At 32.7% G+C, this 122,927-nt stretch overlaps 3 protein-coding genes across 12 annotated transcripts; 2 read left to right on the forward strand and 1 right to left on the reverse strand.

Moving 5' to 3' along the window:
- Positions 1 to 13,264: 13,264 nt before the first annotated feature.
- On the reverse strand, positions 13,265 to 20,883 carry LOC127706841 (DNA-directed RNA polymerase II subunit RPB4-like). Its single transcript, XM_052211558.1, has 5 exons — positions 20,759 to 20,883; positions 19,267 to 19,324; positions 17,065 to 17,187; positions 16,475 to 16,570; positions 13,265 to 15,467 (listed from the first exon to the last, which is right to left on the reverse strand). The coding sequence occupies exons 1-5, from the start codon at positions 20,838 to 20,840 to the stop codon at positions 15,389 to 15,391; spliced, it is 438 nt and encodes a 145-aa protein (XP_052067518.1). The 5' UTR covers positions 20,841 to 20,883; the 3' UTR covers positions 13,265 to 15,388.
- Positions 20,884 to 29,237: 8,354 nt separating this feature from the next.
- LOC127706833 (mucin-2-like) lies at positions 29,238 to 58,554 on the forward strand. Of its 10 annotated transcripts, none has more exons than XM_052211545.1 (7): positions 29,238 to 29,338; positions 31,444 to 31,539; positions 49,638 to 49,754; positions 52,720 to 52,823; positions 54,326 to 55,019; positions 55,843 to 55,874; positions 58,217 to 58,554. In XM_052211545.1, exons 2-7 carry the CDS (start codon positions 31,445 to 31,447, stop codon positions 58,471 to 58,473), a joined length of 1,299 nt encoding a protein of 432 aa, XP_052067505.1. In that variant the 5' UTR covers positions 29,238 to 29,338; position 31,444; the 3' UTR covers positions 58,474 to 58,554. The 10 variants fall into 10 exon arrangements, with proteins under 10 accessions (XP_052067505.1, XP_052067508.1, XP_052067504.1 ...); XM_052211548.1 differs by lacking the exons at positions 49,638 to 49,754; positions 52,720 to 52,823; positions 54,326 to 55,019; positions 55,843 to 55,874; positions 58,217 to 58,554 and adding exons at positions 34,924 to 35,040; positions 36,394 to 36,497; positions 37,715 to 38,294; positions 38,704 to 38,735; positions 39,801 to 41,218 and having other exon boundaries at positions 29,257 to 29,338; XM_052211544.1 differs by lacking the exon at positions 29,238 to 29,338 and adding an exon at positions 29,398 to 29,566.
- Positions 58,555 to 65,507: 6,953 nt separating this feature from the next.
- LOC127706837 (uncharacterized) lies at positions 65,508 to 75,839 on the forward strand. The gene is made up of 2 exons (XM_052211554.1): positions 65,508 to 65,998; positions 74,807 to 75,839. Exons 1-2 carry the CDS (start codon positions 65,772 to 65,774, stop codon positions 75,714 to 75,716), a joined length of 1,137 nt encoding a protein of 378 aa, XP_052067514.1. The 5' UTR covers positions 65,508 to 65,771; the 3' UTR covers positions 75,717 to 75,839.
- Positions 75,840 to 122,927: the final 47,088 nt, after the last annotated feature.

Here is a 122,927-nt window from a genome sequence, read left to right on the forward strand (position 1 = left end):
TGAATTGTTTAATATGATTCCATACGTTGCACAAATGATTAAAACGTTAAAATTTATAAGATTAGATATATGGTCCGAGAACTCAGTTATTGTCCTATTTGTCCTAAAAGTCCCTAGTGCGGTAGGTATATAACTTACAGATTATTTTTATACACCTTCCATTTTTTTTATAATTCTTTATATTTTATGCATAAAATATTAAGTGAGGGTTTGAAATTTCACGTTAAAAGAATTTGTGTTATGAATTTTTAGGTAGAGTTGTGATTTGGTCCAGTTCAAATAGTTGAACAATTAGTATGTCTTAAGCTGTCAAACTGAAATATAGACCCTCCTCAACACACAATTTGTCAATATTTGAGTTAGTGCTGGTGACTATTCTATAATTTTGATACAATTTGGCGCAAAGCAGTATACTACACTGTAAAAAAATCTTTTTGAGTCAAAGCTAGTATGATTTTTTCTAATTTTGAAGTTATTATCTTAAAGAAACGCCCTAAGAAATAACTGTGTTCTCGGTTGATATATTAATTCTATTCTTTATAATTCTTCGGCCAGATATGAATGAAAGCTAATTGAAATAAAAACAAAAGTTATTATCGTGTTCACCAGATAAAAATGATAAAATCTTAATTAAAATATGACATACATGAAACAAAATGAATGAATGATGATAATATAGTTTTAGTGACCAAGACCCATATTTTTGTTTACATCTCTGATGGATTATATTGGTGGGTTACCATGAAATATATCACCTATCAGTCTGCCTGTTTAGTATCTGAAGTGATCATTCGGATATGTTTAAATTATGAAAATGCAATACAGAAACGCTTTGAAATGTCATCGCTTTTTTCGACATTGCTTAATGATAAAAGGAAACCTAAAAGAAAACCCGAATCTACCTTGCGTCAATTTTGTCTGCGTAAGTAAAATCTGAGTTTCTTAAATTTTGTAAAGTGCTATTTCTAATAAAAGAGAAAGATGATTCTACGAAGGCGATCGACATTCTAAAATACCATAGAAGTAGCCAATGAAATTGACAAAATAAAAAGAATGAAAATACAAAAAACAATAAGGAGACATAACACAGATTACAAAATATTGAGCATTCAATACTGTATAGTTTGTCAATTGTGGTGCTGATTATTCCTTTGTTGACTAGAATAAAATTGAGAATGGTAATGGGGAATGTGTCAAAGAGACAATAACCCGACCAAAAAGCAGAAAACAGCCAAAGGCCACCAATTTATCTTTAACACAGCAAGGTGTTTCCGCCTCCGGGGGCTTCAAAAATGTGTACTGGTTCAGGGAAAATGGACGTCTCACTAAACTCGAATACATATAAATGAACTAAAATTAAAATACATACATGACTAACAAACGCCAGAGGCTCCTGACCTGAAACATGCAAAAAAATGCGGCGGGTTTAAACATGTTTTGTGAGATATCAACCCTCCCCCTATACCTCTAGTCAATGTAGAATAAAAAAAAAAGCAATACGAAAAGTAAACCCCAATTTAAAAGAAGTCCGAGTTCGATGTCAGAATAGGTAACAATTTAAAGAAACTAAGCACAAAAGACAATAATACATAAAATTAATAAAGAAAGGACTACTAGCAGTTACTGACATGCCAGCTCAAAACCGCAATTAAACTGATTGAAAGATTATGTCTTCATCATAGGAAAATCAAGCACAATTCCTCCAAGAAAGGTTTTAGTATCATGCTATCAAAAAATATTAGTGTAGAACATAACCCGTATCATGCCAACAACTGATTTTTAGAATAAATTTGTTTATTTTCGATGCAGAGACCCTATGAGTTAATCAATATTAATACCAAAGTATGCCATCTTAAATGACCTGCAAACAGTATCGTAACTTAGCCCTTCTGAATAAGTCGTCTAGATCTGTTTAAAAATTTAGTTAGTTTTTGAGGTGAATGCCGACAAATTTGTACTTTGTATAGAAATCCACCAGCAGCTGTATTGGCCAAGTGCGAAAATGAATTTAGCCCTTTATGAGGTAAATTCGTGCAATGAGTTGGTCAATAAAAGTAGCGTATAATCACCACTTGGATATTTATCTAAGCAACACGATACGAAACTTGTAAATGACAAAACACTATTGTAAAACTATGTCTTTTAAACCAGACACCTACATGGCAGTTTATCTTATTTGACCTTATTTAAATTTATTCAAGTAGAGTCATTTTGCTTATCAAAAATCTTAATACTTAACCTATTTTCAAGTCATATCTTATGCGAAATGGTATATATTTATTATTGTCTATCTCTTACGTTCATTTTATGTCCGGTCACGCTTCGGACGTATTAAATTATTAAACGTGTTGTTTTTATTTTTTTGTATAAAAGAGTGTTTTTCTTTCAGGCGTTGATTGTTAAAGTACGTTCTTCTATGTTTTTGTTTATGTTTTTTTATTATTACACTGACCAAGATTCAAAGGGGATGTAGTGACAAGATAATCCCTAACCTGCAAGTTCCCAGTCATAATAAGCGTCAGTCAGGAATTTCGTCAGCACTTGGCATTAGTCAAATTAATGTGTTTCTTCTTGTTCATTTAACAGTTTCTATTAGATTAATTTACTATTTCTAAACAATCTGAAGGATTTGGAGATACACATATTGTATAAAACTTGACTGATTGCAGACCTTGATATCAAAATGACTTTGATATTTAGTGTCCTACGAATCATTTTCATTGACATGCATATATACTGCAAATCTCTTGTATCAATATTCTTATTAAAAAAAAATGTAGCATCCTGTTGCAGGGTTTCGAATAATAACTTGCTCTATAAAGATCATTTACAGATAACTCAAACTTAAGAAAAACGCGAAAGTATAACAAAAGAATCGTTTCGTAAAACCAAAATGACTCTTTCACAGTGAATACCCTCCTACTGGGTTGTTTCTACTAAACATATGACTTACTTACAGATTCTTGTGCTACTAACAAAAGATGTTGTATTCATGATGTGTTAGCTCATCAATTATACCGTGAGCGATAGGAGATGACATTTTGATTCGATCTGAATAATCGAAATTACCATTGATAAGCGATAATTATTCGTTGAAGGTCATTTTTATGGAAATTATATTGATACTGTCATATACAATTAGTTCATGACAATGTGTTTATTTTTAATTTCAGTTTACTAGTAAATGATTTCAATTGAATCCTCGCAAAACCCAAGAGAAACGGGAGACAGTAAAACCGGTTAGTACTTTTTATGAAAATGAGACATGTGGTATGATTGACAACGAGACAACTCTCCATCAAAGTTCAAATGAAGTGGATATGACAATCAAAGGCAACCCTACCGTATAGTCGGCTATAAAAGGCTCCGATGTTAAAAGTCTGAAACACTTTAATTGAGAAAGTTAACGGTCAAATTTATAACAAAACAATTTACGAAAAATAAATATGACAGAAATGAACCAACAACAACCACATTAATTCATTTAATTAAATTAGAAGTGTACAAACATAAAACAAATAGATTACATATCCTTCAATATTTTAGCCTTGAACGTAAATATCAGATTATATTCTGCATTTTCTTTGATTTTTTAATTGCTTCCTTCTATCACATTTCTAATCAAACTTTAAAAAGACATATTTGATTTACTTTTCACAGTAAAATGGCTACAAATACATCTGTTTGTGTTATGTGTGATCAACAACATAAAACGCCATCGTCCGAATACTGGTGCATGGAATGTAATGAATCACTATGTTCTAGTTGTAAGGAACGTCACAGTCGATCAAAGGAAACAGGGGTTCACACCATCACACCTTTATCACTATTCGTACCTACTATCGTATCCGATTTACAGCCATTTTGTATCGATCACAATGAAAACTACCAACATTATTGTATCAAACACGAATGTCTTATCTGTTACAAATGCATTAAGAAACATGGAAAATGCGATCAGGTTATCCCCCTAGAAGAAGTTGTAAGCAATGTGAAAACTTCAGAGCTGTTTCGAGATTTAGAACAAAGTTTAAAAGATGCACTTGAAAACATAAAACGCATTCTAGAAGATAGAGAGAGCAACTTCAAATCTTTTCAAATCCAGAAGAAAAAAATTTCTATGGAAATCGAAAAAACCAGAGCGCAGATCAATCAACATCTCGACGAATTGAAAGAGGATTTCATAAAAGAACTGAAAAAAACACATCATTATATTAATGATGAGATTCAATTAATTATCGTTTCTTTGAAAGACCAAGAAAAAGAGATGGAACATTGCGACAGGACTTTACTGTACATGAAGAGGTTTGTCTCCGATCTCCAAACCTTCCTCGGTATGAAGGAAATTCAGTCAAAGGTCACCGATACCGAAACGCGGCTCAAGTCAATGATTGCAAATGAAAGTTTAGACAATGTCGGCATGAAAGTTGAAATGGATGATAAGATACATGACATTCTTTCATCAGTAAAGACATTCGGTTCAATTTCGATTACGAAAAGTCCATCTGCTGAAACCAATATGTGTAATAAAAAGACAAGACAAGCTCAGATATCAGTACCTTACAGAATGCAATCAATAAAGAACCTTTCAGTTGATTTCAAACAGACGTTAGACATTTCATGTGAATGGCTTCGAGGATGCTCTATAACTCAAAAGGGTGTGTTTCTTTTCACGAATTACTTTGATTCCTACAAAAAGCTAATAGCAGTCAACACTCAAGGTAAAACTGAATATACCATCCAGCTTTTCGATCCATACAATGCCTTTGATGTAGAATGTATTGATGAGAATACAGTGGCAGTGACAACTGGCAAGTCATACAAATTAACCCAACTCACTGGCATCAGTATTGTTGATCTAACCAAAAGAAAAGTAACAAAGTTCATTGACTTGCCTGGTTTTCCTTATGGTATAACATACGACGGTAAATCATTCATATGTTGTGTAGAAGACAAAGATTTACATGTGATATCATGTTCAGACTACAGCATTACTACCATACCAAATTCTACACTACCTCGAAATTCTTACGTCTCATCACGTTCAGGCAAGATATTTTTTACCAATCCGGATTCAAATAAAATATCTTGCTGCTTGTATGATGGAACTGCGGTTTGGGAGTTTGATAATGGAAACTTTCTGCACACACCACGTGGAATCACTGTTGACGACAAGGGAAATATTTTCGCTGTTGGACAGGACTCATGTAATTGCATTGTCATCTCGTCTGATGGCAAACAGTACAAAGAAATTCTAACCAGGAAAAATGGTCTCAGTTCACCTAGTTCAATTTTCTTTGACAGGATAAAGAAACAACTTTTAGTCACAAATAATTCATCCATTGCAAATCTTTATACCATTTCATATTTTTGAAATTAAAAAGGATATTAACTTATCAAAGCTATCTGTCTCATTGTCAAGCATACCACAACTCCTTATTTATATAATAAGGTTGGGGTTTACATGATAAAAAAAAACAATGGGCAAAATTATGCAAAAAATGTCTTAAAAAAAATAAAATGCAGAAAAATAGTCACAAAATAAAGAAATGAGAACAATATCATGAATACAAAAAATATGGAATTATGGACAAACAATCTTAAATTTTTTGACGTACGACCGCCAATAGAAGATCAAATACTAGACAGTCTGGTATCTGTCAAAAAAGGAGGAGGTGATATGTTGGGCATGAAAGTTAAATTACACAAGTCTTTCAAAACTATGTTAGCACTCTAGTTCCTTTTCTCATAGTGCTCTGTACCACTAAAAAGCTAGAAACAGTAACTGCAGAAGGAAAATATGAACATCAAAAAAATCTTATCATGTAAACAGTATTGAGACTAAAGTAGCAGCTATTGAGAATTCAGCAGTACGTGTTGAGACTAAAGTAGCTACTATTGAAAATTTAGTAATATGTGAATTTCGTAGGAGACCACCGATTCAAGTATAGATCAGCTGATTTTGATTTTTAAACAAACATAGAAAACATTTGGCAAACATAATGTCCACTTATAATAGTAATGTATTTCATTATATTAAAACAAAATATGAAGCATGCACTTTATTGAAATCTGTTACTAGTATATAACAAAGAAATGAGTTTAAGTTAGATTCAGACACACAATTATTGAAAAAAGATAGAAGTCAGGCAATAAACTGGAAAATTGTTTGATTAACGCCTATAGCTATTTGCGACTATTTCGTGCACTCCAGGATGAAAATAATTAAGCAATGCATTCTATAAATACAACACAAAGGTTCGGCCGAGGTGAAGTGAGCAAATTCTGGGCTTTGAACAATAAAACTGTGGCGATATATTAGACAGAGATATGTCCTTGCAACGGGCAATCTAGAACAGCTCAAAGATTTTTGGCCATTTTGCACACATTGAAATTGAAGAATTGAATTGTTCAAACCTTTTCATGCAGTTGTCATTGTTATTCGACATGATTCCTTCGTAATCTCATTTCATACAGGATCTCTTTTGTTTACTCATTGTGCCTTGAACTTATCAATCCGGTGAAGGTCTTTTAGTTGAGTTGCATTGATTGAAACTGTCCCCAATGCTCTTCAAATTCATATTTTATTTGGCCTTTTTAACTTTTTTTATTACAAAATTTTAATCCTGATATATATGATGAGTTTATTTCAAACAGAGTATTAAAGAACAACTAAGAATGACGCTGCAAACGTTTAATGGTCACTATCACGAAGTGATTGATCGATACGATATATCGGTGTCATAACTTACTAGCGACATGTATTCGCGGTCTTAAATCTTTAGATATCAGCACTGTCGTCTGGTATGTTATCTTAAAGGTTATGTCGTATTCCCAATTGTGATAGATAAAATGGCTCTGGATTTTCGTGGTGAGTGACAGTTTAACTGGCTCTGGATTCTCGTGACAGGTGATATTTAACTAGCTTTTGATTCCCTTGGCGGGTGATAGTTTAACTGGCTTTTGATTCTCGTGGCGGGTGATGCTTGCATAGAAAGAGATGCTTTAACTGTCAAAGCACCTGCTCTCGCTCCATTTAAAGTTCGTGCGCTTCCCTACGATTTTTTTTTTTTTTTTTTTTGTTACCTTACAATCATTCAATACACTAAATATAGTTGACCTATTGCTTATAGTTTCTAAGAAACAGACTTAACCAAGACAACTAACATTGACCAATGAACCTTCAATACAACAAATATATTGACCTATTGCTTAAACTGAGCAATGAACCGTGAAAATGAGGTCAAGGTCAAATAAAACCTGCGAGACTGACATGAACATCATAAAATATTTCCATACACCAAATATAGGTGACCTTTTTTAAATAGTATTAGAAAGAAAAAGAAACTCAAAAATTTTACTTTGACGGCTGAACCATGAAAATGATGTCAAGGTCAGATGACACCTGCTAGATAAACATGTACACCTTGCAATCATTCCATACACCAAATATAGTAGACCTATTGCTTACAGTATAAGAAATACATACCAAAACACAAAAACTTAACTATAACCACTGAACCATGACAATGAGGTCAAGATCAGATGACACCTGCCAGTTGGACATTTCACCTTACAGTCCTTCCATACACCGAATATACTAGACCTATTGCTAATAGTATCTGAACCATGAAAATGAGGTCAAGGACAATTGACATGTGACAGACGGAAACTTCGTAACATAAGGCATTTATATACAAAGTCGAAGCATCCAGGTCTTCCACCTTCTTAACTATAAAGCTTTTAAGAAGTTAAGTAACGCAACCGCCGTAGCCGCCACCGCCGAATCACTATCCCTTTGTCGAGCTTTCTGCGACAAAAGTCGCAGGCTCGACAAAAACTATTATCTTCTTTATTTTAGTATAAGTACACAAGGAGATATATCTCTTAACCTATAGAAATAGAAAATTCTTCCAAAAGTATTTATTAATAAATTAACATATGATTTGGCAGTTTTAAAACAGCACAATAGATAAGCAGAAAATAATCAATACTTGTTACATTCTTACACTTAAACAAACAAACTTGTATTTGCATTTTGATAATATTTTTAAGTTTTAAGTTGTGTCGGAATACCTTTTTCTATATAAACATGTTCAGGAGAGAAAAATCCGATAAACTTTTATATGATGGTCTAAAGGGAAGGTCTTTAAAACTGTAATCACTGCTATATTTTTCCGTTTCCTTCGTTCGTTATTTGTTTTAAACTAATTATGTATTACATTTCAGGGCATTATTTTTTTCTAGTGATAACTTTACATTACTGAATTTTTGATATCATTCACTTTACCTTCATTGAAACCCTCAAAACTCTTTAAAGGTACAAACACGCGGGATCTTTTTGATATACAGTACGTGTTATTACAAAACACCATTCATTTGCATAATTTGAAAGAAACTTTCTGGTAAGTTCTTTCTATAATAAATAGCTTACTATTCCAAAATTTTAATTTGATACAGAAATGGTTAGGCAGAACAAATGACGGTTATATAAATTAATTGTACGTTAATGCGTAATACGATATACTAGGTTCATGATTACTTGCAGTTTTCTTCAATCTCTTTTTGACCACAAACATGTGAAAAAAATAGAGTACAGCAGTCATCATTCTATTTTAACCTCGATCATTATAAAAACAAACAAATTTGTCAACAAAGAAAAACAAAATGGCATATAGACAAAGCATATAAGCAAAAATGAAAAACAAGAATACAAAAAATTACCACAGCACAACAACGCATTAGCGTGATGTATAAGTACCGAGTCACTTCAAAAATATTTTACGAAAATGGACTAAACAGTGAAGGCTAATAATATACACATAAATAAAAGAACACAATAGCACGTAATTAAGATGATAAACAACGTCAGTACCTAGAATCTATAGACCATCATGTATTATTTGTGAAGTTGATACGGAATATTTATCAACAAGATCTTTGTATCATCCAGTGAACTTTTTCTGAAAAAGAACTAGACGTGCTCTGCCATAACCCTGGTTCATCCACTTTCTGCGCAGACACTGGTGTCGTTTTATAAAGTCTGTGTAACTCTTGAAAACCAAATGAGTTGGAAAATGTAAATCACATATGCAGGGGAAGTTGGCATATTGATATTGATAATTTCAAAATTAAAATCGTCTCGTTGGTCATAGATTCTGGTACTTCTATTACTCTTTTTAAATATAAAGGTCTTTAGCGTAAAGAGTTGGACATACCAAAAACATATTCAGTGTCAAGAATAATGATTAATACAAACTATGCAACAAATTAAATATCAACGTATGTATCGGATATATACAAGGCATGCACATGAATTGAGGCTTCGGTATAAAAATCTACAACTCAAAGTAACAAAATATATGGATAGAGTTTACAAAATAGAGAATAAAGAGTCAAAAATTAAGAACTCTAGTATATAATAATGAGGTGTTAAAATATAATTAGAATTGTCTATATTTAAATGAATAATTCAGACCTTCATAAAGTGATACCAGGGGATGAGAATATGTATGCATATCAAATAGTACATATTTTATAAAGAGAAAACCGTCATATCAATGATATAATAAAACTGTTAACGACACAAATGAGTTTTGATTGTTTAATTATGTTTTAATAATTATATTTTTTCATTATGACAGCAATTTTATCAACTATGGCTGTAAATACATCAGTGTGTGCGGTATGCGATTTGCGACATTTTACAGCACTCTCTACGCATTGGTGTCCTGATTGTGAGAAAGCACTGTGTTCTGACTGTAATGAACATCACAATTTATCCAAGGCATCACGAGGACATAGAATCATCCCGATAACACAATTTCAATCTTTACCTACCATCGTTACCAATATACAACAGTTTTGTATTTATCATAATGAAAAATATCAGCAGTATTGTATGAAACATGAATGTCCAATATGTTACAAGTGCATAAAGAAGCATGGAAAGTGCGACGAAGTTGTCATTCTTGATGACGTTGTCAGCGGGGTAATAACGTCAGAGTGTTTCCAAGATGTAGAACAAAGTTTGGGAGACATACTTTGAAACATTCAACGAATTCGCGAAGAGAGAGAGAACAATTTCAAATTCATCAAAATCCAAAAAAAATGACATTTATATGAAAATTGAAAGAATAAAAATGCAGATAAACACACATCTCGACAAACTGAAAGAAGAAATCTTAAAAGAACTAGAACAGGCATTCTATAGTAATAACGATGCCATACAAACAGTAATTTCTTCTCTGAACGTCAATGAAAAGGAGATAAAATATTACAGAACAGAACTTCAGAACATCAAGAAATATGCGTCAGATCTACAATCATTCCTTGGTATGAGAGAAATTCAGGAAAAGGTCAATGATAGTGAAAAACGTCTCAAGTCAATGATTAAAAATAAAAAATTTGAAAATGTGGACATACAACTGTCAATAGATGATAAGATATGTGATATTCTTACAACGGCCAAGACATTTGGATCTATCATAAGTAAGAAAAATCCATCTGCTAACACCAAGATGGCTAGTAAAAAGACTAGACAAGCTCAAATAACAGTACATAGCAGAAAGCAAATAATTAGCACCATTTCAGCGGAATTCAAACAAAAAATTAGCACAAGATGTTCATTCCAATGGGATGCTCGATGACACGAAAAGGTTGGTTTATTTTCACAGATGCCTGTAGTGACAATGATAAACTAGTAGTATTGAACGCTAAAGGTAAAACTGAATGTGTAATCAAACTTTCATTTAGATTCGGTGCATTTGATGTAGTGTGCTTGAATGACCGCATAGTAGCTTTTACAAATGCTTCCCAAAAGAAAAAATCTGGTATCAGCATTATTGATTTGAATACAAGAGAAATAACGGATTCCGTTGATTTACCCCATCATTCCTATGGAATAACACATGACGGTTCATCCTTGCTTTGTTGCGTTGATGACGATGTGCGTGTAATATCATGTACAGATTATAGCATTACAACAATTCCAAATACAACCACAGATCAACATTTCTACACATGCTGGCAAGATTTTCTTTACAAATCCAAAAGAAACACAAAGTATCTTGTTGCTTATACGATGGAACACGAGCATGGGACTTTAATGATGCAAAAGTTTTAAAGGAGCCTCGTGGAATTACTGTAGATGATAAGGGAAATGTTTTCATCGTTGGAGGTTACTCGTGTAATGTTATCGTCCTAACTCCGGATGGAAAACAATATAAAGAAATTCTGAACAAATTAAATGGGCTCAGAAACCCATTCGCAATTTCCTTTGACAAGTTAAGGAACCAGCTTCTCGTCGTAAATGGGACAAAAGACGCCTTTCTTTATAAAATTTCATATTTCTGATGAACGGCTTATCATAAAAACAGAACTATATTCATCTTTTCTTATATCAGACAACTATATGAATTGCATGAGTAGTGTAAATATATTCTTGTGGACAGGGATTGATATCACTGCAAGAGTATCTTAATTATCAATGTGCAAATCTGCTGAGGAACCAACTACTCAACAAGTGTGTTGTAGTTATGAATTTTTTGTCTTTTTTGTAACTCTATATCTTTTTGGGTTCCGTGACTGGTATGTTTTGATACATGTTTAAGTTTAGTTTCTATTTGGGTATTTTTTTGTCGTGATTCTTACGATTCATTTGTCTTCGAAAACGATGTTAATTACTATAGTTTGTCTGACATAATTCTATGCAAGCCTGGTGCATGGTATAGTTTTGCTCATTGTTAAAGGGCATAAGGTGACTTCTCTGTCATGTTTTTATCTGGATGAGAGTTGTTACATTGGCCATTAGACCACTATTTATTTTTTCATTTTGATGTTAACTTCATACAAATAATTATTTTGATATAAACCTCATAAAAATTTGACAAAAAATGTAGATGTGGGGATGCTTAGAATGCATTGTCCAATCAAAGAGCTGATTGCTCTGAGGTAGAAGAAGATGCATAAAAGGCAACATGAATTACCATAAAAGCATCCCCCACCAACCAAGCCTGCTCTGTCACATTATTACTTTCGATGTATTTTTTTTTCTTCCAAAAAAATAACACTCCTAACTCAACCAAAATTCACTATACTAAACATAAAAATATGCAAATACTGTTGGTTCAAATTAATTTTTCTATAACTTAATTCCATACATTCGTCTCAGCATGGTCAACTTGATGCACTGCAACTTTGCCAAGCAATAATAGTAATTGATTTGGTTTCACTTGAAAGATTTCTGTCAAAGGTAGATAGTTAACTTTTAAAAAAAAATGGCCACCAAGATGTTAGTCAAGTTTGCTTAAACTAGGGTTTTCATTTTAATCATATATTGAATAAATTGCTTCGCCGAGCGCAGCTGGATACGACCGCAGAGGTCCAACCCTGTTCAGTTGAGGCAAAAATGGACACAATATTCGCACTTGATACAGGTCTGAATTTTGGATTGAAATTAAATATTTGACACATAATAGGTTTCTGACACAGAATACCTGTAGTCAAAGAACTTAGAATTGGTTATATGATTTGAATTTATATTCAATTTTTTGCTTTTGTGCAATACACTATGCTGTTGCAAATTGCCCCCCCCCCCCTTTTTTGCAAAGAAAAGATAAAATTTGAAGAATTTTTTTCTTTTTAATTTCTGAAATCTTGAGAAACATAGACAAAGCTGATATAAACCTATGATATAAATTTCATAACCAGCCTACAAGAAATGTAAGTACAACACACTGTCTTTCTAACTGGTCTGACATATTGCTGATATAAATCTCATAAATATCTGGCAAAACTTGGACAGAACTTACACTGCAATTTTAAATAGTCTCCATTTCTAAGAACAATAACTCCTGCAAAAATAATTGATCTGTGCTGATTTTCATATTCATCGGAAACATTGCTGATATAAATGTTGGTTGAGGTGACAAGTAAAATCACAAAAATACTGAACTCTGAGGAAAATTAAAAACAGAAAGTCCCAAATCAGATGGCAAAATCAAAAGCTCAAACACATCAAACAAATGAATAACAACTGTCATATACTGACTTGGTACAGGCATTTTCTTATGTAGAAAATGGTGGATTAAACCTAGTTTTAAAGCTAGCTAAACCTCTCACTTGTACGACAGTCGCATCAAATTTCATCACATTGACAATGATGTGTGAACAAAACAAACAGGAAAGATACCAAAGGGGCATTAATACTCCATTGTCGAAAAAATAAACTGACAATGCCATGGCTAAAAAGGAAAAACACCAACATGCTAGCATTTTTAATTCAATTTCCTATAGAATTAACATTTCTAAGGGACATACTCCTTGCTGTGGAGTGAATTTATCAGTGCTGATATTTGAAACTCGTCCAGCCATTGCTGATACTTCAAATGTTTTTATACCTTTGATATAAATTTCAGAAATATTTGTCGAGAAATGTAGACTTGAAATTAAATTATTCATACTAAAAAAGAAAACAAAATTTTCATGAAAAAAGATATTGTAATACATGTACTTCTAACAGATATCAGTTGCACAATGACACACAAAAAAAACATCTCGAGTTCAATGCATAATTTCAAGTTTGTTTTATGATCAATCAATTATGCTTATCAATAAACAGCCTCTTTGAGTTCCTGCAAACAATTTTCAGGACAACCAGCTTCATATGATCTGAATCAAGAAAACAATTTGTGTACAATTTTTAAACATTTATTTACAAAATGACTGTACAATAATAGTCATGTTCTTCATAGTAATAAAGATGAGACAAATTATGAAATGAAATAACCTTACATAATTAAACATTCTTACAAAACATTTGTAAACTAGCTTTTATCATTAACTGAATTAAAATCCAAAGATCATCTGTCTTAATCTTATGATTTAAGGATGTTCGCTTCTCTTGTTTTTGATTTTTTGTCAGATATTCGGAATCCTTTGGTTTTATCCATGTTTTTCCATTAAGAAATTTTGTCCACTAACCCCTACTTTCTTTTCATAATTTTATTACATATAGTTTAAAAAGCCATATTTGAAAATCTTATAAAATCCTTGTTATTTTTTCAATTTTTTTAAAGAAAAAGGGTGTCAATGTTAAATGTATGAAAATTCTAGAGAGAATCATTTCCCGCCAAATTTTCAATGGCTTATATCTCGAAAACAAGCACACGGACCCTTCATTTTTTTCTGCTTTTTTAGTTCCTTCATTAATATACTATCAATTTATGACATTCTTTCAAAAAGCTTGTTATTTTGAAACAGAGTAGCGAACATCCTTAAACATTGTCTTATTTTGTCAGAAAAAAATTGTTATAACAGAGGGCAATCCATTAAAATGAATGTTGGCAGGTAGAAAAAAAGTCTTCTAAAACCCAGACAACCAATGTACTTTCTTTGTGCAGTTTTGTATACATCAAATAGCAACAATGAAATAAAATGAAATAATTCTTATATGATTTGCATATTAGAGAATATGTTGATATGATTGGTTGAGAGGACTTCCGGTAGTTGTTCTTGACGTTGTTTATTTTTCGATAGACGACATTGACCAAACTTCTTTTCGTAACCAATGTAAACAAGATGGCGGCTTTAATGACACAATCCGGATCGACGTTAACCAAATTTATTTTCAATTCGCGTTAATAGGTCTTAATAGTTAAATTAAATAAAAAACACAAAACATTCGTTTGAATGATAATAAGAGTTTTTGTTGTTTATTTTTTATCAGATTGCAAATTTCATGGAGTACATATTTTTGCTTTAACCAACAAATATATTCATGCGCCAGGCCTATTCAATGACACAAATATATAATTTACGTGTGATAGAGGTTCCGAGTGTTGAAAAATAAATTCCTTATTTCCAATTTTAAAGAATTATAAGGATTAAACGCATTTTTAAAGGAATTTATTGGTGTATAGACTGTACCAAGTCACTCACAAACATATCATAAAAGTCCTTCGGACTTTTATTTGTTTGTGAGTGAATTGGTCGAATTTATACACCAATAAATTCCTTTAAAAAGGCGTTTAATCCTATAATAAAATGAAACGAAATGAACGAAAACTTTTGTATGAATGAAATCTACAATGTTTAAATGCATTTTAAATATTTACCTGTACATGCATTTTTTTGTCTTATAGTATTACAAATGCTCTTATGGGCTTAACTGTAATTTAGACTTTTATGGACACAATAAATATTGTTAAAATTTTACAGATTGGTGGCAGAGTGTGCAATACGTCTTTACTCTGATCTTACTTTAAATTGTGTATTAAAATTGTGTATTTAAATGACAAGTAAAGTACTTCAAATTATACCAAAAAAAGTTACATATAATGAAACCATCTCTGATCTCTGTTTAAATCAACAAAATGACAAATGTACATTAATACTGAAAGCTCCTTTTAGTCTGAATATCTTCTAGTATGTGTTGTAGTTCTTCATCTTCAAATCTACCCTCCAAACTAAAACATATATAAAGAATTCATTAAAACATGTACATATAGTTATTTCAAAATGGTTGAAAAAAAAAGGCACAAATTGTTTTGTTATAAATTAGGCTGTTAGTTTTATCATTTGAATTGTTTCATATTTTTCATGATGGGGCCTTTTATAGAGGAATATATGGTATGGGTTTTTTTTTCATTGTTGAAGGAGGTAGCTTATCATTGCTTCCATCCACTTCATTTGAACTTGGTGGGAAAGTTGTCATTGGCAATCATACCACATCTCCTTATTTTTATATTTATAAGCTAGAAATGGTAATTTTTCACTGTAATTTTCAGGAAATGTACCTGAAAACTTCATATCACAAAATTAAAAAAAAGTTTACCAAAAAAACTAATTCTTTATAATAAAACCCTTATTTACTTCACAGCACGCAAATGCATGGAAAAAGTAACATACAAAAATACTGAACTCTGAGGTAAATTCTAAACGGAAGGTCCCTAAGCAAATGGCAAAATCAAAAGCTCAAACAAAAGTGAAAGCATTAATTAATGAAGTAAGACAGATATGATCTACACTTCAAGCTTTTTAAAATATGTGGAAAGTGTTATTTTTTTATAAAATAATACAATATCTTGACATAAAAATATAAAGATTAACATGGAAGAGCAAGGCGGTTTCAAATATTCAAAAAGAAGAATGATTATGTAGATAAGATTTCGAATGACATAATTTGAGTTCGAGTATTTCCCTTGGCCGCCATTTTGGAGTAATAAACAGTTTTTTGTGTTATTTGACTAACCAAATCGAAACATGCAATACAGGCATGTCTGATTAGAGGTCCTATCTCAATGTATTGGTGAATTAAGCAAGGTGAAAAGAAATAAAATTTGTTAAGAAAAAAATATTTCTGAACTTTAAAGGTTAGTATAGAGGTTGAATTTGGCTGATCTATAAAAGCAAGATGATGAAAGGGAAGTAACTCTTACTCAAATTCTGCCAATCAATACTTCTCTATACATACCTTGGTATGAGAGACTTAGCTTCTTCTGCATTATCAGGACACAAGTTTGCAAGAGCTGCCAACTCAAACTTGTGTAACTTCTTCTGCATTAACAGACTGAAATAAAACATTCAGAAGTGTAAAAACAACATATGCTTCAAAGAAATAAATGAAAGATATCTTCAAGAAATTTTCAAAACAACAAGCTCTACACTTATAGGCTGTATTTGTTCCCAGTTTTAGTTTCTCAAATGAAATGTTTTGTTCCATGTTTTAATCTTTTAAATGTGATGTTTTGCTCCCGAGTATTATTCTTTCATAGTAATGTTTTGTTTCAGGTTTTTATCTTCAAAGTAATGTTTTGTTTTTAAGTTTTGATCTCTCAAATGTAATTGTTAGTTTTTAAAACTCCCAAATGTTATATTTTGTTCCAAGATTTAATCTCTCGAATGTAATGTTTTGTTCCCTGTTTTTAAATTCTCAAATAAGTCAGTCTGTTTCCGGTTTTAATCTCTCAAATGCAATGTTTTGTTCAAAGTTTTAACCATTAAAATGTAATGTTTTATTATTCCCTTTTTTGGGATGCCAAATCCCCCTTACAGTCCTCTTACCTTCTTACTGCAGTGATAGTCTCTCTATTTTTAAACTTTGAGAATCGGCTGGTATAATTCAGTGTCTTCATAAAAACTTCTGATAATTCCTGCTCTTCTTCTGCGCTTTCGTTCTGTTGTTTCCTGTGTAAAAGAGCATATTTAGATAATCAAAGATCTTTTAAAGTTTGAAATACTGTTCAGGTCGAAGCTTGATACAGCTTTGGATTTGGATTGTGATTAAATATTTGACACAGCATAGGTTTCTAACACAGATTGAATGTGGTCTAAGAACTTAAAAATTTTAAATTGGACATTCACCTATTATGGTCCAATATCCAAAATCTAAATACATGGTTAGATTCAGCATATCAAAGAACCCCAAGAATTCAATTTTTGATGAAATCATACAAAAGTTTAATTTTGGACCCTTTTGACCTCAATGTGGACAAAGTTGATAACGGGGCCCAAAAATAAAAAATCTAAATACATGGTTAGATTCAGCATATCAAAGAACCCCATATATTCAATTTTTGTTGAAATCAAACAAAGTTTAATTTTGGACCCCTATTTGGACCAACTTGAAAACTGGGCCCATAATCAAAAATCTAAATACATGTTTAGATTCAGCATATCAAAGAACCCTAAGAATTCAATTTTTGTTAAAATCAAACTAAGTTTAATTTTGGACCCTTTGGACCTTAATGTAGACCAATTTGAAAACGGAACCAAAATTTAAGAATCTAAATACACAGTTAGATTCGGCATATCAAAGAACCCCAATAATTCAATTTTTGATGAAATTAAACAAAGTTTAATTTTGGACCCTTTGGACCTCAATGTGGACCAATTTAAAAACGGGGCCCAAAATCCAAAAACTAAATACACGGTTAGATTCAGCATATTAAAGAACCCCATGAAATCAAGAATAAAACCCCATTGAAATTGGTCAAGAAATAAGCAATTTATAGGAAGTATCTTCTTTTGCACAATCCTGTGCTATTAAATATTTCTTGCTATTGCGCAATACTGTACAATTGACAATTTCTTGCTATTGCGCAATATTGTGCTATTGGATATTTCTTGCTATTGCGCAATACTGTGCAATTGAAGATTTCTTGCTATTGCGCAATACTGTGCAATTGAAGATTTCTTGCTATTGTGCAATACTGTGCAATTGAAAATTTCTTGCTATTGCACAATACTTATTATATAATAATTTACACATCCTGTTTGGTGTGTATCTCCTACCATATCATTATTATTTGATTTTAAATATAAATCAGAAATAACCAACTTAAAATGGAAAATTTTAAAAGAAACAAAAAAGGAAAAAAAGAAAAAAAAGGAAAAAAAAATAAATCCCCCCCCCAAAATTTTTTGAACCCCCATTATGATTCATCACCCCCAAACTCAATCCCAGCCTTCCCTTTGTGGTATGGTACCTTGCAGTACAATTTCAGAGAGATCCATACACTTGAACACAAGTTATTGTCTGGAAACTAGAAAAAAATGTGTTTTTTGGCCCCTTTTTGGCCCCAAATTCCTAAACGTTTAGGGCAATTACCCCCAAACTCAAACCCAGCTTTCCCTTTGTAATATGGAACCTTGTAGTACAATTTCAGAAAGATCCATACACTTACACACAAGTTATTGTCATGAAACTAGAAAAATGCTTGTTTTTTGCCCCTTTTTTGGCCCCTAATTCCTAAAATTTGGAGGCAATTACCCCCAAAATCAATCCCAGCATTCCTTTAGTGATATGGAACCTTGTGGTACAATGTCAGAGAGATCCATACACTAACACACAAGTTATGTCTGGAAGTTACAAAAATGCTTATTTTTGGCCCCTAATTCCTTTACTGTTATTACCATAACCCCCAAAATCAATCCCAACCTTCCTTTTGTGGTATTGAACCTTGTGGTAAAATTTCATAAAGATCCATTCACTTAAACTAAAGTTAGAGTGCGAAAACCAATGTGTCTTCGGACGACGCCGATGACGACGCCAACGTCATACCAATATACGACCACAAAAATTTTTTTGCGGTCGTATAAAAATTGTAAAGGTGAGGGATGTATCAATACAATGTACATGAACACTTGTTGATTTTAATGACCAAAAGGTGGACATCATGAAAGTAGCCAAATTTACCTACTGTCAACTTTGCTCGAGGAAAGTAAGACACTGGGAGAATAATGAATTATATGACAGAACCTTACCTATGGTCCAGTAACATCTGTACTTCTGATATCAGTAAAGTTTCTGCATTCTCAAACTCTGTAAAAATATCAATAACCACAGTTACAAAAATGATTCAAATTGACAAGAAAAATTACACAAAATACAATAAATAGTACACAAAATACAATAAATAGTACACAAAATACAATAAATAGTACACAACAGCAATATGACATGTTTATATGATTGGTTCATAAATAAGAATTAGCAATGTACATGTACCAGCATGACCAGCTGTCATTCCAAAGGTTAGTCAGACATGTGGCAATGTCCAGTAATAAATGGTTTGGTCCAGTAAAATGTCATCAATTACTGGACCAAATGACCATTGTAGATGTAAGAATTTTGTAATACTCATAATGTAAAAGACTACTGAAACACTGACTGGTCCAGCAAGGTTTGAATAGTTACTGGATTGAAAGACCACTGAGGTCCAAAAAACCTTCAGAACCTCTTCTGTACAAATGTACATGTGCAGTACACAATTGGTTATTCAGTTAAAAATCACTCATGGTAAGATACGAACATACACACAAAAATGAGATATTAATCACAGTTACTCTCCATAATTGTTTTCAAGGTAATATCCAAAATTATCATAAGTTTAGATTAAACAAGGACCATAACTCTGCACATAATCATCAGACTGGAACAAAATTCGAACTTGATCTGTAACTTGTCATGATAAAACTATACACCAATTATCAAATCAATATCTTCAAGCACGAAGAAAAAAATGTGGAAAACTGATTTGTCTGACTGACTGATGGACAGAGTGCAAACCTTATGTCCCCTTCGACTTCCTCTGTAGGGGACTAATAAAACATCATTTTAGGGCAATAACTCCAATATACAGTTGATTGACAGTTTTTGTCATTTAACTTGAAAAATATATTTTTTAAATCTTCTCCTTCATGTGGGATAATTTTTTTCTGTAAAATCAGGGATCGCCATTAATGAAAATTTCATTCTGGTAAAAGTTATTCTCAATTTGACATATAATTGTTGCAATGTAATTTGTCATGAAATTATTTTGCATTTTACAATTGATTGTCTAATCCTGTACTTGTTAAACAAAGAAGGGGGATGAGAATTGCAGATTCAATAATAGCATGTGTTTGAAGGAATTAATTCAAAGTGTATCCAATAAGGAGGTGTGTTACTGTTATGATTACCAATGTCAATGATTGTGCAAGAATCATGGTTTTGTTTCATTTAAGTTTTAACCCAGAAACAATAGCATACATCATGTTGCCTGTTACTTTTTGTTTGTGTTTCTGTTTGGAGTTTATTTACATGTAAATGATTTTTGTGATGTCATTACGCCATGTAAATAAATAATTTTTAGAGATCATATTTTCAAAATTTCGATCTGTAAACAAAGCCTGTCAACGGTACTTTTGTCCAATAGGTATGATGAACCTTAATTCTTAGCCAAACAAGATATAAATATATATCTTTTTTAAAAACCTTTAGGGAAAAGTAATTCAGACGCGTCCTCTTCTTCTTGTTCGTTAGGAAGAGGTTGTGTGTGTCCACTGGGAGTCGCCATGTTGATTTATTTGTTGTACCGTAATATGGAAAACACCAGAAAGAATCCGAAGGCAGTGCATCTAAAGACCAATATGACGCACCGTAACAACGTAACGCATATTTTGGCCTGACTTGTTTGGTAAACTATTTAATTTTCATAAATCAAATGGATTGGTAGAAAAAATGTGTCCAATTTAGATCACAAAAAATATAAGATAAAATGAAAGTTTTCTGTTGGAAACGCACGATAAAAGTTGATTACCGTTTCGATTTAGAGTTTTTTTTTAGATTTCAGTTCATACACACCAAATTGCACCTATTTTGACAGTTTTTTCACCTTCGTTTATTAAAGAAATTGAAAAGGGGGTTTCCATTCTGTGTTTATTTTGTAGATGTTTCTTTATTTACTCTACAGTTGAATACATACAGAATCATAGAAAAATGAGTTTAATTGAGCCGATCTCAAAACGATCCAAGATTCTGTAATGAGGAGTGTCTATAAAATTGCACGCATGCTTAACTACACATCCGCAAAAATCGAAAAACTGAAGTTTTGCTGCTTTTTGTCTATATTTTTGGAACAATTTGACATTATCATTAAGTATTTTGTACGTAATGGATGCCCGTGGTATATTTTTATTGCTCTTTTTTCAACTTGAGTCGACTTTTTGTGGACGTCGCAGGACGTGACGTTTCCATAAGTTTTACCTTTTCCCCCTGGATACTTCATCTGTTGCTATATAATGTGACCGTTTTGTTTATCTGTAAGTACATTCTGATTCAGTTATGTTGAAAAACATGCATAATAACAAATAATAAAATTACACATTGTTTAGTCTTTTAGAAAACATATGAGATTTCCATCGCTTTTTTTTTAATGTGCGCAAATTGGGTTCTCGGTGACTTAACATGCGTTTACTATGTACGAATGGATTGCGCTTTCGAAGTGGAGTAAAAAAAGACCGAGGTAAATAAAAGTGTATAAACTTTTTTTTTCAATTGCAGGGCCGATTCCTCACGGTATTTTACGGTAGGAACCGATCCTATAACTAAAGAGAGAAAGTAAAAATATTTATAAATTGAAGAAGACTGTATGTTTCCCCTATCAAATTTGGTCATATGAATAATTTACAATGTGTAAAATCTTATAAAAATACATGCTTACTAGAAAAACCCGCGCGGTTGAAGACTACTTGAAATGTTTATGGTGATACACAGCTTGAGTTCGTGTTTCTCAAACTGTTTTTATGCACTGATGCAGTATGTTGATAGTTTTGATTAGTTTGTCAGTTCTTCTTCCATAGGAGTTTGAATGTCCAGTTAGTAGGTTCTGTCTCGGTGTTACACGGGTTCTCCTAGAACGGAGGAAATAACTCAGAGAAGAAGAAGACAACCTAAAACACTGATGATTAAAACATTTCTCAGTGGTGCTACTTTGTAGTATTTATTTTTATTTTTCGAAAGGTGCGAGTCAAGTTCTGTCTCTGTGTGATACGGGTGCTCCAAGAACGGAGGAAATAACTGATAGCGAGTTTATAGTATTTTTTATCGAGTGGTGTGAGTTCTGTCTCTGGTTGCTCCGAGAAAGAGGAATTTACTAAGAGAAGGAGAAAACAATCTTTTGATTAAACACATTTCTTCGAGTTGTCATAAATTCAAGACAAATTGCAATCTCCCATACAGACAGAGTTGTCGTCAACTTCTTCTTCTTTCCTCTATATCTTCCTCCAATAGTTGGAGTACACCAACCTTACTGAATTAAGGTTGGTTAATCCTTATAAAAATTATTAAGTGAATACCTAACTATTTAAAAATAACATTATGTACAGTTAAATCCCTGCAAAGATACTAATAATAACTTCTATGTACATTAAAAATGGGTCACAGTTTAAAAGTTATTAATAAAATTTTTTAAAATAAAAAAGTTTTGAATATTATTTACAGGGCATGCATTATAGTAAAAAATCTTTACATTTACTAAACAATGTTACTTAAAGGTAAAAAATAACGAGTTTTCAGCTTCCTGCCTGCTACATGCTGGAGTTACTACATCTGTCTATGAGCATTACTAGGCGATATAAAATCAATAAAATCATGCATATAAGCTTATATGTCCTAAGCGATCTAATTATGCATAGCCATTATCTATCTGTTATATATATATATATATGTGAAGCTACTGGGTATTAAAGCTAACGGTAAACATGTACATTTATTCCAACTATAGGTATATCTTTTTTCATAAGATTTCATTCACTGATGAAATAGGAAATTCATTCTTTTGATACATCAAGGATTTGTACAAATCCTTGGATACATTTATATTGTTGTTGAATTCATATATATTGAATTCATATATTTTGGAGCAAACGTATGATTTTTATTATTTTTTTAAGGGGGAATGGGGGATGGATTGGCACATCCTGCATTTTTTCAACAAAAAAAAGGATAAAGCCTTTTTATTTCAAATTTATTTACCCCCCCCTTTTCCGTTTTTACCCCCCCCCCCCCACCCCCCCCCCCCCCCCCCCCAATAAAAATCAAATGTTAGCTTGCTTACCTCTGAAATCTTTTTCATACATTACTTACTTGTGAAGTTGCATTTTAAAAAGTCCCAAATGTGTACGACATTCATCTTTTACTTGACATGGTTCTTTTATATAAAATTATTAGATTTTTTAATTTCTTGAGAAAAAACTCTCGGCTGAAGGGAAGTAAAAAAAAAAGGTTTGTTTAAACTGTAACTAACATTAACTGGTATATGGCCATTTTAGTTTCTAATCTGTTTAATTTTGCAACCTCTTCTAAATGCAAAATGTACTACTTCTTTCTTGAAACGTCGTACAAGTCAGATACAAAACAAAGGTAACAAAAAAACAGGCCGGAAACAAACTGCCGTATAGTTCTTCTGCACTTGTAGTCAGGTCAAGGTCCTCGGCTATCGCCTCGGACCTTCACCTGACTACTCGTGCAGAAAAACTATCCGGCAACGGTTGTTACCAGCCTATTTCTTTGTTACCTTTGTATTGTATCTAATACACACCGATACGCCAAACTTTAAATCACACCAGGTAAAGAAAGAAGTGAATAGATTTAACAGAGACTATTACCGATCGTATGCCACCTATTGTATATAATCAGCGCATTAGCCGAAACTTATCCAGTTCCAAAAACTAGACTTAATTTGTATCAATTTAACAATCCTTTCCTCCTGCTACTTCTCAGGCTCTGGAACAATTATTCATACTAGTAGATATACGACTCTATCCATACCTTAAAAAAGTTTTGGCAACAGAGCTCGAGGTTTCGACGGAATCATAATATACATTTTAGTTACTTTTCAAGTTTTGGAAGATAGGAAGATTTTGACTAATTTACGAATATATTCTTTTAGTTTAACCTATTTAGTATATATTTTGTAAAGCGGAAAGAGTTCCATATGGCACCCCCACCCAAAAATATTTTTCCCGATTAGAAAACATTCTAAAAAGGGTTTTTTTAAGGGGAGCTTTATAAAAAAAATGGGGCATGGCTTTTTGGGGGGTTTAAAAAAATAATTGGAAAAAAAATGTTAAAAAAATATTACAAAGTAGTTGCTTTTCATGTGGGCCATTTTCTGTTGACAACCTTTTTTTTTTTTCTTAATATTCATTACATTTGACATATTTTCCAGTTTCCTGTTTTCGGATATTTCATGATAAAAATCTTAGATTTTGTCTCAAAATAGTGATTTCTGGTCATGAACATTTTGTCAGTTTCCGTATAAAATCAAGTTTTTTTTTATCATGTAACAGTTAACAAATTTTCCGGTGTTTTCGTAGATTTTATGATAAAATCTTAGTTTAGTCATCAAAATATTAATATTTTGTTCCTTTTGTTATATACGGCTGTCATTCGGTATATCGAGAAAAATGATCGTAAAAGAATACCTAACGGTGGTCAAGCATTGCGATCGGATCATGAATATAATTAATTGTAATTCTACTTCAAAATCTGTGAAAAATCTGCTGTATTTTCAAAACGCGGAACAAAATTAATCCGAAAAAAAAATTATGTCTGTCAAAATGACTCAACTTTCTCAATAATACTGTGCAATAAGATAAAGAAAATATGCAGTACTTTATGAGAAAACACAAAAGGCGCAACACAAGTCTATTGGATTCTTTAAAAAAAAGCACGTTTTGTACCTATAATGGTCACATTCCAATATATAATGATATATTTGAAACTGAATCTTTAGTGTGTCAGATAGTACAGTAAAATAAAAGTTTTTTCCCTTGAAACCGTTCATTTTGTTTTTGAAAACATTGAATTTTGTTGATTTTTCATCAAAATTGATCGTGAAAGATCGGGCAACGCATTATCTTGATCGTGAAAGACAAGGCGTGACCAGACAGACGCAGAACGTTTGCGCTTTTTTTACCTGCAACTCTAAATGGATATTTTATTTGCAAAAGCATACAGAACATGCTATGGCAATACATAATATATACACAATGTGACAAAAGACTGATAATAGAGAACAATACAATAATAACATAACTAACCAATAATATCAGATCTAGCTTTCCATGCATTCTTTAAATAGTTACAGAGCTTAATTGTAAGCGATCTAGAATTAGCTTTCAACAAACAAGATAGTTTAAAAACATGAACAATAATAGCGAGGCAGAAAAAAAATTCTAATTGCCCTATATGCTGGACATACCAATACAAAATGGAATTCATTCTCAACACATTTCATTTTACAACATACACATAAACGCATTTCTCTTGGTATATCAGAGAAGCGACCAACTTCAACATTTAGTTTCAAAGTACCACTTCGTAGTTTCGTAAGAATGTGAACATAATTCTCAAGACAAAAATCAAACTTTATACTTCTATATACACTTAATTTTTCACAGTCACATATATCTGCTGACCATTTTTGTAGATATTGGTCTTTAATGCGTGTCTTTATAGCATCAAACGATATATTAATATAAAGGACATTTGCGCTTTAAACTTTGATACACCTGAACAAAATTGACAAGACATTTACAATTTTTATCTATAAAAGTTTATCTGTAATCTTTAGAAAATTTACCAAAGTCATACAAAAGATGTTCACATATTCTTTGAAAGTTCTTCCGAACAAACGGCAAAATCAGAAAAAAATATTCGGGTAAACCAGACATATTATAAAAAATATAGTATACGTTTCTGGATAAACGATAGAAAAAACGAAACTTTTATGGATGGAACATTTAAATTATGACCGAAAGTCTATAATTAACTTTCTTATTAGTGGATTAAAATTGGAAACTATATTCCTCTTGTGGTTATTCTGTTGCATGAATAGTCCGAGGAACTGTACCATCATAGTTTATCCAAGCTTTTCTTTTTATTCCCCATTTCCATTCTCAATTTTATTGTTTCAATTTGTGAAGACCGAAATTTTATTTTTAAACCACCTGCTGTACCTTTTAGAAAGAGTCATGGTTTTTATAAGGAATTTACTCCCATCCACCCTCTTGGAGTGTTGTCGTTTTCATCTGACACAAGCATGATGGGGAAAGGTTGATGCTTTTAGCTGTATATAAATATATGAATGTTTTGTGTTGTTTTATATTAAATGATTTTTTATGCTATGTTGACAAAGCGCAAATGTCCTATTGAAAAAGCGCAAATGTCCTATTGAAAAGGCGCAAATGTTCTAAAAATGTAAGCGCAAATGTCCATTAAAAAAAGCGCAAATGTCCTATCAAAAAGCGCAAACGTCCCTCACCGGACCAGGTTTAATAATCAGAAAACAATATTTCTTTTACCAATTGATATACTTGCAACTAGTTGAAGCGTGTAATTACTTCAGTAAGAACGAACATTAATGCTTTCATTTTTTTTTTCACTTTTTAAATTTCAACACTTTTCCTTAAAATTTATTAAAATAACTAAAAGCGTGTCTAGATAAGTAGATTTCCAAGATAAAAGGACCTTAAATTTTCGAAAAGTAAAAGTATATAGGTATCTATAATGCTTAATGCATCCGCCCTAGAAATATATGCATATGGACGCGTTTTGATTTTGTTTGTGTAAGGGTTGTTACTTTCAGTTATATGGAATGTCCTTCGTGTGTACATCGTATGACAATATTGGTTAATTTATTTTTTATTTCGTGGCTGCGCTGACATAAACTGAAAAGGTACTAAGATAACGTTATTTTACTTGATTGTTTGATCAGTCTGTTAACAATAGCTGTACCTCATTTTACCAACTTAGTGGGGAAATTACCAATCAACTTACCTCGCGATCGATTGTGCATGATGCCCAGCTTGAATTGTAATTTAGCCGATTAGGTTCTATTCTCAATCTTAAACTTGTATAAGAAATCAAAACTTATGAAGGACGGACAAATAGACTGATATTGCTATAAAGCACATAGTCGGTGTGGTATTATAAAATAATCAGATCCAATCGCATTGCACTATTATAGCCCTATTCACCAACAAAAGAGAACCGGAATGAGTCATGCAAATCCAATATTTGCTATACCAATTAAAATATAAATTATCATATAATTAGATAATGATTAGAACGTTTTCGTAGAATCAGATCTTTCACGATCCTTTTCACGATGTTCAAAAAGCGGTACGCGATCTTTCACGATCCAAAAAATAATTTTTTGTAAATATTTCACTTTTTGCAAAATTTCTGATTATGCTAACACAAACTAACTTTAAGAACCATTTGAATCATTAGAATGGAATGACATTTTTCAAAGAAAAGTTGTTTAGTCATTCGAATTACGAAAAAAATCTTGTTTGTTTACATATTTTATAAATGTCATTGAAATGCCAGCAATCCTTTAACGCTGTTAATGATAGACACTTGATATTCTGTAGATAGTCAGCACTTGAACAGTGTGCTCAAAGTTTTAAAGTTTAATGTTGGCCCTACGGACAGAAAAGTGACGAAATATTGAGTTATATAGTGTAAGCTTGAAACATTGTAAAATATTTTGGATAGGAAGTTGAAACTTGAATTTTTATAAGGTGTTAAAAGGGCAGTTTTCAGTAACTTTCAATTTGATATTAGGTATGATACTTACCTAACCGTAATTCTAATAATTGTTTTTATTGTTATTTTGAACACCGTTTTCTCCAATTAACAATCAACACAAAGAACAGTTTACTAAAATTTCAATTGTTCGAAATACTAAGGGTTTTCTACCCCAGGAATAGATTATCTAAGCTGTTATTGACAATACTCTTTCAGAATTTTGGGTCCTCAACGCTCTTTAACTTTGTGCTTTACTTGGCCTTATGACTTTCTATATTCGAGCGAGTCACCGATGAGGTTTTTTGTAGATGAAACGTGCGTCTGGCGTACAAAATTATAAGCCTGGTATCTTTGATGAGTTTATATATATGACAAAAGACAATAATGTGATAATCCCACGGGGGGGGTCTCTTCCTATATGAAGGTATATACATATGTGCCGCTGGAATGGGTCCCTTTTTTGATACGTCAAATATATCAATGGGGTGCAATTTTACCGAGGAAATATATCAATAGGTAGTAATTGACCAATTGTGATATATCAATGGGTCATAATTTTTCAGTTTGTTGTGCAACGATCTTCACTGAATTTCCCAAGGTACTATTTGAGCTGATAAATATATGAATGGGTTATGATTTCGCTGTGAAATATATGTATAGGTAGGGATTTCACAATTATTCAATATATGAATGGGGGATGTTTTTTAAATCCCAGCTGCACAACTGTACCCAAAATCCCATGTTGAGACCCCCCCCCCCCCCCCCCCCGTGGAAAATCCTAACTAGATATGAATCTATAATACAACAAATTTAAGAGAATATTGAAGGACATTAAGTTTACATGGCAATACACATTTGAATTTGAATTTGAATTCCTTAAGGTAATGGCCTTTATGTGAAATAAAATTAGTGGAAATTGTCAAGACTCTGAGCGATTTAGAGCTTAAATAAACTCAGTGTGATTTAGAAATTGTCCTTCTCCGAGCTATTTGGAGCTTGTATATACTCATCTGTCTCGGTTCAGGACGATTTATAGTTTGTCTACAACCTTTGAAGATTTTGAGCTTTTCAGCTGAACTCGGGTCAATTCAGAGCTTATCTAGACTTTAAACGATACTGAGAATATATGACAGTGTGTGTCCATTGCTGAAGACCAGAAGATGTTCTTCAGATAATTTTTGTTAAAATGTGTTGTTGGTTTTCTGTCTCATTATTTTTTCATCCACATTTCCATTTTTATTCGAGGACAACACTGGAATGATTCTCATTATATACTGGGATATTTCCAGACCGCAACGAAATATATTTTTATGAATAACAAAGACAAAGAAATATCAAATTGGCAAAGGTCCATACGAGGAAGTTAAAAAGGATAACCTAGTACACTGAAGATGCGTGGACAAGAGCATGATACAATATACTTATAGGTCTATCAAATGACAAGTGCCATGAACGGAAATCATCCCACTTAAAAGGGTATGTACTCTCATATAAATATAGTAAGTATAATAAATTCAACTCTTTTATCTATATATGAGGGATTGCTTTAAGAACGCAATAGAATTCAGAGGGAAATAGTTGTGAATTTTTACAAATTATTTTGAATATAAAAAGGATTTATAAATAAGGAGTACGTTATATTGAAGTGTTTGAACTTTGACTTAAGATTATTTAACTAAAGGATTACTTTCTGAAAAAAAACAGGTAATGTATAAATTATTAATTAAGGATAAATTTAAAAAAAATTATACTCTATTTCAAATCAGGAGAATTCTGTGTTTTATTCTGTTTTTTTGTTCTGTTTCATTTTTTCGTTTATACATATATTTTTGGAGGGTGGATGAAGAATAAGACAGGAATCATAATACATTGTGTGAAGTATCAAGCAAACCACCCAGAAAAAGTAAGAAGATATCTTGTGTGCAATGGAAAAAAAATATGAGAAGGAGATATAACACAATGGCCTAGTTCTGCAGAAAAGACAAACATCAATAAGCAAAAAGCAACAATTGAGCTACATCAGGACAATTCATTTCAGTTTTGAAATATGACTTTCGATGTTCCACGATGTTTTTCGGATATGAGAAAATTCAATCAATCAAATTACGAAATGCATAGATTGAAATATACACTTTCTGTAAATCAATTTCAGGAGCTTAAAAATTGAGGAATTACCGTTCGCAAACAAAGGAGGTTTAATGAAATAAATAAATGGAGAATGTGTTCATATGACACTGATGATGCTCCTGCTTGCATATAACGTTATAAAGGGAAATACCTACAGAACAGTAGAAGTGACGCCACCCAAAATCGAACTTGATCTGTTTTTAAGCATTGTGTATAAGATGCATAACATTTAATTTCGGCAAACTAAGGTTAGAGAACGGAAACGAAAAATTCAGCATTTTATCCATTTATGAAGGACTCCAGAACGGTAAAAGTGACGCTACCCAAATTCGGACTTGATCTGAGTTTTGTAGTAATAAGCATTGTTTACAAGTTTCATAACGTTTGGTTGAGGCAAATTTCGGGAGCAACGTACGTTCAAGCGCAAAGAAGCGATTTTTTTCGACGTATTTAACTTTTAGCCAAAAAAATTATTTTTTTCTTGAAAAAAGGGGGGAGGGGTTTGGATTCGCCCCACCTAAATCTGCCCCTGCATGTATGTTATGTTTTTTTCCCCATTTTAATATAATTAATATGTACGTAACTGATGCACAGCAGTTGTATTTGAATAATTTAACACACATTTAAATTCATTTGGTAGTGAACTTTATATGTGTTTTTGAATTAATTTATGTTTATAAAACGGTACTTTTAGAATACAAATTGAAAGTTTGATTTTACGCACAATGTTGTTCGCCATTCAATAAATAATAACTACGATTTGCATTACTTGTATAAATACAAAAAGTAGTATTTATTGGATACAAATACAAAAAGTATTTACTGGGAAGTTATTTTTGTTATAGCGGTATAAGGGATCATACAGTTCAAAGAAATGTAATAATTGTTTATAATATATTATTTTTATAAACTACCGGAGATCGGGGAAAACTTGTTAGTACTATATTCAAATATTATCCTTGTTGTTGAAGTAGTTAGGGAGTTTGGGTAACTTTGAACTCTTTTTTTTTTCAATGTGTCTATTATTTATCTTTGAGATAGGAAACTTTGATTTAAATAATTTGTAACAGTTGTGTTTTAAGTTTAGATTTTTTTTATATGTGTAGTGCTAAAAGAAATATATTCAATAATTAATAATTGGAACCAAACTATTTATCCCCTTCCCTCCAAACCCCCCCCCCCCCCCCCAATTTCTTAGCCTCAAACTTTACTATATGTACGAGAAACACGTGTCTTTATTGTGCACTTAACCGATTTCCTTCTATTTTTAGATATGCATTTTTTCTTCAGAAGTTTTCCCACAAATTACCATACTTGTTTTTATATACATGTACGTAATTTGACAATCATGATGAATTACAATCAAGTATAATTTTATTTTACATGAAATTTCCTCATAATTACAAATTTACGAAGCAATCCTGATGTGATGCATATGCACTTTAAATTTACAGAATGCTAGAAGCGTTACCTTTGTTACTATTTCTGTGCGTTATTGGGAATGCTGTCTCGCTTGAAGACGGACCAGGTGTGTGTAACAGAACAGAACGGTAAGTAAAATAATAAGATCATTGTATCTCCCTTAACTTCCAATCGCTTTTCATTGGTTATAAGGTTTGTTTTTTACAACTGCAACGTATGTTTATGGAATTCTGGTTCATTCAACCTTTATCAACATTTTGGAATTTAGGTATAAATTGTATGAAAATATGTTGGCATAGTAGGTTAAATAATATATAAATTTTATATTATGTGTAATTTAAACATCAAGTTATATGTAAAACCAGATTGAAACTTCGGTAGCTATACGTCACATCTATATTATTTTTAAAACGAAGATAAAGCAAAAGAACGTGAAATACATGTAGGTCATTTTATGTGTTTCTATCTTTTTGGGTATTTAGGAACTAAACATAATAAAATAAACGGGAAATAAACTATTTTATCCAAGAATATTTATCCACTCAAATAAAATGCATACCAGTAACATTCTCGTGAATATCTTACACTATGATGAAAATATTAAAATGATATTTGAAGTAGAATACTTTTAAAAAAAAATATGGGAATACTTAATATAGCACTTTTGTAATAACAAGTACATGTAACACAAATATGCACTAAAAATTGAAACTATTAGATGTGGTATGATTGCCACTGAGACAACTATCCACCAGAGACCAAATGAAAAGGAAGTAAGTAACTATTAATATATACATCTATGAAAACAGCCAGTATGATAAATAGTGACAATAAAAAAATAACCAATGTATGAATTAGATTTTGTGATTGTGGTTTACCATGTATTGATGGTGACATGTGCTTTGAATGTTTTCATGCGTCATTCAACTGTTAAAAACTTCACGTGACACATGTATTTAGTCAATGAAAAACCACAAGTACATTCTATTATACCTATTGTAAATACTGATAAAGTTCGCAAGGTAAAAACCATATCCCATGTTGCAGGTTCGTATTGTGTTTCACTTTTACGACTTATAGTTTACATAGGCAAAAAGGAGAGGGTGTGCCACCGTATATCTTTGTTCTAACTACACCACATTTTTAGCGTGTAACAATTCAGGTTATCTTCACCAAGAGTTATTCGTTGTTGTTTGATTGTGTTTGTTACGCCAGTATTTATCAGGCGGAGTGGGCTGTTGGTGTTTTTGGGGGTATGTTGCACTGCCCAATATTTTTAGTAATTCCTGTTACCCTTTTAATGCATTCCTTAGCATGTAGCTAAACCATCTATTTCATACATTGATGGCATAGTGACTATCATGCATGATCTTTTGTGTTGTACCGTAAATTAACATTATCAGACTGAGCGATGTGAGATAAAGGTATAATAGTTATAGGTTAGACAATACTTGGTCATGTTTTATGAAGATTTAAAGCCCAAGGTGTGTGAAAAAACAGCGTATGAATGAACAACGTGTGAAGGAACGCTCAAATTTAGTAAGACCAGAAGCTCCATGTGAGTAGGAAATATCGAATTTGAATTGTATAGTCTGAACAAAGTTACTATGTTGTGATTTCAGCTGAATAATACTTGGGTACTTCAAATACCAATCCTGTACAAACGCACTCAAAAATGAAAATGACAATATAAAAAAGATCACAATTCTAATCGAGAGCTTTAGAAAAGAAATTTGCCCCCCCCCCACCCCCCAACAAAAAAACCTTAAACCTAACGAAAAGTGTATATACCTAAATATCATACTGATATCATTAATAATCAAATATGAATAATTTTTAAATTGCAATAATTTCAAATATAAACACATAAGTTTCTAGATTTAGATTTAGGAATCATTACCTAGGTATTAAAGGAGGCAGGTGCATGCACATCCCTGTATATAGATAGAACAAGCTTTTAAGATTATGTAGAACTGTAGAGTTCTAGAGGATGAATACCAACATTGGCGAAGGAGCCGGGGGCATAACTATGTTTTTGCAGGCGCTCTACACTTTTGGCAAAAATAAATGATTGAATATATAAAATGAAAATAAATAAATGGAGAATATAAATAAATGGAGAATGTGTCCATGGGACACAGATTATGCCCCCGCTTGCATATAATGTTATAAAGGACCATAACCCGAGAACGGCAAAAGTGATGCAACCCAAATTGGTACTTGAGTTGTGTTTTGTGTTAATACGCACTGCTTTGGGGTTTCAAAACATTTGGTTGATGCAAACTAAAGTTAGAGAACTGATATCAATTTTGGGTCGTACGTACGGACGGACAACGGACGGACTTAATGCATAAAAAAGACTATTAAACATTAGACTCCTGCAGAAAAGTTCCCGCAGGTTCATGTAAATGATTTTATACTTGCTAGTATGCCTTTTACATGCAAATGTCAGAAAAATAATTTCCTTCTTCCAATTTGATACCGGTCTTCTATAAATCATAAAATCTGACTCATTCATACATTCCGTTCGAAACTGAAAGCGTGTGTTATCGGAAGTTTAAAACTTAATCAGATGCATCTGATTCATGAAGTTAAGAGCACTTTTCAAATTAATTGTTGAGTGCTTGTGTATTTCTTAATTTTTGAAAAAATATCCTTGTGGACAAATGTTAATTTTCTTAAAAATGAAAAATAAACCACTAAAACGATTTTATTAAAATAAGAAGAAAAGTACCAAACAATATAGTTTACAGTTTAAAATAAGTTAAATTAGTTGAATTAGTTTAGATGAAAAAAATAAAAAAGGATACATCCACTTTATTTGAACTTTGGTGGATAGTTGTCTCATTGGCAATCATACCACATCTCGTTATTTTTATATTGGACATAAACATAAAATGCGTTTCTTTATATGTTTGGATATAATTTTTCATGCAGTTAACGCTAATACATGTACACTTAAAACTAGAGGATTTATGTATCTCAGTTGATACGATATACTACAATGGATGCATGTCTATCTCTGTCAACGCATTGCCAACTGGTCTAACTTCATTCGGTGTTTATTCGATTTAGACTTTTCCTATCATTTCTGTCAAATTATTCTTGTGTACTTTCTCTATTTTCATAGTGGACAAAATGAGGGTCAGTGAGGATTGTCCTTTAAAAGTTAAAAAGTTTTTCTCCTCCCAGACATAACGTCATAAATTTGAATACTGTGGATTCATTTATTTTCCTGTGTACCAATTTTCATGGATTAAGGGAAAATTGCAATTTTGTGGATATTTGATTTCGTAGTTTCGCCAAAGTTTGCTTACAAGCTTATATAAAATTTGTAGAGTACTTCGTTGAACATTTAGATTCGTGATTCCACTATCCACACCAAAAAATTTCGAAAATTGGTATCCCACGGAAAATAATGAATCCACAGTATTAAAACACAAATAATTTAAAATTGATCGATTCTCAGATGACTCTATTATTAACGGAAGTAAATTTTACTTTTTTTTCAGCCAAACTGTCGATCGAGTTGTGACAAAAGAGGTATATGTTGGAACAACAGAGATACCATGTGTTGTCAATAGCTGGCTAGATGAACTGTCATGTATGAACAGAAAAACGAAGACAATGTAGGTATACCGTAAACAACGATGTCAGCTACACCGAGTTTAAAAATGCCCCTTTGAAGTCTTGACTGATTACAGATCATCACATATATTTGCATTTTCCACCTCTTGCACTCGAGGTTAAAGTCAAAGTGTTCCGATCATGCGCGATTTGCCAATCCAGAAACTAATGCATTCTGGGTAATATTTTCCAAAATGTCAGTACACCAAAATGTGTTAATTCTTGGCGAACTGTTTGACAGGTCAAGTTTCAAATCATCTGGAACACGTGTTTATGAATACAAAATTAAGAGATATTGTGTGATTGCCATTGAGACAACGTCCAGATGAGTAGATGTTAGCAGCTATAGGTCACCGTATGGCCTTCAACAATGAGCAAAACCAATACCATATAGTCAGCTATAAAAGGCTTCGACATGGCAAATTGTGAAACAATTTAAAAAAAACTAACGACTTGATTTGTTACAAAAAACTCAACTAAAAACAAATATGACAAACAACAGACAGCAACCAACGACAACCACTGAATTACGGGATCCTGACTTGGGAAAGCACATATTGAATGTGGCGGGGTTATACGTGTTTGTGTGTGCTAAATCCTCCCCTAACTTGGAACAGTGGTGTGAAAACAGAAAAAAAACATAAGAAAAAACTGATTAAAATTCGGATCTATCACAACTCTCGTGCTCATATGAAGTTTAAAGAAATTAGAAATCTATATTTTAATCAGATTACACATATTTGTGAACACTAAATCCTCACCTAACTTGGACAGTAGTGTAACAGAACACCATAAGAACAACCCGTAAAATTCTGTTGGAATTAAGAGACCTGACTTGCACGAAGTAATATTACAACTAACATTTGATTGTTTGGTGTTTAACGCCTCTTTCAGCACCATTTACTATTTCGTGGTGGTCAGGTTTAATTGGTGTGCGCGGATAGAACCACCGACATTCGACCGAAAAACTGATGATCCTAGTCAATTCAGATTAGAGCCGAGCGCGCCTGCCACGTGCGGGTTTCGAACTCATAACCTCAGCGTTGACAGGCTAGTGATACAGTAGTTGATCTACTTAGACCTCTCGGCCACCGAGGCCCCAAACTAGCTTTGAATTCTCTGTGACCTCTGTTAAATGATGGGCTTGCAATGTAGGTTTGTTCTCTCCATTGCAACATATACGGGTACCCGAGTCACCCTTGTTGTCAAGAGCCAAACCGATAAAGGACAGGGAGGCATTCTAGCATGCAATGGTGTTTTTATACTGCTTGTATCATTATCCATGTTAAAATACATTCAATTGCATGACTAGTGTAACAATAGTTTTATGTAATACATATAATGTTTTATCGTAGAAACGTTACAGAACATAGAAATGAAACAGTACAGGAAATCGTTCCAATGGTTATAAAGTTCTGTTGTGCAGGATATACCCTCGTGGGTGACAGATGTATACTGCGTAAGTGCATTAAGTTCAGTATATCTTATAAACCTCGCCTAAACACATTACAGTTAAAGATTCCACCAACTTAGAATAATCATTTAACAGAATTATACAGAATATCACATTTTGGAAACACAATTCATCATAGTAAGGGGACTTTTTAATTAAATTTTTAAGGGCGGGCAGGAGACATTTTAATATTTCAATATCCTGGCCTGGTAAGAAGTAAGAGCTAAAAATTGACAACCTTGCATGAAACAGGATGAAAAATTAATGTTCTGCAACACAAACGACAGAAACCAATCGTGTACAAACGTGAAAAATAAATGTTCGTTCATAGTGACAGATGAAAATGAAGTCATTTCGTAAATAATCCTCGTGCAGGAATTTATTGATGTGTATACTTGGTAGGCTCACTCAGAGACAGAATAAGCCCAAAGGCTGTGCAGTGAAAGGCCGAGTCAGAGTTAACACGTCAATATACTCCGTAAGAATAACCTTTTTTTATTTATAACTTCAATCAGATGCACTGTAAATTATTGCTACGTCCATTCAATGTACAGTTACAGAACTATTCCGTGTGTAGGAATTAATACGCGCGACGTCACGTAACGGGATTACACATGCTTAACCTTTTTTTTTTCATTACGCTTACCAATTATTGTATGGTAGCACGATTTAAAGACATAAGACTTTTAATCTGAGCACGATCTGTTCTTTTCAGTAAATTCCAAAACAAAAACACCCAAAACATCAGACACAGTCACCCTTGTACGCTCGATTGTGTCTTTCTTTGTTTCTTTTCTAATTGAAATTTCTACGACTTTTGTTGTAAAAAGTAGTAACAAAACTGTCAATACCACCATAACTACAATTTACTAACTAATCTTATTACATATCAAATTTTCCACTTTTTAACATGCGAATGGGAAATTAAACAAACCAATTTTCACGAAAAAAAATGTAAGGGCGGATAAGCCTAAACATGTTTCAGGATTCACATTTCATTCCAATGCTGTTGCTGCTTTTACGTAATAGTTCTAAAGAAAGACATGTAAACCTATTTCCTCGATGTATGTACCTTTGTATTATTGTATAACATCTATGTTCTTCTGTGTACCATCGTATCTACAGCAGTTTAAGTATATAAGATATATAAGTTTCACTCACAAAATAAATGAAACCTTGTCGACTTTTACTAATACTTTTCATTTCTTCTCTTATTAACACAGAAACTACAACCACAACAACAACGGAGAGAATGACAACCACTTCTACCGTTAAAGTAGAAACAACGCAACCTCAAACGACCACAATACCAACAACACAACCACAAACAACCATAAAACCAACAACTCAACCACAAACAACCATAAAACCAACAACACAACCACAAACAACCATAAAACCAACAACACACAAAACAACAGTAAAACCAGAAACGACGACAATTAAAAAATCCGAAACTACACAAAGAATTATTGAAACGACTGTTCCACCAAAATCAACTAAAAATATTCTTACAACATCTGAAACGACCATTAATGATATTGCAGCAACCTCTGAAAGGAAAGTGACGTTTGAAGCAAAAGTTAAACCCAAACCGACCACTACCTACATAACAGGCGCAGACGGAAGTACACCTATTCCAGACTATGAAAAAGGCATCAACCCAGAAAGTTCCTCTGGGAATTTAGATACAAGAGACCTGTTATTATATGTGTCGGCTGCCTGTGGACTGTTGTCTTTTATAACTATGATAGTTGTCGTCGGCATATGTTACCAGAGATCAAAGAGAAACAACAACCGCCGGTAAGTTTATACAATTCCCAGTAAGATTAAACAATGCCTGGTAAAATTATAAAATGCCCGGTAAAATTATAAAATGCCCGGTAAGACTATACAATGCCCGGGCAGTAAAAAATATTTAACATTTATTAATTAAAAAATATACTAGATTTCTATTCTTGATAATAAAGAAGCAAATATTCGGAAAACATAATGATGAACTTGGATAGTAATAACAAGATTTTGTTTTGTAAGATCGAAATGTTTTTAAGTAGTCACTTGACTTTTGTCATATTAAAATTCAACGTATGTAGTTCACGTTAAAGTGTCACCAAACGTATATTCCAATAAACATATTATCTATTTATCTAATTGCATTCATATGAATGCTTTGTTGTTTATCTATTTATAGAATGTACATTTTATATTTTAGATTCCATAATGATATTCTGTCAATGGAAACAGGTATGTATACATTGTATTTTTTAACTGTTGTTCTGAGTAACTTTTTCATCATTAAAAAACAAAATCGATCAAGTGTATATTTCATATAAATTGACAAAATAAGTAAAGGGGTCTAGATACTCATAGATAGCATTCCCTGTCTTCTAGATTTCATGGTCTCCGTAAAGAAGATGCAATGGATAAGCGTTGGTTCGTTAAAAAGATACCATGATCCTGCAGGCTGAATGGTATCTTCTCGAGTGAGGTTGGATAGACGACACACAGTGATTTTTTGAGGCATCCCTCACAACCCCTTTTACTGCTCACTTTTAGCCGATCGTTTTGCTGTGATCATACATACAGACATCTTATATGATGCTCGGTGTCAATTATAACAAAATATATTTGTAATATGAACAAAACGGCCAACTTCAGGGACACAATCGGTTGTTTCAGAGATGCACACATCTTTTAAAAATTCAATCGAATGATCATTGTTTGATTCAATAAAACATAACTTCACTGTACGCATGTCTACTCTTTATCAGTGACTTACTGTTGTGCGTAAAATTTCATCATTGATTGACATTTGTTCTATCTATAAATTTAATTCCACGCCCCATCGTCTATAAATCATTATAACAAACTATAGAACTTTTATCGAGCTAACAGTTGGGTGGATTAGCTAAACGTTCAACAACATGGTTGATAAAAATATAAGGAGATCTGGTTTGATTGCCAGTAAGACAAATACTAGTATCCATCAAAGAGGGTGGTAAAGGGTTATTTTCGTGCAAAGTGTTTTGCCATTTTTATTTCACGTGCAGCCGTGAAAAAGGTTCGTTATTCACCGTGTTTCGTGAAATCGGTAAAAGGATCAACGTGCAAGAAATTTTTAAGTGTTTGTTCATCGTGAAATGGCAATTTTATTTCGCGTTCGTCCGTGCAGATACCCCCCTTTACGCCCCTCATCAAAGAAGATGAAAACAACAACAGGTTATCTACGGCTTCAAATTATGAGCAATGTTTTGCAGCTAACAATTACTAGTATATAATTTCGATTAATGTATTTTCTTTTTTTATGAGTTCGAGTAAACGGTTTGAATCAAATGCATGGTGTGGAAAACCCAAATTATAAGCAACAGCATCAATCAGAGTGCGTCGAAACTCCAAACTACAGAGAAAAGAAGCAAAATAGTACCAACGTGTATACAGAAATGCGCTTAACCGGAGTAAACCAGTACGATGATCTCGTAGGAATCGAGGAAGACCCCTATGACGAACTACCTGACGAGTTACCGGGCGATTACCAAGATTGCGATGCGTCCCCAAGATTATACAAGGCTTCGGTATCTCCAGAAAACCATTACGATGTTTCAAAGTATTGAATCTGTCTGATGTTAGTGATACCTGGTATATCAGCCAGAGTAAAGACAAGACATATGAGTTGAACTGAGGTTTTGTTTGGCAATTTTATGTTTGCCGTTAAATCAAACATTATAATGTGTAAATTATCGTTGTGCTGGATTTTTAAAACAAATATTATAACTGTACTTTATAATTGGTAACTAATTGTGTGTGTGATATACAATACCGTTAATCGGAGTACTTTCGCATTGGTCATATTTTCGCCATGATCGTGGTAATTATTTTACGTGAACATTTCACTCTCCATTTAAAAGTACTTTCAATGCCGTGAAGAAAAAGACTCAGAGGGTCTGAATAGTGTTTACAGAATAGAGAATTATGGACACCCATTCAGACCCTCTTCTAAGGTCCAAATCGTGAACAAACCATGGCGCAAAAACAAGCCGATATACAGAATACTAGTATATACTTATTCTGTTTGTTTCATATTTAAGTATATCGTTTTTTTTTGTTTAGTGTTTGCCTACGATTTTTGCGATGAGAGAGAGAGAGAGAGAGAGAGAGAGAGAGAGAGAGAATAATTAGCAGAAACATAAAATTCGTTAAAAAGTCAAAAATAATATGTACTATCTTTAAAAGAGATACCTGATGCATTTAGGTGTGAGCATAGCTAGAATTTAAAACAAACCATGAATCTTTATCATTTTTTGTTATCATAGTTAAAAAATTGCACACAATTTGACGAACAAAGCCTGACGATTCTGAAATTTGAGTAGATGCTCTTTTCTCTAAAGAATTAAAATATATACTGATGCTTAACTAAATGTATATATAGGTATTTTTTCATAGATAAGGAAGTACAAAGTTGTGAAATATACACCAAACATACTATATAATTAGTTACTATTTCTAATGAATAACACACTTGAAAAATTTTATAACCTTGATGTCAATCATAACTATATATCAAGCACAACTTTAACAATTAGATATACAACCTATTTCGGTGTGTATATCGGAGACGTACGGATGCCAAAGGGAGATGGTCTATAGAATACATCTTTTGACAAGTAATTAAATTTGCGATATATGTATTTAAGCGATTCTTTATTTCAAGTAAATAATTTTGTACTCTTTGAGATAGTTATGACGCCTTGACAGTTTTAAACTGCACTCAGAAGTACACAAAGTCGATACGATATATTTATAGCACTTGAGCTATTAATAGCTTAATTGACCTGCATAATTAGTGGTAGATCTAATGACCCTATCAGTGATATTTACCTGCTCGTGTATTAAAGGCTAAGCCTACAAAGTCCAAGCAATTCCACAGTGGTGATAATGACACCTTCTTTACCTGATTTGTTTTTAATCTATCCGGCTAATTTCATTTTAGTTATGATTTTATGTCCGTAATGTTTTTCTTTTATTGTAGACTATATCTTTTTTGCTTGTTTTTGTTCAATTCCATAATTCCATAATTTTGTCCAATCAAAGTAAGGTTTGGTGACATCATGCATGCCGTTACTCTCGAATAAAAAAAAATTAAAACGCCAAATAGAGTTCGAAGTTGAAGAGCATCGAATATGTTGAAGACCCAAACATTCCGAAAGGTAAGTCGTACAGACATATATTGTAGAGGCTTTTGAAATGAGGTCATTGGTTATTAAGCAGGTAATTAAAGTCAAGGTTATCTATAAGATTTTGAACTTTGCTTGTTATCACAACTCTTCAGAAACAGTAAAAGTTATCGATATAAGATTTTTGGCAAATTGTAAGTTGCCGTTTCGGTCGAAATGCCTTTATGACTTTTATTGGAGTTGCCCCCTTAAATATTCAAAATAAGCTGCTTGGTAGTATAACTTCTTAACCATATACTGTATATTATATGGACATGGGGACTTTTTAAAATGAGATGCATGACCTTTGACCTTTGAAAGTATGTCATGATCAGAATTAGATTCGTCGTTCTAAATTTGTACCTTTTCTATAACCATACTGGTACACGATCAAGCAATAAGGACTTGCATTAGCCTCGACGGCATATGACTATGAAAAAGTCAAATGGAAATGACCTTGTGTAAACCAGAAATAGTTGTTTTTCACTTATTTCATGGAAAAATGCATACATATATATTCAGATGTAATGTGAATCAACCTTTGATATGAACCAGAATTAATAAATTATCTCCCTTATTGCCAGCCAACTCGAATCAGTGCAATAAAAGCTATCATATGACACCAGAAGTGGCAATTTTTACACCCGAAGTAGCCAATTATCTTCCTTAATCCAAGTTAAGGTATCTTAAAACCATATCTTTTTCAAAGCAGTGTAATGAAAGCTATCCTATGAGACCAAAAGTACCATTTTGTTCACCGGAAATAGCCAATTGTCTTCCTTATTTCAAAGGGAAATACATAGAAACCATTTTTCTTTTTTGGAATAAGGCAAAAGTATATTTCAAATGACAACAGCAATGACTATTTTAAACCGTAAGTAGCTGTCCATCTTCCTTATTTAAAAAAAAAGAATTTAAGGTAGAGAAATAAATAAAAAATGGTTTGGAAGATTAGATAATTGTTATATAAAGATTTACATAATTTTTATGTCAGATGTAGACAACTGATATTGATCCTTAATGTAACTGCAGTTCAATGTTGGGCATACTATTCTTGCTAAAGACATACTTTGCTTAAGGTAACGCTACAACATGGAATTTAGCTGGCAACCACAGGGTGTTCGATTCTTAGGTGCTGTTATTGAAATTAGAGTTGGTTTCCAGGCTAAAGTCGAAATGTAAAATAGTATAACAAAAATAATGGTCTCCAAGGCAAATTCAAAAAGGGGAAGTCCAGAAGAACTGACAAAATCAAACGCTACCGATTAACGGAAGAATTAAAAAAAAACATTTTTTGTGTTTTGAAGAAGTTTAATGAAATTAATCAGGATTATTTGTTTTTGTAACCAGTTTGAAAATAGTTGAAAACCTTCATGATCAGCTGTATTCATATATGCTAATCCCGAAATAAAACCAATCACACTGGTTTATATGGTTTGGTCATTACCTATCATATTCAAGACATGTTTGATCTCAATTCATTTATCAGTACCACAGGCAACAAACTCCAATCAGGCTTTCAGAAAAGAAAAACATATTTCTAAAACATTTTTTTTTTTACAAATCTCATATTTTTCAATTAATAACTTATCCTTTTATAAATCAACCAAAATATAAAGCTGCTGCAGTTGTTTTTATACACAATTGTGTGACAGACGGAAGGAAGCAAGATTAACAGGACCAATGCAGTATAGCTCTTTCCAGAATGCAATTTATTAATCCTGTTTCTGCAATTGAATACGGATATTGATTTAAGAAAAAAAATGTTACTAAGTTGCGCTATTTTTTGTTTAGGAATGCACACTTTTTTGTATCGCCTAATTTATTACGATATCGTCCTTTTTTACGCCATAGACGCCCTAGGCCTCTGTCAACTAGACCCTCGAAATTCGCGTATGAATACAGATGACCTTGATTACGAATTTGCGCTTATTTTTTTCTAGATATGACATGAAGGTGTGCACTTACTACATGTACGTTTAAACTGATTTATTTTAGGGGGTTTTACATTCCAAAAACAAAAGAATTGACTTTTGCCATTTTAATTGTATTCTTTGAGAGGGTAGTCAACACGTCTCCCTTTGAAAACTCACAAAATTTCCTATAAAAATAAACATAAGCATCTCCAATTTTATAAAATAATCATAAATAGATAATATTCAATCATCTTTCTAATATTACAAGTACTTAGACAATTGCTAATCTATCTCGCAAACCATGCACATACTGGAAGTAATTTTCATGTTTAATAGTTGTCAATTCTACGAACTGAGGTAAATATCAAACCTCAACCTTTTTTTATTTCGTTGATCATGAGTTAAAAAAGAATATAGAAAGTCAGCACGTATTTCAGAAGACTGTATATATGCGACTCATATTCAGTTGACTACTGATGGAGGATAACAGTTAGTCTTGATAAATATTTATATCTGACAATGCAATTTCCCATAGGAACCCCCTTTACAGCTAAAACTGTGCCACTTTTACTAGTATGAAGTGTCGTAAAAATATATATCATTGAATGATGGAAAGTTGATATGCCCTACTATTTTATTCAAAGGCTAAAAAATAGGGCTGTGCGGAATATTTTCAACTTTTATATGTCCCGAACTTCTAAGAGTTTATACTAAAATTCTGTACTACCCCCTCTATTCTCTTTGGGCCTTCCTCAGAATTCAATATCACCGCTATCATGTGTATTTATATTGGTAATATTGCCGAGTTATGTCTCCTTGAGATGAAACATAGCGATCATGTCTGGGAACCAGTACGTAAACAAAACAAAATATTTATATATATCAAATATCTCCCCAAAAGAGGCGTGGTTTGTGAAACAGCTGTACTTCAAAGTACAACCTATAGTAACTTTTAAACGCTAATGCATGTTCATTAGATCAATTACCTATTACGCAGGTGAATTCCAAAGGAACAAGAATTCCTTATGTCCTAGGTGACCAAAGAAAAGAACAGATGTATTCACGCGAATGAACCCTCATGGGTTTACGCAATACATAACACGTTCTCAGTTCAGGAATAATTTTGATAGCTTTAACATCATATCTTTCATTTTATATAAATATATTAAATCTATCAACATAACACGGTCACGGAAGTAAGCATGGTGAGTGTCGTTTTCAGTACAAACAAAAAGTAAAATAACAAACATACTGAACTCCGAGAAAAATTCAAAACGGAAAGTCCATAATCAAATGGCAAAATCAAAAGCTCAAAACACATCAAACTGAAGGAGAAAATGTCAGAAAATGGTAGAAAATGGTGGATTAAACCTAGTTTTATAGCTAGCTAAACCTCTCACTTGTATGACAGTCGCATAAAATTCCATTATATTGACAACAATGTATGAACAAAACAAACAGACATAATAGGTACGGAATTTTCTCGCTGTGTTGAAGACCCATTTGTGGCCTTCGGCTGTTTTCTGCTCTTTAGTCGGGTTGATGTCTCTTTAACATATTCCCCATTTCCATTCTCAATTTTGAATACTGTAAATTCAGAAATTATTGCGTGCATTTATTATTGCGATTTTGTCATTTTAGACTTAAATGCAGTTTTAATTTTTGCGATATTGAGAAAAATCCTGTTTAATTCATATAAAAACTTTCAAAATGCGTGTTTAAATTATTGCGATTATAACCCTGTCGCATTTTTCGCAATAATAAAAACATCGCAATAATTTCTGAATTTACAGTATGTCAAGAAAGAAAAACAAAAGGTATATAGACAAAGCACATTTGCAAATACAAAACACAAGAATACAACATACACGGTACCACTTGTTCTGCACCATATATATATTTTAGGGAACATTCTCTAATACTCATTGTATGGGCAATTTTTTTTTTGTTAGTGTATTATTCATAGTAAATAAAATCAACTGAACAATTATGACTTGTTACATTGTTGTAACAAACAAAAAAATAACAGACCTGTAAATAGCACAACCGTTATGAATATGGAACATTTTAAATGACTGATGCTTTCCGAATAGGCTCCGGTATGATTTGGTTGCCATTGGGTCAACTATCTAATAAAGACCAAATGACAAGGATGTTAACAACTAAGACTTAATTTTTCACGTATATCTCCATTAAGACTAAAGAATAAGATGTTAAATTACAGTTCACCTTATACGGCCATCAAAAATGAGTGAAATACATACTTTATAGTGAGCTACTGAAGGCCACGGAATGATAAAATGTTAAACAATTCAAAAGAGAAATCCAACGACTTGATGTATACTTCAATGATACACACAATACAATTCTGGCAGATAACAACCAAAGAAAACCAATGTATTACAGGCTCCTAACTTGGTACAAGAACACACAGAATGCGGCAAGGTAAAACACGATTGCAAGTGAATGCTCAACCCTCCTAAACTTTGACAGTGGTGAAACAACACAACATTAAATTAAGGCATGACACAATATACTTAGGCTATCAAAGTACAAGAGCCATCAACGGAAATCCTCCCACTTAAAAAGGTAAGTTTTCTAATATACATGTAGTAAGTATGAATAAATTCTATAGTTCCAATTGTTTGAGGGATTGCTTTAATAACATAATATAATTCAATGGAAAATAGTCGTGAATTTTAAGAAATCTATTGTAAACATTAATAGGATTTATATATAAGGAGTTAATATTGAAGTGTTAAAATTTGACTTTAGATTATTTAACTGTCTGATTCCTTTCGGAAAAACAGGTAATATATAAATTACTAATTAATGATAGATAAAAAATATATATGTATTTATACTTCATTTCTAATCAGAAGAATTTTGTTTTTGTTCAGTAGAGAGGGCGAGTGGATTGGGAATAAAACACGAAATATAATTGTGTTGAGTGCCTAACAAGCCACTGACTAAAAAAGTAAAAAGACGTTAAGTGGACTAAATATTTCTCAGAAGGAGATACTACACCATGACTAAAAAATGCACAAAAGACCAACAGAAATTAGCAACACGCTACAAAGAACTCTAACGATTGAGCTACATAAGGACAATTCATTTCAGTTTAAGTTATGACTTTCACTGATCTACGAGCAAATTAAATGAATTTAAATTGTGAAATGAATACATTTGTTGAAATAGACACTTTCGGCATACCAATTTTATGAGCTTAACAAATGTCGAATACATGCACTTCAACAAAGAAGGTTTACTTAAAGAAAAAAAGATAAATTACAAAAAAGTTATCCTTATTTTCATTGATGAAAAAGAATAACAATAATATCAATTTCCTAGCCTAAATAATTTATCATTATTGCAACATGTATGAGGGACAGACCATGGGGTTCAGTGACAATGCGACCTTATCAATTATATATTTCCAGGCGTTTCGAGGTGAAATGTTTTGACGTGTTTAACATGTTTATGCCAAAACAAAGATATTATTTTGCCTGAATTTAGGAATGGGACACACCAGACGCGCCCGCCTAAATCCGTCCCTGATTTCTTTCCCTTTTCAATAATATTAATATATATGAGTTGATTTAGAATAATTATGCAAACTTTTAAATTTATTTTACCGTGCCTCTATAAGCTGACGTTTTACTTTTGGTTTTTAAAACATATCATTTTAGTTCATTTATATGTTTTGGAGTTTAGTGTGACGTCCATTTTTACTGAACTAGCACACAATTTTAGTGAGGGGCCAGCTGAGGACCACCTCCGGGTGCGGGATTTTCTCGCTGCATAGAAGACCCATTGGTGGCTTTCAGCTGTTGTCTGCTCTTTGGTCGGGTTGTTGTCTCTTTGACATATTCCCCATTTCCATTCTCAATTTCATGTTTATTTCGCAGCTCAATTTCGTAACCTCAAACTTATTAACGATAAAGTATATTCTAGAAACACATGTATTTTGCACTAAACTAGTTTCCTTCTACTTTAAGATAGTATTTTTTTTCCCAAACATTAATTTACCATACTATCCTTCTTGTTTTTACATACATGTACGTATATTGACAATGATGACGCATTACAATCAAGTGTAGTATCATTTTACATGAAACTTTCCACATAATTACAAATCTACGAAGCTATCTTGATGTGATGCATATGTACTTTAAATTTTCAGAATGCTAAAATCGCTACCTGTCTTACTATTTCTGTGTGTTATTAAGAATGCTGTCCCGCTCGAAGACGGACTAGGTGTGTGTAACAGAACAGAACGGTAAGAAAATAATAAGATCATCGTGTATCTCCTTCCATCGCTTTACTTGGTTAAAAAACAAAACAGGGTTTTGTGAAAATAGTAATAAATTTGTTCCTACATCTCAATGCAATTTATGTCATATACCAAGTCATAGATAGCCAATAGTTGCTTAATTTTCAATAAACCATAGAATAGATGACCGTATTAATTTGGATTTTTTTTTTGGTGGGGGGGGGGGGTAATTTATGTTTATTTTATAAGGTAGGTGTAATATCCACCAAATAACCCTTATTTTTCAAGAGTTCGTTAACTGCTCCAAAACCACGAGAGAAAACATATATACTTTGTCTACAAATACTATTGAAAGTGTATGATCTAATTTAACAGTAAAAAGCTAGCCAACCGTTTTATGATAAAATTTGGCAAATTTATCTGTACATGTCTGTTAAATGACAGATTGTTTATCGAGGCTGAAACACATAAAAATCAAATCATATGAATATCTATCAAACCATAGTCGAAAAATACCGAACTCCAAGGTAAATTCAAAACGAGAAAGTCCAAAAAAAAACTACAAATCAAACGTTAGACTTTATCAACCAACGGAACGAATGGAAAACAACTGTCACATTTCTGACTTGTTACATGCATTCTCCGAAGAAAATTGTGGATTAAACCTGGTTTTATAGCTAGCTAAACCACAAACTCGTGTGACATTTGTTTATTGTTCCGTTATATTGACAAAATTGGGTGAGCAACCCAAACAGACATAATAGGCTAATGTCATTTTTCATGTAGTTGACGCTGAATAAAATATTTGGAATTAAAACATTTGACAAACGTGATAGTTTTAGTTACCCAATTTTCAACTTTCCATTATTGAGATGTTACATACCACCTAAGATTATCGTGTTTACGTATTTCAGTTGATACGATATACTAGAATGAAGATGAATGAGCAGCAGACGATACGTACCACTGCAGACGGATCTGGTCCCACTCAATAATTTTTTTCATCGTTAAAAAAACTGCACCAGACGTATCAGGCTTACAATACGATACGCCTGACGTGCGTTTCGTATACATAAGACGCATAAGGGAGCTACCATTTGATTTTTATGGGGGGCTAGGATGAAAAATTTTGTCCTGCATTTGTTTTTTGTTGTAATCTCTGTCCTGCCTTTTTATTTTTCACTCTATTCGGTCCTGCCTTCTTTTTTTTTTTTTTTAGTTTATCCTGACTTTTTTACATAAATTGTCATCCTGCCTTTTTTTTTTTTTGCCAAGTTGCTCATCCTGCCTTTTTTTTTTACTCAAAACTACTGTCCTGCCTTTTTTTTTCAAATTTCATCCTAGCCCCCCCGCCCCCCCCCCCCCCCCCCCCCCCCCCCCCCCCCCCCCATAAAAATCAAATGGTAGCTCCCTAAGGGGCACTCGAATCAAACCAGTTGGAAGGTCAAATCAAATACGAAATTGGAGCATAAAAAAACAAACATTCCAAAATGTTGTGCCAAAAACGATTTATTTTATTCGATTCAGACTTTCCCCGCATGTCTGTCCGATTAATCTTGTGTACTTACTTCATTTTCAAAACTGAAATAAGTGAAAATCGGTGAAAATCGGACACAAATTGTCCTTTCAGAGTTTTACCGCCAAGGTCAGACAGAACATACTAAATTTTGATATTTATACATAAATAAAGTCAAAACTTGATCGATTCTTCGGATGCCTCTATTATTAACTTTTTTAACTTTTTCAGCCAAACTGTAAATCGAGTTGTGACAACAGAAATCATTATTGGATCAACAGAGGTACCATGTGTTGTCAAAAGCTGGCTTGATGAATTATATTGTATGAACAGAAAAACCATAACGAAGTAGGTATATATAACGATGTCAACTACACCAAGTTTAAAAGTACTAATCTGAGTTCGGTATCTTATTATATATAAGCACATGTTGATGTATTTCCCGCCACTTTTACTCGAGATGATATTCAACGATTTTTTTCGAATTCGTTTCAGAATCTAATGCGTTCTGTTAGTATCTAAAAATAAAAATAACGCAAATATTTTTTAAAAACAATAGATATTTGACCAATGGCTTTGAGTTATTTTCAATTTGTTGTACGAATAGTTAGATTAGCCAATATCAAGTAGATTCCAACACGGCGAGTTCCAAATGACGTAGAACGTCTATTAATGAATATGAAATAAGAAGGTTGGATATGATTGCCATTAAGACGACTATCCATTAGAGTCCAAATGACTTAGATGTAAGCAACAATTGGTCACGGCCTGCAACAATTAGGAAAACTCAAAGCGAATAGTCAGCTTTAACAGGCCCGGGCATGGCAAAGAGTGAAATAATTCAAACGAGCTATGGTTGATTATATATATATTGATAAATACAACGGTCTGATTTATTTCTCTGATAATTCTCTGTCCGTAATGTTGTACTGTATTCATGTCATGTAATGGTATCATTTTAGTGTTATATTTAACTTGCCATAAAAGTGCGAGGTTTGGCTAGCCACAAAACCAGGTTCAACCCACCATTTTTTCTTAAAATGTCCTGTACCAAGTCAGGAAAATGGCCATTGTTATATTATAGTTCGTTTCTGTGTGTGTTGCATTTTAGTGTTGAGTTTCTGTTGTGTCGTTGTTCTCCTCTTATATTTGATGTGTTTCCCTCAGTTTTAGTTTGTAACCCGGATCTGTTTTTTTCTCAATCAATTTATGAATTTCGAATAGCGGTATACTACTGTTGCCTTTATTTATGACAAAACAATAACCAAAAAGAAATATGACGGACAGCAACCAACGTAAACCACTAAATAACTTTATTAAACACAAAGCACAGTATCCTAACATGGGCAGACACATACAGAATGTTTTTGAAGGCTCAATTCTCCCCTTACATTGGACATGGGTGTAACAGCATAATTTAGAACAAACTCAAAATCAGTTGGAAATGATTTTGTGAGGCAAAATCTGTTCCTGTGAAAAAGTTCCAGTGGAACTAATATCACATGAAATATGTTCTGGGAGAACTTTTTTCACAGATTATTTCTATATAATTTGTTCCATCTCTATAAAATAAGTTCCACACCTTACCTGGTGAAATAAGTACCGGGTTGACGAAATTTGTTCCTTACCTGGTGAAATAAGTTCCGGGTGTATGAGATTTGTTCCTTATCTGGTGAAATAAGTTCTGGGTTTGTGAGATTTGTTCCTCACCTGGTGAAATAAGTTCCTTGTCTGTGAAATAAGTTCCACTGGTTAAACAAGTTATCTTATATACTGAGCATTTGTCATCATTGAGTTTAAAGTAATCATTCAAGTGCATTGTAAAAATAAGTATTATATCAATAATAAAAAAAGTAAAAAGTGTAAATCATCCAATTCGGATCCTATGGAGTATAGCAAATGTTTAATTATATACTCCGTAAAAAATATCAAAATGACTCTTTTCAGCCAGAAAAGAGTAGAATAAGAAAAATCAATCATTCAGAAAAAAAGTATAGTTAAAGATGAACATATGTACTAATTTGAAAAGGACAAAGTGACATATCAGTTATATCAAAAGACATGTAGAAACATAAGACACACTCTTTTGAAACTGTGCTATGACGTACATGTATGACTAGAACACGGGGCCATGACAGTTAACAAAAACCAAGGAGGAATACCACATAAAACACAAATACAAATTATGATACATTACCTTCGCTTTTATTTCTTATCTTTATCCTTTAGTTACAGTCATGCCTTCAATTGCAAATGTATTCCATGCAAGCACACTCAGTACAGCACTCAGCTTGCATTATAATTTAAATGTAACAAGAAAATGTTTCGCTTGCAATTTGTTGCAAAGGTACTTATTTTCTGTGAAAATAGGTTTGAGCGGAACTTATTTATTGATTTCTATGAAATATGTACACTTTCGTTTAAAACAAATATCACAGGAACTTATTTAACTTTTTAAAATTCTTAATATTAATTGGAGCAAAATTCATGGAGCTATGATTTTTGTTCCGGAACTTATTTCACATTTGGTCATAAAATTAGTTCCGGAACAAATTTTACAGTGCTGGAACATATTTTTTGTGATATAAAGTCCGATGGAACATATTTCCTATGAAATTTGTTCCGGCGAAACAAATGCCACACCGGAACAATTTTTTTGTTACAATTTCACATCAGCCTGACATGAACCAAAATACTGTCGCATAAAGACAAAAAACACAATGTACCGATCTAATTGAAATGGAAGCCAGTTTAAAGCCAATAACAACTAATAAATAAAAATCATGTTCTCTCAGCAACGTCTGTAATCTTACCATAAGAATGCGTGTGCGTGTCCAAGTGGTTAAACTGATATGCACTAGTGAAATTCATGTTTTCGCTATTATCAAATGTTTTTATGTTTATATATATGTATGGTAAGAGGACGTCTCTTAGGCATGGACCATTTGACTTTCTATGGCGGCCTGGGTTTTTTGAAAAAAAAATAATCTGGCCTCTATTTTGACAAAAAAAAAACTGGCCTACTCAGTTGCTAAAAAAATATTCTGGCTTCATCTTCAGCAAGTATGACATGTATGATGTATTTGATGAAAATATTCTTGCTTTAGATTGACTGAAAAAAAAAATTCTTGCTCGGTTTGCATGATATAAAAAAATTTGGCTTGATATAAAAACCCAGGCTCCACCAGAAGGTCAAATGGTCCATGCCTTATGTCGTTGTAAGTGAGTCTAATTCCTTTTGTTATTCTTGCAATTAAAATACGTCTGAATTAAAAAAAAAGTTATATGTAATAGATATAATGTTTCATCGTAGAAACGTTACTGAAATAAGAAATGAAACAGTACAGGAAATCGTTCCCATGGTTGTAAAGTTCTGTTGTGACGGATATACCTTCGAAGTAGACAAATGTATAATGCGTAAGTACATTAAGTTCAACATCCTAAAACAGTTAAAGACTCCACCATCTTGAGAAACTCCGAAACAGTGGTGACGTTTCTTTGCTGTCATCGTCTTGGATTAGTCAATGTAGTGTAGCAGAGACGACATTTACCACTGTTTCGGAGTTTGCATCTTTAAATAATCATTTAAAAGAATTATACGAATAGCACATTTTCTTTACAATACTTTATAATAGCATGCTGTAATATAGATGATGATTATATGTTTAATTTTGAGTAATTCATTGATGGGAGTACTCGACCGACTCGCTCACAAACTGAAAAAAACGACTTCATCTGATATGTTTGTAAGCTAATAGCCGAGTTTACGAATAATTTACTCCCTAGTTATACAATTATCATTTAAAATTTCAATAAAACCCATTTAGAATTATTCCTAGATCCTTTTCATGAACACTTACAGAACTATTTCTCCTGTGAAGAAAGTAAAACTCGCGACGTCATGAACCATGTTAATTTGTACTACATGGTTTTCATGACGCTTTACCAATTTTATTTTGTAATAGAACGATTTAAAGATACGTGACTTTTAATTCGCGCATGCTATATCCCTGTTGGTCAGTTACAATAAGCAGTAAAGAAGGAGAGTAGCGGATTCACCCGAGGATTTTCGATTGTGAAAACTTTTCATAAATGCTTGATTGGTACCCTGTGAGAGGTGACCAATCAGAAGTCAGCTCAATTTTATCTTGGTAGGTAAGTCCCGAGCTAATTCCGAATTATTAATTGACGATTTTTCACTATTCATACATTCAGGCGTTATTTAAAGGTGTCAGACCACAAATTCAAAACCCCTATAAATATAATCAACCAATTTATTTAATTTTACAGCTTTCTAAATATTTTACCTTAAGTTTAACTTCATAGAATCCAGGTATATCCTGAATTGTACATCACCTTTCCATATGCCAATTTTCAACCAATGTTGATGTCTAATAGTAAAACACGACCGTTCCGAAGTCAACTTCTACTAAAAATACCCTTGTTTTTTTTATGGAATTCTTAAATAAGTATACCATGGAGCGTATTGATCCTCAATTTTTAATGCAAAATCATGGACAAGTAAATTTTGACTCAAAATGGTCTAGATTTATATTACTCTTTCACCTAAAGTTTCATTTCTGCAAATGTTTGTTAGTTAAGGTAAACAATTACATCAAAAGCACTATTTTTGTCAAGGTATGGCTACTTGTAAGTTATAAATTTGAGTGGATGAATTGATGGTCTTGCGACTGTAGCCATGGTAGAGACACGGAATATAACGACGGATTTTTGGGGTTATACCAAATCAACGCATGAACACTCTTTTTATTGCTCACCGAGGCCTTCATCATGCAAACAATCACAACTGTCTGCACTCTTATCACGATTAATTGGTTCTTTAGGGGTCATGATCTGCTTATTTCTGCTTCATTGTTGACTTTTGCTTATACTTTTTCTTTCTTTTATTATCAACACAGAAACTACAATTCCTACAACTTTAGAAGAAACAACAACGGAAAGAACAACACCTTTTACTACCGTTAAAATAGAAACAACTCAAGCAAAAAAAAGCATAATACCAACAACACACAAAACAACCGTAAAACCAGAAATAATAACAATTAAAAAATCCGAAACTAAAATTCCGACAACTTTGGAAGACGCAACGAAGAGAACAACAACCACTACTACCGTTAAAGTAAAAACATCAAGATTAAGACCTCAAACAACAATAAAACTAAAAACACACAAAACAACTGTAAAACCAGAAACAACAACAAGTAAAAAATCCGAAACTACACAAAGCAAAATTGAAACAACTGTTCCATATATCGACACACCAACGAAACAAAAAACGTCGAAATCAGTTGAAAATTTTCCTACAAAATCCGAAACGACCATATATGATATGACGCCTACCACTGTAAAGGAAGTGACGTTTGAAGCAACAGTTAAACCCAAACCGATCACCACCGACAAAACAAGCGCAGACAGAAGTACAAATATTCCAGACAATGAAAGCGACAGCAGTACAAAAAGCTCTTCTGGGAGTTTAGATACGAGAGACCTTTTATTATATGTGATTGCTGCCTGTGGACTGATGTCTTTTATAACTATGACAGTTGTCGTCGGTATCTGTTATCATAGAGCTAGAAGAAACAACAATCGCCGGTAAGATTAAACAACAATGTCTCAAAACGGTAAAACAAATTTCAACATTTATTAATTCAGAATTCTAGATTTCTATATTTGATAATTAAAATGCAAAAAATAGGCAAATATAATGATAAATTTGGATAAAAATTATCAGATTTTGTTTTGTAAGATCAAAATTTTAATAATGAAATTTAAGTTGATGCGATATTCCAGGGCTTGCATATCCTATCATGATTTCCTTGATAGAGGGTTGCTGCTCACAAAGAAGCTATTAAACCAAGAGTTCAAAGTGTTGAAGTTGAAATCATCCCTTCGTAAATTTTACGGACGCCATCAAGAGTTAATATCGGATATGTTTCAATAGTCGTAACTACAATCCCGTCCCCTTTTCCCGAAATTGACCTACAAAATAAGCCTTTTTACCGGGTTTGTACTCACATGAACAACACGACAGGTGCCACATGTGGAGCAGGATCTGCTTACCCTTCCGGAGCACGTGAGATCACCCCCAGTTTTGGTGGGGTTCGTGTTGCTCAGTCTTTTGTTTTCTATGTTTTGTTTTGTGTACTGTTGTTTGTCAGGTTTTTTTAGCCATGGTGTTGTCAGTTTATCTCGACTTATGAGTTTGAATGTCTCTTTGGTATTTTTCGCCCCTCTTTAAAGTAGGTTTTTATTTTGTCATATCAAAATTCGGTGCAAATGGTCCATACATGTAGTTATAGTGTCATTAAAATTGTATTCCAATAAACATGATATTTATTTATCTGTAACAACATTCATTTGACTGTTTATTAGTTTATCTATTTATGGTTAAATAAACCTAAATTTTATATTTTAGATACCACAGTGATATTCTGGGAATGGATATTGGTAGGTATAAATTGTATTTTTTAACTTTTGTTCTGAATACCTGTTTATCATAAAAAAAAAAATCAAAATCTATCAAATGTATATGTGTGGTTTGTATTGATTCATTTTTTCTGTGTAGTGTATTTGGATTGACATTTATCCTGCAATATTTTTTTTTGCTTTATTTGTACATGTACAAATAAAGTCTCCTGTTACCCGCTTCCATGTTGAGCAAGCGGTAATACGGATATTTCTTTCTTTGTAACAGTTCATTTTGGGGTCCTCTTCGCGGCCCGCGTTTCAGCTATGTCGATTTCTTTAAAAAATCAGAGGATATGATTTGGATTTAAACAACTAATGCTCAAGTACCGGATGTAAATTGCAGGATAAAAACAATATATGTACATTGTCGGAAATATAAAATGTATTTGTATACTCGCTATGAAACAGGAGAAAAGCTCGGCAAGCCTCGTTTTTCATCCTGTTTCTAAATCTCGTACAAATAAATTTTATATTTTCCGACAATGTACATATATTGTATATTTGTCTGATAGTCATTGTTTCTGTTTGTCATGTCGTCGTCTGTATTTATTTGACACATGATTGCTGATGGTCTGGATGGGGATTTCTTGATTTCTGCATTCTTTCAAATTTTTGGCATTTTTCTTTATCTTTATTAATAATTCTTATTCGGTAAAATTCTCATCAAAATGATTTTATTCTTATTTTTTTTTTTTTAAGATATTTTATTCTGCACATCGTTCATTTCTGAAATCAGTATACTATTTCCCAATTCTTTAATTTTTCAGAGTTCTCCTTTATATTTATACTGTTTTACCCTATTATTCATTTTTCTTACTTATTTTTCTCTATTCATTACTTTTTGGGCCATTACTCTCTATTCCGTAAACCCCATCCATCCCATCATTGCTATGATACAGAATAAAATTAATGTTATGTTTCATGCAGACAATGTATAGGATAATCGGTTAAGGGAGCTACCATTTGATTTTTATGGGGGGGGGGGGAGGGTAGGATGAAATTTGAAAAAAATAGGCAGGACAGGAGTTTTGATTAAAAAAAAAGGCAGGATGACAATATATGTAAAAAAAAGTCAGGATAAACCAGTAAAAAAAGGCAGGACCGAATAGAGTGATAAATAAAAAGGCAAGACAGAGATTACAACTAAAAAAATTGCAGGACAAAATTTTTCATCCTAGCCCGAATATTCTATCTTTATATATATCATTTAAGTTCAATTTCAGCCTCGGTGGTCTCGTGAGGCATGCTTGTCTCGAGTTTTGACGGTCATAGGTTCTATACCATGGGTGAAACCAAAGACTTTAAAATTTGCATTTACTGTTTCTCCGCCTGGTAAGCTTTGAGTTAAAATAGTATGTGTGAATTAAGGGACACAATGATGTCTTGCTTTGGAATATTACATTGTGAGGTAACTCGTTAACACAGCATGTCGATCTACAGTACACATAAGAGTACATTCACTTCTCATTAAGATGCTATCATATCTTGACTTTCATCTAAAAATTGACAATGAGGGTCGATTGAAAACAAAACTTTAGGACAAAAGATGTGATTTCAGCTTCCCAATTGTGAACTTTTCTTTTCTATGTAGCAACATTCCAGCAGCGCCTGCATACAAAGTATATATCTCCCAGTTGATACGATATGACAGAGCTTGCATTTCCAATCACTTATCACCGGGTTTATACTTACATGTGCAACAGGACGGGTGTGACATGTGGAGCAGGATCTGTTGACCCTTCCGGAGCACCTAAGATCAACCCCTGTTTTTGGTGGGGTTCGTGTTGCTCAGTCTTAAGTTTTCTATGTTTTTGTAATTTGTTGTTTGTCTCTTGGTCGTTTTTGTTTTTTGTCAGTTTGTTTTTATGCTACACCTACGATAGTAGTAGGGGCATTATGTTTTTTGGTCTGTGCGTCCGTTCGTTCGTCCGTTCCGTCGTCCGTCCGTTCGTCCGTCCGTCCGTCCGTCCGTCTGTCCCGCTTTAGGTTAAAGTTTTTGGTCAAGGTATTTTTTGATGAAGTTGAAGTTCAATCAACTTGCAACTTAGTACACATGTTCCCTATGGTATGATCTTTCTAATCTTAATGCGAATTTAGAGTTTTGACCACAATGTCACGGTCCACTGAACATAGAAAATGATAGTGCGAGTGGGGCATCCGTGTACTATGGACGCATTCTTGTTGAATTATGAGTGTGCATGCCCCTTTAGTATCCTTCGCCTCTCTTTTCTGGTCCTGAATATGCATTTGATATTTGTCGCTGACCGTTAAGTAGCCATCAATCATTAAATTCAATTAAATGCCTTTCTTTATTTTATTAGTTCGAGTAAACAGTTTGAATCATATACATGGTGTGGAAAACCCAAATTATAAAGAACAGAATGAGTCCGAGTTCGAAGAAACTCCGAACTACAGAGAACAGAAACAAAATTGTACCAACGTGTGTACAGAAATGCGATTAACAGGAGCAAATCATTACGATGAATTATCGGACGATTACCAAGATTGCGATGCGTCCCCAAGATTGTACAAGGCTTTGCTATCCCCAGAAAACCATTACGAGGCTTCAAAGTATTGAATGCTTAATGATAACTAAACTGAATCTGTTTGATGTTAGTGATACTTGGTATGTTAGCTAGAATAAAGATTAGACATATAAGTTAAACTGATGTTTTTTGGCAATTTGATGTTTACGCGAACATTTCACTGTTTTCTAGCTAGTATGTAAGGTAAGACTTTGTTTTATTCTAAGACGAACAATGAAATTAATATTGTCCTTTAGATATGAAACGCTTCGATTATCAGACAAATCTTACGCAAAATTGCCGAGTATCCATGAGTCGTCAGACAATCTCTTATCAAAAATGTTATCAAAAGGATGTACAGTACTTTGGATCGAAACATGTTTGTCAAAATACGCTGAACCCATTCCGTACTGAATCACGTGACTGAACCGAGAAAAAATGAACATACAAAAATTACCTCACACAAACAGCACCTCAACGAAGTATACGTATGCAACGGAAATGCAGAAAGTGATTAGTTAATTATTTAGATGTGGCGCCTGAGAGTGGGTTTATGAAGAATGTTTGCTGTTTTTTGGGTACTTTGAAAGGTATTGTCTGATATGTAAAAAAAATATACAGATAGAGAAAATCTTTCAAGGTAAAAAGAATTTACATTTTTTCTCTACCAAATTGATCAGACGACTCCATGGCAATCGTAACTACTCGTCCATTCTCGCTACGCATTGTAGGCGTAGCGAGAATGGCCGAGTAGTTACGATTGGACTCGGACTCCTTGGTTGTGCTCCTGTCGTTTTATTTCTTTATTTTATTTTATTTAGGGGGGCAAGGGGGCCGGGCCCCCTTTTGTGGGAAAACTTTGGTTGATTATTTAGGGAATCACTGAAGCATGACTGAAGCGGGCCCCCTCTTACGGCAGTCAGTGGGACTCCCTTATGAAAATTTCTGGATCCGCCACTGCATTTTTAGAGTTAAGCCCTTCCGTGGTTCATACAAAATGTGCTTCAGTCAATGCTTTTACACCCTAATAAAATTTTTAAAAAAGAAGCATTCAATTCTTATGAAAATACCAGATAACAAAAAAATAATAATTGGTTGAAATCATCAATTCCATACATGAGATATTGCCCTGAAAGACAATTTTTGACAGATTTTTACGTATCATTTTTAAAACTTTAATAGATAAAAAGAAACTGTAACAGCAAAAATGACCAGAAAGGTAAGGTTCACAAAAGTACCAAATAGGCAAGTTAGACAAATAGGTCACATGAATGAAACTGTCCACTGACTGTTTTTTTTTTTCTTCTGAAGTTGATCATACTAACTTTTTTGTTTCTATTATCTTAAAAACTATAATAGACAGAAAATACAAAAAAAAAAATTCTAATTGATGGAATCCATCAATTCCTTACATGACAAACTTTCAGATTTTGAATTATCATCCTTAAAATTAGTGTTTTTGTTTTGTTTTAAGATTGTTTTTTTGTTTTGTTCTGTTTTTTTTTGTTTTTTTTTTGTGGTAGGGAGCTGTATAAACATGCAATTTGTCATTTCTGTCTGATGAGCGATTCACATTCCTGGTATCCTCTATAGTGTTTTATAAGTATAAAGCAAAGGTATATACAATATATGTACATTGTCGGAAAATATAAAATTTATTTGTATGAGCTATAGAAACAGGACGAAAAGCGAGGCTCGCCGAGCTTTTCTCATGTTTCGTAGCGAGTACAAATAAATTTTATATTTTCCGACAATGTACATTTATTGTTTTTATCCTGCAATTTACACCCGATGCTTGTAACTTTAGTTGTTAAAATCAAAATCATTGTCTTTATTTTTTCAAAGAAATCGACATAGTTTAAACGCGGACCGCGAAGAGGACCCCACAATGAACTGTTACGCAAAAAAGAAATATCCACATTACCGCTAGCTCAACATGGAAGCGGGGTAACAGGAGACTTTATTTGTACAAGAACAAATAAAGCAAACATTTATTTGTGTACCTGTTATTTGTACAATAGTTGGCCGATTGCAGGATAAATATTTTTTCACGATTGATGCTGTCTTTCATCGGGAAAATCTATATATGAATAACAAGGAACATCAAATATATCATTTCTTTCTTCTTTGACATTTTAAGGAATATCAAATATATCATTTCTTTCTTCTTTGTCATTTTAAAAACAATTAAAGATAATTCAATTAGATCAAAAAAACTATATTGAAATTTTAGAAAATTAGCGTTCTAACAAAAAAACGAAATTATCAACCCATTACTGTTTCAAATTTCCCGTAACTGTATAATAAATAACTCCTTTTGGTATTCTGTGTCCGGAGCGTTTTTTCTGTTTTGGCAACCCCCTGAATTCCTTATCATAGTCACAAAAGCGGTCTTGGAATTTAAAACGATTTACCACACCTGGAACCAGTGTTTTTTTTCATGAACAGAAACATTCTAAGTCAGGAATCTGATGTTCAGTACATGTAGTTGTCGTTTGTTGATGTGGTTCATAAGTGTTTCTCGTTTCTCGTTTTTTATATAGATTAGACCGTTGGTTTTCCCGTTTGAATGGTTTTACACTAGTAATTTTTGGGGCCCTTTATAGCTTACTGTTCGGTGTGAGCCAAGGCTCCGTGTTGAAGACCGTACTTTGACCTATAATGGTTTATTTTTATAAATTTTGACTTGGATGGAGAGTTGTCTCATTGGCACTCATACCACATCTTCTTATATCTATGTATAATGAATGCAGGTAAACACTGAAAGGCATATTTTTTCTAAGAATAGGGATTCAGGGTGCGGTCAAATCAGAAATCGGCCCGGACACAGAATTCAAAACGTGATTTCTGTTAAAAGCTGTCATTAGCATTGTATTTCGGTCTTAGTTTGATTGTTTTATATGCACTTTTGTAAGTTTATATCTTTGTAATTTAATTTATTGTTTTGTTGTAACCATGTTTTAGTAACTTGACCAATATGTGTATAATTGCAATAATTAATTAAACATAAAAATAAAATATTCAATATGTGAAATGACTGTATGATGGTGTTTGAGGTATGTCAATATTAAAGGCCAATTTACGGTCTTCACAAATAGACCATGCAAGGAGTACCGATCTAAATTATCCAAGTATGTTGTGAATATATTTCTCTAATTCTTCGTCAATTTATCCCTTTCTGCACCCATTGTATAACAAAAATTTAATCAACGTGTGGTTCGTTTGATCTCAGTTCTTCATTGGTTAAAATCCGATTATGACGTCGAATTTTCTTGCTTTCCTCTGAATTTCCTATTGTGACGGCATGAAAAAGGCGACCATGCCTGATGACGTCACATAGAAAGAACACATCTTTTTGCAGATCATTCGAACAGAAGGAATAAATTTGCCTGCGTATTGTTTGAAAATCATTAGAGAAACAGATTCCACCACCAAATCTCGTGTAATACGATATTTATCCACTCTCGACAGTTAAATTTTAAATATTTAAAACGCTCGGCAAGCCTCGCGTTTTAAATTTGAAAATTTAACTGTCTCGAGTGGATAAATATCGTATCACACTCGATGCAGTGGTAGAATCTATATTTAACAGAGATTATCAAAGATATGCCCTCAGCAATCAAATTACCTGGTATTTTTAAATCAACCACCCCCCTTTTTAACTCGATCATAAAAAAAATAAAAGGTACCATAAAGACTCTTAGAGTAAACACATTTTTTGTAAAACCATTTAACTCGATAACAACGATATGAAAGAAAATAACACAAATAAACGCAAAACAAAATTGTATGTTTAACAATATTAACACAAATAGTATTTAGCAAATACTCGAGGCTTTCTCATATTATCTGTGTTTGTACAGGGAGTTTAAATCTGTCATTGAAAGTTCACGGTTCTGATAAAAGTTCAACTTGTAAAGTTGTATTTTCTACCCCCTTTTCAAAGATTAGCGGTTTTCTGTTGTTCGTAACTTTTTTGGTCTTTAATGTTTTACAGATATTCAATTGACATCAATTTCAAATTTCCCAAAAAGCTTTATTTATCATAATCTAGAAAAAATATATATCAAAGTTTAATCTTCAAACGCATAATGGAAATTTAATGCTGTCATTAAAAGCCGAGTTAAACATACTTTAACTGCAGTACGTCTTTGTAAGCTTCCTTCACTGATAAGTTTTTTTCATGTCCCGCCTACGATAGAATTGGGAGGAGGAATTATGTGTGCGTCAATCCCGTATCAGTTTAAAGTTTAAGATTATGGTAGTTTACCACGAAGTTTTGATGGCATCAACTCGAAAATTAGTACATATGTTCATAAGAATATACAATATATTAAAAAATTGTGAGTTTCACACAGCATTCGCGGTTCCCTGAACATGGAAATATACTTGCGGGTCATGGTTTCTTAAATAATGCCTAGAGGTATTTGCGGGGCATGGTGTACTATGTAAAATCTAGGGTCCTAGAAAAACAAAATAATAAAACCGCTGTATTGACTCAAACTCTGAATTTCGTGTTCATATATTTTGAGTCCCATCCAGACAAAAATAATAATATCTGAATCTTAAATTATTCTATTTTGAGAATTCTATTCTAAGTATTGAAACCATTTAAAGAAACAAAAATAAATCGAGTAATAGTTACTTATAGATTTTATATAGTGGAACAACTTGACCTTCATGAAGACAACGGAAATCTGCCTCTTATATTTGCAAAGTACATTATGCAGTAAAGTACTAATATGTCTATACCGGAAAGACATCTATTTACATGCCATAAAGTGTCAGGACATATTTAAGAGGTCTCATTAAATGTTAGAATTACTTTTTGCATTCTATCGCTACGTTTTATTCACAAAACAAATTTATGTTTTAACAAAAAGGCAAGAAAATTTTAGAAATATTCTTTACAAAGCCCGAGTTGTATCGTCTGTTTTTGTTTTTTTTTTTTTTTTTGTGGTTTTTTTTTGCGGTTTAAAGAAACCTATATATACTCGTTTAAATTCGAATAAAGATCGTATGATAAACAGTGTTTCTATGCAGCAGATGGCACAAGTCTACATATTAATTACCAATATCCTCCAATATCCCCCCTGCTAACACAAATCTTGACTATTATATATTTATAAATGAGCTGCGTCGGATAGAAATCGACCTTATGAAAATGAATATCAATACATCTATTAACCTATTTTGGGTTGACAAATTCTCTTTGGAAAGTCTGTTACTGTTTGAAATTTGAGCAGTTATGAGAAAATCTACATTTTTCGTATTTTAATGTTCCAAAATCAATCAAAGTCTTATACATGTATATATACGTGCACTTCCATAAGGTCGATTTCTATCCGACGCAGCTCAAATGTTTCTAGAACTCCTATTTATGGGTAAACAATTTGTGTTTTATGATTCGTAGGTTTGAATGAAAAAGTTACCTTTTTTTCTACCATATCCTGACAATTAATTATGGAACAAAAAACAGAATAAATATATATCATATAATTTATTGAAGAAAATATTTCTATAAAGGTTGATTGATTGTTGTTTGCTTTCTAAACAGAAGCGAATTATTTATATGAATTAAGCGTGTGATATTTTCCACTGGATGTTTATCATCCATCCATCATCGTCATCATCATCATTTGACTAAAGGGACACAACTCTAAAATAAAAACGAATCGATTTATAGAATATCTTGCATCAGCGTAATTCTGACATTTAACTTTTTTTACATCAAAATTAATTTGCACTAGTATAACAGTAGTGTCATTAATTCTTTTTAGGAAAATGAATATTCTGCCTCTTATATTTGCAAAAGACATATTAGTACTTTACTGTATAACGTACTTTGCAAATATATATTCTTATTATTCAGCTATTTTTTATACCGTTAATTTTTATTGGATTAAGGCCCCAAATTTAAAGGCATAAATTCCACGATTAATGGTCTTAGACTCACGGTGCGCACAAGATTGAAGCAGGGTAAAATGTAACCTACTAATCTCTTGTAATGAGTTCGTAAATGAAACAAGCTTAATTTAAACAATAGTAAATTCCACTAAAGTTTTTTTTTTTTTTTGCTTATCATAAAGGATTTCCGAAAAATTGTCCAAAATGTGAAAAATATGATTTTAACATAGCGACTGATTCACCGCTCATTAGAACTAAGCAGCTTATAATAAAATTTTCAAAAGTCTGCATAACTTGAATCTTAAAGTGAAGGGTAGTATATCAATGTTGAAAATAAGACCCAAATCAACAATAAGGTAAGTCGGTCCTTTAATTGGTTTAATTCGCCCTTTTTATCACCGTACTAACTTAAATGAGGTAAAATAGATAATTTACAGGCATTAATATATTTTATTTGATTGTTGCAAATATTCGTTTTCTCCAAAGGCAACCATCAAATACAATGGAATTCTATCTTATGAATTTTTCCAATAAGTTCGACTCAGGAAAGGAGTGACAAGGGGTGCTCATTTCCCTAATCCCGCTTTTCGTTGTAATTTTTTCCCACTTCCCAATTACTCTTTTCCTCCCTTTTCCCAGATTCCCTCACTTAGCTTACCAATGCAATGCAAAGTAATTCCCTTTTAGTTAAAAATAGATGTTATCGTCCTGAATGTGTACATTGTATGTAATATTTGCCGTTGGACTAAGTTCTTAAATAGCAATTAATCATTAGTCAATTGTATTGCATACGAACTGGGTTTTATCTAAAATATATGTTATGAATAGTTAAAAATATTCCCTCTTGTTTTTCTTAATATATGGGTAGATTAATCATTTAATCATTAAATAGCTAAATACATGTCTAAAATCCTTGAGAACTACGCATGAACTCATTTATCCACCATTTAAATTCATAAACAAGTTTTTTTCTTTTCTTTTCTATAATCCCCAATACACAATTTGATTGCTTTACAGTTAACTGCCATAATGACCAATGTAATAAGATTTCTTTCAAACCGTATTATATTTCTTCAAATCATTTTTATAAGCTGATTAGTTCTAATGAGCGGTGAATCAGTCGCTAGGTTAATTATTTTCCGAATGCACACAAAAAAAAATCTCCTAAACATGAACGCGTAATTGTACGTAGTATCGATATTTTCTGTAAAAAGCAATTTCTAAGCCAGGAATAATTTGTACAAACGATATGTGAATATCAAATACTGGATATTTTGTTCATTTGGAAAATACCGTTATATTACGGTTTTATTGTTATTAATTTCTGCGGAAATCAGACGGATTAATGAAAAGTATGGTTTCATACTATAAAGCTAATAAATGTGAGCATTCGTGACAGCCATAATGAAATAGTTAATATTCTCTAGCTTAGAAGACATTAACAATGAGTACTTTGCAAGTTAAAGGAGGTTCCGGTCCGGCCGGAAGGACTCTAAAAACTTTGAACAATAAAAACAACTTGGCTACCCTTTACATGAGAAAACAACTGGACCAACTCCGAAGAGAAAACACATTTAGTATTTCACATTTGGACCGTGATAGGTTCGAAACACATGATTTTCTGCAACAGGTTTTACGAAAAGATTCGGACAAACATCCTTCTTCAATAAAGTAAGTATATGTGTAGTACCGATATAACTGTATCAAGCGCTTTTGACTTTTTACTAGTTTTTGTTATTCCACTTCAAGACGCTGTCGAAGGATGTGGCTTAGTGCTCAAGGAAATAGGTTAACCTTGTCTGTACCAAGTCAGGAATATGACAATTATTTTCCATTCGTAACGTTGATTGATAAGAGTCTAACGTTTAATTTTGTCAGTTTTTATAGACTTCCCCCTTTTTGAATACCTTGGAGTTTTTATTTTGTTAATACTTTTTGCCACATTTTGTCACCTTTCCTATGTTTGAAACCTCGTGAGGGGTTGCTGCTATTTACATCTTATATTCTTTTTCATTAACCTTGGAATTTGGTGTTTATGTCAGACTTTGTATTGTGTCTTTTAAATTCATGCACAACGTGTTACTCGGAGCTATTGTCATGGCGGTTGATACATACGTATTAGGAGATTCCTGTTTCTTCAGGGTTTTTTTTTTTATCTCTGTTTGGTATATTTCTTAACATTGATTAAGTGCTGGGGAATTTTATGTACAATATGGCGTGAACACTTGCCTATGTGTGTTCCACACCTGCTCCTATTTCAATTTTATAAGCAGTTATAAGCCACTAACATACATGTTTAACCCCACCACATTCTGTATTTGCCTGTCCCAAGTCAGGAGCCTATGATTCAGTAGTTGTCGTTGGTTGTTGTACATCATATTTGTTTTTCGTTTATTGTTTTGTATATAAATCAGTTGTTGGTTTTTCTCGTTTGATTTTTTTTTACTTTTGTCATTTCGGGACGGTTTATAGCTTACTATGCTCATTATTGAAGGTCGTGCGGTGACCTGTAGTTGTTAACTTCTACGTCATTTGGAGAGTTGTATCATTTGCCATCATACCACTTCTTGCTATACATATAGAAGTAACCTATTATTAACGATAGATATTGGTCGATATTAGATACGAATCATTTTTTTTTATTTGAAAAAATATATTAAAAAAATAAAGTTCCGATCATTCTGAAATTAACTGGTCTCAGTCGGTTACTTTTTGGTTTACCGAGCAAATTAGATTCGATTAAGTTTTTAACTGTAACAATGCAACATGTTACACACAAGCCATCCAATTTAAATGAACAAGAGAGGGGATCGGGCATATATAACTTGTAATAACTTTGAATTAGGCAAGAATTGTTACACCACGTCCCTTCTTCTTTACTAAGCTTTATTGGTGGAGAGTTGTCTCATTGGCACACATACCACATCTTCTTGTTTATATTTAGTCTATACCACATACTATATCCGACTTCTGTGTTCATGTTTGCTATATAACATTTATCTTGTTTAGATTCACTGCTGTTTCCTGTTTTCAGAGTGAAGTTGTTTGAGATTTTTCTGCCTTTTGTTTGTTTGTTTTTTTGGGTTTTTTTTTTTGTATTTTTTTCTTTTTATGTCAATCACGTGTCTGGAAAAGATATTTGTCGATTAGTTTCGTGACATGTATTTTTGGTATCTTTTTCACTTACACCGCGTTTAAACATATCATCGAATGTTCATCATCTAATTAAGGTATGAACTCTCGGTCGCTGGGCATGGGACATTTGAGCAAAAATAAAAAATGTTCATAGGGTCATTTGGGTGCCGACATCATAGTACATTTTAGCGCCGGAATATTAACCTTACCTGGATTTTCAAATAGGACGTTTGTGCGAAACTACTTGTGATACTTTTATATGAATTAAGAAAATATTTTTAAAAAGTAAGAAAAAATAGTAAGTTTTAAACTTTGTGTGTTATAAACTCTACCTTTCATCATTCTTATTTTTTCCGCTCAAATTTATTATGCTTATTTCTATTTTCGCTCAAATGTCCTAAAATTTAGGCGCTCAAATCTCCTATACTTTGGCGCTCAAAAGTCCTTTTTTATCGCTCAAATGTTCTGCCATTTCGTTCAAATATCCATTGCAGCGGTCGCTTAAGTATGTTCCCAGTGAGATTTACAGGGCTCAATCTTACCTTCGAAATGAGGGAGAAAAATGCAACAAGATGCGCTGATCTGCATCAAAGAAATAAATTTCACTGGTATTTTTTAACTAGTTGTACTTCTAATGAAAATTTTATCTTTACTATGAATATGAATATGATAACCAGTGTTGTATAAGAAATAGTCTTCATATTCATAGTAAATATAAAATGTTCATTTTAGGGAACTAAACCAGTATCCAATACCGTGACATTTAACATTTTGCAAAAAAAGACTATTATTAATAATTCATTTTTTGCCCTTTGTTTCAAATGTCTTACATTCCCTGCATATTTGAAAAAAAAGTTACAAACATCGCGTATTCAATAAAAAAAAAAAGCAGCAAGCATTCCATAACCCATATTGCAGTCTCCATATTTTTGACAAGTTTGTCTAGATTATAACTGGACTCGTTTCAATACAAATCAGAATGATGTTATGGGTCATTTATTTGAAATATTGATAAAATATCTAAAGACTTAACTATAATTTTACTGAACCTAATAAATTCTAAACATATAAAATCTTACCATATAGAAACTATTTACCAAAGAAGATATTATTTTATTTTTTATTTATTGATGAAAGTATCATTTTTTTTTTTAATTGATTTATGAAAGTATGATTTTTTTTTTTAATTATTCAACGTTATAAACATGTCTACTTAATTAAGTATTTAATCTCAAGGTGACAAACGTTTCAAAAACTTAACCTTTGGATTAGAGTTCAAGTACATATTAAGGTTTTGTATACAGGCTTTAAGTCTGTATATTAAACATACATTACTTCATGATTAAACTAATGGAACGTTATTAAAAGGGTTTAGTGGTTTTGCAGTTCACGCTCCTCTTAAATATAGCTATAGTTAAACATTGTTAAAATACAATGTAGTTTAGAGATTTTTAAATCAGAAAGATTAATGATTGATTGATTGACATAAATCGTTTAAATGTTGGCAATTCGATTTACATAGATTCCCAAGATTGCATTTCGATGGAATACGTGACATAGGAGAGCAGAAATCGAGTCAAGCTTCAGTTGTGGTAAATGAGTATACATGTATGTCTATTCAACAACATTGCTATCCAACTGATTTATTAGTTGTATAAACCCATAGAATAAGCTGATCAGAAGCTCCCTGCAGTTCTCTGTTGCTAGATAAAAAGAGCCATGACCAAATTAACTGTCTTTGGTGTACCATGTGTGTTGTCCGCAATCAAGTGAATCTAGATACATCTCTCATCTGTTGATCTGTATTGACCAGTACAGCAGAATATATTTTCTTGATTGTCTTCTCGAGTTATTTCCCTTCTGCCCTGAGAGTATGTCTATTTTTTGGTCAGAAATTGCGCATTTTACATTGGAAATATTAAATTAAATTCCAAAATGCTTTTTCCGAGACGTGTGTTTTATGTTATATAAACACCTTGTTCTGGATGTTTTCTGAAAATAGGAATAGCACGTTTTTGAACTTCAAAAATACACTTTTCTTTGATATACTTCGTTAAGGTGTAGAACTATGTCGATTTGGAAAAACGAAAAAGAAAGTATGAAGAAGGTGCATTATTTATTTTTTTATTTTTGGTTTATATATCTATGGTTATATGGAAAATAGGCAACGACCAACCATACACAATAAACCACAAATAACTTCTGAAGTAAACTACGCCAAAACAAGTAAGTTGCGAAATATGCCACTTAGCAGTTTTATGAACAAAAACATGAAATACCAGAGTTCTGCTACATTTGTAATATTGCATGTGCTCAGGTACTATATAAACTATCAAATATCATTTAGATAATTCTATTAAAAGATTGCATCGTGTTAAAAGAAGACTAACATGCGTATCACAGAAATCTAGTACTTAATTGTTCTGATAAATTTATTATTTGGGCAACACCCTGTATTAGTTTTGAATTTCTTGGTACGAGAAAAGGCGTGAGCGAAATTGTATTTTCGTTTTGCAAACACAGTGCAATAATTTTTTTTTATTTAATGAGCTTCTTTTTATTTGCACATGAACATAACAGTAAGTTATACACATTTTATGCATAATATAATATATAGGCAGAAGATATACAAAATATTAAGGTAGATTCATGGTATACCGCCATCTTGGATTGTACAATCTCAGTATTATTTGCCCAACTCTTCAAATTTGGAGACAGATTTGCAATTTAATGGCTAGATTGTTTATCTATATAAAGAAAACTTGGTGATTTATTGTATTATTCAAAAATATTAAAACAAATATCAAATTTTGTGTTTTTAGAATCATTTTTTTCAAATAAGCCATTTAAGGGGAGATAACTCTTTTAGTAAAAAATATATACTGGTCTGATAGGGAAATTTTTAATTTTTACTTGTAGCAAGAAAACACGTTCGGTGACACCATTTTTTCTTTTTATTTTCTTTAAACATATTATAAAACCTATCTTCTTACAATTTATTTCAAAATTCTATTTCATAGAATTTTTTTTATGCACACAAATGTGTTTTTTCATGAACAATCTAACCAAATTTAGGCAATTTTCAACGACTCATAGCTTGGAAAATAGCACGGTGACCTATACTTTTTATCATATTTTTGAAAAAAGCATAGTAAAATCTTCCTTTTGACAAAGTATAAGAAAGTTCTATCTCAAAAAGTATATACTTATGATCTACCTTAAATAGACAAAACAGTGCAATAATATTTATGCTATGAATGATAATTTATTTGTTCATGTCTCTATTCAATTTCACTTTAGTTTGCGAGAATAAATATATATAAAACAGTCACTGTCAACAGAATCTCAGGACGATCTTGGGCATATACTCTCCTTTTTGTGTGCGTGTGTTAACATGTAATATCTTTCATTGTATTTGCTTTAAAATTTCGACTTATTTCGTATGAAGGTAATTGCTTTCCGTGATTTCGTATAGATTTTTTAAATAAGTGCATGCAATTATACCTTTATTCACAGCATAACACCTTCAGGTGTGTAACTTACGGTTTAAACAAAATGTAAATGTACTTTCGAACATTTGACCAAGTTTATAACATCGATAAATTTTGGCAAATCTTAAGTATTTATTCAACAATGAAACTCTAAGCTTAAACAAATATTCCATCGAAAGGAATTTTGTCTCCTTATTTCAGATACAAATTAATTCATTTTTGTTAAATATAATCCTTTGGTTTATTTTTTAACAAAAACACGTCAAAGGAGTAGGTCCGGTAAGGGCCGATTTTGGCCTCAAATTTCAAGTTCATCTTACGAAAGATTTTAGACACTTTTTAAACACTTAAGTGTCTATTTCAATTGATTCGATTAGTTTATGTGAAAGATTTTAACTGATTTAGTCATTAAAAAACGCGCCGATTCAAGCTTAAATATGAAAAATCTATCAAATATGCCAAAAAACGTCACTTTTCAGATGGTTTTTGTCAAAAATGAAAGTGGCCGCATCCGTGTTCATCCTCAACCTTTATATATATTATGTTTTATCATCAAATGCAACTTACATTTCAATATTATGAATGAACACGAATGCGGCCACTTTCATTTAAGACGAAAACCGTCTAAAATTTAACTAAAATGCTAAAATTTTGAAGATTTCAGTAATTTAGCATGACTTAATGATGTTAGTACCCGATATATGTGCATTGTATTGTAAAAAACAGCCCATATATATGTAGCAGAAGCATTCTTCTTTACAATAAATAGCTTAAAGATTACATTTTCACAATTTTGTAAAACTGCTATATTTTGGGGCCAAAAAGGGGTCTTACTGAACCTACTCCTTTGTAAAAAGTAAAATAATAAAAAGTAAAATAACAAAAATACCGAGCTCCAAGGAAAATTCAAAACGGAAAGTCCCTCACTGGTGTTAAACTGGGGTTACGACGATCCCAATATGGCGACGGCAGAAATAGGTAAAATCTTTTCAGTCATTTTTCTCAAATGTAGCCTGTTGTTGTGAAGAGTTGCTCAGCTGCAAGGTTTTTGTATACCATTACCATCATATTTGAATCGTAACGGTGCACTATAATTGTCTAAGCGCTTAGAAAATTGCCGTCGAAAAAATCGGGATGATAATCGTAATTCCGGTAGTAAAAAATGAGAAGATAATAGTAACTGGATAGTGTTTGATTGATATTGACACTAAAAACGGCTGATAGCATATGGCGAAAATATGGTGTTGAATTAATCACGAAAAAAATTCAAGCGTCTTATGACATTTCTTTTTGTGTATACATGATTAATAGTTCTAATGTGAACAGCTACATACTGGTATAAAAATGGAAGGGGGGACAAGCTTAAGGAAATTTGGAAATGGGGAAACACGAACTATGTTAAAACACAGAAAACTCCAGGAACTAGGAATGTCCAAAAATATGGGAATGAAAGAAGAGGCAACTCTAAAAGGAGTTCTTAGATATGGCAGTAATTGTCGGGCGAAACGCGCGTGTCAGATTAGTGATTAATTATAAAAAAGAAGATGTTGTATGATTGCCAATGAGACAACTCTCCAAAAGAGACCGAATGACACAGAAATTTATTATAGGTCACCGTACGGTCTTCAACAATGAGAAATGCCCATACCGCATAGTCAGTTATAAAAGGCCCAGAAATGACACATGTAAAACAATTACAATAATAAATGAGGCTTGTATAGGGCACGGGGGAGGGGGTGGGGGTCACTTCTGGCGTGTTGCTGGAATTTAAAAAAAACATCCCCATTCATATATTGCCGAAAACCAAAAATCAGATCCATGTTTTGATATTTATATAGGAAGTAACCAACAGCCACCCCGTGGTATAGGATATAATGGGAAAGGGGACGTTAGTTTGCCCTTTTTATTGATTATGTTGATTGGATATATGAGATGTTTTAGTCAAAACATATGGCATATTAAAATGTGGTATACGGGACTTTCATTAGGAGCAATGAATTGAAAGGATTGCAATTTTGGAATATGGTATATTGGTAATACCCCCTCCCCCCAAACCCTTAGCGCGCACACAACATTGAAACTTTGAAAGAAATTAAAATATCTATCTACCACAATAACTAACTCGACAGCTGCTTCATTTTTCCTATCTTTAACAGGTACATGTATATATTAAAAGGTGATGCATATTGTTGTCAGTAATAAATAAATTTGTCCTGGATATATACCTGTAAATTGCTTCATTTATTTTTTATTTTGCATTAATGTCATCGTTTAACTGGACATTGCCGTTTTTACACAACAAAATACCATTAAAAAGCTGGAAGTAGATATAAGAAGATGTGGTATGAGTGCAAATGAGACAACTCTCCATCCAAGTCACAATTTATAAAAGTAAATAATTATAGATCAAAGTACGGTCTTCAACACGGAGCCTTGGATAACACCGAACAGCCAGCTATAAAGGGTGCCAAAAATTACTAGTGTAAGTGGTACACTTATGAACCACATCAACAAATGACAACTACTGAACATCAGATTCCTGGCTTAGGACAGGTGCAAACAATTGCAGCGGGTTTAAGACACATTTATTATTTTTCAGTTACTATTATCCGATAATGAAATTACGATTATCAAACAAGAAAAATGCCATCGAGTTACGATTATCATCCCGAATTTTTCGGCGGCAATTTTCTAATCGCTTAGACAATTATAGTGCACCGTTACGATTCAGATATGACGGTAATGGTATAAAGAAACCTTACAGCTGAGTGATTCTTGACAACAACAAGCTACATTTGAGAAAAGTGGCTGAAAAGATTTTACCTATTTCTGCCGTCGCCATATTGGGATCGTCGTTATTCCAGTTACGATTATCAGTTTAACACCAGTGGTCCCTTATCAAACTGCAAAATCAAAAGCTCAAACACATCAAATGAACGGAAAACAACGGTCATATTCCTGACTTGGTACAGGCATTTCCTTATGTAGAAAATGGTGGATTGTAAAATAAATGTTGTTTTTAAATTGATTTCAAGAGCAATGCGTATAGTGCTAAACAAAATTTTGGTTTTATGGATAAATATAAAATTGTTAAAAAATCTTTTAGCTAGTATATAATACTTAGACTCTGTTAATTAAAAACTAAAAAAGCTCGAAGTCTGGATGTTTTTCATTTATTATTTTTCTATAATTACATTACATGTATGTTTCATTATAATACGTTATTTGGATTGGCTAACAGCAATCTCGCGTCATTCTGAAATTAACCTTTATAAAATGAAATGTACATTCATGATAACACGAGATTACACAATAAAGTGCAAAGGTAATTAAAAGAAAAACTTGATATAAATCGTGTTTTCTTGATCTTAGCAAATAAATGTAATTATAAGTATTGAATGTTTCTTTTAGTAATCGTATAGGGTTGTTAAAGGCTTTAAGCGTTGACCGTGCGCACATTTTTAGAATGAAACTTCCTCGCTTCATACAAAATATACTTCGCTTTTACACCTTATTAAAATTACCAAAAGAAGCATTCAGTTCTTAAATAAAGCAAGCCGATGGCTATCTGGTTTGAATTGTTTCAGATTCTATCCATACCGGAGACTACTATGGTAGCTTACAATACGGCAGGGGGTTTTGTCCATTGCTGTATGTTGTACAGTGATCTACAGTTGTTTTTGTTAATTATTTGGTATGTTCTAAATTTGTTTCCTTTTTGATTACCCAGTTTATATTCCTATTGAAGGGACTTCTAGCTAGTTATTAACTAACAAGAAGTCGTCAATTATTTCTAGTAACGCAAGACTTTTATACGATTTATAATTACAAATAATATATTGCTATTTTGCAGGTACTTGGGAAAAGCCGACATAAAAGATGAACTAAAATTGGACAATATTTTAAAAAGTAATTCGATTAGTCCCGGTCAACCACGTCGGAAACGTCGACATCGACGGCGAATAAGTCCGAAACCTCCAGAGAAATCACAAACTACACCATTGGCTGAAGAAATTGACGATAATTCCTACGAAAAACCAGAAACGCCTCGTGACAAAACGCCAAACCGACTAGAACGTCAGAAAACATTTAGTATTCCCAACTACAGTTCACAAACTAGTACATGCACTACACTCCCATCACTGGACAGGCGGGAGTCAGTTTATTTTCAGATAGCATCCGGAAATGCTGCGGATTTAAGTAGCGATTCCTCTCAGGACGAAAGCGAGGAGCCAACTCTTGAGGTAAAAACGAAAGATCTGTCAACAAGACGCAGGTCGTCATTTGTGGCATGGGTTCAAGAAAACAGTGAAGACCAATCAAATAAAATGCAGGAAAGATTGCAGCAAATAAAATTGAAGGACAATCCTCTTGAACAGAGAAGACTGTCATTTTCAAATTTCCTTAAGAAGCGTTTTAAAGCAACAAGGAAGTCTGTTACTCCCGCTGAACAATTACAAGACATTTCAGAAGACACTACTCCAGATTGCGGGGACGTTTTCCCGCCATTTAATAATTCGTATCCTCTCGATCCTTACACTGACCAGATGAAATCCTTGATGCTAAGTAAAACAGGGAGACGAAAACCACCACTGAACGATCGTATAAGTTCGTTTTTTAACCGTATTAGTAATTTAAAAATTCCTGTTTATAATTTTAACAGTCCTGCACCAAAGTTGACCGCATTAGAGAAAAGACGGTACACGTTGCTAACGAAAGGAATAAAGGCCGCCTTAGATATGTCAGGTGACGAAGAAGACTAGGCTTAGGCACGTCCTCAATCAGGACTCAAGAGCATATTGTTTTTACTGTACCATCATATATCCTTTCATTACTATCATCATGACAAGTGTGTATCTGAAAATAAAATATTTCAAATACTCATATCAGTCAAGAAATACAATACTAAGATTTTAACAAACTTAGTTTATTGTTACATCCCCTGTAGTGCAGGCGCTTGAGGATTGGAACCCCTCCCTTTTTTCTTTTTTGTCTTGTTTAAAAAAAATTGTGTAAATATTCTTAAGTATTTATACTCAATACCATCCGTCCCCCAAAACAATGAAAACTAAAAAAAAATAAAACCCAAAACAAACAAGATACAAAACAAAATCAACCCTAAAAAAAATCAAAAAATCATGACATACACATCAAAACCAGAAAATAATGAAACTGGATAATCAGTCAAAAAAGAGTATAAAACAAACCAAGTTAAACTTTGTTGGTTACAGGGCCATTTTGTTTTGTTTTTCAAAACTGTGTGGATTTATGCTTGCTTAAAGTATAGTGCTATTTTGTGGCGGTCAGTTCCTATTTGCCGAGGAAGCCGGAGAGAACCACCAACTTTCGGTAGGAAAACTGACAATCCTATTCAGTAAAGATTGGAGACGAGCGAACCTGCCACGCGCGGGATTCGAACTTACAACTTCAGTGTTGACAGGCTAGTGATACAGTAATCATTATTTAGCGTGTTATTATTAGGCTCCTTCGTCCTAGCGCTTCTGACCTTGAGGTCACTAGTCATTAGGCAAACAACAGTCAATCTGTACAATTGTACAATTGGCCAATGTCGCCTAAGGTCATTGGTGATTTACACGACTTAAATCCTCCGGTTGTCAAAGAAAGCAATAGCGTATTTTTTTTCTAATGATGAAATGAATCTGTTCAGAAGATCTAGTCGTCAAAAAGGCTTGAATGGTTTTCCTCTCAATTGCATTGTGTTACTGTACTTTGAAATTATATAAATCTCGCTCGTTACATAAGTCAACTTTCAAATTGTTAAACAAAACTTTATTCTAATGGCTATTTATGAGAGTCTGAAATGGGGTCCTCCAATTCCATATTCTTTAATTTTTAAGCCTTTTTCTTTACGGAGTGCCTTTTTGTCTGGCTAGCCGGACGAATAGTGCAAGGACTATTTTATCCCGCCATTGCAATGCGCATGTCATTTTATCACTTTATCACCATGTGCGTGCGTGCGTGCGCGCGCGTAATATTATCTTTAGCTACACTAGGTGTAATCCTTGTCACTGATTTAGGATCATTGCTAAAACGGCAGTTTCAATGTTCATTGTGATAAATTTTCCAGTTTTCATAACTTCACAGCCGAATTCGATAGTATGAACTTAATTAAAGATAAAAATTGTATAAAAAGGGATTCATTGACAACTGAAATTGGAAATCATAGATATTCTAACGTCTTAACTATTTAATTAGGTATTGAATGATCGAAGGCGTTTATTTTTGTACAAATACAATGATTTTGGTTTTAGCATGAATAAGTTTGAAAAAACAAAATGTGTATTAAGCATTGTCAAATTCGGGCAAGATAAAATAAATCAAACACCAAGTATAGTATTCCTAGACCTTCGTGATCAAATATACAAATGAATGACCTCAAAGTTTTATTCTTTAAACATTTTCGGTCCATACATGTACTGCCATGGTTAACTATCTCAAGATATATTTTCTGACTTCCAATTAATACATATAGAAAACTAAAAACTGAAAAGAAAACTTTTTCTTCAATCGTTTTCAGAAGTTAGTTTCAACGATATATCAATATGTTTTAAGCGATATAGGGTGCGCTGCAAGTTTCCTAAAACAATGAATAGCTTAGTGTAGTTTTCAGTATTTTTTATTTCGTGTATCAAAAAAGGAGTTTTTCAAGATAAAGGTTTTTCTAAATTTTTGTTAGTATCAAGTGTACTTTTATCCGTATCCTTTGTATTTTTATCGTATGTATCATTTGCCATCACTTCATAATGCATATTTAAAAAAGGTTCAAACCCATAGGTACAAACCGCAGTGAGTCCGTCAGCCAGCGCCAATACTTGCATCACTACTGTTGTAGGTGACCTTATCTTTTTATGAAATAAAGCCACAAAGATGATAATGTTCATCACAATGGAAAGGTATGAAATTATTGGCCCTTACACAATATTCATCCAAAATGGAGTTCGTTCGTACAGTATGAACAACATATTGACAACTGTTACAAATGGATATTTCACTGAATAATATAATACACAAAAAAAAAAAATTCAGTTTATACTCAAGATAAGAAAACAATTTTGATCTGTTTGTTTTTAAGAGGCAGGATGTAAGTAGGAGGTGCACAATAGCATTGTGAGAATGTAATTGTAGGAAGCGGTTAAGGAAGAATTGAAGATACATAATGTGTACCCCCAAATAATAGAATGGCACAGTCCATGGTGTGGTAGGAAAACAAATAAAAAGATTTGTGTAAAAAAGGGACACAATGGCATTACGTCATGAAATATACGTGAAAGTTTGATTGAAATTCATTCATTGGTTTAGGACGAGTTGCGGATGCAGGATGTAACAATTCTGTTTAGGTATTCCTATTTCCTATGATCTTACGTCAATGTACACAAATATGATCATTGATAATTTAGAAGAAACTATTACCTAGCATTAGAATTAATTGACACACAAGAATATAATTTAAAGATTCTCAACAAAAAAGAGTAATCTGCATTTGTCAAATTAATTCTTAGAAACAACGAATTTGAGATTAATGGACAGTTAAACAAACAAATTATAGTAGTGCCCATGTGTGTTACATTTTCACCAACATACACAGATCTGCATCTGTCTGTCCTATACAAATCTTAGATAAGTTCCAATGAAGAGAAACCATCAAATTACACTGTCAATATAGAGATGACGGTTTTATCACGGCTGTCAATCGGTTTATCGAGAGAAATGGTCGTGAAAGAATACCTAACGGTGGTCAAGCATTGCGATCGGATCGTTGAAGATCTGGTATCGGATCGTGAATGTAATTAATTGAAATTCTACTTCAAAATCTGTGAAAAATCTGTTGTATTTTCAAAACGCGGATTGTTCCGAGAAAAAAAATAATGTCTTTCAAATTTCTTCAACTTTCTCAATAATACTGTGCAATAAGATGAATAAAATACTAAGTACTTTATAAGAAAAACCAAAAGGCGCAACACGAGTCTATGGAATTCATTAAAAAAAAGAGCACGTTTTGTACCTACATGACTACATTCCAATATATAATGATGCATTTGAAACTGAATCTTTGGTGTAACAGATAATACAGTAAAACACAAGTTTTTTTCCTTTGAAACCGTTCATTTTGTTTTTGAAAGACACTGAATTTTGTTGATTTTTCATTAAAATTGATCGTGAAAGATCGGGCAACTCATTATCTCGATCGTGAAAGACAATGCGTGACCAGACAGACGCACGATGCATGTAATCATGGTAATAGTATACCTGTAATCTTTTGAAAATTTATCAAAGTCATGGAAAGATGTTCACATATTCTTTGAAAGTTCATCCGAACAAACGAGAAATTCAGAAAAAAATATTCGGGTAAACCAGTCATATTATAAAGAATATAGTATACATTTCTGGGGGGGATTAGATTTACGCGCATTTGGGGATTAAATTTGGTTACGTTTGCGCGCAGCCTTTGCTTACATTTACAAATATTTCAGATTTTAAGTTAAAAATATAAATTACCATATGATTAAATAATGAGTTGAATGTTTTCTTAGCATCAGATATTTCACGATCCTTTTCATTATCTTCAAAAAGTGGTACACGATATATTTGAATCATTAAAATGGAATTACATTTTTCAAAGAAAAGTTGTTTAGTCATTCGAGTTATGAAAAAAATCTTGCTTGTTTACGTATTCAATGTCATTGAAATGTCGAGGAGCAATCTGTCTTTTGTAGTTTTGTAAGAACTGTTTACTTTTAAACCTTGATTTTGCTCAGATACTGATCGTTATGTTTAACCATTTTGACAGACATTTTTATTTTTTTGTAAATTTGTCCGTATAATTCCTTATAATAGATTAGTAATTGACCTTGCATATGTCTTCTCGATAAGATTAAATTCTCGATCCTATACCAGAGCTTTCACGATCCAATCGTAATACTTGACCTCTGTTAGGTATTCTTTCACTATCTTTTTTCTCAATAAACCGAATGACACCCGTGTTTATGTTCTTCACAAGCAAATCAAAGCAAGTTGAAGATTTCTTGGACATAGCGAACGAAATTGAACCTCAATTTAAGTTTAAATATGAGGTGTCGACATCTAGTATGATCTACCGAATTGTACAAAGGTTAACGATTCCATAATATTGAAATTCTTTCTGTTAAGTCACATATTAAAAAAAAACAGAAATGTACCAATATTTACAAATCACTAGACTAAGTGCACATTCAAAACACACATAAGTTTAAGAGTATTACAGTGTGTGAATCTATACGTCATATTAGAAATACTAGTGACATCATTGAATTGAATAAACATTTAATTAGTTTCCAAGATAAGTTAATTGATAGATGACGCTTTAAAGAGTAAACAGAAAATGATATAAAAATGCAATGGATAGAACAAGAGTGCACACGTTGAAATGTCTCGCCTTATTTACTAACCATTGGCATAATGTTGATAGTCCTAGATATTAAGCTTTACTAAAACTATCACATAAACTTAACATGATCCAAAAAAATGAAGTCAAGGTCATATAAAGCAAACGAGAAATACATGTTCACCTTACAATCATTCAATACACTAGTTATAGTTGACCTAATGCTTATAGTTTAAAGAGGAACCATTCCAGTCAGACATGTATAGCTTACAATCCTTCAATACAACAAATATAGATGACGTATTCCTTAAAGTTTGAGAAAAACAGACCATTACAGAAAAACGTAACACTGAGCAATGAACTGTGAAAATGAGGTCAAGGTAAAATAAAACCTGTGAGACTAACATGTACATCATAAAATATTTCCATCCACCAAATATAGTTATTGCATATAGTATTAGAAAAAGATACCAAAACTCAAAAACTTAAATATAACCAATAAACAATGAAAATGAGGTCAAGTTCAGACGACACCTGCCAGTTGGACATGTACACCTAACAATCCTTCCATACACGAAATATACTAGACCTATTGCTCATAGTATCTGAGATATAGACTTGACCACCAAAACTGAACCTGGTTCACTTATCCATGAAATGAGGTCAAGGTCAAGTGAAATCTTTCTGATTGGAATGAGGACCTTGCAAGGTACGCACATATCAAATATAGTTATCCTATTACTCATAATAAGAGAGAAATTCAAAGAACAACAAATCTTAACTTTTTTCAAGTAGTCACTGAACCATGAAAATGAGGTCAAGGACAGAGGACATGTAACAGACGGAAACTACGTGACATAAGGCATCTACATACAAAGTATTAAGAATCCAGTTCATCCATCTTCTAACATATAACGCTATTAAGAAGTGAACTAACTCCGCCGTCGGATCACTATCCCTATGTCGAGCTTTCTGCGACAAATGTCGCACGCTCGACAAAAACTATATTTATAAAGACCAATAGAACAAAATAAGTTACACTTACTCTCATCACAAAATATAACCCAATGGTGAAAAACCTTAGTAAAATCATAAAAAAACATTGGAACAATCTGCAAAATATTAAACAATGAAGTGAAATTTTCACACAAGTGTTTATTACATATACATGAAGCATATAAACGCAACAAAAAAATATTAAAGAACACCTTGCGAGGTAGTAGTTGGAAAACTTTTGAAAAGGGTCACATGCTTAAAAAAGTTTAAGCAAAAAATCCCGAAGCACTGTTAAAATTCTGAATTATAGGCAACAAACATAAGTTAGCAAAAAACGTTGTAAAGTCTTGAGATTTATTACGTATGTTGGTTGAAGGAACCGCATTTCATAATAATTTTCAATTTTAAAACACTTAAATTATTTAAATCATAGTTTCATAAATTCAGATATATTTATTAAAAGAATATTGGTCTCAGTACATATGTATTTTCAATCTTAATTCTTATAGTGTTCAAACAAATAACCGAATGTAAGATCAAATAAGCTCTTTTTCTAACTTTACCATGTTTACAGAATCCATTGAGTACTTGTGCTTATTCAGTGTAAAAATCTAGAGTTAATTGTTTTGCGTATTTGTATTTTTTCTTTTGCATAAAATATTCTTGTTTATCATTTTTTTACAAAAAAACATAAAATTTGTAAATAGAACAAAAATACCGAACTCCAAGGAAAACTCAAAACGGAAAGTCCCTTATGAAATTGTAAAATCAAAAGCTCAAACATATTCAACGAATGGAAAACAACTTTCATATTCCTGACATGGTAGAGGCATTTCCTTATGTAGAAAATGGTGGATTGTAATGCTGTTTCTAAATTGATTTCAAGAGCAATGCGTATAGTACTAAACACAATTTTGGTTTTATGGATCAATATAAAATAGTTAAAAAACCTTTAACTAGTATATAATATTCAGACTCTGTTAATTAAAGTCTAAATTAACTCAAAGTCTGGACCCTGTTATTTATTGGTTGCTGTTTGTTCTGTTTGTTTTTCGTTTATTATTTTTCTACAATTCAAGCCGTTGGCTTTCTGGTTTGAATTGTTTCAGATTCTATCAATACAATACAATAATTTTATTGTCAATCAAAGACGCCATAGAAGGGCATTATAATTACAAACAATGTATAATAATGATTATTATTAATTCTAATGAAAAACAGTGATAAAATATAGAATAGAAAAAAAATAAGCACAAAAAAACCCAAAACCCAAGATATGTATATCTATGTATTATGATAGCTTACAATACGATTGGGGTTTTGTTCATTGCTGAAGGCCAGACAGTGATCTACACTTGCTTTTTGCTAATTATTTGATCCTATTATAGGGACCAGCTAGTTATTAACTAACACGAAGTCGTGAATTATTTCTAGTAACGCAACACTTTTATACGATTTATAATTACAAATAATAAATTGATCTTTTGTAGATACTTGGGAAAAGCCGACATAAAAGATGAACTAAATTGGACAATATTTTAAAAAGTAATTCGATTAGTCCCGGTCAACCACGTCGGAAACGTCGACATCGACTGCGAATTAGTCCGAAACCTCCAGAGAAATCACAAATAACACCATTGGATGAAAAAAATGACGATATTTCTTACGAAAAACCAGAAACGCCTCGTGACAAAACGCCAAGTCGACTAGAACGTCAAAAAACCTTTAGTATTCCCAACTACAGTTCACAAACTAGTACATGCACTACACTCCCATCACTGGACAGGCGGGAGTCAGTTTATTTTCAGATAACATCCGGAAATGCTGCGGATTTAAGTAGCGATTCCTCTCAGGACGAAAGCGAGGAGCCAACTCTTGAGGTAAAAACGAAAGATCTGTCAACAAGACGCAGGTCGTCATTTGTAGCATGGGTTTAAGAAAACAGTGAAGACCAATCAAATAAAATGCAGGAAAGATTGCAGCAAATGAAATTGAACGACAATCCCCTTGAACAGAGAAGACTGTCATTTTCAAATTTCCTTAAGAAGCGTTTTAAAGCAACAAGGAAGTCTGTTACTCCCGCTGAACAATTACAAGACATTTCAGAAGACACTACGTCAGATTGCGGGGACGTTTTCCCGCCATTTAATAATTCGTATCCGCTCGATCCTTACACTGACCAGATGAAATCTTTGATGCTAAGTAAAACAGGGAGACGAAAACCACCACTGAACGATCGTATAAGTTCGTTTTTTAACCGTATTAGTAATTTCAAAATTCCTGTGTATAATTTTAACAGTCCTGTACCAAAGTTGACCACACTGGAGAAAAGACGGTACACGTTGTTAACGAAAGGAATAAAGGCCGCCTTAGATATGTCAAGTGACGAGGAAGACTAGGCGTCTCAAGAACGTCATCAGGCAGGGCCCACCATCATAAAGGTTTACTGTATCAATCATATCATATCATTGCTAGCATCATGAAAAGTTGTTCATCTGAAAATAAAATATTTCAAATACTCAAATCAATCAAGAAATACAAGGCAAGAGTTACTTGTGGGGGTTATCTGAAAGATTTTACCGACTTTAGTTTATTGTTACAACCCCTAAAGCACAGGCGCTGAAGTATGTGAACTCCCTTTTTCTGTTTTGTTTTGTTTAAAAGAAATTTGAGAAAATATTCTTTAGTACTTTAGTTATGTAATGTGTTCTTGTTCTTATCCATATGATATTACAATAACAGAAGTTTTTGTATGATGCTGTTTGTCTTTTTATTTTTGGCCATGGCGTTGTCAGTTTGTTTTCGATCTATGAGTTTGACTGTCCCTCTGGTATCTTTCGTCCCTCTTCTATATATTCCACGACAAAAACGTTCAGCAAAATCCCGGAAGGTGTTTTAACTTTCTTAAATACAAAATGTATTGAACTTTACAATATATTTGGGTGCTGCCTGGCTTTAAAATTTTTCAGTTGCCAGGTTGTACTAAGATATTTGTGGGTTGGCCTTGAACTACTACTAGAGGGGGGCTTTGACAAGAATAGACAACAAAATCAATAACAAAAATATAAAAAATTAATGAAACACACATCAAAACCAGAAAAACCAAAAATAATGAAACTGGACAATCAGACAAAAAAGAAAAAAAAACAACAATCAAATTAAACTTTGTTGGTTACAGGGCAATGGTTTTTTTAATCAAAACTTTGTGGATTTACGATTGATTGATTGAATGATTATTTGATTGATTGATAGGTGTTTAACGTCACTTTCAGCGCTACAGTGATATGACGGTCAATTCTTATTTGCGGAGAAGCCGGAGTGCCCGGAGAGAACCACCGACTTTCGGTAGGAAAACTGACAATCGTAGTCAATAAAGATTGGAGTCGAGCGCACCTGCCACGCGCGGGATTCGAACTTACAACCTCAGTGTTGACGCGCTAGTGATACAGTAGTTTGTGGATTTATGCTAAAATGTTGAACAGTTCCTAAGATTGTTCGATCCGAAACAAGAATTCACATTAGGTTCAAAATCTTCATTTTTGAAAGCTACCCTGGTCACAAAAGGCTTGCAGGGATATAAAAAGGGTTATTATATGGGATTTCAGCAAATACTTAAAAAAATTCATATGAAAATGACATATATAAAACAATTTCAATTTCTCCTGCGGGAAATCGCCCATTTCGATTAATCCAGGTTATTTGTTCAAAATGATTTCACTTCTATACTTTCTTTATTTAGCGTGTTCTTATTCGGCTCCTTAGTCCTAGCGCTTCTGACCTTGGGGTTGTGACAGAATATACTTTCCCCCATAATATTTGTTCCAAAGAACTTTTAGTATATAACAAAAGTTCCATTGGGAACTTTCCTTATATAACATTTTATCCAATGCTATAAGAAAATTTCCTTAACAAAGAATAAAATATTACATAAGGAAAGTTCCCAATGGAACTTTTGTTATATGCTAAAAGTTCTTTGGAATAAATATTATAGACAATGTTTTATATAATAAAAGTTCCAGGAATATTTGTTATATTATAAAAGTTCTCAGGAAAATTTGTTATATTATAAAAGATCTAGGAATATTAGTTATATTATAAAAGTTCCAGGCATATTGGAATATTGACTATATTATAACTGTTCCAGGAATAGTTATCATGGTTATTAGATAATTAAAGTTCTAGAAATATTTATTATATGATCGAAGTTCCAGGAATATATACTACAATACCCATAATTATTTTTAGCTACAAATGTATGGAAGTAAATTTCAAATTAAAAAATAACAGGCATTTTCATCTGAAATTTGTGGCTAACTTCATGCTTGACCAAAGTATAAGCTAAACTTTCTTCACTGGTACAGACTAACGGACCATTTAGTTAAGTTAGTCACAGTGGAGCATGCAGTAATAAAATATTAAAAATATATATTCTTACCTTGTTTAGAATAAGAGCCATCGTTTAAATTTGTAAAGCAAATGTTTTATTCCTCAGACTCCATTCTTCATGTTCTTTTTATGTAATACATGTACAGGTAAATGTCGTGTGAGGTGAACAATACATTAATTAAGATGTAATCAGGTGTAAAAAATCAAATGACACTCTTTCTTTAAAGGAACAAATATTATGAAACCATATGATGTTTTAGTTCCAGGAAAATATCTTATGAGGGTGGAAATAATATTATGTAATGTTTGTTCCCAAGAACTTTTATTATCCATAGTTTTGTTCCAGGGGGAACAAGTATTATGCGGAACAAATATATGTTCACAGGGTCGCTGGTCGTTAAGCAAACAACAATCAATCAACTTATCTGATCGTGGTCCAATGTTGTCACAAGTCATTGTTGATTTAAACGACTTAAGATTCACTGTATACCGCCATCTTTGATTGTACAATAGCAGTACACAATCGGTCTAGTATGATTAAACAAATACCAATATGTGTGTTTTTAAAAATCTATTTTTCAACTTGGCCGTCTAAGGGATTAACTCTTTTAGTAAAAATTGTATACTGGATTGAAATTTTCATTTTTCACTTGTAGCAAGAAAACAAGTTTGGTGACACCATTTATTCTTTTTCTTTTCTTAAAGTATATAATAAAACCTATCTTCTCATATTTTATTTCAAAATTATATTTCATAGATTTCTTTTTATTCACAAAAATGTGTTTTTTCATGAACAATCTATGCAAATTAGGGCAATTTTGCTCGACCTGTAGCTTGAAAAAATAGCACGGTGACCCTTACTTTTTTTTTAAAATTTTTGATAAAACCATAGTAAAATCTTCATTTTGGTAAAGTATAAGAAAGTGGAAATATATACCGATGATCAACCTTAAATCTTCTGGTTGCCAAAGAGAGCAATAGCGTATTTTTTTTTCTAATAATGAAATGGATCTGTTCAGAAGTTCTAGTGGTCAAAAAGGCTTTAATGGTTTTCCCTCAATTGTGTACTTTGTAATTATATAAATCTCGCTCGTTACATAAGTCAACTTTAAAATTGTTTATCAAAACTTTATTTTTTAACGGCTATTTATGAGTCTGGATTGGGGTCCTCCAATTCTATATTCTTTAATTTTTAAGCCATTTTATATATAGTGCTAGGACTATTTGTCCGGCCATGTTAATGCGCATGTCACTTTATCACTTTATCACCATGTGCGTTTCCTCTAACAATAAATAGCTAGTTTTCAATATATTATATTTGGTGTATCGGAAATGGAGTTTTTTTTCCAAGATAAAGGTTTTAAGACGAAGTAACTTAACATTGGATTGCAACCTCTCCCTTTTTTGTTATCGGTTCCTTAAATGTATTGTAAAGGAAAGTAGTTATAGAATATGGATGTATATTTAAAGTAAACTCAACACTGTAAATTAATAAGTTTTCCTGTGTTCGTTCCTCTTCCGTTAAACAGGGAGGAATCCTATGTACAGGAAATAAAAAATTTAGGTCTCCCAAGTTTGGAGAATTATTGGTTTCGCTCATTTCCTCTTCTTTTTATTATTATTATTCTTCCTCTTCCGCCGTTTTCACAAAATGGCCCGTTTCAAAGCTAATGTTGCTAATATCTTTGTAGTAGTTAAAAACAATTATCTGATTTGGTCTCAAGTGAGGATTATGAACAATTAAAGGATACTTGTTTTTTTTTACAAAAAAGCAATATTTAGGATAATTTTGCTATGATCTGTTATATGTATTTGTATAGAATATTGGGGAAAATTATCATAGTAGCCATTATTATGGGTTTATTCAGACAAATAGATGCATCAATATTCAACTGGATCGATAACTTGAAAAATAGTCCCACCACTAATAATTTGGCTAGACGGAAAAATAGTCACAGCACTATTCTTCCAGTTAGCCGGACAAATAGCAACTGCCTTTTTCTATATTCTTTACAAAGTTTGCCCATTATTCTCTATTCTTTATTTTACAGCACCCCATTATTCTATATTCTTTGTTTTTTAGGCATTTTTTTCTCAATTCTTTATTTTTTTTGGCCCATTTTCTGTAGCATTAGCCCATTATTCTCTATTTTGTAAACCCCATCCAGGCCCTCGTGTATGTTGTTTTTGGTAGAGTTAGTATCTCACTCTGATGATATGGATCAAGCCACTATTAGTGCAATTGCTACAGTCGCCAGAACTGTTATTTCTTCTGGAGCTAGTATGTTTTCATCAGCTCAAAGCCGTATGGAGTGGTCTGTACCATCGAAGTTGAAAACTGGACTAAGTTCAATCTCGGAGACCCGAATGCTACTGTAAAAAAGTGATAGTTGCAGTTATCAGTGAGACCAGCTTCGAGCGAAAAGTTTGTGAGTATTTTGTTTTTGAAATTCTCAAATAACTATTGGATAAAAAAAAAAAAAACGAATGGGCACATGTTTCTGGTAAATTTGATTTAATGTACATAATTTATAGAGTGTGATATGAATTTTTTTGTTTTTGCGTGAAATATACTATATATTAGAATAAAAAGATGTGGTATGATTGTCAAATGAGACAACTCTCCATCAGAGACCAAATGGCATACTAGTAGAAGTTAACAACTATAGGTCACTGTACGGCCTTCAACAATGAACAAAACCCATACCGTATAGTCAGCTATAAAAGTCCCGAAATGACGAAAATCAATTCAAACGAGAAAACTAACTGTCTAATTTATGTTCTAAACAATGAACGAAAAACAAATATGATATATAGCAACAAACGACATCCACTGACTTACGGTTCCTGACTTGGGACAGACACTAAATATATAAGAGGAGGGGATAAGTTGGGTGCACAATGCACGGCGGCATTGTCATAGAAGTAAGAGGACAAAATTATAGATTCCAGACCCGGTTGGGGAGGAAGTTAAGAATCAGATCTACTCTAACATTGTTAGGTTGATTTTCTAGGCACTTTATATATATAAAAGTAAGTAAGGAAGTAAGTAAATTATTTATTATATGTAATAACAGTTTAACAAAAAACAAATGTGTTTCAACTCCGAAACAGTGGTAACGTCGTCTCTACTACGCAACGCCGACCATGTTTTGCGGATTGATATGTCGCCACTATGTCAGAGTTTAGATATACGTTCAAGCAATATTTACAATATCTTTGTTATTTATTTAGATGTATGTTTTTTCACATGCATTTATTTTGCTTTAGTATAATTACTATAGGTAAAAAGAATAGTGTGACCTACGTCGATGAGACATCCACTCAACGACACACATTGTGTTTACACTTGGCTCGGTTCATCAATATTGTGTCATCGGAGCATCTGGCATTTTTGTTGAAGAAACATAATTCATATTATATTTCAATAATATGCAAGGGCAAAACAGGAGTTTGTGATTTTGAGAGAGACCAAAAGAAAAGAATGATAATAGCGAAAAATAAATTGTGTTTAAGCAGATCTGATGAAATGGAGAAAAGGGTTTATATAATTAGATAGGGCAGTGTAAAGACTATTCGTCAAAGACTAAAACAGACAACGAATTGAATAATTTAAACTTTTTGTCATTATCAAAAAGCTATTATAATTTCTGGTATAGGGATGGCGTTCCGAAGGTAAAACCTCAAAACTCCAAACCACATTTGTCCATTTTTAATATCACTGGAAACTGGACGAAAAACAGACTCAATTCTCGCAAGTCCTGAATCTGTCAATTTCTTAAAGGGTATAAGCACATTATGTGTCAGCATTTCTCTGACAAAACAAAAAAGTATCATTTAGTTTATATGTCCGATGTCGTCTTTTTAAGTTCTTGTTTTAAATTCATCCTCTAATTTGCATTTCAGTTGCATCTACTCGTATTTTCTGATATTCTCTGCATTTAAATGTCCCTTTTAAAGCATCTCTCAGTTTTTTACTCATGACTATATAGATAAGAAAGTTTGAAACACAGCAAATGATCATTGATAGTTTTAAAATTTCAATGGGAAGTTTTAAATTTTCCAAGTTTATATCAATATGACCCCACATAATATTCAGTAAGTAGTTCATTGGTTCACTGTTCGATGACGAAACAAGTACTGCAGAAGATATTCTAAATATGTCATGATTAAAAAATTGGAATATATTTTTCGAATTCGTGTTATTTGATTGTATGCAATATGCGATTACTGCATACTCATTAATGGTCTGTTGGGACACTTTTGACTTTTCCTTTAAAACAAAAATGGTAATACGAACAATGTCGTCCTTTATATATTCATAATAGATTTGTTGAAATAGATCTTTATAAACCACATCCCCCAAATATCGACTATATTCTTCCAACTTCTTTTCAATTTCAGACAAACATTTTTCAATTTGATTAACATATATTGTTTTATCATGTGATGGTAGTTCATTAAAATCAGAGACGCAGGACTCTCCTGTTTTAAGGCTCAACCAATCCTCAAAACATGCTGAATATCTTTGGTCAGCCTCGGTCGACAGTTTCTGTAAGGCAACATTCTGCATGTCCAAATTGGATCTATAAGTACTGAATAGAGTTGAGCTGACATAAAGCCTAGGGACTTCTGCTAGAAAAAAAACACCGTCATTACGCACACAGTCAATATTCAAGATTTTTTTCAGCTCTAGAAGCCGCAGCATGTTCACAGACACGTCTCCATCGGCACAGTATATATATGATATAGCATGTTTATATAAGCATTGTTACTACAAGAACCAAAATAGTGGAGTACATGATCGGATAATATTCTAGAATATACTTCTGAATGGTACGTTGTGGTTGGTAGACTTAACATACATCTCCTTCCTTCCCACGACTGAAACTAATTACGGATAATTTTGGGACGTTTACGTTTACGTGAACAAAAAGGTAAAACACGCTACACAGAGGAACAAGTGATCAGTATGCTGGAGTTTCTTATTGACAACATATTTGTTGAATTTGGAGGTAGACTTTTTCAACAAATTGTCGGCATTCCTATGGGAACGAACTGTGCGCCTCTAATTGCCGACTTCTTCTTATTTTCATATGAGTCGGAGTTCCTTCAGACATTTGTCAAAAACAAGAAGACCAAAGAAGCCAGATCCTTTAATTTCACATTCAGATATATTGATGATGTTCTTTCCATTAACAATCCAAACTTTTCTGATTGGGTACCATTAATATATCCCCCAGAACTAGAAATTAAAGAAACAACATACACAGCTTCCTCCGCCTCATTTTTTGACTTATACCTCGAATTTGACATACGCGGTCATCTCAGTACCAGCATCCATGACAAACGAGACGATTTTAATTTTGAAATTATCAATTTCCCCCCACCTTAGTAGCAATATACCAACTTCACCTGCATGGGATATATATTTCCAAACTTATTCCATATTCAAGAGCATGCAGCTGCTACTCAGACTTTGTAAAACGTCACCAGTGTCCGAGTAGAAAGTTGATGAACCAGGGGTATGTCAAAGAACGTCTCGTACTTTTTCTAAAAACGTTCATCGGAAGATACCAAGACCTTGTTGATAAATATTCAGTATCAACTTCACAAATAATACACGATGGCCTTGAAGATTAGATTCTGGGTACTGAAGTTGTTTATCATATAAATAAAGTGTTATAGTATTCTTTTATTTGTCTTTATGAATATTACTCTAACTGTTTGGTCTATTTTTTGGTGATATCCATTTGACGTGGCTCTGTACTTGTACATCCCGTGTCTGAGTAGAAAGTTGATGAACCAGGGGTATGTCAAAGAACGTCTCGTACTTTTTCTAAAAAAGTTCATCGGAAGATACCAAGACCTTGTTGATAAATATTCCGTATCAACTTCACAAATAATACACGATGGCCTTGAAGATTAGATTCTGGGTACTGAAGTTGTTTATCATATTAATAAAGTGTTATAGTATTCTTTTATTTGTCTTTATGAATATTACTTTAACTGTTTGGTCTATTTTTTGGTGATATCCATTTGACGTGGCTCTGTACTTGTACATCCCGTCATTGTGTTATTGTGCTATGGTAAATTTTTGTATTCTTGTCTTTCATTTTTGCTAATGTGCTTTGTCTATATGCTTTTTTGTGTTTCTTTTTTACATATTTGTTTGTTTTTATAGTGATTAAGATTATAACACAAAGTTGACTGCTGTACTCCTATTTTTGACACTTTTACCTATTATGTCTGTTTGTTTTGTTCACACATCGTTGTCAATATAATGGAATTTTATGTGACTGTCATACACGTGAGAGGTTTAGCTAGCTTTAAAACCAGGTTTAATCCACCATTTTCTACATAAGAAAATGCCTGTACCAAGTCAGGAATATGACAGTTGTTATCCATTCGTTTGATGTGTTTGAGCTCTTGATTTTGTCATTTGATTACGGACTTTTCGTTTTGTATTTTCCTCGATGTTATGTATTTTTGTTATTTTACTTTTTACGGCCAGAGGAAACAAAAAACATGTACAGGAAACAATGCCAGATTTTCGTACATTGATCTGATTTTTGCTCCATAATGGACATACCACAGCCAGGAGTTTCTGTAACCCAAGAGACGCTGTTAACAGTATAGACACAAGGTGGATCGGTCTCCTAGGTTTGTTAGACAGTAATGCATTAAGCAATACGTAAGCCTTAGTCCAACTAGCCTTTTTAATTCTTCTATTCCTGTATTAGTATCGTTTCTGTCACCAATTTTGTATGTATCGTTTCGGTCATCAATACTAAAGGAATCACTTCCTATGACTTCATAATGCATATTAAAAAAAGGTTCAAACCCATAGGTACAAAACGCAGTGAGTCCGTCAGCCAGAGCTTATCCTTGCATTAATACTGTTGTAGGTGACCTTATCTTTTTATGAAATACAGCCACAAAGATGATAATGTTCATCACAATGGAAAGGTATGAAATTATTGGCCCTACCACAATATTCATCAAAAATGGAGTTTGTGAGTACAGTATGAACAACATGTTGTCAATTGTTACAAATGGATTTTTCACTGAATAATAATACACAAAAAACAATTTAATTTAGATTAAACTCAGAATAAAAAATAATTCTGTTTGTTCTCAAGTAGCAGGATGTAAGAACAATGTGCACCATAGCATTGTGATAATGTTACCCGGTCGGGGAGGAAGTAAATACATGATTGTCGTCGAAAGTTCCCGTGGTCACGATTTTCTAAATTTCGTGTTTTTAAAAGGGTATCCCTATATACCATATTATACGGGAAATCTTTAACATAAAAAATAAAATTATAACGCTCTTTGTTGGTGGTTGAAATAGTACTTATAAGGTAGTTTATACATTAAATATATCATAAAACAAAAGTAGAAAGTATTTAAGTGATTTTAGCATAATTAAATCAGCATTTTAGTAAGACTAAAATTTTACCCGAAATTTACCACATTTTCATCGAAAGCAAAATTATTACGTGTATCATTACGATATTTTTTACTCTAATTAAAGCAATAAGACACGGTGCATGTGTGTGCTAAATTTCATGTGTGAAATAAAAGTAGTTTTGAAGAAATTAGCAATTAAAAACACAAATTAAGTCAACATTTTGGCATTGATTAAACACGGATTATCGCTTGACATTAATCATTTTGTTGCTTACACTATAAGTTCATTAACAATACATTTCTCATTTTTGATTGTTGTGCGGTTGATTTATTTGTTTTAAATAGCCAACTAACTTTGTAAATTGTTATCTTTTTCGGAGGAATATGTTTTGTGTCGGTTTTTCAATACTTATTTTTTGTATAGTTTTTGTTATAATTGTAGTATAAGAATAAAATTGGTCGGTTTTGTTTTACATCCGGAATATGGCACATCAAGTCTATGTTATTGTCTTGCATGATGTTTTCGACCATTTTTTTTTCATCTGTTGCTACGCATGCTGATTTCTTTCCGCGGCTTTGCTGCGCAAAAATTTATGTTCACTTTTGTACACATTTGTATCCTCAACTATCCTGCATTTCATGTTGCAGAGTATTCATTTGGATTCGGTCTTGTGCAAAGTAATTTATTTTCAGTTCATACTAGGCCAAGTTATTGATTTTCAAAATCCTCCTTCCTCCTTTTTCGAAATCAAATGGTCCCTTACCGAAAGCTAATGAAAGGACGTCATCAATTTATAGTCTGAGAAAAGTATGATCATAAACATCATTACTTTAAAAAATTGGATTCTACTGGTACAGCATGTTTTACTAACTGGCTGAATTATGTCGAAATTCTTAGAGAAAAGGATAATACATTCTTTATACGCCTGTCAAAAGTCAGGATCGAGTTGGTTCATGTCTGTCTATTTTTATTTTTTTTTTTGATAATTTTTTTTTTTATAAATTAGGCCGTTAGTTTTCGAAAATTAATTGTTTCAATTTTTTTTATATCCGGACCTTTTATAGCCGACCATACGGTTGGGTTTTTCTCATCGTTGAAGGCCGTACGGTTGCTTATCACTGCTTACTTCCAAATCTCCTTATTTTTATATTATACAAGTATTACATAAACTTTACATTATCAATGTTCCATGTAAATAAGGTAAGGTCAGATGAACTCTGCCACAAAGACATGTATACTTTGCTACCATTCAATACACGGAATATATTTGACCCACTACTTATAATATCTGCGATAAGGACTTGACCACTGAAACTTAACCTTATTCACTGATTCATGAAATAAGGTCGAGGTCAGGTGAACCATGTATGACCGACATTTAGACTTGCAAGGATACCATATATTAGTAACCAAATATAGTTATCCTAGAACTCATGATTCAAGAGATGCGAAGGAACCAAAGGGACATTCAAACTCACAAGTGAGACATTCACTTGACGAATAAAAGCTATATAGTTTTTTAAGCGTCACTTAAACATGAAAATGAGGTCAAGGAAAATGATTATATGACAGACGGGAACTTCGTAACACTATGGATCTATATACAAAGTATGAATCATCTGATTCCTCCACCCTCTGGAATATAAAGATATACAAATAGTTTACGGCGTTGCCGCTGCCACCATCAGATTGTATGCTGTATGCCTTGCATTCTGCGACTTGTCTCGAATGTGATTTAAAAAAGAACAACTGAAATTAGCTCTCTAACCTAAACCTAGTCGGTGGGCTTTCAGCTTAACAGTAGACAATGAAACATAATAGCTACTGCTGAAATTTTCATATTTAGGTTATTAATGGAGCAACATCCTTTATTACAATATAACTCTATTTGAAACATCATAAACATTATTAAATAAGGAAACTGGCATAATTTCATGACCAGACATGAGTATTTTAAGATTGAATCAAAAACTTTATTTTATCATGAAATCTGAGAAAATAGGAAACCAGAAAAATTGTCAAATGTAATGTAAATTAAGATTTTTGTCAACATTTTCCAAATGAATACTTAATGAATTAGTTTAAATATTTAAAATCTCTGATGACATACAATATTCATGATATATATCTTAGTCATACGCTTCCGTTCTTTTAAATCATCCAAAACTAAAGGTATGGATAGAACTTAGATTTCGTAAAGCTATTCATAAATTGTTCCAGAGCCTGAGAAGTCGCAGGAAGAAAGGATTCAGTTAAGTTATTTATTTTTGGCAATGCTTCTTAATATATTCATGACTATCTAACACGTCTTCTAGACTGAACTAATGTCGTTTACGAAAGTGTGGAACATGTACTTCAAAGTTGAGCTTGGTATGATTATTCCGTCTTTAAACGCGGCAATATACTCTACTTTGAAGTACTATAGACTTTGTGCTTCAGTACGAAAATTTCGATAGGTTTTATACAGTAAAATGTAACTTAAAGAAGAACTAGTACTCGTATGGTGACTTATACTAGTGTATGTATTAGCTTACATCTACATCATTTGGTCTCTAATAGATGTCTCATTGGCAGTCAAAGCCACGTCTTCTTATTGTTATATTGATAGCATGCTAAAAAGGTTTTGGTTTTTATAATTTGTATAAATCTAATAAATCTAAGTTTGAATAAAAAGGTGTTCAAAGGTCATTGTTATTGATGGATTATATACGCTTCTTATCCATGGCCTGTTTCAACTATTTAATGCATTATGTTCAGCACAAATTTTTGATTGTTGCATGCAAATCGCCCAGTGGCCAATATTTCATGCATATTCAGGACGAAAACAAATTTACAAATAATGTAATACAATATGTTAATTCTGCAATCAAGGAAATACTAATTTTTAAGGCTATGGTTTGGCACGCAGTCGATCCCGGACCGAATTCAAGTTATCCCGCCATAGAGGCAAACGCGCCATGAGACCACCAGGACGATTATAACACAACATTATGCCAAAATCTGAAACAGTGGTAACACCGTCTCTACAACGCAACGCTGACCTATGTTTAGCGGAGCGATATGTCGCCACTATGTCGGAGTTTAGCAAAACGTTCAAGTAATATTTACAATATCTTTGTTATTTATTTAGATGTATGTTGTTTCACACGTATTTATTTTGATTAAGTATAATTACTATAGGTAAAAAGAAATGTGGGACAGCAACACAACGACACATATAACCAAAAGACATTGTGTTTACACTATATAGATAAGAAAATTTGAAGCACAGCCAATGATCATAGAAAATTTCAAAATTTCAATGAAGAGTTTTAGATTTTCCAAGTTTATATCAATATGACCCCAGGTAATGCTCAGTAAGTAGTTCATTGGTTCACTGTATAGTGAAGAAACAAGAACTGCAGAAGATAGTCTAAATTTCTCGGTTCCATGACTAATACATTTGACTACATCATCCAAATACGTGTTATTTGATACTAAACTACAATATTCGAATACTGCAAAATTATTGATGAACTGATGGGGCAATTTTAACCTTTCCTTTGTAAGAAAAGTGCATGTCCACGGACAAGTTTCCGTCGGCACAATATATTTATGATACAACATGTTGATATAAGCATTGTTGCTACTGCAACAACAAAAATAACGGAGTACATGATCGGATAGTATGCTAGAATATACTTCTGAATGGTATGTTGTGGTTCGGAGATTAAACATGCGTCTCCTTCCTTCCCACGACTGAGATTAATTACGAATAATCTTGGCACATTTAAGGCCAGAGTAAACAAAAAACACGTACAGCAAACAATGCAAGATTTTCGTTCATTGATCTGAGTTTTGCTCCAGATTGGACATGCCACAGCCAGGAGTTTCTGTACCCCAAGAGACGCTGTTAACAGTATAGACACAAGGTGGAATGTGTCTCCTAGGTTTGTAAGACAGTAATGAATTAAGCAGTACGGAAACCGTAGTCCAACCAGACTATTAAATTCTTCTATCTCTGTATCAGTATCGTTTATGTCATCAATACTATAAGTACCATTTCCTATCACTTCATAATACAAACTAAAAAAAGGTTCAAACCCATAGGTTCAAAACGCAGTGAGTCCGTCTGCCAGTGCCAATCCTTGCATTAGTATTGTTGTAGGTGACCTTATCTTTTTATGAAATAACGCCACAAAGATGATAATGTTCATCACAATAGAAAGATATGAAATTATTGGCCCTACCACAATATTCATCCAAAATGGAGTTCGTTTATACAGTATGAACAACATGTTGTCAACTGTTACAAATTGATTTTTCACTGAATGATATAATACCCAAAAAATCAATTTAATTTAGGCTAATCTCAAGATAAGAAAACAATTATGTTTGTTTTTAAGTGGAAGGATGAAAGAACAATATGCACAATATAGCATTGTGATAATGTTACCTGGTCGGGGAGGAAGTGAATACTCAGATCATCTCTTACATTGTAAGGTTGATTTTCTAGGCACTTTATATATATTTGTAACATAAATGGTGATTTTTCCTTTGATCTTCGAGCGAGTTAACTTCGGTTTTTTAGAGGAGTGCATTAACTGAATGACTTTTTTAATTATTTCACTCTTAAAACCCGCCGTTGACCGCTTATCATAGGAAAAGCAAAGAATGGGAAGAACTAATACCAGTGCTCTAACTTCCAGCTCAAAAAATGTTATTGCACAGTCTGACTCCGTCTCATTGGCCTAGTAAACAATGAAATCAATTACCATAAATTTCCCAATAAATTTAAATAAAATACATAAATAACAATTTATCAAAACAGACATCCGGGAAGGAGGTTCTTACCATAAGACGACTAGTCAAACTTGTAAACTTAACACTAAATTAAATGGTTCCATAAACTTAATGCAAATAATGCCCGAGGAGTGCTACCAAATCGTGTCAAAATAAATAATCTTGAAAATATGTGTCTGGATGTTCTGTCGGTTCATTTCCTCCAATTTTCAAAGGTATATATCCCCGTGGATTGAACATGTTTAAAACATATGTGTCTGGACATTACATTGTTTAAAACCAATCAACTATTCAACAATTTCCTGATGTTGGGAAAGGAAGAATAACTTCACAATAAGTATAAAAACATTTCCTTCTTATCACAACTTTTAACTCTTCTAAGACTGCACGTTCTGTTAGTTTTGAAAGAAGGCAAGATGATATATATACGTTACAAGCATTTTCGAAATTTATGCACTTTGTAAAATGCTTGCAAGATTCAGGCATTTTACATAATGACTAATATTTAAAGGCATTTTATAAAATAACTGGAAAAATTGAAAGGTGTTTTACAAAATGCATGAAAACACTTATAGAATGAAATAATGAAAAAAAGAATTGAAAGCTTTGAACAACAGAGTAGTTTTCTTTATGAAAATTACTGAATGTTTAAGCTTGCATTTTAATAGTGTGAATAATAATTAAATAGTTTTACTGAATTATTCCTATTCACAAAAGCAAAGAACTCGATAACTATATCTTAATGATATTTCATAAAAATGTTTTGATGACAGAACTGTTACACAATAGTTGTCCTGATTTGTGCAAATACATTGTTTGGCGTCAAATCTTATTTTACCACTTCAACCACATTAGAGAAACCTGGATCATGACACATTTAGCTCTTTCGTTACCTTTTCTGAAAGAACATGTAACGTTCGCCAACATTGTTTTTCGCAATAAGCACACAACTCACACACGAATATTGTCTTTTTCATATGTTCCCAAAAGACTTAGTTTATAGTTATTAACGGACTGAAGCAGATAGGCCCATGACTGGTAATGCATCTATAGCAGGAGACGCTTATCCTGTTAATGCATCGATATTTGTTTTATTCTTGGTCTGAGATTTTAACCACAGTTAACTACTGTCTAATTAATTCATCAGATTGCAAACACCCAGAAATTCACTTGAGGCAGTGAAGACGAAGATACTCTTTCATTTCTTTGCATAACAACTAAAAAGTAAAATCACAAAAATTCTGAACTCCGAGGATAATTCAAAAAAGAAAGTCCCTAATCAAATGGCAAGATCAAAAGCACAAACACATCAAACGAATGGACAACAACTGTCATACTCCTGACTGACTTGGTACAGGCATTTTCTTATGTAGAAAATGGTTGATTAAACCTGGTTTTATAGCGCTAAACCTCTCACTTGTATGACAGTCGCATCAAACTCCAAACAACAGCTTGTATGGCGAAACCCATGCTATAGAAGGGAATTTGATAGAATGTTGATGTATTAATTCTCATTCTTTATTAATGTGAACATTGCATATGTTGATGCATGCTAGTAAAGTTTAACACTCTATGCACATTTAGAACTATTTTACCGTTCTGCAAGTGGTCTTTTCTGTCACTTTCCAAAGTACCTTCATTTCAAGCAGCAGTCAAAATTTCAGTCCTTTATCGAAGCCAATCCATTGCAGAAATAATCAATTTGAATATTTTAGACCAAATTGTTCTCGTCTTAAAAATACACGAAATAAAACCGAAAGCAAACAAACAGCAATCAGTCAATTAAAAAAAAACTTCTTTTTCACTGTTTATATATTTGTAAATTTTGTTCTATTGAAAGAAAAAATTGTCCTTCTGCCATATTGACAAAATGATCACAAAGTTACTATCTGAAGTACAATGTGAGTACATACTAAACGTAGTACCACTAAAAAGAAGATGTCATAAGACATACAAACTTTCACAGCTGGTTTTTGAAGAATAAATTAATCCTACCGAACCATAACTTGCAAGATGTTGTGATTTTGACATATGCATCTCAATCAATATCTTTTTTCTACAAATTGCCTGAAACAACATGACTAGGTATCTTAAGTCATTTTATATAATAACTGTCAATTTAGTGTTAGGCAATATATAAATTGCCTGAAAATTCAGTCATTTTTTTTCAAAATACCCAAATTTAGAAAATGCCTGTAACATTTATAACTTATATACAAATGTATAAGTAATTAAGCAAGTTAGTGAATTATTCATTATAGTGACATGTGTAATAACAGTTAAACAAAATACAAATATGTTACAAAAACAATTGAAATACACCCGACCAATGTCACAATCACAAAAAAATTTCTTATTTCATAGATTTTCGAACAAATAAAAATGAGCACGTATATTTTGTGAAATTTGATAAACAGAAGCACACAAATTTTCAATTGATGTACAATTCGAGAAGTTCAGGAAAAATGTAGCAACAAAAAACATAACGATAAAACAGCAAAGCTCAATACTTCTTAATTTAAGTTTTTAAAGTCTTTCAAGTTAATATTGGCGAAAAATGATTAGGAAGAGTTCAAGTCATGTTTTTTTTAATGAAAAAATCAATGGAAACTGGGAGATTTTCATATTTATTTTATAAATGGAGCAACTTATTTTATAAAAATATAATTCTATTTGAAACATCGCTAACATTATTGATTTTGAAAAATATTTCATGACCAAAAATACGTATTTTGAATCAAAAATAGATTTCTATCATGAAATCAGAAAACAGGAAATCAGAAAAAAATATCAATTGTAATGCAAAATAAGATTTTTGTCAACATTTTCCAAATAAATACTGAATAAGTTTAGATATTTAAAATATCCCTTGACGTACAATTTTCATGATATATATGTTAGTCGTACGTTTTCTTTCTTTTACATGTTTTAGATCATCCACAACTAATGGTATTGATAGAACTTAGATTTCGTAAAGCTATTCATCAATTGTTCCAGAACATCAGAAGACGCAGGAAGAAAGGATTCAGTCGAGTTAAACTGGTTTTGGCAATGTTTCTTGTACATTCTTATATATACATGACTATCTAACACGTCTTTTAGACTGAACTTATGTCGTTTAAGAAAGTGTGGAACATGTACTCAAAGTTGATAGATATAAGAAGATATAGTATGAGTGCCAATGAGACAACTCTCAATCACGAGCTTGGTATGATTATACTTGGCTCTGTTCTTCAATATTGCGGCATCGGAGCATCTGGCATTTATGTTGGAAAAACGATTTTCGAATTATATTTCAATAATATGCATGGGAAATCAGAAGTTTTGATTTAGAGAGCAACCCATAGAAAAGATTAGTAATCACGAAAAGGTTTCGTTTATTTAGCAGATCCAATGAAATGGAGAAAAATATTTATATGATTAGATAACTGTGTAATAACTATTCGCCAAAGCAGGCAACGAATTGATAAATTTAAACTCATAAATAACTACTGGTTTTGTAAAGTAAGAAAATATTTTGGGTGAAATATCAGGAAGCTTCGGGAAGTATAACATGTAACGGGTGGGGATCGTTCCTAGGGTTAAAACTCTAAACCACTTTTCACCATTTTTTCAAAGGGACGAATATCAAACTCAATTCCCACAATTGCAACTGCATATGTGTCATCTTCTTAAAGGGTATAAGCACATTATAATTCAGCATTTCTCTCACAAAAAAAGTGATATGTCCGATATCCTCTTTTTAAGTTCTTGTTTTGAATTTATCCTTTAATTTGCATCTCAATTACAACTTCTTGTATTTTCTGATCTTCTCAGCATTTAAACATATTTTTCAAAGCATCTCTCAGTTTTTCACTCATAGCTATATAGATATGAAAATTTTTCAAAGCATCTCTCAGTTTTTCACTCATAGCTATATAGATAAAAAAAAATTGAAGCACAACCAATGATCATTGAGAATTTAAAAAATTTGATGAGAAATTTTATATTTTCCAAGTTTATATCAATATGCCCCCAGATAATATTCAGTAAGTAGTTCATTGGTTCACTGTACGGCGAAGAAACAAGTGCTCCAGACGATGGTCTCAATTTGGCGGTGTCAATACATTGTTTCAACATCCAAATACGTGTTATTTGATACAAATCTGCAATATATGATTACTGCATAATCATTAATGGACTGCCGGAAAAATCTTAACCTTTCCTATGCAAGAAAAGTGAAAATAGGAACAAGGTAGTCTTTTAATATTCATAATATATTTGTTTGAATTTATCTTTATAAACCATATCGACCTGAAGTCGCATATATTCTTTTGAATACTTTTTCTCTAATTCAAACAAAACTTGTTCCAGTTCATTAACAATTTCTTGTTTATAATGTTCAATAAAATCAGAGTAGCAGGACTCTCCTGAGATATGACTCAAGTTATCCTCAAAACATTCTGAAAGTATTTGGTTAGCCTCGGTCGACAGTTTCTGTAAGGCAACATTCTGCAAGTCCAAATTGGATCTATAGGTACCGAATAGAGTTGAGTTGATATATAACCTTGGGACTTCTGCGAGAAAAAAGACGATCATGACGCACACAATCAACATACAAGATTTTTTTTCAGCTCTAGAAGCCGCAGCGTGTCCACGGACACGTTTCCGTCGGCACAGTATATATATGATATAGCATGTTGATATAAGCATTGTTACTACAGCAACAACTAAAATAACGGAGAACATGATCGGATAGTATGCTAGAATATACTTTTGAATCGTATGTTGTGGTTTGGAGACTAGACATACGTCTCCTTCCATCCCACGACTTAGATTAATTACGAATAATCTTGGCACATTAATTGCCAGAGTAAACAAAAAACACGTACAGCAAACAATGCCGGATTTTCATTCATTGATCTGAGTTTTGCTCCATATGGGACATGCCACAGCCAGGAGTTTCTGTAACCCAAGGGACGCTGTTAACAGTATAGACATAAGGTGGAATGTCTCTCCTAGGTTTTCTAGACAGTAATGCATTAAGTAGTACGGAAACCTTAGTCCAACTAGCCTATATAATTCTTCGCTCCTTGTGTCAGAATCGTGTATGTAAGCAGTTATCCTTTTACTCATATAATTTGTTTTTCTAGCATATGTATCATTTCCATCATTTCCTATCACTTCATAATGCAAATAAAAAAAAGGTTCAAACCCATAGGTACAAAACGCAGTGAGTTCATCAGCCAGTGCCAATCCTTGCATTACTACTGTTGTAGGTGACCTTATCTTTTTATGAAATAAAGCCACGAAGATAACAATGTTCATTACAATGGAAATGTATGAAATTATTGGCCCAACAACAATATTCATCAAAAATGGAGTTCGTTCGTACAGTATGAACAACATTTTGACAACTGTAACAAATGAATAATATAATACACACACAAAATTTGATTCAGTTTAAACTGAAGATAAGAAAACAATTCTGATCTGTTTGTTTTAAGTGGCAGGACGTAAGAAGGAGGTGCACAGTAGCATTGTGAGAATGTTTCTAATCACTTGTAATGAGTGGATAAGGAAGAGTTGAAGATACAAAATTTATAACCCCAAATAATACAATTGCATAGTCAATGATGTGGTAGGAAAACCGAAAAAAGATTCGGGTTAAAAAGTTAAAAAGGAGACGCACAATGGCATTACGTCATTCTGATCAAAAAGTAAATTAGCAGATGTACAAGTGCACTACGTATTAAAAATTATAAGAAAATTGATAAGAAATTCATTCTTTGGTTAAGAAGAAATTGATCATCTCTCATCATTAAGGAAAATGTCCAGACCGCAATGTTCCCTCCGAAACGGTCAAAAATGAAAAGATTTCATTAATAATGAAAAGAAACTTATTTTATCCAAGCATTTCGGTTTCGTTTCCATTTATGTGCACTGAACTTGAATTTTAAAATTCAAAACAATAAATGAAATTCAAAATATCCATAGTTAGATTCTACAATTGATAACACTTTTGTTTTTTTAAAATTCTTTATTGGTGTTGTTAAAGTTAATATAAAGGACAACAGTTGCCGTCAGAATTGATTAAAAGTGAATACGAATTACACATTTGCAACTAGAGGTTAAGCAAACAACAATTATCAATCGTGTAAGAATGGCTAGTAGTGTACTCTGAAAGCAATGATTTGGACATTCTATTGCATATTCTTTAAAAATCAAACTCTCAAGACGGATGCACGACACACTAACAAGCGGAGTGTACTAGTTAATTAGATGTGATATTGGTTACAAATGTGACAATTGTCTACCACAGACCAAATGGCGTGGATTTTAGCAATTATATGTCACCATACGCCATTCAAAAATGAGTAAAACCTTTATAAGAACACACAAAGACTTTTTATGATTATCATTTTGGTATAAGGAGAAAAATGAATATAGCATTTGAACAATTCAGGTGTCCTTGTTTCCAGTTTGAGCACAAGGAAAATAGCACTAAATGTTGAAGTTGAAGTATATTAATTTAAATTTAAGAAATTAAACTGATACATTTTAGAAATAAAAATTTTAAGGTGAAGGGTTAGGGTTAGAGTTACGGTGCAAAAAAAAGTATGTTCCAAAAATCTTATAACTTGTACAATAACCCTGTACAAATTATAATTTGTACAAACTTACATCTTGTACACAACATATACATGACTATCTAACACGTCTTCTAGACTGAACTAATGTCGTTTAAGAAAGTGTGGAACGTGTGCTTCAAAGTTGAGCTTGGTATGATTATTTCGTCTTTAAACGCGGCATTATACTCTACTCTGAGGTACTATAGACTTTGATATGAAATTCATGATCTTCACTACGAAAATTCTGATAGGTTTTAAACAAATAAATGTAACTTAAAAAAGAACTAGTACTCGTGTGGTGACTAATGCTAGTACATGTATTTGCCTACATCTGCATCATTTGGCCTCTAATAGATGGCTGATTGGCAATTCTAGCGTCGTCTTCTTATTGTTACATTGATAGCATGCTAAAAAGGATTTGTTTTTATAATTTGTAAATCTAATAAATCTAAGTGTGAACAAAAAGGTGTTAAAAGGTAATTTTTATCAATGGAATATGTTTGCTTCTGATCAATGACCTGCGCACAAACTGATTGATTGTTGCATGCAAATTGTCCAGTGGCAAATATTTCATGCATATTCAGGATGATAACCAATTTACAAATAATGCAATACAATATGTTAGTTCTGCAATCAATAATGCAGCAAACTAATATGCAAGTCTATGGTTTGTCGCGCAATCGATCCTGGGTAAAACTTAAGTTATCCTGCAATCGAGGCAAGCGCGCCATGAGTCAACCAGTACGAGTATAATGCATTATGTTAAATTCCCAAACAGTGACAACGTTGTCTCTACTGCGCATAGCTGACCTATGTTTAGCGGAGCGATATATCGCCATTATGTCGGAGTATAGGAAAAATTCAAGCAATATTTATAATACATTTGTTATTTTTTTTAGATGTATGTTGTTTCACATGTCTTTATTTTGCTTTAGAATAATAAGTGTAGGTGAACAGAGATGTGGGACCTACGTCGATGAGACAGCAATGCAACGACACAAATAACTAAATTACATTGGTTTTACACTTTGCTCTGTTCTTCAATATTGCGGCATTGGAGCATCTGGCATTTTTGTTTGAAAAACAATATTCATATCATTTCAATAATATGCATGGGAAATCAGGAGTGTTTATTAAGAGAGAGACTCAAAGAAAAGATTAATAATCGCGAACAGAATTCGTTTATTTAGCAGATCCAATAAAATGAAGAAAAAGTTTGATATGATTAGATATTAATGTAATAATTATTCGCCAAAGACAAAAGCAGACAACGAATTGAATGATTTAATTTTTTCAGTATCAAGAAGCTTGCATATAGAACTACTTGCTTCGTAAAGTAAGAAAAATTTTGGGTGAAATATCAGGTGCTTCAGCAAGTATAACATGTAACGGAGGGGGGGGGGGGGGGTCGTTCCTCGGGTTAAAACTCCAAACCACTTTTGTCCATTTTTTTAATGTGACGAAAATCAGACTCAATTCCCACAATTCTAACTGGATCTGAGTCATCTTCTTAATGGGTATAAGTACATTGTATTTCAGCATTTTTCCCCCAAAAAAAATGATTAGTATGTCCGATATCCTTTTTTTAAGTTCTTGTTTTAAATTCATTCTCTAATTTGCATCTCAGTTGCATCTACTCGTATTTTCTGTTTTTCTCTGCATTTGAACGTTTATTTCAAAGCATCTCTCAGTTTTTCACTCATAGTTATATATATAAGAAAGTTTGAAGCGCAGCCAATGAGCATTGAAAGTTTTAACATTTCAATGAGAAAATTAAAATTTTCCAAGTTTATATCAATATGTCCCCAGATAATATTCAGTAAGTAGTTCATTGGTTCAATGTACGATGAAAACATAAGTTCTATAAAATTTCCATAGTTCGAGATTTCATCGTTTACACATTTGGACAAATTATCCGAATACGTGCTATTTGATACTGTACTGCAATATATGACTACTGCATGATCATAGACGAACTGCTTATACAATTTAAACCTTCGATTTTCAACCAAAGAATGAATACGCACAAAGTCGTCCTTAAGATATTCATAATATATTTGTTTCAACTCATCTTCGTACATTCGTTCCACAAAAAATGGAATAAAAAATTCCAATAACTTTTCACTTTCAGCCCAAATTTTTTTATTTTCATTTACTAATATTCGTTTATCATTTGATGGCAGTTTATTAAAATCAGAGAAGCATGACTCTTCTGTGATAAGGAGCAAGCTTTCCTCCAAACATGCTAAATATAATTTGTTAGTCTCGGTCGCCATTTTCTGTAAAGCAATATTCTGCATGTCCAAATTTGATCTATACGTACCGAATAGAATTGAGGTGACATAAAGCCTTTGGATACTGTGAGAAAAAAGACTGTCATTACGCACACAATCAATATGCAAGATTTTTTTTCAGTTCTTGAAGCCGCAGCATGTCCGCGGACAAGTTTCCGTCGGCACAATATACATATGATATACCATGTTGATATAAGCATTGTTACTACTGCAACAACCAAAACAATTGAGTATATGATTGGATAGTATGCTAGAATATACTTCTGAATGGTATGTTGTGGTTCGGAGACCAAACATACATCTCCTTCCTTCCCACGACTGAGACTAATTACGAATAATCTAGGAACGTTTACTGCCAAAGTAAACAAAAAACATGTACAGCAAACAATGCAAGATTTTCGATTGTTGATCTGAATTTTGCTCCATATTGGACATGCTGCAGCCAGTAGTTTCTGTAACCCAAGGGACGCTGTCAACAGTATGGACGCAAGGTGGAAAGTGTCTCCTAGGTTTGTTAGACAGTAATGTATTAAGCAGTACGGAAACTTCAGTCCAACTAGCCTTTTTAGTTCATTCATCTCTGAATCAGTATGGTATATGTCATCTATACTATAATTATCATTTCCTATTACTTCATAATGCAAATTAAGATAAGGTTCAAATCCATATGTACAAAACGCAGTGATTCAATCAGCCAGCGCCAATCCTTGCATAAGTACTGTTGTAGGTGACATTATCTTTTTATGAAATAAAGCCACAAAGATAATACTGTTCATCACAATCGAAAGGTATGATATTGTTGGCCCTACCACAATAATTATCCAAAATGGAATTCGTGAATACAGTATGAACAACATATTTACAAATGGAATTTTTACTGAAGAATACAAATAAAGGAAATATAATTTAATTTAGGTTAAAAATGAAGAAAGAAAAACATTTCGGCTTGTTTTTAAGTGGCAGGATGTTAGTAGGAGTTGAACACTAGCATCGTGAGAAGTTTTCAATGAATTGCAATGAGTGGTTAAGGAAGAGTTGAGGATATATAAAATGTGTAACCCCAAATAATACAATGGCAAATGATGTGATGGGAAAACCAAAAAAGAAATTGGGTCAAAAAGTAAAATAGGAGGTGCACAATGGCAAAACTCAGATCAATGAACAAAAATCTTGCATTAGATAGGTTTTGTATCAGCTAAATAATTTTTGGGAAATTTAAAAAAAAAATCCCATAGGAATCTATAGAAAACCCCTCCCTTGACCCCTCAAAGTATCTTTTAATAGACCTCATTGTCTATTACATGATGGTTTCATTTAATGTGTCGTTTCATGTCAAACCAGAAAATATATAGTTTGGGATGGGGATCTTGACCACTTACAAGATATTTGAACTTAGTCAAATGACATGTGCAGGGGGTATGTACTTAACCTTTTTATCATTTGAATCATTTTGACAAGACGAACAAAATTATATATGGTTCAGGGGTGGGTATCTCAGTTGATAATTTACAAGATATTAGAACATTCTTAAATGGCAGGGGTGGGGTGACTTTTTGGAACCAACCATATATTTCATTCGAATCGTTTTATCATATAGAACATTTGCACTTATGTAGATTCTCGTATATTTTTTTAAAAATTTGTGTAAATTGATAACAAAATGTTCAAAGTCATAAATGACCATTGACCTTTTGACCTTGAAGTAGACCATTTGTTCCCATGGTCATTACTGGAAACCCCATGTATCTATTATTAACTGTGCTCAAGTAATAGTCTTTGGGAAATTTAAAAAGAAATCCCATAGGAATCTATAGAAAACCCCTCCCTTGGCCCCTCAAAGTATCTCTTAAGGCTGGTATTTATACACCTCTGGCTTTCAAATTTTGGGGTTTTGAGATTTCCTGATGAAGATAAATCCAGCGCGTCGGATGCACAAAAGTTCTGAAGTTTTATTATCATATAATAGTGATACAAAGTTCCCCTCACAAACTTCACTAGTTTTGGTATAACATTTAGCTCGAAAACAATCTCGGGAGTAAACAGTTTGAAGACTCTGTGTTGACCTGTAGATGTCTTCTGTTTTTTGTTTCTTTGGAATTCTGACTAACGGACATATCCCCTTTTGTCCATATTCATTCATCATTCTGTTAAAAAACAAGTTCTATAAAATTTCCATAGTTCGAGATTTCATCGTTTACACATTTGGACAAATTATCCGAATACGTGCTATTTGATACTGTACTGCAATATATGACTACTGCATGATCATAGACGAACTGCTTATATAATTTAAACCTTCGATTTTCAACCAAAGAATGAATACGCACAAAGTCGTCCTTAAGATATTCATAATATATTTGTTTCAACTCATCTTCGTACATTCGTTCCACAAAAAATGGAATAAAAAATTCCAATAACTTTTCACATTCAGCCCAAATTTTTTTATTTTCATTTACTAATATTCTTTTATCATTTGATGGCAGTTTATTAAAATCAGAGAAGCATGACTCTTCTGTGATAAGGAGCAAGCTTTCCTCCAAACATGCTAAATATAATTTGTTAGTCTCGGTCACCATTTTCTGTAAAGCAATATTCTGCATGTCCAAATTTGATCTATACGTACCGAATAGAATTGAGTTGACATAAAGCCTTTGGATACTGTGAGAAAAAAGACTGTCATTACGCACACAATCAATATGCAAGATTTTTTTTTCAGTTCTTCAAGCCGCAGCATGTCCGCGGACAAGTTTCCGTCGGCACAATATACATATGATATACCATGTTGATATAAGCATTGTTACTACTGCAACAACCAAAACAATTGAGTATATGATTGGATAGTATGCTAGAATATACTTCTGAATGGTATGTTGTGGTTCGGAGACTAAACATACATCTCCTTCCTTCCCACGACTTAGACTAATTACGAATAATCTAGGAACGTTTACTGCCAAAGTAAACAAAAAACATGTACAGCAAACAATGCAAGATTTTCGATTGTTGATCTGAATTTTGCTCCATATTGGACATGCTGCAGCCAGTAGTTTCTGTAACCCAAGGGACGCTGTCAACAGTATGGACGCAAGGTGGAAAGTGTCTCCTAGGTTTGTTAGACAGTAATGTATTAAGCAGTACGGAAACTTCAGTCCAACTAGCCTTTTAAGTTCATTCATCTCTGAATCAGTATGGTATATGTCATCTATACTATAATTATCATTTCCTATTACTTCATAATGCAAATTAAGATAAGGTTCAAATCCATATGTACAAAACGCAGTGATTCAATCAGCCAGCGCCAATCCTTGCATAAGTACTGTTGTAGGTGACATTATCTTTTTATGAAATAAAGCCACAAAGATAATACTGTTCATCACAATCGAAAGGTATGATATTGTTGGCCCTACCACAATATTTATCCAAAATGGAATTCGTGAATACAGTATGAACAACATATTTACAAATGGAATTTTTACTGAAGAATACAAAAAAAAGGAAATATAATTTAATTTAGGTTAAAAATGAAGAAAGAAAAACATTTCGGCTTGTTTTTAAGTGGCAGGATGTTAGTAGGAGTTGAACAATAGCATCGTGAGAAGTTTTCAATGAATTGCAATGAGTGGTTAAGGAAGAGTTGAGGATATATAAAATGTGTAACCCCAAATAATACAATGGCAAATGATGTGATGGGAAAACCAAAAAAGAAATTGGGTCAAAAAGTAAAATAGGAGGTGCACAATGGCAAAACTCAGATCAATGAACAAAAATCTTGCATTAGATAGGTTTTGTATCAGCTAAATAATTTTTGGGAAATTTAAAAAAAAAATCCCATAGGAATCTATAGAAAACCCCTCCCTTGACCCCTCAAAGTATCTTTTAATAGACCTCATTGTCTATTACATGATGGTTTCATTTAATGTGTCGTTTCATGTCAAACCAGAAAATATATAGTTTGGGATGGGGATCTTGACCACTTACAAGATATTTGAACTTAGTCAAATGACATGTGCAGGGGGTATGTACTTAACCTTTTTATCATTTGAATCATTTTGACAAGACGAACAAAATTATATATGGTTCAGGGGTGGGGATCTCAGTTGATAATTTACAAGATATTAGAACATTCTTAAATGGCAGGGGTGGGGTGACTTTTTGGAACCAACCATATATTTCATTCGAATCGTTTTATCATATAGAACATTTGCACTTATGTAGATTCTCGTATATTTTTTTAAAAATTTGTGTAAATTGATAACAAAATGTTCAAAGTCATAAATGACCATTGACCTTTTGACCTTGAAGTAGACCATTTGTTCCCATGGTCATTACTGGAAACCCCATGTATCTATTATTAACTGTGCTCAAGTAATAGTCTTTGGGAAATTTAAAAAGAAATCCCATAGGAATCTATAGAAAACCCCTCCCTTGGCCCCTCAAAGTATCTCTTAAGGCTGGTATTTATACACCTCTGGCTTTCAAATTTTGGGGTTTGAGATTTCCTGATGAAGATAAATCCAGCGCGTCGGATGCACAAAAGTTCTGAAGTTTTATTATCATATAATAGTGATACAAAGTTCCCCTCACAAACTTCACTAGTTTTGGTATAACATTTAGCTCGAAAACAATCTCGGGAGTAAACAGTTTGAAGACTCTGTATTGACCTGTAGATGTCTTCTGTTTTTTGTTTCTTTGGAATTCTGACTAACGGACATATCCCCTTTTGTCCATATTCATTCATCATTCTGTTAAAAAATTATAAACATTTTTTTTTATTTACACCTAACTTGAAGTCACCTTTAAAGGGAATGATTGATTGCTGAAACCATACCCCACACTATATGTGTATGTGTTATCATACATCAAGAACTACTTCAGTGGTTGTCTTTGGTTACATCGTAATGACTGAATGAGCTGCGTCGGATAGAAATTGACCTTATGCAAATGAATATCAATACATTCGTTAACCTATTTCGTGTTGACAAAATCTCTATGCAAAGTTTATATCTGTTTGAAAATTGAATAGATATAAGAACCCTACAAAACCGATCAAAATTCACCTTTCATTTCGTATTGAAATGTTTAAGGGAATATTTAAGGAGTTTACGTACAGCAGACCTTTGGCAATCTCCAGTAGTTACTCCAATAAACAGACAATTATAAGTTTCTGTCATGTGCCTTATTGTCTTGCCTTGATGGTCATGTTTGCTGTCTACAGACAAAAAAGCTAACATTTTTGTAGATCTTCTTCTTCTTCGTATGTCCTTCAAATCAGGAACACTATACATCGGATAGTTTAAAATGTAAGATGGTTGAACATTCCAATCACCGTGTACAAGACGAACGTTCCAATCCCCATGTACAAGACGAACGTTCCAATCCCCGTGTACAGGACGAACGTTCCAATCCCCGTGTACAAGACGAACGTTCCAATCCCCATGTACAAGACGAACGTTCCAATCCCCGTGTACAAGACGAACGTTCCAATCCCCGTATACAAGACGAACGTTCCAATCCCAATGCACATGACGAACGTTCCAATCCCCGTGTACAAGACGAACGTTCAAATCCGCATGTACAAGACAAAGTGCCATCAAATATATATACAACACTATCGTGCAAAGCAGGTATGTCTGATCATTTTATCTGTTATTCAGTTTTTTTCTTTCAAAATAATAGATTGTTCAGTCCCTCACTATCACTTTACCATGTTCAGTGAACATTGAAATGTAGGTAAAAACTCTAATTTGGCATGTATACAGTGGCGGATCCAAAGGGAGGGGAGGGTTCCGGGGGTTGGAACCCCCCTTTTTTGACGATCAATCCTTTTGAATGGGGACATATGGTTGGATCAGCCCCTTGTATAGCATATCAAACTCTTCACTAAATAATGAACATGTGTATTAAGTTTCAAGTTGATGTGACCACAAACTACTCTCAACCAGAACTTTAACCTGCCTTTAGTAACAATTATAACAAATAATTAAAGTATGATTCTTTTTTTCAAACATTAGTAGAGGAGGAATATTGAACTAATAATTTGCCAGATTGTTTCATTTTTTTTTTCCAAATAAGCCTATAAACATCACTAATATATTATTGTCTTGGCAAGACAATAATTTGACCTTAAGTTGGGAGTTAAGTTGGACATGCACTTATGATGTTCAGGAATTAAACAAAATAGAATTTTAAAATCATAAAGTTAAACCAGCGATCCACCAGGACGAACATGTTCGTTAACTGGTTTTGGCCTAAATATAGTTCTTATACAGGATATACGAGGATTTGCACATTTTTTAAATCTTGCATACAATCAAATAAATATAGAAAAATCGTATTACTTTTGCACATGCTTTTCGGTCCATTTTAAATCATGTTTATATAAATATCGGATCCCATGACCATTGGCAGTCGTCTAATGTCATCTTGATGATTAATAAGATGGTGTATAATCCTCAAAAATGTATGAAATGCTGATACTTTATTACGATTTCATGCCATGCTTATTGTTTCCTATGGAACTTTCGTAACTCTGGTAAATTTTTTAGTATGTTATAAACCAGAGTATCAATTCTGTGTGATGAATTTGACAGTAAATGCCCATTCAAACGGAAACTATAATCCGATGCAGGACGGACAAGACGGACTGACCCAAAAACCAGGAAACATAATGCACCTCTACTATCGTAATCGGGCTATAAAAAACGTGCACATTTGGTTAAAATTCTTCATCCAAGGGCTTTAACTCCTATAAGGAGTAAATTGATGGTTTCAGTCATTGTAGCATATAAACATATTTGTAGAACTTGCTGATTATTTTTGCTGTCTATGGTTTTTGTCTATTTATCATTGTTTTCAAGATAATGTGTGAAACATCTTAACTTGAGTTGAAAAAAGTCTGCATTTACTGTATTTGCTGCAAATTGTTATTTTTCAACCACAGTGCTATTAGATGTACTTTTAATACTTTGTTAGGATTCCAAAATCAGCTGAAATCTCCACCACCACTTTCATCATTTTTTCTTTTGCATTTTGCATGGTTTTCACGTAGACATCCGTTTAAGGATAAATCCGATAAGGAGTATTCCACCATTTTTGAAGAAAAAGGTGATAGGTCGATCTGAAAATTCCGAGCATTTAAAAACTTTCTCTATGGTGGTTTTCAAGATACTTGTACATACAATTTCTTGTAACTTACCCCTATGTGCTAAGTTTAGCCATAGTGGCCATGTAGATTTGATCCCAGGGTCATCAGACATATCCTTTAATCGATTGATGGTTGCATAATGTCCAGTTGCAAATATTTCATGCATGTTAAGGATGAGAACAAATTAAAAATAATTACAATATGTAGGTCCTGTAATAGATGCTGTCTGGGGTAAAGATCAGGGAAATTTGGACTGCTACTAAAAAATGTGGGTATATTGGATAGGGACAGAAATTTTGCCTTGCCAACAAGACCTTTGAGGCCCCTCAAAGATTTGTTGCAAGGGTTCTTAATGTGCAGAGAAAGTGGCACTCTCCCAGCATGAGGCATCAGATTAAGCATTCCCATTATGACCAAATTGAAATGCTGTGCATGTGTACATCCCGCACAGCCTAACAGAGGCCCCAATTTGGAAAGGGTTTTACTGCCGGTCGGAAGAAGACCCAAGTGACCATATTTTAATTCCCAAGTCACCTTTGAGGTCTTATTTTTTAAAGGTGACTCAGTAAATTCCAAAGTCACCCTTGAGGTCTTATTTTTTTAAGTTGACTCAATTCCCAAGTCACCCATGAGGTCTTGTTTTTTTTAAGATGACTAAATTCCCAAGTCACCCTTGAGGTCTTACTTTTTTTAGCTCACCTGGCCAAGTGAGCTTTTCACATCACTTGGCGTCCGTCGTCGTCGTTAACTTTTTACATTTTGAACTTCTAGAGAACCACTGAATGAAATGAAACCAAACATTGCATGAATATTCCTTATGAGGTGCTGACCAAGTGTTGTTACTTTGTAGGCGATCAATCATCCAAGATGGCCGCTAGCGGGGGACTTCGTTTAACATAGGACCCTATGGGAAATACATTCAAATGTCTTCTTTTAGAGAACCACTAAATGGAATGAAATAAAACATGGCATGAATGTTCCTTATGAGGTGCTGACCAAGTGTTGTTACTTTGTAGCCAATCAGTTATCCAAGATGGCTGCAAGCAGGGAACTTAGTTTAACAAAGGACCCTATGTGAAATACATACAAAAGTCTTCTTTTGAAGAACCACTGAATGGAATGAAACCAAACATGGCATGAATGTTCCTTATGAGGTGCTGACCAAGTGTTGTTACTTTGTAGCAAATCCATCAACCAAGATGGCTGCCAACGGGGGATTTAGTTTAACAAAGGACCCTATGGGAAATATATACAAATGTCTTCTTCTAGAAAACTGCTTAAAGGATTGAAACCAAACATGGTATTAATGTTTCTTTTGAGGTGCTGACCAAGTGTTGTTACTTTGTAGCTGATTTGTCATCCAAGATGGCTGCCAGCAGGGGGAGTAAGTTTAACATAGGCCCCTATGGGAAATACATACAAATGTTTTCTTCTAGAGAACCACTGAATAGAATGAAACCAAACATGGCTAATTGCTAATTGTGCCCCTTTAATAACATACTTGTTTTTGTACTGTTATGAATCACAGTTTATGACCAAACTCAGTAAAGACCCTATAAATTGCATTTAATTGATAAAATTCAACAATACTCAACGTTATCTTTCTTGATATTTTTTCGTACATACAAATGCTTCTTCTAGAGGAGCACTGAATGGAATGAAACCAAACATGGGATATATGTTCCTTATGAGGTGATGATGAAGTGTAACTACTTTGTTGCTGATTTACTGTTCAAGATGGCCACCAGGATTTTCGATTAAATTACGGGGCCAATATTAAAATTTGGCCTCAATCATTATTAGGGTATCTGTTATGATTTTAATCTATTGTTACATGATTTCCAAAACCAAAGTAGAATCAGGTGAGAGACACAGGCTCTTGAGAGCCTCTAGTTTAAGTTGACTTAGTAAATTCCCAAGTCACCCTTGAGATCTTATTTTTTTTAAGTTGGCTCAGTAAATTCCCAAGTCACCACTGAGGTCTTATTTTTTTAAGTTGACTCAGTAAAAAGGTGATGCAAGGTAAGTGTTTTTAATTCCAATAAGTCGAGTGGTTTCAGAAAAGATTTTGAAAAAAAACGCTCAGCCTGATACGACCGCAGAGGTCGAACCCTGAACAGTTGGCGCAAATTTGGACACAATATTCAAGCTTGATACTATCTGAATTTGGATTGTGATCAAATTTTTGACATTATATAGGTTTCTGACACAAAATAAATGTGGTCAAAGATCTTATAAATCCATTGCTCAAAACTGTGCAATTGAAGATTTCTTCTTGAAGCTTTTCAAAAATTCGAAATTTTAAAAATTTTGAAAAAAAAAATAATTCCTTAAAAAAAATCCCCCCCCAAACTTTTTGAAACCCCCCTTGGAGCAATAACACCAAAACTTAATCCCAGCCTTTCCTTTGTAGTATGGAACCTTGTAGTACAATTTCAGAGAGATCCATACACTTACACACAAGTTATTGTCTGGAAACTAGAAAAATGCTTGTTTTTGGCCCTTTTTTTGGCCCCTTATTCCTACATGTTTGGGGCAATTAACCCCAAACTCAATCCCAGCCTTCCCTTTGTTATATGGAACCTTGTGGTACAATGTCAGAGAGATCCATACACTTACACATAAGTTATTGTCTAGAAACTAGAAAAATGCTTGTTTTTGGCCCTTAATTCCTAAACTGTTGGCCCCATAACACCTAAAATGAATCCCAACCTTCTACTTGTGGTATAAAACATTGTGGTACAATTTCAGAGCAATCGAAATACTTATACACAAGTTATTATCCTGAAACTAGAAAAATGCTTGTTTTGGGCCCCTTATTCCTAAACGGTTGGGACCATTATCCCCAAAATCAATCCCAACCTTTCTTTTGTGGTATTGAACCTTCTCAAAAAATTTCATAGAGATCCATTCACTTAAACTAAAGTTATTGTCCGGAAACCAATGTGTCTTCGGACGACAACGCTGACGATGACATCATACCATTATACGATCCCAAAGAAAATTTTGCGGTCGTATAAAACCTTGATTTAATTGCCTTCCACCTGTATGTACTGTAGTCTGTGTATAGAAATACATTTTTTTTATTGTCTTTATTTCTTTACCTGTACCTTGACAATATATAAAATATAAATAACAACAAATTTATTCATCAAAAACAAAAATTCCTATTATAATATAAAATTTAATCAGAAAGGCCATAATGAAAGTATTCCTAAATTCTCCATTCTACCTGAACATTTTTTATGTAATTTACAAAGGTTCATTTTCAACCTTCTACAGCTAAATTTAAACAAAATATATATTTTTTTAATTGGTGAAAATCAAAGAATATTTTTATGGCCTAACAAAAACAGTCCTTAATGTCCTAAGTTCGAATAAAATTCAAATTTTTCAACTGAAACTTAGTATGTACTTTAATTTCAAGTAGACATTTAACATTTTAACGCTTGCTTACGTAAATAAAATGAACCACTTATATATTACATAAACAGATTTACTCTTCAAATAAAAATACTCTGAAAATTAAAATAACGGAAGTGTGAATCGCTCCTATTTTTTTAAGCCACAAGGGCTTGTTAAAAAAATAGTTACTTTGCTTCATTTTAACCTGGTGAAAAAACTAGGTAATACTTTCAAGAGAGACCTGGAATTAAGAAATATATTGAAAAATAAATATCATTTCCAAATCTGGTAGCATAGTTGTGTTAAAGTTTAAAGCAAATTTACTTATTTCGCCTAGTATGGTTAATTTTTAGAGAGGAGGTTGAACAAATTTCTCCCGTTCTTCAATTGAATTTCTGTTGATGAAAGACATTTTAAATGATTACATTGCCGCTAAAATAACTGAAGATAACTGGAATGCAATATTAACATAAACATATAAATAAGTAAAATATTCATATTCAAGCATTTTACATTATTGTATGAATAATTTATATTTTATTCAATTATCTATTTTTTTAAAGCTTAAAGGAACTTGATATCCTAACAACATAACACATTATCTTTTTTTAAAGTAAAACTAAAATCATGGGATCAGGAAAAGTTATATTATATAAAATTGTTCCATATCTTTTATACACAAAAACCCATACACACTTCAAGTTTTGAACTTAGGAGGAAAGTCCTCATACTAGATAATTTTCTTACTGAGGACAATTTATAAAGGAATTAAAAAACTGAATAAAGAAAATCAAGACATTTTAAACATGGCACATGTAGAGCAAAAAAGGATGTTAATAGATTATAAATATGGACGAACAATAAAATTATCATCTCGACTGTAATGGAAAAAGTGTTTGTTTAAGCCAAACCAATTTGATTTATTGTTCCTTTCTGAATAATACAAACCGGGTTTGTTGTTTTACTTTAAAATAAGCCGGCAAGTGGCTTTTAAAACTTTTTCTGTATGAAAAGATTCATGAAATCGGTACTAAAAACTGTTGAATTTTTAATACTGTAGATGACTTACACCTTTTTCAAAACTTTTATTAAAGCACTATTTCTTTTAATTTTTCAAAAGTAAAAATTCAAGGCCTTGTTGAAAATAAAAATGAAAAAGACAATTAACTGATTTTTTTTTAATACAAAATTAGTACAGAAAACAACTTATCCAAACATTTACAAATCAAATTGTTGCTTGCTTATAAACATTTAAAACAAAAGTGCTGTGCCTTTACTATAAATAATAAAATGATCTTGGTTGGACTAGAATACATTAATAGTATATTTAGACAATTTTATTCTCTCACAAAAATACATTTTAAAACAAATATGTTAACATACAAAATCTACTTAATTTTTTTTTACATAATCATTATTCTTTAGATAACCTGTTTATTTTTGCAGATAAATTTTACCTTTTTGTTGGCTTATACAGGGATTTTTAGATTTGAAGGATTGGTCTTTTGGAAAGATATGGTCTGAATGTCCTTTAAAGGCTTATTCATTTTAAACGATAAAGTAATTTCAAACCCATTTTTCGGAAAATCTTTTACTTTAAACCCCATCATCATCCTTAGGTCTTCGAATTTCACAGAAAATGACCCAAGGATCACCAAAACAGGCTTACCTACAATTGCATACTGCAAAAGTACAATAATTATTGGATACAAATTTTGTAGTTATTATAAAAACCCTTGATTCATGGCTTTCTGAATTCATGATTTCAGCACTTAAGGATGTACTTAGGTTAGGTTTTGGAATGTGTGTCAGATGTTCGGACTCCTTGGTTTTTTCCTACGATACAGGGTAAAATATTTTGCCCCATAACACCCATTTTTCTTTTCATAAAAGGCTTCAATAGCTCATAAAAATGTCATTGGTATAAAAATTTTCAGCAAATTCTAGATTTCTTTTCTTTCGATTTGAGACCCAAATAATACCAATGCAAATATAAGGTAAAAGTCTGAGTCAGCCTTTTCCCGCCATTTTTTAAAACTCAAATATCTCGAAAAGGAGCTCCATAACCTATCAATATTTTTATCTTATTTTGTTCCTTAACTAATGCTCTTTCGATTTATAGTATCAATTTAAAATTCTTGATTTGTAAAATTTCACCTAAGTACATCCTTAATCAGGGAATCACAATTTCTATCATTTAGGAATCAAATAATGCCAATCCACATCTAGGAATTCAAAAACTCTTTACTGCAAGGATTTACAGCAATTCTTGAAGATTAGAGACCCATGGAATAATTTTTCTTACAGTACCAATATAACAAAAAGTTTTAAATCCTATAGACTGGAGGCACTACTATCAAAATATAAATTGAAGTTCTAATCAAATTTAATAAACAGTACATGGAAAATTGAAGTTCTTATCAAATTTAATAAACAGTACATGGAAAATTGAAGTTCTTATCAAATTTAATAAACATTACATGGAATTTGAAAACTAAACGTATTTGATCAAAAACAAAACATACTAACACAACATGAACATACAGAAATGAATAGCATAATGACTGATCGACAATCATTTGAACTACCGAGGAATGAACAAGTTTAAATACAATTAAAACACATGGTACAAGCATGATGTTAAAATGTCATGAGATACACTATGAAAGACTTGGCACAATGACAAATGAGGCCAAAAATAAAATTTCAATTGTTTGATGTTGCCTACCTACCCACCTAAAAAGCAGCCTACCTGAAAAACTTTAGAGACAAATTGTTTCAAATATTTTTTTAAAGATTTTTTCCTGCTCTGGCGTTGTTTTCTTGTCTCAAACATGTAACTTATGCTGTTTACCTAAAAAAATCCCTACCTACCTACCTAACCCTAAAAGGCATTTGTAGGCAACATCAAACAAAGAATTTTTTTAAGGGTGGCCTGATAAAATATTCAATACAATCTGAATGAAATACAAAGGAGTAGGTCCAGTAAGACCCCTTTTTGGCCCCAAAATATAGTAGTTTTACAAAATTGTTAAAATGTAAATTTTGAGCTATTTATTGGAAAGAAGAATACTTCTGTTACATAAATATGGGCTGTTTTTGACAATACAATGCACATGTATCGGGTACTAGCATCATTAAGTCATGCTAAATTACTGAAATCTTCAAAATTTTAGCATTTTGGTTATTTTTTAGACGGTTTCCGTCTTAAATGGAAGTGGCCGCATTTGTGTTCATTCTTAATATTTAAATGTCAGCTGTATTTGATGATATTACATAACATATATAAAGGTTGAGAATGAACACGGATGCGGCCTCTTTCGTTTTTGACAAAAACCATCTGAAAAGTGACATATTATGGCATATTTGATGGTTTTTTCATATTTAAGCTTGAATTTGAGCGTCTTTAATGACTAAATCAGTTCAAATCTTTCACATAAACTAATTGAATCGACTGAAGAAGACACTTAAGTGTTTAAAAAGTGTCCAAAATCTTTCATCAGATGAACCTGAATTTTGAGGCCAAAATCGGCCCTTACCGGACCTACTCCTTTTGTGTCAACACTTCACCTATAGGTTTCTAATAATGCCCTGTTTACTTTCTGTTTGACAATTTTTATGTCATCAAATGAAATTTCTGTCTCAAAATTTAAAGGTTTGAGTCAACAAATGCTGAAGATCCAGAAATAGTCCTCAGAGCGTAAATAGCCTTGTCAACGAAGTTCTAACTCAGAATATGTATGTCAATCAGAATATATTCAATCAAACCAATTATTGTGGATTCATTTATTTTCATGGATACCAATTTTCGTGGACAGAGGAAAAATTAAAAAAATTTCGTTGATACTTGATTTTGTGGTTTCGACAAAGTCTGCATTCACAGATAATTTGTTTAAATTCGTGGTTCATCTATACCCAGGAAATCCATCAACAAAAATGGTATCCCATGAAATGATAATGAATCGACAGTATATAATATATTCAATACTCAATAACTTTTTACTTCATCATCAATATTCTATTCAAAATTTTAAAATCTCCCTGAAAATTGTAAATATATTTTACAGAAATATATCACACTTTTATGCAGAGACGTAAAACTGAAACTAATACAAAACTGTGTCAACGTTATGAACATTTTAATGATTTATTTTTTTTTTAGATAAAAAACATCATTTGAACTTCATGCCCTTATTTTGCAAAATTACAAATTAAAATCCTAATTGAATGGGTTTGTTCCCCTTAATATTATTATTTTAGTACAATTTCTTTGCAAATAATATATATACTATATAATAAAAAGTTTGGGAAATGATTTTGCAATATTACAATCATTAATTGTGTGATTAAATAAATAAGATAAATAAAATAAATACAAATAGCACTACTATCCAATTAAAGCATAATGTAAATAAAATGCCACAGTGATCAAAGCATAATGCAATGAGCCGGAGAATGTTTAATAAATACCCAACAAGTAAATACATTCTCTAATCACAGTGATATTGTTTGCCTCAAATTACCTCCGAAATACAGCTTTTTCCCCTAGAGAAAATTCCCAATTACTAAAATAAATGGCATAAAATTCCTCCCAAAAAGTTATACATTTTCCCCTAACAGTGATGGCATCGGTATTAATGTACGTAAATTTCGTATTCATGTTATTTTTTATATTATAAGCGCTTTCGAGATCTGGGTTTCTTATTAGAATCATTGAAGTGTTTGTAACACACATGGTTTCAATGTATTAAGTACTGTCAATTTCGTCGTTTCTTTCCCCTCCCCAAATAGTTCCTTTACGGTTGAAAATGTCTCACAATTCAAAATATTTCGTTAAAAAAAACTGTTTAAAAAAATTCCCAATTTTCTTAATTTTCCCAAAATAAAAGGGTAGAGGTAGTTTTGAAAAAAGACAACAATATCACTGAATCAAAACTACCTGCTGCAGATAAATTATCATTTGTTGGATACCAATTTTCGTGGATTTCTAGAGTAAAGGTGAACCACTAATTCAAATGTTCAAGGAAGTACAAATTATCTTTTGTCTTGAATGGAGAGTTTTGCAAAACCATGAATTAAAATATCATAGGAAATACCATATTTCCTCAATCCATAAAAATTGGTACCCACCAAAATACATGCATTTAATACGGTGGCAGACCAAACTTGAAATATGAAAAAAAAAAAAATTTTCTATCTGCAAATTCTCTCTAAGAGAAAATAAATAGATCTATAGTTAGTATGTGACACATGTCTGAATTGACTGCAAGTTAAATTTCTTAAAATGTCTTAACAGAAGGTAACAAACAGAACAAGTCTTAATATCTTAATGCATAAACATTTCATACAGTGTTGATACTAAACCCCTAACGGGAAGGATTGTGCCTGATATTCATATGATGAAGACATAATCTTTCAATCAGTTTAATTGAAGTCTGGAGCTGGCATGTCAGTTAACTGCTAGTAGTCTGTTGTTATTTATGTATTATTGTCATTTTGTTTATTTTCTTTGGTTACATCTTCTGACATCAGACTCGGACTTCTCTTGAACTGAATTTTAATG

The sequence above is a fragment of the Mytilus californianus genome, unplaced genomic scaffold (genome assembly GCF_021869535.1).
Source record: "Mytilus californianus isolate M0D057914Y unplaced genomic scaffold, xbMytCali1.0.p SCAF_6, whole genome shotgun sequence".
Lineage (NCBI taxonomy): Eukaryota > Metazoa > Mollusca > Bivalvia > Mytilida > Mytilidae > Mytilus > Mytilus californianus.

Coding starts and splice junctions, on each gene's coding strand:
- LOC127706837 (XM_052211554.1), top strand. CDS start 65,772: ATGAGTACTTTGCAAGTTAAAGGAGGTTCCGGTCCGGCCGGAAGGACT. Junction 65,999..74,806: donor AAACATCCTTCTTCAATAAA/GTAAGTATATGT, acceptor GCTATTTTGCAG/GTACTTGGGAAAAGCCGACA.
- LOC127706833 (XM_052211545.1), top strand. CDS start 31,445: ATGCTAGAAGCGTTACCTTTGTTACTATTTCTGTGCGTTATTGGGAAT. Junction 52,824..54,325: donor AGTAGACAAATGTATAATGC/GTAAGTACATTA, acceptor TTATCAACACAG/AAACTACAATTCCTACAACT. Junction 55,875..58,216: donor TATTCTGGGAATGGATATTG/GTAGGTATAAAT, acceptor TTATTTTATTAG/TTCGAGTAAACAGTTTGAAT.
- LOC127706841 (XM_052211558.1), bottom strand. CDS start 20,840: ATGGCGACTCCCAGTGGACACACACAACCTCTTCCTAACGAACAAGAA. Junction 17,188..19,266: donor CAGATGTTACTGGACCATAG/GTAAGGTTCTGT, acceptor TCTTTTACACAG/GAAACAACAGAACGAAAGCG. Junction 15,468..16,474: donor GCTAAGTCTCTCATACCAAG/GTATGTATAGAG, acceptor TATATGTTTTAG/TTTGGAGGGTAGATTTGAAG.